Genomic DNA, 134,465 nt, shown 5'->3' with positions numbered 1-134,465 from the left:
TATTTCCTCCCCTGCTAAAGTTAAAAAGGTGGTTTCTGAGTTACAGAGCCGGATGACTGGGACCCTCCCTATTCCCCGAATTTCCAGATCCAAGAGACAAGAATATGGACAGCAAAAGGGATGGGAGTGCAAATGACACACACACACAGCTATTATTATTATTGGCATTTATATATCTCCAAGTTATTCCACAACGCTTTACAATATAATAAAAGGGGGAAATTTAACAGCGAATGAGACCATTTCCAGCAATAGGGTGATGAGGATGCTGCTCAAAAGAGCTTACAATCTAGAGGCTATAGAGAGGGAAATTCTGTTTAATATAGATGCTAACGAGATTAATTCGCATTTTCCAGACCTTCTTGTAAAACACATACAATTTAATATAAAGAATATGGGTCTGTTATCGAATAGGTCTGTAAACATCTGCGTGCGATTCAGAGTCCTTAGTTATTGGGCCTAACTAAACCGTGATTTCTAGTATTTTATCAATTTCAGCTGGCGCCATATTGGTAGCTGATGGTACGTTATAGGGCTTCGGGCTGCCAATGAACAAATCGTTAATTGAACACCCCTTTAATGATCAAGGAAGTGTTTGCGTTCACCGCTGTCCGCTCTACTGAAGGAGTTAACTATACTGGCAGGTGATCCTATAGGTAGATGCCCGAGAGATATCCCCAGTAACTTCAATGGACTCTATGCACAGGAAACCAGATAGGTTTAAATAGAATTTTTCTTTGTATATGTGGACGTTCCCAGTGTGTGTTCCATAGAGGAGTCCTGATGAATTCATACATGTTTTGGTACTGGCTTTTATGTAGCTTTGAAATGGTCGTATTAATTAATATTTCTTTATTAATTAATTGTTTTATTATTTTTTAACTTGTTGATTTGGCAACTCAAAACCCGTCTTCTCTTGACCCACACAGGTCTCTGCTAAGATTCCTCAATCTGCTCTCCCCCGTCTAAGGCTTGGTGTCTCCCATTCTCCCCCATCCTACCCCTGTTGGCGTCTCTTGTGCATCTCTCATCTGCTCCTCACCCTCAGCCGTTATGTATTTTTCCTTATGTTCATGTCTCCTGTACTCCAGTCTTCATTCCTCTGTTCTATCCCTTGTCACAACCATCTTGTCTGCACCCCCTACTTCTCCAGAGCTCCCAATGTTTGTTCCCCTTTAATTAATACTGCCCCCTATGCCCCCCCCCATGTCTGTATCCCTGCTACTTAATACTGCCCCCTGTGCTCGCCATGTCTGTATCCCTCGTTCCTGCCCCTTAATACAGCCCCCTGTGCTCACCATGTCTGTATCCCTTGTTCCTGCCCCTTAATACTGCCCCCTGTGCTCACCATGTCTGTATCCCTTGTTCCTGCCCCTTAATACTGCCCCCTGTGCTGCCAATGTCTTTATCCCACGTTCCTGTCCCTTAATACAGCCCCCTGTGCTCGCCATGTCTGTATCCCTCGTTCCTGCCCCTTAATACAGCCCCCTGTGCTCGCCATGTCTGTATCCCTCGTTCCTGGTCCTTAATACTGCCCCTTGTGCCCCCCATGTCTGTATCCCTCGTTCCTGGTCCTTAATACTGCCCCTTGTGCCCCCCATGTCTGTATCCCTCGTTCCTGGTCCTTAATACTGCCCCTTGTGCCCCCCATGTCTGTATCCCTGCTCCTTAATACTTCCCCCTGTGCTGCCATGTCTTTCTCCCTCGTTCCTGCCCCTTAATACTGCCCCCTGTGCTGCCCATGTCTGTATTCCTCATCCTGCCTCTTAATACTGCCCCATGGGCTCTCTGCTCATTGCTGTTGACCCCTAAACCTCTCTCCCCCTTCCCCCCCACTATATTTGAGGTCTTCTTTGCCCCCACTGTCTGTTTCCAGAGTAATAAACCCCTTCTAGTTTATCACCTTATAATTCGCCAGATTCCCTTCCCCCTTGTACATTTACCTGTTCTGTCCTCACACTGCCAACTGTTCTCCCTTTTATCTGTCTGACACATCACCAGCTTTTACAGAGATCCGTTTTCAATTATTTCTCATAAATCCACTTTAAAAGAACGTGGGGGTTATGCATAAAGAGCCATTCTGGGGCAAAGTTCTAAACGTGTAACTGGAACATTCCATTGGTTTCTATGGTGATTGCTCCACTGGTAGAACTTTGCCCCACAATTCATTCTTTGTAGATATGGCACAATGTATCTGAATACCTGCCCCAGCCTGCCTCTCCCACTGCACTCCCCATCTGTGCCTGATCTTCGCATAGACAGGCTGCTTTATTACATTGTGTGAAACAGATCACCTCTTTACGTCCATAGATATGGCTGTTGGCATATGCAAAGTGTTAATATCTACCCTTCCTGCCTGGAAATGGTTAATCAGTAAAGGACAAGAGGGTGACAGGATGAGGGTAGATTAGGAGGAAGCTCCATATAGCAGATGGCTCTAGAGAGATGGGGGGGAGAGGAGTGGAGACTAAACCCCCTTCTCTAAGGAAGGAGAATAGGAGGGGGGGAAGTCATCGCTCTCAACAGATGGAGGGGGCATCGGTTCCCTTTTAACTCCTTCACCACTCCAGAAGGGCAGTGATAAACCGTGCCGCTGAATTCTGTAATTAAAATGTCACCATATCCTGTTATGAAAAGAAAGGGTTAATCAGATTTGTACTTGGCCCCCCTCCAGTTGCCTGTAACTGGGAGCTCTCGATTAGGTGGGTTCAGTGTGGTGAATTATAGGAGGGGGATTTTGGTACAGAAATGACCTTCCTTCCACCCCCACACCTTATTGTCACAGACGTGTGACTTTGGGAAGGTCCCTTTAGGGGGAGAATGAAAAAAGAGACAGTGTCTGAAGGAGGGGGAACAAAAATGCAGGGTTTAGTGACTCAGTCCCGCATCCCCCCCTCCCCACATCACTTCCAGCCTGGGTATATATAGATATATTTATATAGAAATAGACAGATTGGATATCTTGTTGCTGCAGATACATGCAGAGCGGGCTAGTGTCACCCACAGTGGTCTATAGGTGATGGCTTGGTAAAATTCTAGGGATATTATCGGAAGAGAGGCAGGTGAGGGAACAGCGAATAGCATCATTGGCCAAGAATAAATTGCTATATAGAGCTCTCTCTGGATATAATGAGAATCAGACGGTGGACTCCTGGATAGAGAGACATATGTAATTCTCTTTGTCTATCTACCCTTCACCCTTCTATTTCTGGAGATATAGCTCCCCTTCCTTTGTCCTTTATCTTCAGCAAATCCCCCCCCCCCCCCCCCCCCCCTTCTCCTACCCTTCTTTGCTACCCCCACCACTACCACCACCGTGCACCAGCTAATTGTATAAACCCCATCGTGTACAGACGCCGGCAAGCTGTGTTTTTTGGCAAGCAGCTTAGGGGTTAATAGTATATCTCTCTTCCACCTTCCCCCAGTCCCTTCCCCTCTCTGACCTTTCCACTAATATCTTTCCTCTCTCCTCCCCACCCCCTTCTTATCTCCCCCTGGGGCTGTTTCCCCCTTCCTCCCTGCTCCCTCCCACCCCCACGCCCTGGTTTCTATTCCTGGTCTGTATTTATGACTGACCCCCTTCTCTGCTCTGCCAAACCCACAGTTTCCATCATGAGGGTGCACTGCGTACCAGGTGTGTGTGTGTGTAGAGGGGCAGGAGGAGGGGGGGTACTGGCATATGAGAAGCAGCTGCAAACAGCTGGCATTATACCCACAAAAGCAAATCACTCTCCGTACCCCCTTACGGAGGGTAGGTTATTATTTAATAACACATATACATAACGCCATAATAAACCGCACGCAGTAGCCCCCACCAGTAGTATTACCTGGATTTCAGGAAGTCCACCCCTAATAGCAAGAATGATTGCTTTATTATATCGAGCCATGATCTATACCATAAGCACTATTTATACACTATTGTACAGACTATATGTTGTTCCTAGCCTGCAGAGCTTGTACTTTAATGGCTGGTACTCATATGTGCTCAGGTAGGGTCCTGTGTAAAATGCATTAATGGGGCAAAGGCATACATCTGTGTCATTCAGAAGAAACATTACATCTGTTGCTATGGTAATTGCTCCACTTTTATATCACGCTTTGTCCCTTTAAATAATTGCCCCCATAGTGTAATTTGCCTAAGACGATTGCAAATGGAAACTAGAATTAGTCCATCCGGTGTGGTTAGCAGCTGAAATATTTTCAGTCTGTTTAATAGTATCCTGGTACATACGTCCCTAGCGTATAGTCTGTAAGGGAAAGCACAGTTAGCATATCTACGTCTTATTGTACATACACAGAGAATGTCACAAACTATCACCTGCTGTGGGGGAGTTTTGGTGGTCCCACGGCTCATCATGGTGTCTGTGAATTAGGTACACTGAAAAATTTGTTTTTAACCTCCTAAATACCAACCAAGTTCTTTGCTGTCCTCAATAATATTTTGTTTAAATTGGCAGTCTAAGCACCATTACAATTCTGCATCTTTGCAAAGATTAAGGCGCAAAAGAACCCTGCAGCCACTTGGACTACGTAGAGTGGCTTTTAACTCGCACGTAGACTGCTTAGAGTGACTTTTAATTCGCATGACGTTCCCCGCTTTAGTTATGTCTATAAGAAACATATCAGCATGGCATAAACTAGAACAGTTGTTAGGGAACACTACAGCGTGTTAGGAATAAAAACCTGGATTCGTAAAGTTATAGTGCCCATGTCTATAGCTGTATGTAGGTGTGTTTCCCCCCCCCCCCCCCCCTCCTTTGTAATAAAAAAATGAACAGAATAAAAGTTTTACTTGCCTCTAAAGCTTCCTCCATGCTCTTCACCTCTCCGCCTTCTGTGACATCATTGAGGAGGCGCGGCCTTTGCCCAGATGGTCCAATCCATTGCTCCTAATAGAAGAGCAGTGGGGACCTAAAGCACATGTCCAGCAAGTGCCGCACGTGCAACTAAGTTTTCCCATTGCAAAGCATTTTATTCAGTACTTACATATGCTTTCATATAGACCTCGCGTTACAAAGTTTTACTTAGTCAGTGCCGTGAAAGTGCCTCTGATGGCTGTCAGTATTACAGCCACTAGAGGTGGATTTAACCCTGTAACCACTGCACCCAGACCACTTCATTGAGATGAAGTGGTCTAGGTGACTATAGTGTCCCTTTATGAAATCAGATCTCTTTTTTTTTTTTTTTTTTTAAATTCTTTATTTATAACAAGGTTGAACACCATCAATACAAACAAAATCAATAGAAATATCACATATCGGACATATTCACAGGCTTAGACACATAAAACATACATCTTGTGGCATAGAGCCCATATGAAAATCAGATCTCTTTTATATCAAGGGATTAGAACTTGGTTGATATTCTATGCCTGTTTTAAGTTGGTGGTCAGATTTCATATAACTAGATAAATGTAAGTTTGTTTAAAAGTGAAAACATTCATGTCCTTTAAACACTGTAACCCAAAATAACTGTTTTCCAAAAATACCTAACCACGGTGTCACCATCTGCCGGCAGGGCAGCATTTTATGAGCAAGAGTTAAAAAAAATTCTTACAAATTTCAGGCCAAATTACCCAAGTAAAAAAAAAATAGCAGATTTGGAGAATTTTTTTTAAAAAAATTGGGCTTTTTTTTTTTTTTTTACAGTCACAAAAATAACTTTAATGCATTGCTGATTTATACAAAACTGAAGCTTATCTGCACAATGTGATTTCTCGTTTTAGCACCAAATTCACCTGAACCTAAAGGCTGGACTTTGGACCTGTGAAACCGCAAATGCTGCCGGAGTCTTTGACAGAGCCGTATTAACAGCTGTGAAAATGGCCCTTTTGACGCCGGATTTGAGGACCAGCAAAGCATCATGGGAAAAGGAAATAAAATAGCTTTATGTCACCATAGTCATTAAACATAAAATATTAGAATATATAGTATTAGAATCGTATTGGATTGGAACTGGATATGTTTTGTAACCCGCCTAAGAGCTACTAATATAGGGTCTTAAATTAGCGTTTCAGGCGGTTGCAAATGGACTAAACATAGCTGGTAATATAGGAGAATTTGTAAAATTCGCCAACTTTACAGATCGGATATTTTGGCCGTTAATTTCCAATAGACTTTTTAGTTTTGTTCAGTACTATATGTAATTCTCCTTTGCCTTTTAACCCATTCTTGACCAATGATGGCGTAACGACCCCATGAATCAATGATTGCAGAGGTGGCATTGCCATTTGGATGCCATAATTATCTGCACCCCTTATCTTTAACCCTCTTAGTGTCACACTGTGCAGGTCTTGTTTTCGTTCAGCATTTGTGGGACCCGTCACTCACTTTTTTTTTTTCTATTGACAAACAAAGGGTTATTATGCTCCATAGGTGGATTAAAAGTAAATCTTGTACTCTGGGCAGGTGCCTGTTCCCTAATGTGTGCCCCAAATCAGCGAATTCTAAGGAGCGGGCACTTGATCCAGCCTAGAATTAGTTGTTTTCGTTTTGAGCACCCAGCTGCACGGATACCATATATAATTTATCAGCTGTGGGATAAATAGATTTAACCTATTCTCTGACAAAGGTGCGATCGAGAGACAAGAGTAATAAATGTGCGCAGTGTGGGGGCGGAGGTAGGGGACAATCCGGACATAGGTAACAGGAGGGAGGGGGGAGTGTGGGCCTTGCTCTTTGTTCTGATGGAGAGACGTGGGAGAGGGGGACACCTGGAGCGATGGGGCAGGAATTCTCAGGGTCACAGAGGGTGTATACCTCCTGGAGGTGATGGGGGAGGGAGAATTGGAATTTGACTGAGAAATAAATATCCTATTTAGTCAAATGTAGGAGCAAATGAGAACCAGTGGTTCCATGTATAGCACACCCAAATGTGTACCTTACGTATGGTGATGTCTGATACAGATTATCATTTATTTATAAAGTAACTGACTGTTCTGTGTCATTCGAACCATGAAATAAATGGAATATAAAATTAGGAGGAGTCTGGCCGCACGTTATCAGGACAGGTTTAGACAGCGCTGGGTATGTATCTAATTAAGGGGATCTGACCGCACATTATCAGGACAGGCTCAGACAATGCTGGCTTTATATGTAATGTAATGGATTTGACTTCACGTAATCAGGACAGGATCATACAGCGATGGGTTTATATCTAATTTAGGGGCTCTCACCGCACATTATCAGGACAGGCTCAGACAATGCTGGCTTTATATGTAATGTAATGGATTTGACTGCACGTAATCAGGACAGGATCATACAGCGATGGGTTTTTATCTAATTTAGGGGCTCTGACCGCACATTATGAGGACAGGCTCAGACCACGCTGGGTTAGTATCTAATTAAGGGGATCTGATTGCACGTTATCAGGACAGGCTCAGATAGCGCTGGGTTTATACCTAATGTAATGGATTTGACTGCATGTTATCAGGACAGGATCATACAGCGATGGGTTTATATCTAATTTAGGGGATCTGACCGACAGCCTCAGATGGCGCTGGGGTTATATCTAATGTAGGAGATCTAACTGCATGTTATCAGGACAAGCTCAGACAGTGCTGGGTTTATGACTAATAGGGGAACTGATTGTATGTTATCAGGACAGGCTCAGACAGCGCTGGGTTTATATCTATTGTAAGGGATCTGACTGCACGTTATCAGGACAGGCTCAGGCAACGCTGGGTTTATATCTAATGTAGTGGATTTGATTGCACATTATTAGGACAGGCTCAGACAGTGCTGGGTTTTATATGTAGTGTAGGGGATCTGACCGCACGTAATCAGGACAGGCTCAGACAGCGCAAGGTTTATATCTTATGTAGGGGATCAGACTGCACGTAATAAGGATAGTCTCAGATAGCGCTGGGTTTATCTAATGTAGGGGATCTAACTGCATGTTATCAGGACAAGTTTACACAGTGCTGGGTTTATATCTTATGTAGGGGATCTCATCGCACGTAATCAGGGCAGGCTCAGACAGTGCTGGGTTTATATCTTATGTAGGGATCATACTGCACGTTATCAGGACAGGCTCAGACACAGAGCAGAGTTTATTTCTAGCGTAAAATTACCTCCTTTCCAAGACAGACAATTTATGTCAGAGTGAACTACTAATCCCATTTGAATATGCATGTTCATATCCAAATCCACCCCTCTCTGTGTGTGGTATCAGCTACATAATCTCCTGGCGATTAAAGGGTTTCTGCAGGTTGAAATAAACTTCCCTAAATGCAGGAGAGAGGAGGCAGTAAGAAGAGGAAGCAATGACCCAACCACCTACTGTGAGGGACTATTTTAGGGATCCAGAAAGGGGAAGGTAGTCATTCTGTTATTCTCTATATGGGTATATAAAGGTGGGGCACGCAAACATGAAAAGAGGAACGCCTTTATTCCCCTGCCCCCTACCTAAGTGTAGTAAAGGTGCTTTATTTAATAAAAACCCAAGTTCCCAATTTTATCCCAGTAACATTGGTTTTCTACGCAAGGCACCAACGTGATCTTCAGCGTAGTACAATAAGCAAAGATCTACAATTAATTGTGACAAAAAAAATGTTTGGCATAATATAAAGGCACCGATCATGTGAAAAACAGCATTCTGTGCTTTGTCGCTACCGTTTCTGACACAAGTTATGACATTTCTGCAAGTTTGTTTTTGTAGAGGCCTAAAACAAAATCCATTCCATTAACAGCAGCTATACATCAGACCATTATTTCACAGACAAGGTACAGCAAAGCATACTGTGTGTGTATGTATATATATATATATATATATATATATATATATATATATATATATGTGTGTGTGTGTGTACAGTGAGGTCTGGAAATATTTGGACACTGACGCGATTTTCATAGTTTTGGCTCTGTACGCCGACACAATGCATTTTAAATTAAAACAACCGAGATGCAACTGAAGTGCAGATGTTCAGCTTTAATTCAAGCGGTTGAACAAACATGTCGTATTTAAATGTGTAGGAATTGCAATCATTTTCCCCTTATTTCAGGGGCTTGAATGTAATTGAACAAAGTAACACAATAATAAATAGAATGTCCATTTTTAATACTTTGTCGAGAACCCTTTGCGGGCAATGACTGCTTAAAGCCTGGAACACATGGACATCACCAAACGATGTGTTTCCCCCTATATGATGCTTTGCCAGGCCTTTACTGCAACTGTCTTCAGTTGTTGTTTCCTTGTGGGTCTTTCTGCCTTAAGTTTGGTCTTCAGCAAGTGAAATGCATGCTCGATCGGGTTGAAATCAAGTGATTAACTCTGCCATTGCAGAACATTCCACTTCTTTGCCTTAATAAACAAATGGATTGCTTTCTCTGTATGTTTTAGGTCATTGTCCATCTGTAAAGTGAAGTGTCGTCCTATCAACATCACTAAATTTGGTTGAATCTGAGCCGATAGTATATCCCTATACACTTAAGAATTCATCCGGTTGCGTCTATCACATCATCAATAAACACTAATGACCCGGTGCCATTGGAAGCCATGCATGCCCGTGCCATCACACTGCCTCCACTGTGTTTTGCAGTTGATGTTCTTTGCTTGGATTATGAGCCAAACCTTCGCCATACTTTTTTCTTCCCATCATTCTAATACAGGTTAAGTTTAGTTTCATCTGTCCAAAAAATTCTGTTCCAGAACTGGGCTGGCACTTTTTTATAGATGTTTTTTGGTTGAAGTATAATCTGGCCTTCCTATTCTTGAGGCTTATGAATGATTTGCACCTTGTGGTGAACCTGTTGTATTGGCTCTCATGAAGTCTTCTCTTTATGGTAGACTTGGATAATGATAAACCTTCCTTCCTCCTGGAGAGTGTTCCTCACTTGGCTGGATATTGTGAAGAGGTTTTTCTTTTAATGGAAAGGATCCTACGATCATCCACCACTGTTAATTTGGTCACTCCTAATGTTCCTGCTATCTTTCTGATGTTTTGGGGTTTGTTTGTTTTTTGAGGCCGAAAGGTTGGCCTGTTTCAGTTGCATTGAGAGCTACTTTGACCGCATGTTGTGGGTTCACAGCACCTGCTTCCAAATGCAAACGCCACACCTGCAATCAACTCCAGACCTTTTACCTGCTTAGTTGATGAAGAAATAAAAGGATTAGCTCACACCTGTCTATGAAACCGCTTTTGCATCAATTGTCCAATTACTTTTGGTCCCTTGAAAAAGCTGGGGCTGCATATTAAAGAGCTGTAATTCCTAAACGCTTCCTCCAATTTGAATGTGAATACCCTCAAATTAAAGGGACACTCCAGGCACCCAGACCACTTCTGCTCATTGGAGTGGTCTGGGTGCCAACTCCCACTACCCTTAACCCTGCAAGTGTAATTATTGCAGTTTTTTTTTTAAACTGCAATAATTACCTTGCAGGGTTAAGTCCTCCCCTAGTGGCTGTCTATTAGACAGCCACTAGAGGGAACTTCCTGCTCTATAGCACAGGTTTTCTGTGCTAGAGCGTCGCTGGATGTCCTCACGCTGTGTGAGGACCTCAAGCGTCGCTCTATTCCCCATAGGGAAGCATTGAAATTCATTTTCAATGCTTTCCTATGGGGTGCGCTAATGCGCATGCGCGGCATTGTCGCGCATGCGCATTAGGTCTCCTCGGCCGGCGGGCGAGATCAGTCTCGCCCACCGGCCGACGTAAGCAGAAGGAGGAGCGGCGGGGGAGGAGGAAGCAGCGACGTGGGACCTGTCGCTGCCTCTGGTAAGTCACTGAAGGGGTTTTCACCCCTTCAGCAACTGGGGGTTGGGGGGTGGGAGGGAAAGGGACCCTCCAGTGCCAGGAAAACAGATCGTTTTCCTGGCACTGGAGTTTCCCTTTAAAGCTGAGTGAACGCACCTTAAGCCCATATATTTATTATTTAACTGTAACTTGAATTTATTTTGGTAAACAAAACTTGTGTCAATGTGCAAATATTTCCAGACCTAAATGTGTAATGCCTCATTTTTGTTATCATGTAAAATCTTTAGTAAGGGGGGGCGGAGCCAGCTGCCATACTGACTGGACGCAAAACAAGAGAGCTCCTGACAATTCAGCAAAAAAAAAAAAAAAAGCCCTAATATCTGCCTTTTCGGCACAATACCTGAATGCAGAAAACAAAGAAATAAAAAGCGGCTAAAATCCCGACAACCGCCGACATCGGAGATCTCCTGAGGAGGCCACAGGAAGCAATGAAGCCTGTCATGGCGCCTCTATCCGACGGGCTATCTTACTCATCCAGCGAAACATCCCTCCCTGACATGGAGGAGCTGGCCACCATCGCTAGAAGACAGAGGGCTCACCGTTGATGGATAGAGCATTGAAGGCCCTACTGGATGACCTCCGCCGCAATCTAGCTGCTGATGTTAACTCCTTCAAAGAGGAGATTAGCGGAGTGTCGAGGCGCCTCCAAGACGCAGAGATAACCACGGCCGCGCATGACCCAGAACTGCATGGCGATGATAGAAGACCGCAGGAGATGAAAAAAACGTTAAGATAAGGGGCATGTCAGAACAGATCAGCACAGCTGAAATCCCTCACCTAGTCAGGAGGTTACTCACACACCTCTTCTCAGCCAAGCCAGACAAAATGATGGCCCTGGATGGGTGCTTCACACTACCGGCGCCTACATCACGCTCCACAGAGGTGAACAGGGATGTCATCGTCCACTTCCAGAATGAGCCGGACAGGCAAGCGTTCCTAATGGCGTTGCGGAACAAATCACCGTACGACTTCGAAGGTCACAAGCTAACGTTTTACCCAGACCTATCCAGGGCAACACTGGAGTGGCGCAGGTCCTTAAAACAGCTGACAACGGAACTGGTACGACACAACATACCTTCTAAATGGAGCACCCCAAAATGTTTACTGATACCTCGGGACTCAGGGAACTTGAAAATCCAAGAGGCCACGGAAATCAAAAGCATGACACCAGAAGGAACGATACCGACAACCCAAGTGCCACAACCACACACCTGGGACCCAGCTAAGGTTCTCTCATTTGTGCTGGCTGCCAAACTTGGCAACTATATCCTGAAGAACTCGCAATACTGCTTTAACTCATGACAGTTCATGCTATGTTCTGCTTATAACTGTTTGTTTCACTGTTTAAATTATGTTTTAATCTTACCTGGACCCTGACACTAACTAAGATATCCGCTGACACATAATTTCCCCTATCTGCTGGTTTGAGGGCTACACCTCGTAACAGCTCTTCCTCCCCCACCCACTGCTGAGCTCACATTAGGGCCATCGTGTCACCTAGTGGGTGCCAGCCTCTTGTACATATAGAACCACATTGCACAGACATGTCTAAACCGAGTATCGGGCACAATCCCATATAGAGACAGCACTAAACAGAGTATTGGGTACAATCACATATCGAGACATAGCTAAACCGAGTATCCAGCACAATCCCCTATAGAGACAGAGCTAAACAGAGTATCGGGTACAATCACATATAGAGACATAGCTAAACCGAGTATCGGGCACAATCCCATATAGAGACAGAGCTAAACCGAGTATCCGGCACAATCCCATATAGAGACAGCGCTTAACAGAGTATCGGGTACAATCACATATAGAGACAGCGCTTAACAGAGTATCGTGTACAATCACCTATAGCGACAGTGCTTAATCGAGTTTCGGGCACAATCCCATATAGAGACAGCGCTTAACAGAGTATCGGGTACAATCACATATAGAGAGCACTTAACAGAGTATCTGGCACAATCCCATATAGAGACAGCGCTTAACAGAGTATCGGGCACAATCCCATATAGAGAAAGCGCTTAACAGAGTATCTGACACAATCCCATATAGAGACAGCGCTTAACAGAGTATCGGGCACAAAATATCTGCACTGCCTAGAGTAAGAGACTAGTACATCTAAAATAGTAGCCATGAACTACTAAAAAATAACTTCAACCAATGCCAGTAAGTGGGATCAAGTATATTGACTACTGAGACGCTACGGCCCTGGCGTTTCTGCTATGGAAGGTGTAGCAGTTCAGGCATGTTATTGTATGTGGGTTACTTTCGCTAACCTGCACAGCTAACTGCTTTACTAAGCACTTAGACCTGGTATTTTGAGTTGTGTATTCACTGGCAATGCAGGATTTACTGCACTGATCGCTCCGGTTCGTATAGGATATTCTATCTATCGAGTCCACTGAAAATTCTCTATGAGTAGTGGACGACAAACAGCAATCTGTATGCTTCAAGAGACACACAAACTCAGACTTTGTACATCACAAACACACTGTATTCTGGTTCACAGACAGAATTTATAGCAGTTCTCCAAATAACACAAACAATCGTGACCAATCAGGGACATGAGACGCCCAGGGGAAATTTTAATCAATTATAACAGGGTAAATTTAAAACCAGTAATTTAATTACAGGTACACCAGACAAAAGGTAATGTTGTTAAAAATATCAAACTCTAATTAACAGAAGACATCAGGTAATTCCAGACAGAGGGGGAAACATTGAATCCAATTACCAGACCCCACTCTGTCTCCCTAACTGTGTACAGAGGACTTGCCTGCACTGCAGGGGGTAAACCATCAACCATTTACTGTGACACAATGTAATCCTGCAGAGTCTGCTTTATCTCTAGAATCATGCTTTGTACATAAAGCAAAAAGGGGAACATTACGGCCCCTGAAACAACAAGGGACAAAATAGGCCTGACATGATGACAGACCAGAACCATTGTTCTGTTACAGTCCTGTTCGTCACAACTACCAACATTGACAAGGACACAGTCATCCAGGTCGAACATGTAGGAACAGATATTAGACTACTCTGCCAAACCCAGGCCAAACTTTTAGCCTGCAGTGCTTGCTCATGGCTCTGGCTGCGAATGGCACCCAAGTCGTTAACTCGAGGGTCCATCCACCTGCTGTTGTCCGCGTTGTCTACCAACATTCTGATGGTGTGACTAGGTTGATTCTCTTCAAAGCTCTCCGTGAAGTTCAGTGGTAGTGAGTGTCAAATGTCCCAGAGTTTAAGAATGTACCTTGCGACCACCATGTATCGTTATCTGTGGAGTGCTGCAAAGTGTAAAGGAGAGTTTCTAAGTAGGCCAGCGACATATGGAAGGTGTGGAGGCAGAGAGCGCGAGTGGTTATTCCCATGTGTCACAGCCATCTTGAAATATCTAGATTCCATGCAGAGTGCTTAGTGACAGTCTCTCGCACCTAAGAGAGTGTTTACCTCCACCGGTCCAGAGGTCTGTCTATAAAGCTGGATTAGCTTAAGAACAGGGGATAGGCTGCTTCCCCAGCCTCAGGCAATCTTGAAAGCCTTGGTATACACACAGTTATTTCCCGGTGTGGCAGTCCAAAAAGGGATCCGGGTGTTAACTAAATTGGAAAGAGTAAGTCAACTGTCAAATTTCTTGTAGATAAGCTGGAAGGGATTCTATAGTTCCTAACACTATAGTGCCTTCTGCCCCCCTCTCCCAAATTGAGGTACCCCTTTTGGCAGATAAAGGGTTTTAAAAAAAAAAAACCTTCATTTGCTCACCCGATTCCTCTAATGTCAACTGACGGGGGGACGTAATGGGGACCTAATGTGCATGCATGGCGAGCTCTTCGAGCATAGTAGGCCCTCCCCATAAGAAAAGCATTGACTAAATGCTTTCTGATGGGGGTTTTCACTGATGGATGTCCTCATGCAAAGTGTGAGGACGTCCAGCATTGTTTAACAGAGTCAAACTCTGTTAGAATCTAGGAAGCGCCTCTAGTGGCTGTCTGATAGAAGGCTACTAGAGGCAGTCTTAGTCCTGCAAAGTAATTATTGCAGTACTAAGTGGGACAGGAACACTGCACCCAGACCACTTTAATGAGATGAAGTGGTCTTGGTTACTATAGTGTCCCTTTAAGTGGGCATAAAATGTGATTTGCACTGGCACCCTGTGTCTCCCTCACTAGGCAGTCAAGAAACTGCCCCCAATACCACTGTTTTTCTATGCAAGGCACCAACGTGATCTGCAGCGCAGTACAATAAGCAAACAAAGGAAAATAATAACTGTGACATAATTAACTTAAGGTGATAAGGACCCTAATCCGCAAACAAAATTATGTGCATTGTCACGATCTTTTTCTGACACAAGATTTAAAATACCTCTGGAGGGCGCTATTGTTAATGCCAGGTGTAAACACCCTCACCATGTGATTTACTAATGTGTGAATTGTCAGAAAATCAAAGTGAATTTCACATTTTCTCCTTAATAATTGAACTGGAAAAATTCCCCAAGACAGTTGTGTTTTCAGTTCAACTGTAGCATAAAATTTGGAATTGACTGGGGCGAAGCCTGACAGGCAAGAGGAGCAGACATGTGTGCCTGGAGCTCCTGCTAGAAAAACGAAAAAAGCGACCTTAACCCCGGCTAAACCGTGATTACACCCCACCGACGGGCAGCTAAGAGCCCAGAGGGGACTAAGCGACTAACCCTAAGACTCTACTAAACGGATTAAGCACGGGAGACCGAAGAGACACTGCTGCGGCCTACTACACCGAAACTGGGGAGAGGCGGACGACCTCTCTGCTTCCTGGTATCCAGCTAGAGCAAGCAATCTCCTACCCCCCCCCAACTGGACCGGAGGGGGTTATGCCGGTCCCTACTCGACTGCACACATCAAGCGGCACAGAACCAACATACAGACCCAGCACAGGGTATTACCAAGCAAGGAAAGACAAAGCAAAATGGCGACTGTCGCATTGCCTGCTGAGACGGCACCCAAGCAGCGCGCGCCAGCTGTCTGCTCTGCAGACCGCATGTTGAGGCGGCTGAATAAGCACTTCCACTTTTGAGAACCACCTGTTATCCAAACTGCCCCAGCCCCGGCGGGAGATGGAGGGAGCAGAGGACTCCCTCGGGCCTAACGCACTCGAATAAGCCTGCACTTCCTAACGCTAGCACACCTGGGCAGAGGGCCACCAAGGGCTTGACCCGAAGACCTCGTCCACACGGACGGAAGGAGGACCGCCACAGAAGGCGACAGACCACCAGATCCCCCCGTTACTCCCGCTATGGGAAAGACCCGGCCCATGGAGGAGCCCGGGTCAGTGGTTTAAAGACGTCGGCCTTAATCCCGGCCTGGGGCTGGAGGGAGGACTTACCTCGCCCCCGCTGAACAGCCGCCTCCGTACCCTCCTCTGCCACATACCATACGCGGCGGAGAAAACACAAAACATCACAAACCCTGCATATCTCCAGCAACCGACCAGGTTGAACAGGTCAGCCATGGAAGGCTCACCGCACCACAGCACACGAAAGGCAGACAAAGCCACAATTGCACCAGCGGATCCCTGATCCCCGGCGGAGAGGAGAAGCGGACAAGGCACCGGGCACTCAGAACCGCAGGGTAGTGCGCAAGAAGCTCGCTGGACCTTGGCAACCAAGCTATGGCAGCCTCCCACAAAGAGGCATCGGATGAGCGGCCCACTGGGACTTTAAACACCCAGGCAAGAATTACGGCGCCCAAAACCCGATAATGCCCTATTTACCTTTATCCCTACTAAGTCACAATGGACACAATCCAGTCCCTTCTGCAACCTTCCAGGTCTGCTACCTGCAAGAGCCAACACGGTGTGCTCACATCTGACTGATATGTATATGTTATCTCTCCTGCTCTTACCATACTAATGTTCATTTAATTAGTACATACTTTATAACTCACAGATACTACCTGCTATCAAGCTAAGTTGAATATGCCTTAATTTACTAACTAGCAATAGTGCAAGTATTGATGTGAAATCCACAGTTACTAATGTGTGCAAAGCATGATGGAGAGGCCATCTCCTTTAAAAGTCCCACTCTCGATCACTTAACAAAAACGAGTGCAGTTAAGCTCATATGTCTAATATGTAAATCTTAGCTAGCCAGGCAATGTTTAGTTGTCTATAGTCACCACTATGCACGATGAAAACATGGTATGTTTACTATCTTAAGCCTGTCGACCCCATCGTGACCTAACACAGTGGTCGTGCAAAGCTAGCATGTATTTAGTATATTTAGTATATTTACCTATACTATCGTTAATTTACTTGATACTTAAACGTGTACCACTCTTGTTACATACAAAAACAAAAATGTGCACAGTAATGCCTATATGCCTCGAATGTTAACCTCACTGTTTATTCTTATCTCGCTTTTACTGTTGGGGCATAGCGAGAATGCTTGTTACCTTCATGCACGTGAAAAATAAAGAATTAAAAAAAAAAATTTGGAATTGACTTTGAATTTGTAACCCTGACAATCTTAATGTGACTCTGTGCTTGACAGTTGGTATGAAGTTGTTGGAATGTTTGGGGCTATTTTTGTGATTCACTATTAAGAGGTGTGACTATAGCTCATAAGGCCACAGCCTGTTTACAATACCATTTATAACGGCACCCATCCTTACAGAGCGGATAATGTACATTGTAATCTTCCACTAGCGCTTGAGTGAGAGTGATGGTGTAAGCTGACAGCCACTTTGTTGGTCTGCCGACATCGGGATCGGTCGCACCGCCGGGGAAGGATGCTTTAAGCATCAAGGAAGCCGGCCGCTATGCGCCCGCCCCTTTTAAAGAGGCGGCGCATGCGTACCAATGCCCTGACGTCGGATGAACTCTATACGAGAGAGCTCAACGTACACGTACCTTTTTGGGCAGTGGTTATGATAATCACGCCCCCAATCATATAAAGGCCCAGTGCCCTGTTGTGGTTCCTAGTGTGCCTTGTGTTCCCTCAGCGTGTTCCTTCTTTGTGTTTTGACCCGACTTGCTCTTGACTATTCTGATTTCTGGTTTTCCTGACTCGACTACGTTTCTCGCTATTGTGTATTTCTGGTTTCCCTTGACCTTGGCTTGTCTCTGGATTTGCTTGTCTCTGGCTTTTATCCGACCATTCTAAGGACCGGTTTTAGGACTTTCTATCTGTCTCTATTGTACTGGTGGTTTTCACTCTGCGTATTGGGTGTTAACATTACATTACAACAGGGCCAATGGACCCTGCAGGTGTTAATCCCCAGATAATGGCTCAGGACGCTAGGCTTGATGGTATGGACCACTGTATGGATCAAATCGCCCAGGCTATACAAACCCTGATTAATCGTTCTAATGAACCACCTAACCAGTCACTTAGCCATGTACCTGCTGGTGAGGACTCTTCTACCCACATCCATAACTCTTATCCCAATCAACCCATACGTTATAATGGGGATCAATCGAAATGTAGGGGGTTTCTTCACCAGGTTAGCATTTTGTTTGAATTATGTCCCAGAGCATACCCTACTAATAGGGCCAAAATAGGCTTTATCATTAACCTGCTAACCGATAGAGCCCTTGTAGCGGAGTGCAATATTAAAATCCACGATCTCCGCTGGTATAACAGGTACATCCACAGTCAGCGCTGAAAAGTAAGGCAATATTCCCAATCCTCCCAATAACCGGACAAAACACAGTTTGGGAGTCAACTAACTGGCTTTATTCACAGCTGGCATATTTATACAGTTCCCCATGCAAGGGGTTTCCATACAGTGAATACAGGGGATTTCTCCCATCATGCAATGTAATTTTCCCAACAGGCTGTGCTGCACGAGAAGGATACTCCCACTAAAATGGACGATTAAGTGGATTATCCCCTCGTGCAGCAGAACTGACAATCTGTATTAAAATAAGTTTTTTACGTTTTATTCGGCAGATTTAAGTGACCGAACATTCGGTAGATAGCTGGGATCTGAGCGCATCTTTTGGGAGAATACCGCTCAGCTCCCAGCTGAACTGACCGAACGCCGCATGAAATACACTTAGCCATCGAGTTCGGTTTAAAACTACCGAACACCGATGGGGAACACAATGTGATGAGAGCGGAACTCCCGAAACGCTCTGGAAGTCCGGCGGTGTTCGTATCATCGAGTAGCCGTTTTTAGTACCAGGCGCTCGACGACCGAACACCGCTGGAGAGACAAAGGATCCAAGATGGCCGACCGCCGCATGGTCGGTAGCCGAACAACGGCCACCTAGGAGAGCCTTTAATTACCGATTGCAACATTGTTGCAATCGGTTAATGAGCGCCACACGACTCTAAGCGTGTGGTCTACCTGGGGAGCCCGTATTCAGTTGGCGAACGGCCCGGATAGCCGCAATTCGTTAAACGAGGGGTTTGCATGCTGGTAGCTTAGGGTTGCCAGCATGCGAACGGTCCTAGAGAATACACATACAATATAGAATATACAGTCCCCCCTTAAAGCCTACGGACAACCTCGATATATCACAGTCCAGAAGTGGCTAGGTTTGCCACAGCCCTTATTTGGGCAAATCTGCTCTGGGAGAACAATAGTCCATTAGTTTTTGACTACCCTCCATTCATACCAGTGTTCAGGAGAGCTTTTGATCCTCCAGGCAGGAAAGCCATGCTGCTAGGACTCTATTGTGATTAAGACAAGAAAACCGTTCCCTCGTGGATTATGCTTTAGTATTCCGCTCATTGGCGTCAGAAGTCCACTGGAACAACCAGGCATTAATGGATGTGTTCCTTAATGGTCTATCCAATACTATATTAGATGAGGTAGCCACTAGGGTTTTTCCTGAGGCTTTAGAAGAGCTCATTACTTATCTTGGGCACATAGATGAGAGGCTTAGACATAGGCAAAACACCAGAGAAAGGCCCTTAAGACCGGCTATCAGACTAGCTCCCACTCTCCCCTCTGAGTCCATGAAGATCGCTATCCCAGAACCTATAGAATTAGGTATGACAAGGTTGTCTGAGGAAAAGCGTCAACATAGGAGAGAAGGGTTGTGCATGTACTGTGGTAAGAGGGGACATCTTCGTTTATCATGTCTAGAAAGGCCGGGAAACTTCAGAGCCTAAGGCCCTATGGAGGACTGGCCTTGGGTGTACTTAATGAGTCCTCCATACATAATAATGAAAAGAGGCTTCTTCTATCTATCACCTTAAAATGGGAGGGTAAGGTTATCAATTCTCATCCCCTTATAGACTCTGGGGCTGCAGAGAATTTCATAGATAGAATCTTTGCTGAGAAATCCACTATCCCTCTCCGAGACAGAAAATCACCAAATTGATAATAGACTAAGAACCAGAGAGAATACTAGAAATAAGACCAGACGTATGACTATGCCTTTAACACCCCGTCTCTTCAAACCTGTGTTCCTGACCTTCCTATACAGTCCGAACCTGAACCCATGCCGTTAGGGGTCACTAGACTGTCAGAGGCTGAGAAACAATATAGGAGAAATGAAGGCTTATGTTTATACTGCAGTAGTAATGGACAATTGTCCCATTTGTCTGAAGAAACTACCGCACCTAAGTGCCTTAAGGAGACAGGTCTTAGGTTTAATGGAGACGTCCTCTGAAAAGAATAAATATAGACTTCTCAGTGATATTTCAATTATTCTTGACAAAAAGCACTTTTAATGCAAAGCCCTGGTGGACTCAGGGGCTGCTGGAAATTTCATTGATGTCCAATTTGTCAACGATAATACTATACCTATCAATGAGAGACTATCACCCCAAGCCGTTGAAGCTATTGATGGGAGACCACTCTCACAACCATTAATAATGCATGAAACCTTACCCATAAATATTTCCATTGGTGCCTAACATAAGGAAGAGATTATATTTCAGGTGATTGCATCTCCTTCTTGTCCTATCATATTAGGATTTCCATGGCTTAGCAAGCATAACCCTCATAACCCACACATTGACTGGGCTAATGGGGAAATATTAGAATGGGGTAAGGAGTGTAATGAAAGGTGTATATTGCATGTCACCATAAAGAGTGGGCACTATCGAATTACCCACTAGTACACCTCAAAATCCTGAGATTCCTAAACAATACCGTGACATTAAAGAAGTATTCAGCAAGACTCAGTCTAATACTCTACCTCCTCATAGACCATATGACTGTTCCATTAACTTACTACCCGGCGCTAGGCCACCTAAGGGAGCAGTCTATGCTCTATCTCCTCAGGAGAGTAGTGTAATGGAGGAATATATTAGGGATTCAATGAATAAAGGCCATATACGAAAATCATCCTCGCCTGCTGGTGCAGGATTCTTTTTTGTATCTAAAAAGGATGGTGAGTTGCGCCCATGTATCGATTACAGGGCATTGAACAAAATCACCATTAAAAATGCCTACCCCTCTTATTGCTGCTGAATTATTTGACAGACTCCAGGGTGCTAAAGTGTTTACTAAGCTTGATCGTAGAAGTGCTTACAATTTAGTGAGAATCAAGGAAAACCACGAGTGGAAGACTGCATTTAATACCAGAAGTGGACACTATGAATATCTAGTGATGCCATTCAGGTTGTGTAATGCTCCAGCGGTTTCCAAGATTTCATTAACGATGTACTCAGGGATTATATTTACTCGTTTGTCTTGGTCTATCTGGATGATATCCTTATTTATTCTCCTGACCTCCAGTCTCACCACGATCACGTTAAACAAGTCCTGCAAACCTTGTTAAAAAAACAACTTTATTGTAAATTGGAAAAATTTATCTTTGACCAGTCTGAAGTACAGTTTTTAGGATATAATAGTTCTGCCTCGGGTTTCAGATGGATCCTAAAAAACTACAGTATGTTCTACAGAGGCCTTTACCAACTGGTTTGAAAGCTATTCAAAGGTTCATTGGTTTCGCCAATTATTACAGAAGATTTATAAAGGGATTTTCTTCAGTAATAGCCCCCATCACCAATATGACACACAAGGGGGCTAGTAGTACGATATGGTCTAAGGAGGCAATTGAAGCCTTTGAAACTCTCAAACAGCGTTTTGCCTCCGCCGACATATTGATACATCCTGACACCAGTAAGCCTTTCATACTGGAGGTTGATGCTTCAGAGACAGGGGTACGGGCAGTTCTCTCCCAGAGGAAGAGCCAGGAAACTCTGTTACATCCTTGTGGTTACTTTTCTAGAAAGTTGTCTCCTGCTTAGCGCAATTACGATATTGGCAATAGAGAATTGTTGCCCATTATTCTAGCTCTCAAGGAGTGGCAACATCTTTTAGAGGGTTCCAAGGACCCCCTTTTGATCATTACTGATCACAAAAACCTGGCTTACATATGAGATGCTAAGCGATTATCTTCTAGACAAGCTAGGTGGTCCCTATTTCTTTCTCGCTTTAATTTTCTTATCACTTACAGACCTGGTTCTAAAAATGTCAAGGCCGACGCCTTGTCCAGGCAGTTTGATACTGAGGCTATACTAGAGCAAGAAACGTCCCATATCATTCCCCCAGAATGTATCATTGCGTCCACTGTCCTTTCATTGTCCTCTCCACTGCTTGGCTCCATCATGGAGGCTCAGTCTCAGGCGCCCTGTGTTAAACCTCAGGACAAACTGTTCGTTCCATTGGGGGAGAGGGTTAATATCATGAAGGTGTTTTACGACAATGTGTCTGCTGGTCATCCAGGTATTAATAAATCCACTTCTGCTATCATGAGGTCATTCTGGTGGGATTCCCTCAGGAGGGATGTTAAGGAATATGTGCTTGCTTGTTCTGTTTGTGCAGTTTCCAAAGTGCTTCATAAACTCCCTTGTGGCTTGTTACAACCTCTTCCTATTCCTGAGGTCCCATGGTCCCACTTGTCCATGGACTTCATTGTTGAACTTCGTAGTTCTAACAGTTATACCACCATTCTCATGGTTGTGGACCGTTTTTCTAAAATGGCTAATTTTATTCCTCTCAAGAAATTGCTGGATACCGACCGATATACAAACGCTAGCGGCAAACGGGGGCCGGCACATGATGCAGAACGGCGACAGGAACAAAATGATACTTGTTCGGCAACGGTGCGCCGCAGAAACACTTAAACTGACCATGCGGCCTATACCGGAGCGGAGCCTGAGGACCAGGGGAGGCGGCCGCCCTCCCGGCATGGGACACGCTCCTACGCAGAAGCCCATTACAGCCCTGCTACCCCCCCCCTCTGGACCGGTGGGGGACATCCCGGTCCTCGTTGGGGACGATTACCCCCACATGCATACCTGACCAAGCGACAAAACATCAAACGGGACCTGATAGGCCCAGCCAAGATGGCGGCGCGGACGAGGCTTGGAACCAAGCACACATGCCTCAAACCACCCAAGCACACAGGGGCTTTCATTGACCGGCTACGCATCTACTTCTGGGCACAACTTAAGGCCCGGAGACGACCCTGCAGGCTGGCGATGAGAGAGGTGGCAGCGTGGATACGCCCGACCACCCGGCGCACCCTACAATGGAACCCCCTCGCAACGCCGGAGCGGCCTCCAGACTGCACCGGAGCCGAAGCTCAAAATGGCGGGAAATAGTGCCAGGTCCCTCGAATGCCGAAACCCACGATCACAAGCCACAGAGCAAGGCCCAACCTACCCCTTATTCAGTGGTCCCAGCAACCGAAAAAGCGACATATCCCTCGGGCACCAGCACTCCCTATCACCCGAGCCAGGGTGGGACCACCCAAAGCATCCGATCTGCCAACCAACTAGCGGCATTGGACACCTCCGACCACCACACAGGACTCACTGACTCCCGAGTTCCCTCTAATGAGAAAAACCTGACCTCTGCCACGAGCCCCCGAGACAGTGGATGTACAACACAGACCCTTTGCGGGGTCTGGGGTGAGAGAGCTGTTACACGGAACCCTAACCCGGCTCTCCCCTTGGACAACACCAGTTTCTGTGCATTGGAGTGGGGTGACGGCTCTAATCTTAGCCCAGGACTGATCGACTGCTGCCAAACGTAAATATCTAACTGCCGATAAACCCGTTCATGTTCCAAGCACTCTTATCTTCATCACACCTGATTTTTACCTACCATGCTCACAGTAAGGGGGCATGAGACTCAACGAGACTACGCAGCCTACCACACCAGCAGCGCGATGTGACTCCACCGCCTCACGGATTCATGCAGGGTGGCTGCCTTTGGTACTACAATGCTGTCCTTTGACAAGACAGCAGGGCACAACAGCAGGACTCTCACGGCTAAATGCTACACTGCCCCTGAGAGGCACAGGTGGACTTCTCCTTGAGACTTCACTACAGGGGCCCTGCCCTTGCAGACTACGGGTGTCGGAGCATTTTCGCGGCCCCACTGAGAGACGGCCTGCTGCCAAGCCGTCACGTCCGTGTAGACCTAATGGACACTGTCTGGTTTGATTATTATTTGACTATTATTTGATTTTGCTTTGATTAGACCTCTCACATTTAAACCTAGAGAGCTAGGTAACAGATGTATAACGCATTGCTTAGCGCGCACCTTTAACTCTTTGTGCTCTAATCTTCTATACTCAAAATGGCAAAGTAATGATAGTTGTCTGGCAGAGCTCACTAAGGAATGTAACCCAGCATTGTAGTATAGCTATTCAGGAAAGGTCAGGTTGTTTTCCCATTATAAGCATGATACTCAGCATAGCTCACAATTAACAGTTTGTTCGCCTTTAGAATGTTTCTGCGCTTTGACATAACATAATTTAACTACCAAGCTATGAACCAACGATAACACAAATTACTCTTACAATAGTTAATGCCTGTTTACTAACTTTTAAAAAATTTGCAAGTTATACCAATGTCCTAAAAGTGTTTGTATGCTGTGTAGACTCGCTGGCTTATCTGCTTTTGGGGTGGAACAAGCATATATGTAACACCATGCACAATAAAAATAAAGAATTTATAAAAAAAAAAAAAAGAAATTGCCGTCATCTCAAGACCTGGTACTAATCTTTATACGAGAAATTGTCTGTCTGCATGGCATTCCTCACAATATAGTATCTGACAGAGGTTCTCAGTTTGTGTCTCGGTTTTGGAAGGCCTTCAATAAACAATTAGGGATTGAATTGTCTTTTTCATCCTCTTACCACCCCCAGACGAATGGTACAGCTGAGAGGGCTAACCAGTCCTTGGAATTATATTTGCGTTGTTTCGTTAATAGCACCCAAGACAATTGGTCCGAATTACTACCATGGGCCGAATTTGCTAGGAACAATGCTGACCATGACTCCTCTGGGCATAGTCCATTTTTTGTTAATAATGGCCAGCATCCTACTGTCCTACCGGCTGTTTTTTCTGATATGGCTATTCCTGCTTTGGATGACCGTCTGGCTTCCATCCGTGATACCTGGGTTAAAGTTCAATATGCTCTGGGTACTGCTGCTGAGCATCATGCTGGTGAGAGGGTTTGGTTATCTTCTCGTAACATCAGGCTCAAAGTCCCTAGCATGAAATTTGCTCCTAGGTTCCTTGGACCTTTTCGTGTCCTTCGTAGGATCAATCCTGTTGCGTACTCTCTGGCCCTTCCAGCCTCCTTGAAAATTCCTAATACCTTTCATGTGTCCTTACTCAAACCTCTTGTGTGCAATAAATATACTGTCTCAAGTGTCCCTCCTCCTCCCTTAGTTGTTTCTGGACAGGAAGAGTATGAGGTCTCCTCCATAATTGTTTCCAGGTTTTCTCTGGGCACTTTACAGTACTTGGTGGATTGGAAAGGTTATGAACCAGCTGATCGTTCTTGGGTTCCGGCATCTGATATACATGCTGGCCACAAGATTCGCTATTTTCACGCCAAATTTCCTCTCAAGCCTGGTCCTGCACGCCGGGTGGGCGTTCTTCAGGTGGGGGGTAATGTCACGTATTCATCCGCTTATAAAAATGTGGTTAATGACATTTACTGTCCACACAGGAAAAGTTGTGCCGAGCAGCAACCTAATCCACAGAAGGCTTTGGGGTCAAAGGCCGGTTACAGCCTATCAGATCTAGAGGAGGGGTATTTAGGCCCAGTTCTCATCCTGCTCAGTGCCCTGTAGTGGTTTCCCTTGTGGTTGTCCGAGAGCGCGTTATTTATTCTGGTATTCTGGTTATTTGACTTTGGCATTGTTTTTGACCCTGTTTTCTGGCATCCCTGACTCCTGGCTTTTCCTTATCGTTGTGTCTCTTTCAGTATCCCTTGACCTCGGCTATTCCTGACTATTCTTTGGTACGTTAGTCCGGCCATTCTAAGGTCCGGTATACGTTACCCATCAGTCCTCTGTGTTACACAATTCTACGTGCTGGATCATACTGTAATCCTGACACAAAGAACACCCCAAAACGCATTCAGCATCATCTCCTGAGTACAGTGATACCACCTATGCATAGGTTTGTTGGGTTGTTTTTAGTCAAACAAATTGAGAAAATGTGTGGTGGTAATTTTTCAACTTTCATTTTTACACACACACTTTTGTGTAATTTAGGAGAGCCTGATTATTGCAAGAAAACACTCCAGGTTGTTTTCTGCAAGGCCTCCTGAGTACACCTATGTACCCCATACATAGGGTAAACGTAACCAAAAAAAAAAAAAAACTGAACGGCAAATGTTTAAAAAAAACAATAAATTGACCAGTGTGTGGTATCGTTTGAAGCAGTCCCCAATGCAGAGTCCAGGCTGTCTAGGGCAATCAGGACAGTGATATACAGTATCTTTTCTCTTCCCCCTCCTAAAACAGACTCTGCATCTTTTTTGGGGATTCTGCTTTGCCGCAGTAGGGGGGATTTTAAAAATAAAATGTGTAGCCCCAACTCTGCTCTTTCCCACCATCGCCCAGGGAGCAGGTGCATTATGGTACAAAATCCCAAAATGATCTGGAGTTGAAACTGTAAAAAAGTCAGTTGCATTCTGGGGTTTGCTTTTTTGAAAAACAAAAAAGCGTTGTGGCTTGCAATCTGCATTAAGTAAATTGCAACCTTTTTGTACCAGGCCCTTGTCTTGCGTATAATTAGGTAGGGCTGCAGCAGCTGATCTGCCAGATCAACCCCACCCATATGCCAGTTATAGGCCTTGATGCACACTGGCTTCCTTGTGCTCTCAGCTCTGCCACGTACAGAGACCTCCACAGTCCTCTCAGTGTGGATGGTGGTAAGAAGGTACACATCCTTCTTGTCTCTGTACTTAATTGCCAACAGCTCCTCTTGGTACAGAGCTGAGGTCTCTCCCCTTCGTAGCCGGGTCCGTGCAAATTGTTCTGGGAAACCTGCGCGGTTCTTTTTTATTGTACTGCAAGCTACTGTATCAAAACAATACAGTAGCTTGAACAAAGGGACACTTGTATTAAAATTGTCTGTATACAATTGTTAGTCAACAAATAGTGTGGACAAAAGGTATTCATAAGACATCATAAGATTAAAATATGTAGCACTGAATTTATAAGGATTATTACTCTTTTGTTAATAATAAAATTAGGTACGTCCGACAAAAAAACGGTCCTTGAGGACCTCGGGCCCCCCGAGAGCACCGGGTGATTGCTCCCCCTGGAGCGATCACTTCCGGGTTGCTCCATGTGGCGCTCGGCAGTACAGCAGAGCATCGGAAGCCATCGGCAGGCTTCCGATGCACTGGATGTGCTGAGTGCCTCGAGGGGTCGAGGCACTCTGTGAAGAATTATATATATAATAACAAAAACAATAAAAAAAAAATAAATTAAATAAGTCCTTTTAACCCCCTCCCTCCCCCAGCCATGTGGCTCCCAAGATGGTGCTGCCTTACTAAAGGCAGTGTATCATGGGGCTTCTGGGGGTGTCCCTAGCCTACCTCAGGGACATCCAATCAGAGCTTGCCCCTATGACAATGTTTATTATAACTATGATCCCCATTTGTTTGATCAGGTCAGTATTAGTAAATATTGACTCTGATCAGTGTGGATCTCCCTCCCTCTCTTCACTTGTGTTTTAGTGAGAGAGGGAGAGAGATCTTTGTTTTTCTTTTTTAATTCTTTATTTTGGTTGTGCATAAGGAGAACAGTTAGTGCTGGTGCGCCACAATAGCGACATCAGAGTATAGTTATAAACATTTGCTTTACAGGTTGTGGTCATCAATAGTCATGCACATTTTTAGTTAGAAGAAATAACATAAGAAGATTCAACGCTAATTACTTAGGCAGGCTAGTGCTATTAATGCATGCAGGCTAGGTCTCTTGCGATTACTTTAGAAAAGTTGGTGTTGTCAACAATAAGGTAATTTAACTAAAGCTAATGGTCACACCGGTTAGTTTAGTATATCGATAGGTAAATGCTTCAGACATGTGTTCATTTATCCACCCTAGGTTAGCTCCCCGCCAGTGAGGCTTGCCTATGAAGTGTAGTGGTTGCAGAGGGACAAAAGCTTGGGAACTGCCATGTCCATTCGTCAATAGATTGCAAGGCGGCATAAGAAATACTGTGCACATTTTTTACGTAAAATACAGGTTGATTCACGATGTGTCAGTAGCTGAAAACGCATGAGGATTGATGTAGCTATGTGTTATAGTCGGACACTGAGTAACTAACACACTAACACATTAATAGGACATGCAATTTATATGCATGTTGGTCAGTACACACATAGCTTAGCCCTAGTAATGATAGGGGTATGCCCTGTGTGTGCTCATAGTGGATTAGTGTAGGCTAGGGTAGCATAGTGCCTATCAGTCAGAGTTAACAGCTTGACAGTTGTGGCATAGATCGCACCTACAGTGTTGTGACAGGTTAATGACATCAAAGATTTGCACCAGACATTAATAGTGATAATGTGTCTTGGCTCAGAGCTACTAGGTACCAACAGGACTACATGGGTATTTAACTGAATCGGCAAAGCAGCATCAACAGTCCAGGCAAGGGTTAATACACATAAGCCACTGGAATAAATGCGAGGCAGCACCCGAAATGCGCCCCACAGGTAGTACATTGTTGGAGCTTCACCCTATCCCTTGGTTTGGCATCCGATCTCTGTGGTTTGTTGGAGTCTCGTTCTGGAGACGGACGTCGGCTCGATATCTGCGGCAGGAGCATCTTGTGTGGTCTCCCCGTCCGCCCGAGCTCTCAGCGTATTGCCGTGTATCATGTGAGTTATTGTCTTTCGGTAGGGTGCAAAACTGTACCTCGCTTGGGCTCCACGTGGTGCCTTGCCATATTGCTCCGCCAGGGTCCTTCCAGATGCTGGTTGCGGTTAGGTATCCCTGCTGGTGGGAGAGGGGCCGATATTTTAAAGAGGCTTCTCCCGCTGCAGGCAGAGCATAGGCCTCTCGCATGCGCCTCTGTGGTTTGTACAGCGGCAGACCGCGTTGAATAGCTCTCCGGACATGTCGGGACCTGGGCCGGCGGCGTCTGATGCGTGGTCTGCGGTCTCTAAGTTTGGGCAGAGCCCCCTGTGCCCCTTGCTGCTTTTTGCCGGTCTGTGGCCTGACTGTGTGGGTCAGAGCCGGTGCGTGTGCAGGCATGGCGGTAGACAGTCGAGGGACCTTTGTGGCTGCTTGGACCTGTGTCAGTCTGATCCACCACCGGGTCCAAAAAAGGTCGAAGGCCGCTGCTATGCGGTCCTAGTGGGGGAGCTCACTTGTCAGTTGCGCCGGTTGGGTGAGTGGAGGCCCAGGAGCCCGGTCGGCAGCCGCCTTCTTGGTTTCTGGATGAGGGGTGAGTGCGGTTGCGTGTGCTCGCGGGGTTCTGTGTCCCTGAGGAGATTGGACCGGGATGACCCCCGCCGGTCCATAGGGGGGGGAACGTGGGCCCAGCAGTGTGTGTGCCGGATAGGCAAGCGGTGGGAGAGCGGCCGTCTCTCCCGCGCCGCCCGTGTGTGTAGGCCGCATGTCGGCGCCGGCCAGTATCTCCGCTTTTGAGGTGTCTCTAGGATGGTCTCAGTGTCCGCTGCCCGGTATCAGCTTTTTAAGAGCCCAATTAGGGTGCCTTTTTGGTAAAATCCACATTTATTTGTGAGACCCAAAGGCTCTTTTCAGAGCCATTAACCCCTATCGTGCCAGTGATCACTATAATCATTGGCTCTTGCACAGCAGCACTTTTTGCTGTCTGTGCATTTTTTCAGGGGTAAATTTTTTTAGTGATTTTTTTTTTTGTGAGACCCAAAAGCTCACAAAAAAGCTTTTAACCCCTATCCTGCCAGTGATCAGTGAATAGATCACCGGCTCTTCTAACTTTCTTTACAGTGATTTTTTTTGGTGACAAATCACTAAGTAAAGTCATTGTGATCATGTCACAGAGGTCGTACAGTGCTGAGGAGGCGTATGCCATCCTTGCGTTAGAGTCTGACGCGTCTATGTCTTACTCCGACCCTGATTTTTACCCTGCCAGGTCTCAGATATATCACTAGATACAGTATCTGCTGCTAGTGATGTATCTAGTTATGATGTATTTGTGGCTGCTGGTTCCCCTGCCAGAAGGAGACGTGCTGCTCCAGCTGGCAGAACTGCTGAGAAGTGGGTAGTGCCTCATCGCCAGAGGCCAGATATCATCACACCCTTCACTGCAAATCTTGGTATCAATTTGAATGGCGCAGGATTTAGCCCTAAGCAGTTTATGGAGGTGTTTCTGGGCAATGATGTATTGGGGATCATTGTCGCCCAAACTAATTTATATGCTGATCAGTCCCGTGCTGCAAAGCCTGACTCTTTTTTGGCAAAGCAGCAATGGGTCCCCATCGATGTGCCAGAATTTAAAAGATTCTGGGCATTGACTCTGCTGATGGGCATCATAAAGAAGCCCTCCATCCGCTCCTACTGGAGCAGTAGCCCCATCTACTCTACCCCCATTTACTCCCAATGTATGTCGAGGAAGAGGTATGAAATGATTCTACATTTCATGCACTTCAGCGACAACAGCCTGTTCACCCCTTGGGAGCATCCCCAGTTTGACAGGCTGTATAAAACCGCCGCCTGATTACCCACTTCGCTGCCAGGTTTGCAGAGGCTTATACACCTGGAAGGAATATATGTGTGGATGAAGCATAAGGGAAGGCTGGGATTCAAGCAGTATGTTCCTTCCAAGCGCTCCAGGTATGGTGTAAAGATGTATAAGGTCTGTGATAGCGAGACTGGGTATATTCAGGCCTTCCGGGTGTACGATGGAAAGGATAGCCACCTTGACCCTCCAGGTTGCCCAGAACATATGGGAACCAGAGGCAAGATTGTCTGGGACCTGATATTACCCCTGATGAACAAAGAGTACAAATTTTAGTCAAATTTTAGTTGACTAACATTTTTGAGATGTAGTCGAGTACAACTAGACTGAGACTAAAACAATTCTGATGACTAAAATACGACTAAAACTGAAATGGCATTTTAGTCAAAAGACTATGACTGAAACTAAATCGAAATTTGGCCAAAAATTAACACTGCACAGAGGGGCTGTGGAAGGGGCAAATGAGACTTTGGCTTTTACTAAACTCATTAAATTTTAGTCATGTCGACTAAAATTTACTGGAGATTTAGTCGAATAAAACAATTCAGATTACTAAAATACGACTAAAACTAAAATGGCTTTTTAGTCAAAAGACTACGAAAGAAACTAAATTGAAATTTGCCACCAAAATTAGCACTTATGTATAAAGTAATGGTAGATGTGGTAGATAGCTGCTATCAGTTTACAGAACAGTTTCACTCACATATGATTGTCAGTTCTTATGACAAATTATTAGGGTACATCAAGAATGGCCAAGGAGTAGATAGACCCCTCCCAACTTTTGCAGAACGACAAATCTCATGGTGCTTTGACCCCTTAATCAAGTAATGTTCCCATAAATGTCTGAAGGTACAATATTGACATCTTTCTGACAATCTATAGGGTTTAGGTGCGATGAACTTTCATTCCATGGGTCACCCTCTCAATTATATATCATCCCTGTCTCCTACAGTCTGTTACAGTCTCTTGAACCTGGGTTAATTATTTAACATTCTACCTCCCACAGCATTAGAAATTGGGAAAAAGCTTAAGACAAGAACAAGCTGCCGGGATCGTATTTACCCCTCTAGCTAGCAGGAATGATTGGCAAATTAAAGGGATAGTAACCAACACAAGTTATTCGATTTTATAAAAAAAACAAAAAAAAACTTTAAAATAATAAAGGTAGATTTGTAAAAATAATGGAAATTAAATTTTGATACTTTTTCCACTTACCACTGACAAGGGATGGCTGTTATTCTATATAGATCTATGCATTTTCTGGTCAGTGGCTGTGCGATGGTCCAACACACGAGTTTGTAGAAACATTCGACAATAAAAGAAAAGTAATGACGGATTAGTATAACTTATCATAAAGGTTGGATGAATAACTGAATCTGATGAAATCCCCAGTTTTGAGGTCGGGTTATGTAAAAGTGTGGGCTGTTGTGCAGCCATGGGGGACAGAATTTGATTACTTTTTTAGGAATTTGATTACTTTTTTAGGAATTTGATTAAATCAAAATAATAATTTTATTTATAAAGCACCACTGTGTTATGCAGCCGGGATAGCGGATACATAAAACAGATGTGCGCTAACGAGGGCCAACTCAAACAATATCACACATTTGAGAATACAAAAACATGATAGTTTATACCGTTTGCAACTTTGACAAGGTGATATACTAAAGTGAATTTTACATTTTAGGTCAAAGTAGTCAAATTGAAAGTGTAGCATTTTAATAGAATTTTCCCGGTTTGGCTATTTTGATGTTAAAATTAAAATTCACTTTGAATTCTCACGTTGGTAAATAACCGGGTAAGTTGTGATGGTTCCTCTGTGGTGCACAGTACTGCTCATGCAGTGCGCTCAGCTGCACTAAACCTCCAGGTCACAGGGGCGGCCGTTTTTGAATATTGCTTAACATCAAGATATATGAAAATTATACAGAGATATATGGGCCAGTGGGGGATGTCAGTAACCTCTTTCTTGTCACTGGTGATAAAATAAGGGGAGAGGAAGGGGTGTCAAGCTGTTCTGAATGCATGCTAGGGCTGGCCAGCATCACTCAACGCTGCGCATGCGCTGAGATCTTTTGAAGCAGTCTCATATGAGCTGAATGCACAGTGCAGTTTGCACAACACAAGGGTATATAAGGATGTAGTCACATTATGCTTTCTGGGGGGCTGGTCTCTGATCCCCAAAAGCAGAACACCAGAGACAGGACATCAGTTTCCGGATTGTTACACCCAAAGTGTGATGGTTTGGAGGAATGTGTTTGCATGACATCAGATGGTGTTTTTTTTTTTTTTTCTTCAGTATTAACTACATGCAAATAAAGAGCCCCAAAGTAACTAACACTTCCAACAACAAAGAGGAGTTTATTTATTAAATAAGTAATGGTCAGTGAATACATACCTTTCCTCAATAGATTCTTCTTTGCTTCCTGTGTCTCATTCCGGTCTTCGTTTCTCTTTCATTTTTCCTAAATCACATATGGCAAACTATTGCGTGATGTATTTTTCCTATGCTTGACAAAACTTAACAAAGGGTGTAGTTTAAGTTGGGGTGAGGTCAGTAGGAACTGTGTCAAATGACAGAGTTCCAATTAATAATAATCATCTAAAAAAATATGAAAGATTGTTTATTACATTGTTTTAATTCTGATACTGTCAGGATGCAGCATTGTTTTGGGCCAAATCCTGTAAAGTTTTTAAAACCAGTGTTTTAATGAATTGTCAATACTTTCATTGTCTTCAGACATCTATCCCGTGTCGATTAGGAGTGTGAGAGAGTGGGAGGCCATGGTTACATGTCTAGAGTTTTAGAGTCATTTCAGTTAATTAATCATCCAACATTGTGTTTCTTAGGAGGACTTTGCTCTGCTTGTGTTAAATAAAGAATGTCATTTTGGGCCGGTTTTAAAGACACGCAGATTCATGATTTATTGGATCTGGGAGTGGATTAAGACAGACCTATTGCTTTGTCAGCGTAGTAAAAAATCCAGCCCTGTATACAAATCTTTCTTATTGGGCTGGTTACTGGGCTGGTTGGGAAAAGCCTCAACACCCCTTTGCTACAACAAAGGAGCTTGAATTCTTCAGTTTAATTATTGTGACCTAAAATTCGCAATTGGCGTAGAATTAACCTTGAATTCTTGACAATTCACTTTATTGAGTAACCCTGGACAATGCATGGTGCTTCATGCCAGGGCATTGCATAGGGTATGATTTCAGATCGTTTTAGGTGACTTTGTTACCTACTAAGAGCCATTTGTATATGAAAAGGTAATTAAAAACAAGATTTTTTTTTCAATTATGCAAAATAACACACCAAATTAAACTTTAGATTTATGCACTTATGAGATTCAGCTGAACAAATCGATTTATCAAAGATTTCTCTTATTTAGTTACCTACTCCATAGGTAAATTTGCAGATTAAAAGGCTTTTAATTAATTTGTAGCAGCTGAAATTCCTTTGTGCAAAAGTCTACTACATATTGTGGTGAATTGAGCGTTGTGGATACAAATCTGCTTTAGTGTCCCTGTCCCTAGTTATACTCCCCTTTTTCCAGTGCCGAGGCCGACATCATGGTTGACGCATGGCCTCTGCTGGCGTGGTCCAATCCAATGCTTCCTATAGAGCAGGGGTGCCCAAAAGGTAGATCTCCAAATGTTTTAAAACTACAGCTTCCTTAGTTTAAAGGCATGCATGGCATCATGGGAGTTGAAGTTCTACAACATCTAGGGGTCTGCCTGGACACCCTTGTACAGAAGAACATTGGGGTCCTGAGGCGCATGCGTGGCCCACACCAAAGTTTCCCTGTGAGAAAGTATTTACTCAATATTTTCCTATGGGGGCTGCAAGGCCATATGACTGGGTTTTCCATGGTCATTGCAATGGAAGCACCTTTTGCCCATATGACAGCCATTACAGGTGTGTTTAAAGGGACACTTTAGGCACCCAGACCACTTTAGCTCATTGAAGTAGTCTGGGTGCTGTGTCCCTTTTGCACCTAGTGCTGCAATGTTAAACACTGCAGTTCCAGAGACCTTGCTTGTCGCGGGACGGAGGTGGGAGAAAGAGGGATCGGTAGTGACGGGAATACAGCTTTGTATTCCTGGCGCTACAGTATCCCTTTAACCCATCAAATTTCTGCAAAATGGCAGTGTTTTACCATGAATGGTTTTATTATTATTATTATTATTATTGCCATTTATATAGCGCCAACAGATTCCGTAGCGCTTTACAATATTATGAGAGGGGGGATTTAACTATAAATAGGACAATTACAAGAAAACTTACAGGAACGATAGCTTGAAGAGGACCCTGCTCAAATGAGCTTACAGTCTGTTAAAATGACAGGCCCACTGCACCCAGACTGTGGTGGAATCTCGGTAAAAATAAATTTAGTAGGCCGAGATTACCACGTGGCATGTGTACGTGCATATGCTGACGTATCGATCAGTTGGATGCACGAGGCAAGATACGATCAGTAGTGTACGGAGCATGTGCAAGAATACCGGATATAGTATTCCCCTCCTCCATTGTGCTGGACAAGCCATGCGGTCAAACAGGAAGTTAATTCTTATTTGTGTTGATTGGTTAAGAGAATGTGCGGGTGGAGCTTAATATGGGAGGAGTTATATGCCTATATAAGGAGCCTGCACTATTGTCCGGGGCTCAGAACTTGCTGTATTTTGGTGACATTAGTCCCTCTGAGTCCCGATCGGTGATCCAATAAAGAATCTCTTCCTTCCTGAAGAAACCTGTGTCCATCTCTCTGTGCTTGGCTTCCGTCAGTTTCTCCGGTATCATTTGGTGCATTGGCCGGGAAGCTCATCGTTCAACGGTAGCTGAGAGGCAGAGGCGTGAGACGGTCTATCTTTGCCCACGTTCTCTACGGCTGCACCCCTGAACTTCTGCGTGGACCTCCCTTCGTCTCGGCGCCACTGGTCTGTTGTCCAGGAGATCATCGGCCTCTACGTGAGAAGTGCTGGGGTGTCCCCGTCGATGAGTGTGAACTCAGGTTCAGGAACGAGGAGGTAAGACAACTGCTGTTTTAGACGGCAGGACCCACTAGGGGTATACCGATTGTGCGGTAGGCCCAAAGGGGTTTTGAATCTGTGTATCTGCCCCCTCTGTCGGAGGGAAGGAGCGAAGGCGCACCGCTCGATCGAACGCTCTTTAGTCAGACCGTTTGATTTGGTTAGTCAGGCGGGGCGCTCTGGTGTAAAATAAGCCCTAGCCGGACACCGGTGTCTTGTCTAGACTAGCGTTCTAGGGTGTATATTTTGTTCGCTAGGTCGGAGGGACCGGGAGACTAAGCGGCGTCTGTGTAAATCCGGTTCGCTAGTTCTCATCCTATCTGGGCTAAGTGGGAAGGCGTGTAAATTTGGAACCCACTAGACTTTTGATAGTACGACTAAGAGGCGTCTGTGTAAATTCGGTCCTCTAGCTCGTTGTATAGTGCGACTAAGAGGCGTCTGTGTAAATTCGGTTCTCTAGCTCGCTATATATGTGGTGATTGGGCAGTGTGGCTAACCAAAACGTATGTAGATTGTTTTTAGGTAGTCCATTCAAGGTACTGGCCAATAGTTTAGTTGGGAATTGTAAATGTGTTAACGATTGTTTTAGTAAAGTGTATATCTTGTTAGATAGCGCGAGCTCAGCCGTCTAGCAAGAGTGTTAATAGTGTGTTGCTGTATTATAGTGCACGGTACCATAACCCTGTATATTTACTGACATTGTATAATAAGTACTAATCATTGTCGTCCATTGCATGTTTAACACCATAACCACTAATAATTGTATTGTGACCTTAACTTGTGCTTTGACCTATGCTAACCGTACTGTAACCGCTATTTGTAAAAGACGATGTTACTGGGGTGTGTTATAGACGGGTAATTCGTATATAGAGAATTATAGCGTGGGTGACTGTATAGTTACGCCAAAGGGCATAATATTGATTATATAGTGACTGGTGTAACAGCTGTGTGTGTACGGGAATTCCCTGAGTGTTTATTGTTATTGTGTACGTTTCACTTGGTAACCGTACCACGTGGTGCTGTTGCCAGAGGAAACGGGTGTGACTGTTGAATAGTACGCGTGTATAGTATTCGTTGTCGACGACGTTCCATTGTTAAGTATGGGTGCGTCGCAGTCAACGATTCCGGATCCCTTAGGTTGTATGGTGAAGAATTTTAAAAAGGGATTTAAAATTTGTGATTTTGGGGTAAAGATGTCTCCTGTACGTTTGGTCACTTTGTGTACTAGGGAGTGGCCTACTTTGGTTGCGGCATGGCCGCCACGTGGCAGTTTGGATCCAACTCTGGTACAGCGCTTACACGTGGCTGTATCAGGTAGGCCTGAACTTTACGGCCAGTTTCCTTATATTGACTGTTGGAGACAGGCCGTAAATGACTCGCCAAAATGGCTCCAGACATGCCACGAGGAGCAGTGTCGCCTCATGGTAGCTAGGACTTGTTCGTCCACTAGGACCGGTGTTAGGCCCATTTTGGACACGCCCCCTGAGTCCGAGATCCCTTTGCCGCCCCCTTACTTTCCGTTAAGAAGAAGTGACGCAAACGCAGGAAGCCCTGCACCCCTCCCCTCATTACCCTCATCCACTTCCGCTTCCTCCTCCAGTACAGGATCCACCCCCCCTCGTACTAAATCTCCCCTTCCGGAACCAGAACCCACCCCCATTAAAAACGAATATCCTGATTTGGCGCCACTTCAGACTTCCGGTCAAGCTTCATCTAGCTCGGCTCGAAGTGTTTTATTTACGACCTTTTCACAAAACCAACCTCCCACATCCCCATACCCTATCTCTCCCCGACCGGAACTCATGACTGACGCCTCTCTACGTAGCCCTATCCAAACCCGACAGTTGACTGGTGCCCAACAATTAAAGCACTATCAGATGCCTCTTCGTCTGAATCCCGGGTCAGCTTATATCGATGCTGCAGGTCAAATGGCACACGCTGACCCAGTCTTCGTATATGTCCCATTTACCACAACCGATCTTTTAAACTGGAAGACCCATAATTCCTCGTATACTGAGAAACCACAAGCTATGACTGATCTGTTCACCTCAATAGTACAGACGCATAATCCGACATGGGCTGATTGCCAGCAGTTACTAATGACTTTATTTAACAATGAGGAAAGGACAAGAATAAATCAAGCAGCCATTAAAGCATTAGAAGATAGAGCCCGTGCTTTGAACCAAGCTAATCCAGCAGCATGGGCCGCAACACATTATCCCAATACTGATCCCGATTGGAACGTAAATGGTGCTGATATGGTTCAACTCAGAGCCTATAGAGACGCTATAATTGCTGGCATGAAAGCAGGAGGAAAGAAAGCCATTAACATGTCGAAGACAGTTGAGGTGATCCAGAAAAGCGATGAAGCGCCCAGTGTCTTTTATGACCGATTATTGGAGGCGTACCGCTTGTACACCCCCTTTAATCCGGAAGACGCAGACAATTCCCGAATGGTTAACTCCGCCTTTGTCAGCCAAGCATACGGAGATATTAAGCGCAAGCTACAAAAGTTAGAAGGGTTTGCAGGTATGTCCATCACCCAACTAATGGAGGTAGCAAATAAGGTTTATATGAACAGGGATACAGAAAGTAAGAAAGAGGAAGAGCGCAAGATGCGTAAAAAGGCTGATATGCTAGCGGTAGCGATCGCAGGCGTAGATAGACGGGGCCCAGATAGAGGCGATAGTAAGTGGAATGAGGAACCTCTAAGTAGGAATCAGTGCGCTTACTGTAGGGAAGAAGGGCATTGGAGAAATGAGTGCCCGCGAAGGGAACAGTCTGAGAGAGACAGACCTAGGACAGGTTATGGAAACTTTAGAGGCAGAGCGAGAGGTAGAGGAGGCCCCGGAGGGAGTAATGGTTATAGAGGGAGTACAGAACAGAGGAAGTGTTAGGGAAGACAGGTATATTCCAGCAGCGCAAAGGTCCCGCGATAGAGAAGGTAGGGACTTCGTAGGATTGGCTGACACGGTCATGGAGGACTATTGATACCGACCGGGCTCCATCCCCCTTGGTCGAGCGGAGCCTATGGTCGATGTATCAATAGGGGGGAAAAGGAGTGCGTTCATGATCGACACTGGTGCTGAACATTCAGTGGTGACTAATCTAGTTGCTCCTCCATCTGGAAGGACTATTACGGTGATAGGAGCAACTGGAAGAAGTGCTGAAAAACCGGTTCTTAAAAGTCGACTCTGTACATTGGGAGGCCACGTAGTAAAACATCAATTCCTTTATATGCCTGAATGTCCAGTCCAATTGCTGGGACGTGATATGCTATCAAAATTACAAGCGCAGATTACGTTCCTACCAAATGGAACAACATCTTTAAAGTTTAATGGACCTTCAGGTATTATGACTTTATCCGTACCAAAGGAAGAAGAGTGGCGACTTTATACAGTGTTGACTAGCCAAAACCCTAGGAGTGATGAGACATTGTTTAACATACCAGGAGTTTGGGCAGAGAACAACCCACCAGGACTGGCCCGCAATATTCCACCTATAAAAATTGAACTGAAACTTGGGGTTTATCCAGTAAGCCTAAGACAATACCACATCCCACAGAAGGCTAAGAAGAACATCCAATCCTATCTGGATAAATTCATACGGTATGGTATCCTAAAATTCTGTACTTCCCCCTGGAACACCCCATTGTTGCCTGTTCAAAAGCCCGGTACAGATGAGTATCGACCTGTGCAGGACTTAAGAGCAGTCAATGATGCGGTTGTTAGTATACATCCAGTTGTACCCAATCCATATAACCTGCTTGCTTTAATTCCGGGCGGGGCTACTTACTTCACAGTCTTAGATCTCAAAGATGCCTTCTTTTGCCTTCGAATTGCCACAGAAAGTCAATGTATTTTCGCTTTCCAATGGGAGAACGCTGTAACGGGCTCAAAACGCCAAATGACTTGGACAAGACTGCCCCAAGGGTTTAAAAATTCACCTACCCTATTTGGTTCAGCTCTAAGTCAAGATTTACTGGATTTCGAGTCTATCCCAGGAGAGTGTGTATTGTTACAGTATGTAGATGACTTGTTGATAGCAGCAGTTACAAAAGAAAAATGTCAGCAAGCAACGCACGATCTACTACACATTCTCTGGAAGGCAGGATACAAGGTGTCTAGAAAGAAGGCTCAGTTGTGTTTGCCAACTGTCAAGTATCTGGGATTCCATATCTCTGAAGGTCAAAGGATTATGGGGCCAGAGAGAAAAGAAGCTGTCTGCCAAATACCAATACCCAAGAATAGAAGACAAGTGCGAGAATTCTTGGGGGCAGCAGGCTTCTGTAGGATATGGATTCCCAGCTATGCGATACTGGCAAAACCTCTGTACGCAGCCATCAAAGGTACAGAGCACGACCCCTTCTTATGGACCCAAGAACAGCAAACGGCATTTGAAGATGTGAAGAAGGCTTTGATGAGTGCCCCAGCATTAGGTCTACCTGATCACACACGACCATTCTACTTATATGTACACGAGCAAAGAAGAATGGCTGTGGGAGTATTGACACAGTACTTGGGATCATGGCAAAGACCTGTTGCCTACATGTCTAAGCAACTGGATGCAGTGGCCAGCGGACTTCCACCTTGTCTAAGAATCGTAGCTGCAGCCGCCTTGCTAGTAGCTGAAGCCGATAAACTCACTCTGGGTCAAGAACTTTATGTACGAGTCCCACATGCAGTACAGACGTTGTTGGATTACAAAGGAAATCATTGGTTTAGTAACAGCCGTATGACCAAGTATCAAGCAATGTTGTGTGAAAACCCAAGAGTGCATTTAGAGACTGTAAACACCTTAAATCCAGCTACCCTTTTGCCACAACCTACTGAAAGTCAACATGATTGTTTGGAAGTAATGGATGAAGTATTCTCAAGTAGACCAGATCTTCGTGATTTTCCCATCCAGAACCCCGATGTTCAATATTATACCGACGGCAGTAGTTATGTGAAAGAAGGGATCCGCTATGCAGGATATGCAGTGACAACAATAGACAAGGTGATAGAAGCTCGGCCACTGGCAAAAGGAACATCAGCACAAAAGGCAGAATTGATAGCACTAACACGAGCGTTACAATTGGCTGAAGGTTTAAGAGTAAATATCTATACGGACTCTAAGTATGCGTTTTTAACCACTCATGCCCACGGAGCTTTGTATAAAGAAAGAGGACTACTGAATTCAGAAGGCAAAGAAATCAAGTACGCAGCTGAAATCCTACAACTATTGGAAGCAGTGTGGGAGCCGAAAGAAGGTATTATACATTGTCGAGCGCATCTGAGAGGAGATGGTGATGTAACCAAGGGAAATCGGATGGCAGATAGTGCAGCTAAGCGTGCTGCTGAATCAGGAAGACAGGAGTATGTGGGGCATATAGCTGCTCTTATACCAACTCCACTGTCTCAATGGACTCCAGTTTATACAACTCAAGAAGAGGAGTGGTTAAAGACTGAACCGGGAAAGTATTTGGAGAACAAGTGGTATCAGCTAGAAGATGGAAGAATAGTTATACCAGCATCACTAGCAGTAGAAATTGTCCAGAACTATCATAACGGGACACATTCTGGGAGAGACAGTACAGAAGAATCTCTCAGGAAACATTTCTACATACCAAGATTGTCCAACTTGACTCAGGCCATTGTACGTAGATGTGTAACGTGTGCTAAAAATAATGCAAGACAAGGACCAGTAAAGCCACCAGGAGTCCAGTTTATGGGGGGACTCCCCATGTCCGATCTACAAATAGACTTTACAGTGATGCCTAAATCGGGTGGACATCGTTACCTGCTGGTAATTGTGTGCACCTATTCAGGCTGGGTAGAAGCATGTCCTACTCGTACAGAGAAAGCAGGAGAAGTTGTGAGATTCCTGCTACGAGAGATAATACCCCGATATGGACTACCCTGTTCTATAGGATCGGACAATGGTCCAGCTTTTGTTCACCAGTGCCTACAACAACTGACTCATATGCTTGGTATAAAGTGGAGGCTTCATACTGCATATAGACCCCAGAGTTCTGGTAAGGTAGAGAGAATGAATAGAACTATAAAGAACCAGTTGGCTAAAATGTGTCAGGAAACCCAACTTAAGTGGAACGTTCTCTTACCTATAGCTCTATTGCGAATCCGCAGTACCCCTACCAGAAGGATGGGCCTCTCTCCTTTTGAAATTATGTATGGACGACCACCTCCCGTACTTGGTAACTTAAGGGGGGATTTGAGTCAGTTGGGAGAAGGAATTACCCGGCAGCAGGTTGTAGAGTTGGGTAAGACTATGGAGGAGGTACAGAAATGGGTACAAGATAGATTACCTGTGAATATTTATCCCCCTGTTCATAGTTATCATCCAGGAGATCAAGTGTGGATTAAAGAGTGGAATAATGTACCGTTAGGGCCCAAGTGGAGAGGTCCTTATGTTGTTCTTTTGTCTACCCCTACAGCGATAAAAGTAGCCGAAGTGACTCCGTGGATACATCACTCCAGGGTTAAACCAGCAGCAGTCGATTCTTGGCAAGTTACAGCAGATCCAGAGAATCCCTGCAGGATCCGGTTGAAACGCACTACTCAGTCGGAGTAACGAGGAATTATTGTGGATTACAAATTTTATTGTTACAGGTGTGAGTGAGAAGGCCATAATAAAGCCTGTCCGCTTACCATCACATAGTGTATAAGCCAGGAAAGTCTCGAAGGGACACCTGTGAAGACGAGCAGAACTCCATTCCCTGCAGCCCTCACATCCTGGAAGCTGAGGTTCCATCGCACGGACGAAGACTGAGGATGACGGCGAAAGATGTGCTTTTGATTGTGTTTATTTACATGTGTTTTTATATTCAGGAAGGTAGAGGTACCGACACTCCTAGCTGTGAGGTATGCATTAAGACTACGAGAACAGGTAACCATATTTCCCAAACCCTAATTTGGCATTCACAGTACGAGTGTAAAGGAGAGGTATCAAAATGTAGATACCTAAATATAGACTATAGTGTGTGCCATTTAGGAGTAGGAGAACCTAAGTGCTTCAGTCCAGAGTATCAACCTCGTACAATTTGGTTGACTCTCAGGAATGGAGATCCTCAGGGGACCCTAATTAATAAGACGGTGTTAGAATCCGTACATTCTTCGGGTGTTCTGCTATTTGATGCATGTAAGGCGATATCAAGTGGTAGAAAGCCGTGGAATGTATGTGGGGATCTTAGATGGGAGAGGACGTATGGATCTAACGATAAATATATTTGTCCCAGTAGTAAAAATAAATATGTGAGTTCTAGATGCCCAAATAAAGACTATAACTTTTGCCCATATTGGTCTTGTGTGGGGTGGGCGACTTGGGGACAGACAGTAGACAAAGACATGATAGTGACTAAGTTGCCGACTAGCCCATATTGTAAGTCTATGGAATGCAACCCAGTCCATATACTTATTAATAACCCCGACAAGTTCTTAGATAAGTATGGAAATTTATTTGGGTTTCAAATATACGGGACGGGTTTAGATCCTGGGACATTATTGTTTATAGGAATAGAGACTGATACGGTATCCTCCCAGACTCATCAAGTATACCATTCCTTTTATGAAGAGATGAGTATAGATAATAAGATCCCCCATAATGCTAAAAACCTGTTCATCGATTTAGCCGAGAGTATTGCCGGTAGTCTTAATGTTACCAACTGCTATGTGTGTGGAGGTACTAACATGGGAGACCAATGGCCTTGGGAAGCAAAGGAGGTAATGTCCGGTTCTGAGGCAGTTGACCAATTAATATCTACACAAGCCGATTATCATTTGAGTGTTAGAGGTAAATCTGAGTGGAGATTAAAGACCTCCATCATAGGTTATGTTTGCATAGCAAGGAAAGGAATAATGTATAATACTTCTGTAGGAGAATTAACTTGTCTAGGGCAAAAAGCTTATGATGATGATACTAAAAATACAACTTGGTGGTCGGCTTCAAATGTCTCAGAACCATCTAACCCGTTTGCTAGATACGCCAATTTAAAGGACGTGTGGTTTGATCTATCTATCACATCTACCTGGAGAGCCCCAGCAAATTTGTACTGGATCTGTGGTAAGAAAGCCTATTCGGAGTTGCCACAGGACTGGGAAGGGGCATGTGTGTTGGGTATGCTCAAACCATCCTTCTTCTTGTTACCTATTGAAACAGGTGAGACTTTAGGTGTCAAAGTGTATGATGTGAATCATAGGAAGAAAAGGGGACCCATAGAGATAGGTACCTGGGAAGATAATGAATGGCCTCCCCAGCGTATCATAGATTATTATGGGCCAGCCACGTGGGCAGAAGATGGTACTTTTGGTTATAGAACCCCTATTTATATGCTCAACCGCATTATAAGATTACAGGCGGTGGTTGAGATTATCACAAATGAGACATCACAAGCGCTCAATCTTCTAGCGAAGCATAACACCAGGATGAGGACAGCAGTCTACCAAAATAGATTAGCCTTGGATTACCTTTTGGCAGTAGAGGGAGGTGTATGTGGGAAGTTTAACCTAAGCAATTGCTGTCTTCAAATAGATGATGAAGGGCAAGCAATAGCTGAGCTTACTAGCCATATGGTTAAACTAGCGCATGTGCCTACTCAGGTATGGAAAGGGTACAATCCAAGTAGTTGGTTTGGTAGCTGGTATGAGTGGTTTGGAGGGCTTAAGGCAGTGGTAGGTGGAGTCCTACTGATTTTACTGTTGTGTCTACTCCTACCGTGTCTTATACCCTTAGTAGTTAGGTCTGTGCAAAGCCTGATAGGAAGTATAGCAGAGAGGAAGGCTGCCGCACAGATAATGGCGATATATAAGTATAAGGCTCTAGATCAAGGAGAACCAATGCAGGAAGATGAGTGTTAAAAGATTCACATCATAGGATAAGTCTGGTCTGGTTCAAGGTAACTTGCGGTGTAAGCAAAACTAAGGTTAAGTGATGCCTCAAGTAATTGTAAAATATCAAGAGGCATCAAAGGGGGGAATGTGGTGGAATCTCGGTAAAAATAAATTTAGTAGGCCGAGATTACCACGTGGCATGTGTACGTGCATATGCTGACGTATCGATCAGTTGGATGCACGAGGCAAGATACGATCAGTAGTGTACGGAGCATGTGCAAGAATACCGGATATAGTATTCCCCTCCTCCATTGTGCTGGACAAGCCATGCGGTCAAACAGGAAGTTAATTCTTATTTGTGTTGATTGGTTAAGAGAATGTGCGGGTGGAGCTTAATATGGGAGGAGTTATATGCCTATATAAGGAGCCTGCACTATTGTCCGGGGCTCAGAACTTGCTGTATTTTGGTGACATTAGTCCCTCTGAGTCCCGATCGGTGATCCAATAAAGAATCTCTTCCTTCCTGAAGAAACCTGTGTCCATCTCTCTGTGCTTGGCTTCCGTCAGTTTCTCCGGTATCAAGACCACCTTATTGACATAATAATGTGGCCTGGGTGACTTTAGTGGCCCTTTAAATTTACAGTGGCAAAACTTTTTATTTTATTTTTTTAAAGGAAAACAAAATTTCCAATTCAGCTTTAATTTGACTATTATAGATTTAATACTGCAATGACTAGTTCCCCCATTCACTGCTGAGTGAATAAACCCATGTAATAAGTAATATATAGAGTAGAGACCGACATTTTTCTGGAGTCATTGAATCCATGGCACCTAAACTAATATCTCCACCAAAATGGCGGCATTAAGCAGCTCTGCAGTGCTCGGGCTCTTTCGTTTAGAATTCGACGTTCCGTCATAGGCTCGCGACAGTAACTCCCAGCTCAGCTGCTGTTATGTTCTGGGGAAGAGGCCCCGCCCACAGTCAGCGATCCACTTCCGGTCAGCAGAGACATGGAGCCCGGCGGGCAGGGTGAGAGGGGGACACGCCCGGAGGGTAACGGGTTACATTCAGTATGGGGGGGTCGTTAATAAAGTCACCTTGGGACATACTAGGCAACCAGCCGCCATTACGGACATCGAGCTCTGTATAGGGAGAGCTGTCACATCAAGGGTTCAATTAATGGGAGCCATGTCACATGGGGGTCAGTGAGAGCTGTCAGTCTGGGGAGGGGGGGGTCAGTGAGAGCTGTGTCAGTCTGGGGAGGAGGGGGGGGTCAGTGAGAGCTGTGTCAGTCTGGGAGGAGGGGGGGGGGGGTCAGTGAGAGCTGTGTCAGTCTGGGGAGGAGGGGGGGTGGGGGTCAGTGAGAGCTGTGTCAGCCTGGGGAGGGGGGCTGGGTCAGTGAGAGCTGTGTCAGTCTGGGGAGGAGGAGGGGGGGGGGGTCAGTGAGAGCTGTGTCAGTCTGGGGAGGAGGGGGGGGGGGGGGGTCAGTGAGAGCTGTGTCAGCCTGGGGGGGGGGGGGGGGGGTCAGTGAGAGCTGTGTCAGCCTGGGGAGGGGGGCTGGGTCAGTGAGAGCTGTGTCAGTCTGGGGAGGAGGGGGTTCAGTGAGAGCTGTGTCAGTCTGGGGAGGAGGGGGTTCAGTGAGAGCTGTGTCAGTCTGGGGAGGAGGGGGGTCAGTGAGAGCTGTGTCAGTCTGGGGAGGAGGGGGGTCAGTGAGAGCTGTGTCAGTCTGGGGAGGCAGTGAGAGCTGTGTCAGTCTGGGGAGGCAGTGAGAGCTGTGTCAGTCTGGGGAGGCAGTGAGAGCTGTGTCAGTCTGGGGAGGCAGTGAGAGCTGTGTCAGTCTGGGGAGGCAGTGAGAGCTGTGTCAGTCTGGGGAGGCAGTGAGAGCTGTGTCAGTCTGGGGAGGCAGTGAGAGCTGTGTCAGTCTGGGGAGGCAGTGAGAGCTGTGTCAGTCTGGGGAGGCAGTGAGAGCTGTGTCAGTCTGGGGAGGCAGTGAGAGCTGTGTCAGTCTGGGGAGGCAGTGAGAGCTGTGTCAGTCTGGGGAGGCAGTGAGAGCTGTGTCAGTCTGGGGAGGCAGTGAGAGCTGAGTCAGTCTGGGGAGGCAGTGAGAGCTGTGTCAGTCTGGGGAGGCAGTGAGAGCTGTGTCAGTCTGGGGAGGCAGTGAGAGCTGTGTCAGTCTGGGGAGGAGGGGGGGCAGTGAGAGCTGTGTCAGTCTGGGGAGGCAGTGAGAGCTGTGTCAGTCTGGGGAGGCAGTGAGAGCTGTGTCAGTCTGGGGAGGCAGTGAGAGCTGTGTCAGTCTGGGGAGGCAGTGAGAGCTGTGTCAGTCTGGGGAGGCAGTGAGAGCTGTGTCAGTCTGGGGAGGCAGTGAGAGCTGTGTCAGTCTGGGGAGGCAGTGAGAGCTGTGTCAGTCTGGGGAGGCAGTGAGAGCTGTGTCAGTCTGGGGAGGCAGTGAGAGCTGTGTCAGTCTGGGGAGGCAGTGAGAGCTGTGTCAGTCTGGGGAGGCAGTGAGAGCTGTGTCAGTCTGGGGAGGCAGTGAGAGCTGTGTCAGTCTGGGGAGGCAGTGAGAGCTGTGTCAGTCTGGGGAGGCAGTGAGAGCTGTGTCAGTCTGGGGAGGAGGGGGGGTCAGTGAGAGCTGTGTCAGTCTGGGGAGGAGGGGGGGTCAGTGAGAGCTGTGTCAGTCTGGGGAGGAGGGGGGGTCAGTGAGAGCTGTGTCAGTCTGGGGAGGAGGGGGGGTCAGTGAGAGCTGTGTCAGTCTGGGGGAAAGGGGGGTCAGTGAGAGCTGTGTCAGTCTGGGGGAAAGGGGGGTCAGTGAGAGCTGTGTCAGTCTGGGGAGGGGGGGGTCAGTGAGAGCTGGGGAGGGGGGTCAGTGAGAGCTGTGTCAGTCTGGGGAGGGGGGGTCAGTGAGAGCTGTGTCAGTCTGGGGAGGGGGGGGGGCAGTGAGAGCTGTGTCAGTCTGGGGAGGGAGGGGTCAGTGAGAGCTGTCAGTCTGGGCAGGGTCATTGAGAGCTGCGTCACTTTAGACATTAGACTTAACAATTGGGGGCTGTCACAGTGTCAGATTCACTGGTCTCCTCCAACAGTTTGGGTGGTGCGATCGCACAGACCTTGATCAGTTGGGGTCACTGGCACCATTCTATTATAACACTTGGTGATTTCAAGGCCCTGTCTCTTTGGGACACTGCTAAAGGTACATTTCATTTACTGCCATGGTGCTTCTAGATAAAGTAATGCTAGTGACTCATTGCTTTATTGCAATCTGGTGTCAGTGCACTGACTCAAGCAGAGTTTACAGTGGAAGTCATGGCTGGAGTAGAGACGTGTGCACAGTGGTAATTGCAAAAATAAATATATCGCCCCTTGTGAAAGTTTGTCATCAGGAGCCATGACTGTATCCAGGGCTACTATCCAGGCCTTGGGTTACTTTTCACTACAAGTTTGACGAGTCCATGGCATACTCGCCAGAGGTGAATTTCTGCTCAGCCTGATTTAATTGTCCCTCTCCAATGACTAGTGATCAGCCCAGCTTTGTTTTCAGTACGGCTATTCCAAACAAACATTTGATATTCACTTTGAATTAACCTTGTAAGTGAAGATTGACGAGTAATAGAAATGGCCCTGTCACATTTGGAAACTCAGCCAGGGGCACTATCCCATTGAAACACAACACTCCCCCTAAACTAGTGCTTTATTAGGTAAAGAATGATGTCACTTCAATATGTATAGTTGACATTTTACACTACAATACAAATGAGCTATTTAAAGAAACACGCCATGCACCATTACCACTGCAGCACACTATGGTGGATATTAGTCCAGAAGTGCCCTGGCAACCCTTCTTTATATGGAGTTAAAACGTCTGGAACCATTTAACTTCTTGCAATAAATAAAAAGGATTTCTAGCGCTTCTGACAATGTTAGTAGGCAGCTAGGACAACCCAAGCCAGAGTCCATTCTTTCTGGTAGTGGGTAAGATGCAAGATGATAAAAGGGTCGCAGCCCCATGTGGATGTCTTCTGGTCCAGATTTTACGCTGTGCATATAAAAGAGGACAGGAGACACAATATAGTATAATACGTTCTTATATTTGGAGAGGAATGTATTGAAATGCACTTTGATTTTTTTGAGCTTCTGATCAGCTCCAAATAGTAGCGCTAGGGTTGTATGATCCTCGTCTGTGGCTATAGTGGTGCAGCACAATCTTTACAGGAAGAACTGTCTGGATCCCGGCGTGGGTAGTAGCAGCTCACCGATGCAAATGTAGCACAAAAGAAATGTAATAACGGCCAATAGTGCACACTGATAAGAACTGTATTAAAAGAAAGAGGTACTCACAAAAGGAGAGAAAATAGTGGTTTTGCTCAATCCAGGTAACGTAGGTGGTATAATCACCACCAAGGATGTTTCTGGAGTCTTCTTGAGTAAAATCTTCCAAAAGCAGTCAGGAGGGTCCAAAGAACCGGTAGATTTAAAAAAAAAAAGTATACTCTTTTTTTATTACATAATAAAATACACTTGACGTTTTTCGCCAAATCACAGACTTTCTCAAAGTGTTTGACTTCTTATCTCTGGTATGCTTTGCCCTGCTCCCTGCCTGACACACTGACTTGTAGTGAAGAGAGGGAGCAGCATCCAGTAGACTCCAGCTAAGAATTCAAATCGATCTCAAACAGTTTGACTCTGTCAAATGTCTGGTTCGACTCCTTGTCAATTGGGGGTTGCCATGGCACTCCTGCCAACATAGCCACTACAGGACAATGTAGTGGTTAAAGAGATACTGTAGTGCCAGGAATACGAAGCTGTATTCCTGGCTCTATTGCTACCCCCTCTCTCGTGCCCCCACCACCCTGGGAAATAAATGCATTACTTTCCTTTTCCCAGCGCCGATGTCCTTGAGCGCTGGGTTGATGCTCCTCCTCCTCCATCCCGCGACGAGCAGGGTCTAATGCGCATGCGCGGCAAGTGCTGCACGCACATTAGACCTCCTGTAGGGAAGCATTGAATCAATGCTTTCCCATGGGGAAAAAAATCTGACTCTGGAGGTCCTCATGCAGAGCGTGAGGACGTCCAGCGTCAGATACCGGACCAAAGGTCTGTTTCAATTCAGGAAGCCCTCTAGTGGCTGTCTGGTAGACGGCCACTGCGAGCAGACTTAGAGCTGCAATGTAAACATTACTGTTTCTATGGAACTGCAAAAGGGACAGTGCCCCAGACCGCTTCAATTAGCTGAAATGGTCTGGATGCCTACGGTGTCCTTTTAAGGTACTTGGGTTCCTCTAAATAAAGCCAGTTACGGTTTATGTCCAAAAATGGGGTGGAGAAGGGAGCCTGTTACAGGGTAGGGAAGACGGCATAGCCGGGATGTCAGTATCTCTTTCCTTCCTTAGTTTCATTTCCCGGTTAAATAACAAGGCCAACGATAACGTTGCTTGTCAAATGTCCCCTTTCATGCTGAAACTTCTGTAAACCCCAGAGCCAGACGGGGAATTACTGTGATTAAAGTGCAGCAAATCTCAGGCAAATAGAATGTCGGTTTCTACTTAACATTTTTACTTTTTCTTTAACCGTGTAAATCGCATTATCTAGAAATGACTTCCTTCGTCTTTGCTTGATTAATATTCTATTGAAGCATCCCATCTCTATTAGTCCGACATTATGAGATACGTAATGAGGTTCATGAACTTTGATGACGTGCTTGTTGTAAACGCACATTGTACGTATCCAAAGGACATTGGTGTCGCTGCTGTCTTTCACTTAATTCTTTGTTTTCTATCATTGTTACTTATGGGACAGGCCAAGTCACATTACACAGTTTACCTACACAATACTCAGATCTATATTACTGGGACTTGTGCCAGCTGTATCCCTGTTGATTGATACTGTCACTTGTTTGCCTGTTGCTATACTGTGTCCCATACCCGTTGTATCCCCATCGCATGGCTATTTTCTTTGCCAATTTTATCTCCCTCCACAGTGCTATTTAAGTCCCCCTTGTCCTATTATGCTGTCTGATGTGTCTTCCATTACATGCTGTTGTATGTGAATTCACGTTTTAATGATCTGATCATATATCTCTTACTATGACATCCTTCCTGACGCTTGCGCTAATTTCTGTTTTTGGATGGTGCTTTCTGAGTATATGTTCCCCTTTACGTGCCTTCCTTGACTTTAATCTCCTATTGTAAGCTTTTTACTCTCTTGCTTTCTTCCCAAGTGCATCTTCACGTCTGTTATCTTCCGTCGCTTATCTCTGTGGCCTGCTATCGTCCCTGCTTGCTTGCTCCCCTCCCTGACTCTGCTTCTCCTTCCGGACAGATATCAACCTTAACTCTCCCAACAAAGGTTTGCTGCCAGACAACATGACCGAGGTTCCAGTAGGACCAGGAGGGGTATGTGCGCCGGCCGACGCTGCTGGGGCTGTGCTACCAGAAGGCCTGACCGAGGCAGAGGCAGAAGAATTGCGTATTGAACTTGCTAAGGTGGGTACTCGATCCTTAGATCTCCTTTACAAAGATGTGAATAAACAGGGAATCTCCACAGCCATATATGTACAAACTGTCATCACCTCTCATATAAACACAACTAATCATTGATTATTTTATAAATTGTAATTATTATTATATTTGCAATTCCATAACATTTACCCAAAACCCAGGATATACTTGAAAACGAGAGAAATCTCAATGTATCTTTCCTGGTAAAATATTTTATAAATAAATAAATAAATTTAGCCTTTTGAGTGTAAGAAATTGGAGCAATGGACTTTTTTTTCCAAAAATGCTTTTTGATGTATTTGAAAAATATTGAAATGTTTTTTCATTTTTCTTGTGGATTGAGGGTTAGAGAGGGTCACGCTAAGCTCCATAACCAGTACAGTATATAGTAGTGGTTATGGTGCAAGAAGCTTGTCTATCGCCTATTTGTGCATATCCATTCAAGATTTTATAGCAATTATAAGCTGCGGAGGTTAGGGCCAGCTGAGCCGAGTGAGCAGTCTATCATTACTTTTCAAATCTAAGATTGACTTGGCAAAAGAATCACTCCTCAGACGGCCACTAGAGGAGCTTCCTAGGTCAGTGCTGCAGTGTGCCACGCTCTGCATGGAGATACTGAATGCTCCCCATAGAGATGCATCTCTATGAAGATATCCTAAATGACTATGGTGGCGTTTGTGTTCCTTATCCTATTGTGTTCCTTTAAAAAAAAAAAAATTAGATGTGGCCTTTGAGAAGTAATTTGCAATCATGAGCTGCTAATATGCTCTAAAATGTGGCACAGGCAAAGCATCAACTTTGTTGAAAAAAAATATGTAATTGGTGTGTCTCCAACTTTCCCTTTCAACATGTACCCTGGTGTATCTTCTTTAAGAAATGGTAGGCCTTTGTTGGGTAGTTTGAATTAGCAACCTGCTTAAAGGCTCCAAAACTATTAACAATTGTATATAATGTGTTGTTGCAATATATGAGAAAAATGCAAATTGCAGTTGAACACAAACAGTAAAAAAAAAAATAATAATAATAATAATGCAAAAATGGTTTGTGTCCTTAGGTGCAAGACAGGTTTGTGAAGCGTTGTCCTTAAGGGGTTAATACAGACCACGGGAAGGAAAGTTGGATGAGATGAGAATGGGTAGACTTGGTGTAGGAAGATAACATTTCACTGATCATTTCTCTGGAGAAGTGGGATTTGGGGGATTTTCTTTTCTTTTTTTTTTAATGTCTGAGAGAATGGGGTTGGGTATTTCCTATTGATAGTGCAGCTCCAGAGAGATACGGAAAGAGTGGAAGGTGTGGGTCAGTGCAGGGACAGGTAAACAATCTATATATTGCGCTAGTGAAATCACCAGCAATGTGTAGATTAAAATGGTTACCTGAAGTTTGAGATTCAAGGTGGTGGTCGCTGTGATTTGAGTGGCAAGGGATGATTCTGCCCATCCATAAAGGCCTTATGTGGCATACAGCAAAACCAATAGGCTTGTTTAGGAATTGGTGACGAAGTAGCACATTTCAGGCCAATGTATCTGTAGCCCAGATGGAAAAATAGATGGTATGGTGAAAAATAGACATATTGCCATATACCATGGCCTAAAATATGCATTTCTAAAATGTACTTATTTATTATTTTTACGTTTCTCTTTTTTTAAGTTTTCAGTTTGAATAACCCCACATTACTTTGCATTTGTGATGTGTGCGTTTGAGCCAGTGTAAGCCATTTTGTAAAATGATTTGTTGGGGGGAGGGGTTTAATATATTTTGTCTCTTTAAGAGTTTATTTCTTGGCATCTACTGTACATCAATAAGTTTATTTTTATTTTAAATAACCCTTTATACGTTTAGTTTAATTAGTGGTTTGGCTTAGACAATGTATAGATGAGCATGTGGCATAGCAGCAACAGAAAAAAATCTTCAAGAGAGGTCTAAAAATATCACTTGTAATTCATTTTATATGGTTTTTAGTTAGTGCTAAATTTATGCTTATAACTATAAATCTGTGCGAGGATAAATGCAGTGTAGTGGCTAAATGGTGCTATCCACAGACAGGTGCGCAGTCTCATAAGGTGGCCAGCAGACCAGAACAAGTGCTCAAAAACTGGTCCCTCCTGATGAGACCACATGTCCTGATCGGAGACAGACCCAGGATTATATCATGTGTCCTCCACGCACCAACTTCAAATCGCTAGTGTTCCTACAGTGTGGCTCTTAGAGATGAGTCATGTTCCTCTGATTACCGTTTAGTTTTTTATTATGCGCTCCCTCTCTTTCTGTCTGTGAATATACTGCCACCAGCTGGTCGTGACACGCATGCAACAACATCAGAAATTGTATCAGAGGTTTCTTTATTCTGGCTTGTCTACTAGTCGAACTGATTTAGATATTACAGACCACACACCAGTTTAGATTCTTTAGTGACTGACATAATGTGTTATCGCTCCTTAACCACTTAAGGACACATGACATGTGTGACATGTCATGATTCCCTTTTATTCCAGAAGTTTGGTCCTTAAGGGGTTAATAGTCTGAATTTAGTTTATTTACATTATTGCTTATTTTTTAACATTATACTGTTTCTTGTTGCTACCAGTTTGATAACATTGTTATCACAGAATGTCTGTGGGTTTATACAGGGCATAAGTAGGGAACTGCTTAGGGCATAATTTAAGGTTTCTTGTTCTCTAAATGTAAAATATGTTGGGTAATAATATTATATTGCATGCAATTCTGAACGTCAAACTACTGGATTCCTTGTCAAAGTGCAAAAGATATTTAGATGTGGGTTTTCTGCAATGATTTAATAGATTTTGACACGAGAGGTGAGCTGTGAATCCCCATTACAAGGCCAATGACCTTTTACTGATTGAACTTTCTGTAGTCTTCATGTCCATAAGTTTGAAAGATCGGACATTGGCAATGTTTAATGCAAAGATTAAAATAGAAAGAATATCTGAGTCATCTCACCCATTCATACTGGTAGCATCCATCTCTCCTTCCTTTGTTCTCACCCTATAGCTTTCTCTTCTTTCCCCAATCCCCTTTAACTGCCATCCCCCTTTTTCTGAACTCATTCACTCTTCCAGTTCCCCCCTTTTTTCCTGTGTCTTTCCTTCCATTCTATAGAATTTGTTGCGAGGTCTTACCGTCTGAGCCTAATTTTGTCTACTATGCAGAAACCTTTGTGGATTTCTACATTGAAAGCGTACACAGGGTGCCAAGTGCTTTCTATATTAGTAATGTAACATTGTAAATGTAAACAATAGAAGGCCTGTACAATGAAGCATATCTAATGGCATTAATAATTCTGTGTTCTTAAGGTCAGCACCATTCAACCTACTAAATTTCTGCATTGTGAGGATGGGAATCTGGATATTCTCTTACGCATATCTGTAATCTCTCCTGTTTGTATGTCAGGTAGAAGAGGAAATCCTCACACTACGCCAGGTTCTCTCTGCTAAGGAACGTCATGCCGCAGAAATCAAGAGAAAGCTGGGACAGACTCCTCTTAACCAGCTCAAGATGAACCTTTCCAAGAGCCTGCAAGAAGTTCAAATGTCTAATGCGTGAGTTACCCCCTCTCCTCTTCTAGACCTAATGGATATAGTGGTGCCATTCTCTGCACACAATATTCCATGTTAGATGACATTGTTACCATCACCACCATGCCAACAATAGTTATACCATGGCGTAGTCGTCAACATATCAATCCCAGCGAGCAAAGCCTTGCTTACATGTACCACCTGATCATCTCCTTTAACCCCAACCCCCATCTGTAATTAAAATCAATTTTTATGTAGTGACTCATAAGACTGGTTTGGTCCTTTTTTTCCTGGATGTCTTTTCTAACCCGTTACATATTTCCCAGTTAAAAGCACCGCGTTTGCTTTCTGCTGCAGTTAACCCCATAGCTGGCCTCATCCAAAAGAAAAGTCCTTTTCAGATTAGGTCCCTCACTTTCTGCCAGAACATCACCACCTTGGGACATGACCATAACAAATGGAGAATTTTAACCACACAGCCCCAACATTGATTGTGGTGATAACTTCAACTCAGTAGAGCTTGACTGGTGAGGTATGCTATCCTAGTAATTCATATGAATTGTTTCTGAAAAGCCACACAAAAATATATTCATAGTGTACGTTTATTGGGCTATCTCAGGGTGCCAGAGAGCTGCTATTCTATGACAGATTGCAGTTTGGAGAAGGCTGTGCTCAACACATGTCCCTTTTTGTTTTCAGTTATGTAAAAACCTCAGAGAAAATTGGAGAATGGAACGAAAAAGTGACCCAGTCTGATGTGTGAGTCATGGTCATACCAATGCTGCCTACTAACTGAGGGGCGGGGGTTGTATGTGAGGATGTGGTGTAACTTGAGCCATGGATAAACATGGAGACTTTAGGAATGTGGTTGCATGTGAGATACATACTCATTACGTAAAGGGACACTACAGGCACCCAGACCACTTCAGCTCATTGAATGGTCTGGGTTCATAGTCCTGGGTCCCTTAGCCCTGCAATGGTAATTATTACAGTTTTTGTTAAACTGCAATAATTACATTGCCAGGTTAACTCCACCTCTTGTGGCTTTCTACCAGACTTTTAGCCACCTAACTGACGCTGGATGTCCTCACGCTATGTATGAGGACATCTAGTATCACCCAAAACTCTAGGGGGGGAAGGCCTAATGCAAGAGAGTATTGGGTCTCCCCCGCTGGCTGAAGTTGGCAGAATAGGAGCAGAGGCGGAGCCTAAATGGAGTCAAGTAAGTGATAGAGGGTTTTTTAACCACTTTTGCACCACAGAAGGAGAGGGGGGGGGGGGGGGGGAGAGGAGGGGCACAGCTTTGTTTTCCTGGCACTATAGTTTACCTTTAAAGATCCAGACCACTAATGGCTAGTCATGGCAGCGAAGAATTTGTTAACCCCTTAAGGACCAAACTTCTGGAATAAAAGGGAATCATGACGTGTCGGACATGTCATGTGTCCTTAAGGGGTTAAACTACAATTTCTATGGTGCTCAGAAATCTGATATCTTAAATTGCTATTTTTCCTGAACCCCCTCTCCCTTTCTAAAGTGGTAGTGCAAAATAGAGATGGATCGATTATCTGTCCCGCTGATATTGGGCATATTTCTGAATATCAGGATCGGCCTTGTAATATTTCGGCCTTACCGATATTTCTGATAGATGGCAGTCACCACATGCCATTTTCCACATCAAGAAATTCCAGCTGCTTGCCAATCAAGCATCGCATTGCGACCTCATGTCACCGCTTCCTGTGAGCCCTGGCATGCGGAGCTTAGCTGAAGTCAGAGAGGTGGGACTGTAAATAATATACTGTAACGTACTGGGCTGGCTGACTAAGACTGATAGGAGAGTGACTGCTATTCGCAATCACACTCGTACCCGTAACAGCACTGTACATGCTGGTATCTCTGTGATCCCCACATTTACTGGCTGCCTGAGAATGACCGTGGTGTGATTACTAGAAGCAATCACACTCTTATCAGTGACAGCACTGTACATGCTGGTATCTCTGTGATCCCCACATTTACTGGCTGCCTGAGAATGACCGAAGTGTTATTACTGACGGCATGTTCTGTTAATATCAGATTTATGTACAATTGTTTTGTTTAAAAAAAAAAAAAAAAAAAAAAAAAGTTAAATGTAGAGAATATAGACACCGGTTATGAGCAGTTGCCCCGAAAAGGTGACCGATAATCTGTATCGGCTGTGGAATTGAATCCGTCGAACATTCCAAATCTGTAAGTAGAATAAAACCACAGACAGGGAGGAGAGGGCTGCTGGGTAGCGTGTGTGTGACTATAGGGCAGGGTTTTGTATATTGTAGATAGCCGCTTTGGGAGTGGCATATTTAAGGAATGCGTGGTATTAGTGTGGTTTGCTTGCAGGGTGCAGGGGGTGGGGGTTGTTTAGAAGGTGTGGACGTGGCTTTGTTTATACACACACAATCCACCATTCTCTCTTTTCTGCCTCTCAGCCTACCCCTGTCCTAGCTACCCATTACTCTAAACTCATACTAACATAATTGCTGCTAGTCTTGTTCTGCCTGTTTAACCTGAATGCAATGATATATCTGTATAAAATATACAGTTCATATTCACTCCTCGCTTATTTTGGATATTTTAACACTCTTCTCTCTGCAGTATGCCTGTTTTTCTGCCGTGTCTGTTTTCATTTTGTGTTTCCTATTTCTGTGCTGTCAGTATTTCTTTAATCCTGTGTTGTCAGTCCAAGAACAACCCTGTGTGCCTTTATATTTGTGTTCCTCTGTCATTTTTATGTTGTGTCTACCATGACCCACGTGTGCAGTCTTTATGCTCTTTTATGCCTGTATTCTTTGTGCAAGCTCTCTTTCTATTTGTGTCCCTATGTCCACCTGCAGTGCACGTCACTTTAAGTTTATGCCCCTAGGTTCTTTGCGTTTGACTGTCTGTCCGACTGCAGTCTGTGTGTCCCTTTTTCCACATGTGGTGTATGTTCCTTTTAATTGTGTGTATCTCTCTCCATCCAAGTGGAAGCTGTATGTCCCTTTAATTGTATGTTTCTGCTCAGTGTGCATTTCTCCACGTTATGTATATATGTTCATATTTCTTTCCTAGCTATAAGAAGACACAGGAGACTCTGACACAGGCTGGTCAGAAAACATCTGCCGCACTATCCAACGTGGGAACTGCCATCACACGGAGACTGGGGGACATGAGGTAAGATGTGGTGATCCCTTTACTTACTGAACATGGTACTGACTTCTACTGTGCTAAGTAGATCTCTGTGTGGGCTGTTAACAGTGTTATAATCTTAATAATTTATTTTATAGAAACATTCAGTAGCCATCTGCCTCATTTTACTGTATGTGCTGGACATTAAATAGTGCTTTGTTCAGCCTTGGTCCGTTCGTTTTCCTAAAGTAACCACCCAAACCTGTTTCACTGGTTTATATGCTGCTGGCTCCATTATCTCACCACAGCTGATATGGGGCAGGCACAACCTTTACTGAAGGGAACAGTCCAGTGGAAAAGTGTTTTATTTTATTTGTTTAACAATTTAATCGGTATTAACCTAGTGAAAACCTGCATGCATTTAATGATGTATGTTTTTTCATTTGGGGCATATCTAAGAACAGCGTGCAAAAGTTGCAGATCTCTTGTCTTTCTGTGGCTGTCCAATCACAGACTTCCCAATGCAGCTCAATGAGAAGTCTTTGCAAGGCAGGTGCTTTGAGCAATTGCTGCCTCTTGAGTTTTGCTTCTGAGCGAAACTGCCAGGAAGTAAGTGACTGACAGCCACTGGGGTGTAACAAGATTCATTTATAAATGTTTGTATTGATATCTGCACTTTTTGTAAAATCAAAAAGGACAGTCTTTGCACATAAAGTACTTCAGCAAGCTAAAGTTCTTAAGGTGTGTGGAGTGTGCCTTTAAACTGTGATGTAAGAGTTTGCATGTAATGACAATACTTGAAATTTTCTATAGATCATGTAATTATTCGTTATAAAAAGGGGGCTGTTTGCGAACTTAAAACTAAATAGCAAAATTTTAGGCTAAAATAGTCAAGTGGTTACTAGCAGAGATTGAGGGTTTTTCCAGATTAGCATTTATGGCCTGCATTTTGCAAGTCAGTTCGCTACAATTTACAGCTTAAAGGACCACTCTAGGCACCCAGACCACTTCAGCTTAATGAAGTGGTCTGGGTGCCAGGTCCAGCTAGGGTTAACAAATTTTTTTATAAACATAGCAGTTTCAGAGAAACTGCTATGTTTATCAATTAGTTAAGCCTTCCCCTATTTCCTCTAGTGGCTGTCTCACTGACAGCCGCTAGAGGCGCTTGCGTGATTCTCACTGTGAAAATCACAGTGAGAGCACGCAAGCGTCCATAGGAAAGCATTGTAAATGCTTTCCTATGCGACCTGCTGAATGCGCACGCAGCTCTTGCCGCGCGTGCGCATTCAGCCGACGGGGAGGAACGGAGGCGGAGAGGAGGAGGAGGAGAGCTCGCCGCCCAGCGCTGGAAAAAGGTAAGTTTTAACCCTTTTCCCCTTTCCAGAGCCGGGCGGGAGGGGGTCCCTGAGGGTGGGGGCACCCTCAGGGCACTCTAGTGCCAGGAAAACGAGTATGCTTTCCTGGCACTAGAGTGGTCCTTTAATGAATAAACTCCCAAAGAATGGGAAGACAAAGGATTATTTTATTAGATTTCTATATGTGAATGCTGCCTCCGTTTCACTGCAAATTTGTTAGTACGAGTTATAGAAATCTATCTTTTTCTCACAGACGGTAACAGTGTTGTATGATGTCTGCACCTTACACTTTTTGAGGGCGATTATTTTTGTTTAGTTTTTTTCTCATTTCATCTCAAGCTGGCAGATTGTTAGAAGCAGTTCTATAAATATTTTAATGGGGTATCCCCAGTACTATAACTGAGATGCCCTTTAAACAATGAATTTTGTCACTACGCTGTAAAAGGTTACTCTAAGATGCAGCTCTGTAGTTTTTAAACCAGCTTTAGACACATAAATAACCGTACAGAGTTGTGCGCGCGCACTTTCCCAGCCAGGCCTCCCGCTTTGCATAATACTAACATGTGTATTGCTGCGGCACTCTGCTCTCTCCCTGATGCACGCAGTCTGGTCATGTCTAGGATGGCCTTGCTTCCAGCGGAGGCCTTTGGAGGGTAAGCTTCCGCAAGGTGGGTAGCACTCCTGACCACTGCAAGGTGCACTCATTCATTAAATTCCACCAGTGATCATCTTATTGGCATTTGATAAATACGTGAGGCTGAAAATCAAAAGGGGGACACTATTGAAATAATAACAAAATAAAAATAATATGCAGCCTATCTCCACCCCCTTGGTGTTTTCCTTTTAAAGGGAATTGTCACCCCTACTGGAAATAAATACCGTGTTACTAAGGCGCTGCCTAATGCCAATGTATTGCCATGAGATTAGAGACCAGGAATGGCCGAAAGGAGAAGAAGCCGATCAGATGCCAGGGAAAATGCTCCAAGTGAGGAACGTTAAGTCTTTGTGTTTAATTGTAAAAGGAGCAGAATGTGGCTCTGTGCAGTGAGACATTGAGGCAAAATGTAGTGTTCAGTGCCATGTCTGGTTTCAACGCTTACTCTCAGTATACAACTTCCCATAAACCGAACATTGAACCCTGCAGCTCTCAGGATACAACTTCCCATAAACCGAACACTGAACCCTGCAGCTCTCAGTATACAACCATCCAGAACCCTAACACTGAACCCTGCAGCTCTCAGTATACAACCATCCAGAACCCTAACACTGAACCCTGCAGCTCTCAGTATACAACCACACAGAACCCTGCAGCTCTCAGTATACAACCACACAGAACCCTAACATTGAATCCTGCAGCTCTCAATATAAAACCACACAGAACCCTAACATTGAATCCTGCAGCTCTCAGTATACAACCATCCAGAACCCTAACATTGAACCATGCAGCTCTCAGTATACAACCTTCCAGAACCCTAACAGTAAACCCTGCAGCTCTCAGTATACAACCTTCTAGAACCCTAACATTGAACCCTGCAGCTCTCAATATACAACCACACAGAACCCTAACATTGAATCCTGCAGCTCTCAGTATACAACCTTCTAGAACCCTAACATTAAACCCTGCAGCTCTCAATATACAACCACACAGAACCGTAACATTGAATCCTGCAGCTCTCAGTATACAACCTTCTAGAACCCTAACATTGAACCCTGCAGCTCTCAGTATGCAACCTTCCAGAACCCTAACATTGAACCCTGCAGCTCTCAGTATACAGCCTTCCAGAACCCTAACATTGAACCCTGCAGCTCTCAGTATGCAACCATCCAGAACCCTAACACTGAACCCTGCAGCTCTCAGTATACAACCTTCCAGAACCCTAACATTGAACCCTGCAGCTCTCAGTATACAACTTCCCATAAACCGAACACCGAACCCTGCAGCTCTCAGTATACAACCACCCAGAACCCTAACACTGAACCCTGCAGCTCTCAGTATACAACTTCCCATAAACCAAACACTGAACCCTGCAGCTCTCAGTATACAACTTCCCATAAACCAAACACTGAACCCTGCAGCTCTCAGTATACAACTTCCCATAAACCAAACACTGAACCCTGCAGCTCTCAGTATACAACTTCCCATAAACCAAACACTGAACCCTGCAGCTCTCAGTATACAACCACCCAGAACCCTAACATTGAACCCGGCAGCTCTCAGTATAAAACTTACCAGAACCCCAACATTAAACCCTGATACTTGTGCGCAGGATTAGGGGAGTGTTGGCCGGAGCATGTTTGTTTGGCGCACACCATCCATAGAATTGGTTTATAAAATGCTGTCTGTGACTATACTCACTGCAAGTTATTAACTTTAGTTCCATTAACCGAATAACCCCCCCTCTCCACCCCAGTGTAAAATGCTGCTGTTAGTACATTAGCTAGCTGTCAGTAAGATGATTTATACAAAGTCTGCTGGTCCTAGCAGCAGGGCAGTAGTATCATCGGTGGTCAGGAGTACTAATACTTGTGGTGAGGAGTGTCGTGTTTAAAGACGCATGTTGGTGGGGTTGGAGTTGCAGTTTCCTGTGGGAGAGGACAGATTCCTGTACTGATTCTTGTGTGTCCCTCCTTTCCTCCTGCTTGCAGGGCTCTCCCTTTCTCTCAGTCTTTTAGGTAAGAGGTTCCAGTTCGCTTATCCTTTCCGTTCTCCCCCACATTACATGATCACTTTCTTTCCATTGTGCTGTATGTCTACTCAGGGGCAGCTCGATCCATGAAACAAGATATTGATGGGGTGTATTTACTAAACGTTAAGCTGCGGTGAGCTGACAAGAGGGAGAAATTGAGGAATCATTTTATTTTTTTTTCTAACTCTATTTCAGACAGCCCTGCATCTATATTGTCAGCTCGCCACAACTGACTTTTAGTGTATTGTCCTTCCTTTAGCTGTCGTTGGACTGAAACTCCCATAAGTCCGTGCCAGCCCCAAAGTTCCCAAAAAGCATTCTGTGCCAAAATACTATTTCTCAAATTAGAATGTAGGAAAGGCTGTTCAAATGTTTCAGCTATAGATTCGTTCAGTCAGTATTATTCACCACAGTATATCTTACAAATTTTTGGCCAAAATAGATCAATTGGAAAAATTCTCCATGTGAGCGATGGTTTTAGTTCATCTATTTTGGCTTTAAATATAATATTCTCTTTGAATCAACACTTTAGTAAACGTTTTTTTATTTATTGGCCACATATTCTGTTTGTAAGTAACTGGCTCATAGATGAACACGTCCAAAGTCAGACCTGGAATAGAGTTGGCTCATCTTCTGGAACTGCAGGTTTTATCGTACTACATATCCCATGAGTCTCACTCTCTTAAAAAGCACTTTACATTTTCCTGTATTCCTGTAGCTCCCGCCAATTATTCCATATGTATAGGCCTCTATAATAGTCTGCTGGTCCATTTATAGACTATTACTTACGAATTTATAGACTTACTATTTCTTTAATGTGCAGTGTGCACCCCAGAGTAACTGGATAATTAGTTCAACGCTGTATATATTCCCATCACTAAGAGTTTTGAGTAACACTGCTGCTTTTCATTGGGCACATGGCTTGATCTCCTAGTGCTTGTCATGTGACTTTTACTTCTGAGTATCATGTGACTTGCTGAACCAGCAGTTTGATATATGATGCAATCTGCCCTGACCGTCTCGATAATTGCACAAAGTGATTTCCTCCTCATACATGCTAACACACACAAACCAATGTAAGGGCAATCACACTCTATACAAACACACCCTGTCCAATGAACGTCTGTCCTGTTTGTGGGTTATGTTTCTCTTACCTTGCTGTGTACAATGGTTTCTGCGCTGTACAATATGTGCCCAGCTGTCTCTGTTCTTCTGTGCCTGATCCTGTGAATTGTGTTAAGCTTTTTAATGTGTTGATGTGTAAGGTACCTGCTAATCTGTGTCTAATTCCGTCCCTGGCACCAAGTAGCCAGTTCTGTGAAATCATTTTGTAAAGAGTGTGTGGAGTTAGCGGATCCCGCCGCAGATTTCAATTTGTTTGATCCTGCAGGCTGTCTGCGCTCACAGATTAGCCCAGCTTGCTCTATCAATTGGCTGTCCCTTGTAAATTCTCAGCTGGAGCTCACAGATCCTGGCTGCTTGGTCCCACTTGCTTGTAATTTTTTGGGGGTGTTTCTGTGGTTTCTAACTCTGCCTTTTTGCTCCCCATGCCTTCCGAGTAGCAGTTACTCCATCCGTCACTCCATAAGCATGCCGGCCATGAGGTAATGTATAGCCCCCGTCCAATGGTTCTCTAGATTTGGGTTGGGGGGGTTGGGTCTCCCCACCACTGGGGAGATGCATTAAAGATACCAGTAGTTACAGCTTCTTCAACAATTCCCATGTTATTTTACAGAGCCTGTTTATCAAGGAGGCAGAATGTAGTCTACTTTAGCGCATCAGCTGTGTAGAATTTATGAGATGTAGAGGATTAATTTTCCCCATTCTACCCAAAGCGTACAATGGTTTACCTATTGCTCAGCTTAGGAGTCCTGGTTCTTTACTGAGCGATACAAGTTTGTGCTACATCGTCTACAGCTGTTCTTGCTAGACGTGATGTGTGTCCAAGGCTAGGATTGGTTGTATTATCTTTTTTTTTTTTTTTTTATACTGTGTTGTATGATAACCCATCTCCTGAAGCTCACTTTGTAAAGCCTGTTAAATGGGGATAAGTTGGTTGCTGTACATGTTCATCCAATTGTATGCACATCAACCAATAAAAATATTTCATTTTTTTATTATAGGAATTCAACAACTTTTAAATCTTTTGAGGAACGCGTCGGGAGTATGAAGGTAACTTTGGCCCTATCACCATCCCCTTTGTATCACACTAAAAATAACCAGGCTTTCTAATTGGCTTAATTGGGAATTGTGCTGTGTGTCTGTGTAATGATGACACTGATCACTGCTCATTAAGTGCGAAGTCTAATGATTATTTGTGAAGCTATAAATCTTCCAGGCATATTGTTTCTGCCTTTTCATTGCGACCAACTTGTATGTTTGTTTTTTATTTGCAGACCAGGGTATCTACTGGCAGAGAAGAAAACGGCAGCGCTAATTTGCACTCTTCAGACAGCAAGTCACAGGACACCGCTCCCTTCTAGGCCTCTCCTGATCTCTTCACTTTGTTTACCCATCATAACCTGTAGTGCACTCATCTCACAGCTCAGTGGCTGGCAAGGGAATTAAATAAAGACACTAAAATCTCGCCCCACTTCCCACCAGTCATATGCTGTGTCTCCCCTCCCAAAATCTGTACATTCCCCCTTATTTCGTACATAATAGCCTGGCCCTGCTCTCCTTCACAAGTACAGGGAATGTCAAGCAGATTGCTTCAGTTCTGCCAACCTCTGCTTTGGAAGTGGGAGACTTCATTTTTGTTATTTTTGTCTGTTTCTGCCAGGTGTAGGGAATTGGTGGTGGTGGGATTGTTGCATTATCAGGTTTAGGCTCAACTGTTTGGTGTTGGAAAATTATTTTAAGCCCCTAGTCCAGGGGTGCCCCAAAGTTAGATCCCCATAGGTTGAGTTTAAATTCCTGTCTTGCTTTGCCAACCTTTAGAATGGCAAAGTATCAAGGAGGTTGTATTTCTAGAACATTTGGTGATCCACATTTTGGGAACCCCAGATATAGTCTGTGCAATAAAAGAATATTCTGTTATATGCAATGTATCAAGGAGACTGCATATTCCTAATTTTAAGAGGGGGGGGGGGGGCGTGGGGGGAGTTTGTCGCAAAATAGAGCTAATTGGGGATGCAAAGCTTGATATTTGAAACAACCTTCAAATTACGCAATGTAAATACGATTAATCCTGCTAGATTAAAGGAAGTATTTTTCATATATGCAAACAGAAGTCCCAATATATGTTCATTTTTTTAAATGTATTTTTTTCCTCTCTCGCATTTTAGGATTTTGTTAATATAGGGATCATTCTCTGTATACACACCTTCACGGAAAGTGGTTTGCACTGGTGCCCAGGAAGTGCTTTTTCTGGAGAGGCTAAATTGTAAATTCTTCCTCACCCAGACAAACAGCATTTTAATTTGAAGTGAGTTGTTGTGTAACTTTTACACATATATTTGGAGAAAGTAGAACATTTATTTTTATGATAGAATGCACTTATTGTTGAAGGTCTATGTCTGGGAAGAAGACTCCTTTTTATGTCAGCAGTTGTAATCTGTAAAAGGAACACCAGGACTCCCCAAACCAACTGAAATAAGTGCAGCGGACCCCAGCCCCACAGAAATGTCCAGTAATTCTGATTTAGAAAAGATGTTCCAGTGCACTTTCATTCAATAATCCATGGATTTTAATTGAAACTATCCCTCACACCAGCAGCCTTTTGGGTCTACACTGAGCCTTTGTCAGGCCATGTCGGTGTAGTTCTGAAACTTTACTGTGTGGGATGGCTTCAATTTAAATCTACTGAATTAAGTTGTGCTAGACCATATTTTCTCAATCTAGCATTTGTCAAACCGCATTAAGTACATTTTTAATTGGCAGTGATCCATTTCCCACCCCCCCAATACTGGCACCCATAAATACACAGATTTGCACAGTTCTATCATCTAATTCCCTGTGGTCATACCCCATTTCTAAATCGTTGTTTGATCTGAGCAGTCCAATTACCCAGTCATTCACCAGCTCTTCATCATTAATATCCAGAACTTGAAAACCACCTAAACAGTGTTTGCAGATTGTTTCATAGACCCTAATGTAAAATGTCCCTAATTATGCTATCACAAAGTTCAATATTTATTTTATAAATTTTTTTCACCCTCCTCTTTTGATCCATGCAGCTGCAAAATATTTTAAAGGGATTCTATAGTGTTATGAATGCAAAGTTGTATTCCTAACAATATAGAGCTTTCAGGTCCTCCCCTCCCTCCCAGGCATGTAAAGGGTTTTTAAAAAACAAACATAAAAAAAAAAACCTTTAGTCACTTACTGCTCTGCCTCATCCTCAAGCTCATTAAGCCCTCCCTATAGGAAAGCATTGCCTCAATGGTTTCCTATGGGGATTTCTTGGACTCTGGATGTCCTCATGCAGAGCGCGAGGACATCCAGCGTCATTTACACGACCTGCATCCCTTTGCATCCAGGAAGTGCCTCTAGTAGGTGTCTGATTAACAGCCATTAGAGGCGGTCTTAGTCCTGCTAGGTAATCATTGCAGTTTCTCTACACTGCAATGATTTTACATTGCAGGGCTAAGTGGGACAGGGACGCTGCACCCAGTCCACTTCAATGCGATGAAGCAGTGTGGGTGACTATATAGTGTCCCTTTATTATTTAAATTGATACATTTACTTTGGTGCCATCATAGAATACCACTGTACTAGTAAAACTGATAACTTGTGTATAGGGCAGAAAAAAAAGCAAGCAATTTATAATTCGGTTTTTACTTGAAGTTCTGTTGCAACAACATAGAGCTCTTTTATTTATGATTTCCTCTGTAAACACTGTTTAGCTGACAATCCCTATTCCTGGCTTCAGAAACAGACATTTTTAACCCCTTAAGGACCAAACTTCTGGAATAAAAGGGAATCATGACATGTCACACATGTCATGTGTCCTTAAGGGGTTAAATTCCTTTTATCATTGTGAATTGCGTTTATTTCTCCTTTTTAGCGCTACGCTTTTTAGAGGCATTAGACCAGACTCCCATAATCCTGGGCATTTTCTGTGGTCCAAGGCTTAAGACCAGTGAAATAAAAATACGTTTTGTCGTTGTGAAAACACTATATAAAACGAGTCTTACGACTCTGCTGCAAATACTAAGAAATCGGCGATCTGAGCTTTTAATTCATGTTTCTCTTTCCCTGCTTATTTGTGTGTGTGTTTACTCCTTCAGTGGAGCGCATGTTTTGTTTGTTTTTATAAATTCTCCGTACTATTTTTGCGCACTTCGTTCCCGCTGAAAATAGCGAATGTCTGGGTGTCCTAGCAGGAAACAAAAGTGCATTCTGCATTTGTTTAATAGTACACATAGTCTGTATCTCTGTTCTACCTGAATTGCTGCACTGCAAACCACGTGGCTGCTTACGTAGCCTTCTTCGCTCTGAGTAATGGAAGGGGAGATTAAATTCATATAACCATACATTGTGCATCATGGTAAATATGGCTTGAAAAGCCCTCTTTATTTCATCAGCTACCTATATCCCTTTGTACTGGTGCTTGTTAATGCTTATGGACCAGTCGTTCAATCTGTTTACGGTGTACATTTAGGAAATGTCTAATGCTTTGTGCTAGAAGTGTATAGATTAGGAACACTCACCCTGAAGTGTGCCTGTTATAGCTATTGACTGCTTGTCTCAGGTACAGAGGGATACAGTAAAAATATAAATCTCAGAATTGGTTTTGCCCTCTTAATGGAATGGTCCAGTCATGGTAAAACATTTCCACTTTTAAGACATTTGTGAACTTAATTCCCGTGAGGCTTAACCATCCAATAGGGCAGCCAAGCATCATGGGAAATGAAGTTCAGAATCGTCTAGAGTGCCAGGATTAACTTTGACGGCTAATAAACCCTCGCAAGCACGTAATCCACTTATACCTGTTACCCAGAAGGTGGTGGGATTTACAGCAGGTTGTGTGTGGTGCATGTCGGTAAGGGATAATATAGGTTGTATGAGGGGTTGGTAGTGCTGGGCAGGCTGTGGGTGACGTTTCCCCTCCAAAACGTACGTGTATGTATATATTCTTAATCTAAACATATTGAACTAATAGCACAAAGTAAAGATTTTCTATATTTCTACCGTAAACACTGGTTCGATCTAAGCAGGAAAGGCAAGAAAGCTGCTTTAACAGGAGTTAGAACGCAGTAGCTCATGCCGTTATTGACCGTGTTGACTGTAGTTTCTGCTGCGGTTAACAGAACGCGCAGCGCCTATTCCCACGCCCTACCTGCCTGCTGAGTATCCATCGCCTTCATTTATCATCTAACATCCTTATTCATAGCTGTGTGTTACCAATCGATCACTGTGCGACATATTACCAAAGCATTCAGATTGTGAAGCTATCTTTCTCACTGAAGGCTGCAAAAACCCAAGACAAGGTCTTTAATATCTGCTTGGCAAAGTCAATGCGATTCTTTATACAACAGCGGCCAAGCTTGGCACCCAGATCGCTGTCAACTGCGTTTTCCTAACCGCTTGCTGAGCATCATGGGAAATGTAGTTGACAAACCTCTAGGACGTCAAGGTTAGAGATGGTCCTCTAGACCTGTGGGTTATCTTTGTATAATTAGATTGTAGCATGTACTCTGATATATATATTTGTACTCTGTACCGCTAATGCCGCTGTGGGTGGAGAGTGGTAAAAGCTGTCAATCTCCCCCAACAAGTTACTGGTTGATACAAAATTATGTCAATAAAGCATTTAATAGGAAAACAAGTCTTTTATTTATTTTTTTCCAATAGTACAGTACTGTGAAATGAGCTGTCGGCGTACATGTGCAAAGCCCAATATTTTATGTTTACATTAAATCCTATAGTGAGCGCAAGTTTACTACAGCATTCTCAATCTGTGTTGTACTGCTTGTTTTGTTTTGTTTTTTTGTTTTTTCCCCTCTGTGTTTTTTTGAGACTATTTCATAATGACTGCATGAATGGTAGCAGTGACGTAGTAATAGAAATGTAAGCTGTAATTCTTGTTTTGAAGAATCAGAGAATGGTAAAGAGAGCATATTTAACTAAACAGACAAAACAGGTGACTTGAAATTTGAATGGAAAATGTGCATGTGAGCTGGTCCCGTGCTGGGAGATCGGCCGCCTCCCCCAGGCCTCATGCTCTGCTCTATTGTAGGCCGCATGGTCATTATGGGTCGTTCTGCCTCGCATCGGTGCCGGTGCGGCACCGTTCTCTTACTCATGTTATCGTGAGTAGATCCCTGGTCTCTGAGTTGCTAGCGTTAAGGGGTCGATCTATGGTAGTGTGTTTGTGCTCTGTATTGCAGGAGCACTTAGAGTGTGCGACCGGCCATCTTGGCTGTCTGGCCCCGCCCCCCCTGTTGACACGTTTTGCAGTCTCACTGTTCAATTATCTGCCATTTAGGAGTTCATTCACTTTGTTTATGCAGCCTAGCCACACCTCCCTGCATGTGACTTGCACAGTCTTCCTAAACTCTTCCTGTAAAGAGTCATCTAATGTTTACACTACCTTGTAAATTCTGAATTTATTATCTCCTGCTCTGTTTATAGCTTGCTAGAGTGCTTCAACTCCTAAATGGCAGAGAATTGAGCAGTGAGACAGCAGAGGCATTATCTATACACCGAAACAGCTTCATTACACTAAAGGTATTTTGGTGACTATAGTGTCCCTTTAAAGAAAAATCCTTTGCCTAACTGCCACTCCTCCACACTTTTTTTTGACAGCCGTCTGCACCTTTTGGTCAGGTTGACAGTTATCTGACCCAATGCTGTCTATTTTGCAACCATCTGATCCTTTTCAAGATCACGTGCTCTCTCTGCCTGCAGCATTTTCTATTACAATATCTTGGAAAGGAACACACATGTTTTGCAGATGTTATAGTCTTGTCCTTTTTTTTTTTTTTTTTTTTGCCTTTTGGATCAACAGCAAAAAACAGGTGTGAGGAAGGCTGAACTTGATGGACGCAAGTCTCTTTTCAGCTATCTAACTATGTAACTATGTAACTTCAGCGTGGCTTGTCTTGTTTATTTATATCTGGCTGCTACATTCTGCCTGCAGTGTTTATAATTGAATGAGTTACACCAGTTTCCCCCAGGATCCTTAAAGAACAGATTGAAACATACAAATTCCGTTATTTCCTGATAGTTTTTTCAGCGTTGACGCTTAGCCCTGTCAATGTGCAACATCCAACCCCTTCCCAGGGCCATTGTAAACATACATAAGACATAAGGACTATTATGTCTTCTATAAACCACCACTCGGCGGTAAGAAAAAAGGCATGGTCTACAGAGGGTCTCGCAGGATCCACCATAGATGACGTGCCAGGAGACCACTGGGGTAGAACACTGAAGTGCCAGTTGAGTGCCACCCAGCTTCAGATAAACAGCTTTGGGTAAGGTGCCTCAGCCTGGGCCCCCAGCGGCAGTGCCAAACTAGGCAATGGCCACAGAAGGTGAAAGTCTCTTTAGGAGTAACTTTGAACACCAGGTACAAGACCCCTTTCATGCGCAACATAATTTGGAGTAGTCTCTTCATTCTTGTGGACAAATTGAAAGTAAAGCTATGTTTACTTTTTTAAATTACTTCGTCCTTCCTGGACTTTGGCATAGAATAAGCTGCATCTAAGGGTGTCATTTTGTATAGGTGTCACCCCACAAATCCTGCAATCATATCCTGCTCCGGTTGGATGTAGACCGCTTTATTTTGGGGAGGGGGGGGGGACTGTATGCAAAGTATGAAGCAAGCCTGCAGCAAGGCATCTTGGAGTAAGTATATCCTTTAACCCCTTAAGGACACATGACATGTGTGACATGTCATGGTTCCCATTTATTCCAGAAGTTTGGTCCTTAAGGGGTTAATCCTTTTTTATTTATTTTTTTGACAAGTTCATTTTAGCACTGTACTGGGCATGTTTCACGATGAGTCAGAAAAAGGAAAGGACCATTTAAAATTAGCGTAATTTCACCTTTATCTTGGTCCGCCTCTGGCAACATAAAGAGGTCAGCAGGCCTTTGTTACCATGACTCACTGTGTCAGGAGAATTCATTATTAGAAATGGTGTTGGCTCACGAACATATTCATTGTTCGAAGTTATAAAGATTCAGCTTTGAATCAGAATCTGGTTGAATTTACAAGATTCCGGACCTAGAATTTCTAGTCAATCACAGCGGAGAGGTCCACAGACAGACAGTCCTAATAAAGCCATGTCCACTGTTTTTGGATCAGACCATGGTGCTTTTCCTCGGTAATCGGGCAAACTGTTAGGGTCACGCTGAGTGCCAGATCTCCTCAAGCGGCTTTAGAACATGCGGTTTCTGCAGCACTGAGGAAGCCGTATCCTGATCCTGCCATTAATTGATTCGCTGACGGTATCAGCTGACCACTCTCCACCAATGTATGACATTCTGTGTATACGCGGAACTCTTTGTCTGGACTGGCTAATGACACCCCTTTGGGTAAAACTCTGTTAATGATCAAAAATCACACTATTATTAATTTATTTTTTTAAAGTGGTTGTTTTTATTTTCTAGTTTATTTTTCGTTATTCAGAATTAATTTTTTTTATTGACATTTAAAATAAATAAAGGATTTTATTGATTGTTGTGGTTCCTCCAACCCAGAGATTCTACCCTCTCCTTTTCTGAAGGGTTTTTAATTTCTACATTAAAATACCTAAACTCCGTATGTGCAGGGTTTTAATAGCAAAATACTGCACATACAGACCCCAGGTACTATAACCACTTCAAAACACTGGAGTAGTCTTGGTGCTTGGAGAAACCCATTTAAACTAACTGGGTTATTCACTAAGAATTCAAAGTAAATATAAAATTTAGCGATAAAACGTTCCAACACAGACTTCACTTAGAAATTTTTTACTTCTATTTTGTGCTAAATTTTGAAATTCACTTTGATTACCCAGAAATGATGACTTTTGTAAATAACCCTTATAGTTCCCTGCTGACAGACCACATACTATTTTGGATTCATTCACTAATCTGGCCCTTGTGATATATTAAAAAGAGAAGTGACGGGGGCGGGGCCTGGCAGCCAAGATGGCCAGACGTGCTGCAGCTCGGCTCCTGCACAAACAGGCTGAAAAAAGCCAATTTTCCTCTGTTAGCAAACTACAAACAACTGTGCCTGAGCACCAACCTAAAGCAGCTAGGACCGGCAGCACCAGCAAGCATGAAACACGCTGCACAGCCGTGCCATCGAGCAGTTTAATCATGGGGCCTGAAGGGAATAACAGCCAGGCAGTCGGGGGAGGCGGACGATCTTCCGTCGCCGGGGGGCGCATCTCTCCGCAACAGCCCTGATACCCCGCAACCCCCCCCCCCCCTCTGGACCGGTGGGGGATATCCCGGTCCCCGCTGGGGAACCCCATCTCTCTGCACCCTCTGACTCTCCCACCGGGCTGGAGACCGCATGGTGAGCCTAAAATGGCCGCCGACCCGTGGATCTTACAGGCCCAGAAAGTCGCTGGCAGCCTGAAATGGAGGGAAGGCTTTGAGGCTCGATTTGACCAACTCTGCCAGGAGTTCTGGGCGCGCATCTCTGACAGACCACTCACCTCCAGCACACAACCACTGGAACATCTACCATGCCCTGAGCTGAGGGCCCAAGCGGTGACACAGCAACCCAGCCACCCAAGCGCCTGGAAGTCTCCCAAGCATCCTGAGCGACCCCAGACCTATACCTGCACCAAGCGACGACGGAGATCCCCTGGAAAAACAACAGGAAAAGGAGCTCAGGTGGAAAGAAAGCAGAAGCACAGTCCCTCCCCAGCAACCTGCAAGCCTAAAGTCCAGCCTGACATACCGACCTGCCTGAGAGAGAAAGAGGACACTGAGTTTACAGGGAATGGAGCAGGCTCAAGGCGACCTCTTTGTGGCATAGGCTGAAATTAGTCTGTCCAGCATGAGACCATAGTGCAGCTAAGTCTGTCCTTTCTCTGTGCCCTTAGATTAATACCCAGCGGCTACTAAGCTACTGAATAGATTGAGAATTACCTTTTTATATTTACTCACTTAGTGTCAGGCTACAAAGCATGTCTTCATTAACCCTTATGCATATTCTCTTGCTGACACATCTTGAGCTCACCTGTTTAATGTTTCAATAGCATGTTACCTTACTATATTTACTCACTCAGTGTCAGGCTACAAGCATGTCTCCATCAACCCTGATGTATACTCATTCACTGACACATCTTGATTTAACTTGTGAAGAAAAAAAAAATGTGCAGTTATCAATTACATGCCATACTGTCCTGTCTCTTGAAATGTTTATGTCTGCCGTTGTGGCATAACAAGCATGATTGTTAATCTTTTTGCGCAACAAAAATAAAGAATTAAAAAAAAAAAAAAAAAAAAAAAAAGAGAAGTGACCATTTTTGACTCCGATAGCTGAGCTGGGTAAAGAGAGTTGGGGAATTTTTGGGGCCTATAACTTCCCTGTCAATTCTCCCCACTCTCTGATTCAGTGAATATCCCCACTTGTCACTGGGGGGATTTGGTCCCTCCGATGAGCCACTGCTCAAGGTAGGTAGTGATGGTTATTCATTCCGTGTAAAGTTCAGACAGCCTTCGGGCTAATTCACTCCATTGACATTCACTGCTACTGCATTGGTTACAGAATTGCACAAAATTCAGGATAAAATAAGCAAACTGTGACTTCATGTATCCCCCAACTCGCATATATGCATAGAACACACACTTACGCAGCTTACATACAGACAGAATGACATACAAACTCAAACTCAAAAACTCAGGTATTGGTGATCATTCGCTAAACTGGTTTCGATCGTATGTATCGGAACGCTCACAATATGTGTCCATTTCTGACAGCGACTCCCTCCCTCTCCCAGTCACGTGTGGTGTTCCCCAAGGTTCCATTCTCGGCCCCCTACTATTTTCATTATTTATAAATGATCTGCCTAATGTCTGCAAATCCTCAAATGTACACATGTACGCAGATGACACAGTAATCTATGCGAGCAGTTCCGATCTACCGCAGCTTGAGGCTGTGCTCCAAGACCAGTTTACAGAGGTAGAAAAGTGGATCGCAAAAAACAAACTGTTCCTGAACACTGACAAAACTGTCACAATGATCTTTGGAACAGTACCTAAATTACACAAATTACACAATTCCCACCTATCCATCAAAAGAATTTCAAATGGCACACTGACCGCAGTCCACTCTTTCAAATACTTGGGTATGATGTTAGACCCCAATCTATCTTTTGGCCTGCACATAGAAAACCTTGCATCTAAACTTTATCCAAAACTAGGTGCCCTGTACAGAAACAAATCCTGCCTAAGCCCTTCAGTAAAGGAAAAGATTGTACAGCAAATGCTGATGCCAATCATTGATTATGGGGATGTAGTATCTGCATCGCAATCCCACATTAATAAACTCAACACATTGTATAACTCGTTCTGCCGATTTGTGCTACAATGTAATTACAGGACCCACCATTGTGACATGCTAAAAGAACTAAACTGGATGTCGCTGGAATCCAGACGCACCCTTCATCTTTCCAGCCTTGTGTTTAAGAGCTTTTCTGGAAAACTCCCACCCTACCTGAACGCAATGCTTTCCCCAGCTGTTCCCACTTCCTATAACTTCCGATCCAGTACCAACACTTTACTTAGTCTACCTCAATATAAAAAGAAAGCAGCCCGATCCTCCTTCTCCTACAGAGCACCGCATTTGTGGAACGACCTCCCGCACAAATTAAAATCTTCCCTAAGCTTAAAGTCCTTTAAGAGATCCTTCTCTACATACCTCAAAACAGAATGTACGTGTCATGGTTGATTATATATTTCCTACCTGTTCTATGTTAAATGTTGTATATATTGTATATTTTGTATTTTATTGTACACTAACTGTAACAATGCAATGATTTGTGGACCCAGGACATACTTGAAAACGAGAGAAATCTCAATGTATATTTCCTGGTAAAATATTGTATAAATAAATAATACAGATTCTCACACACACACAAACACAAACACAGCTACATCCACTCACAAACACAATGCATGCAATGGCGGGGGGATTTATAATTTTTTGGCCAAATTGATGTTACAGTTTTTTATTAAATGTGTCAGTCTTATTAATCTGTTACTTCTTTTGCACCCTCTCATTTTTGACTATATGCCATTATTTTTTTTTTGTTGACAAAAGTTTTTAATACCACTTTTTCCAACACAAGACTGTTCTGTTTCACTTCTCTCTTTTCTGCCACTCTAAATTTGTTGGTCTTCAGAAAAAGGAAATTTCTGTGAAAATGGTCAGAGTTCGCTATTACGAAAACTGTCATTTTTTTAGAACCTTTTCATAAATAGGAAGAATTTAATTACATAATTGAATCGACACTTTTCAAAACACATTGATAAAATGCCCCCAATGTTTATTGCAGCCTGCCTCGTTTAGTCATCAGCAACCCAACCATTCCACCATAGAATTCTGGGGGCTGGCCTATGTGGCTAGGGCAGATACCAAAACCACCTCACTATCCTACCGGAAGGGAACTTTAAACAGCAAGCAGCCCCATAACTTGCACTCACTGCTAGCGTAGATCGGAGGGTGGGGTATACATCCTATGGTGGGCAGCAAAATGCTGCCCTGTCAATTATCGCCTAGGTCTCATGAACCCACCAGGACCATTGCAGGACCGGCCCTGCTCGAACGCAGCTTCGAGATGATGATGCATCATGAATTGCAACACAGAAGCACTGCATAAGGCCGAAGGTGATGCAATACATCTGCATAAAAATTTTTTTTGCAAAATTTAGGCCGAAATAGCTGATTTGGAAAAATACAAATCTTCATCTTGGCTGAAGTTGCAGCCTGTGTCATTTTAGAACAATTAATGTCATTTAATTCAGTGTTTAGAAAACAATCACCATTTTATCACCTACAGCTATCTGAACGTGAATGAGTAAATACTGAGAACGCAGTTTCGTTCCAATGGGCCTGAAAAAACCTTTACGTCATTTATTTACACACAATTAAAGAGTTATTGTGTTAATGTCCTTTCAATACCAAGGATATGTTGCAGAAAAAGCTTTATCTTTCTACTTGGGAAAATGTGTAGACTTGTCAGATAAAAAAAATTAAACTTCTTAAAATTTGAAATAAGAAATATGATATATTTTCTTAATATAGTGTCTATTTTGGAAAATATATTAAATTACATTGTTAATTTTGGTTTAGATATCAACATTTATTCTGACAATTGCAGAGTAGGTAACCAGCCAGCAGAGGGCATTATAAAACATAGAATCTAAGTTTACACCACATCTTCACGAAGTTCCCTGGTGGTCTAGTGGTTAGGATTCGGCGCTCTCACCGCCGCGGCCCGGGTTCGATTCCCGGTCAGGGAATGTGATTTTTTTTTTTTAATATAATTTAATAGTGAAATAATGTTATCCCAAGTTATTACGTGCAGTAATGGTATAATGGTTAAATTAAAACCTCACCAATCATACAAACAGCAACAATACATTTACAATTCCATGTTAAAGAACAGACATGATGTATTGTTGACTAATCTCTTGAATTGAACGTTCTGATCATGAAAATTCCTACCTTGCATAAAACATTTATTTTATTATTAAACTATTATGCTCATTTTTTCCCTTGCCAAAACAGGGCTCAGTCATGAAGTTACTGCTTAAAAAATAATATTAATTTTAAATAAAATGTGATTTATTGCAAAGTGTTTTGTTTTTTATTTTGTATTTCTGAAGCTTGCCAGAAAATGAATTTAAATTAATTTTATTTCCAGTTTCTTGGCATTTCTTGGATTAGGTTTTAAAGAAACATACAGAGATTAGCCATCAAATCACTGACTGTTTATCTTGGGCGTAATAAGAAATGCAGAATATATATATATATATATATATATATGATGTTTAAGAACCTTTCCTGCGGGTATATTTTACGAGTTGTTGCTGTTAAAAATGATTACCCATCTAGAATCACAGGCGTAGTTACAAATTAATAGAGTATTACCGTGTATAGAATTTTTTTTTATTATTCTGCACATGCATTTATGGACAAATATGGTAATCGTAAAACTTTAGTCGAAGTTATATAACCAGCACAGCTTAAAGAAAAAAAATAAAGACTAAAGTCCATCGAGTTCAAATGTTCACTTTTCCCTGTAGCTGCTGTTGATCCAAGTTATGGTAAAACCACCAACAGTACACTTGACTCCCAAGTGGAAGCCACATTCCTCCTTGGAAGAAGAAACTGCTAAAAGGGTACTCTAAGCACCATAACCACTACATCACTCAGAAGTAGTTATGGTGCCATCCCACAGTAAGCTGCCTATACATTTATGAATGGATTGGCACTTACCTGGCTCTGTTGGGTGCCCGCAGTTCTTTGTATTTGCATTGATATGATAAAGCATACATTTGTGCTCCTGCATTAACAAAATCAATTTTGTGCATTACTCATTGGCTTGGAGTGTCCGCACAGTATCCGAGATGAGATGAAGTGGTCTGGGTGCCTCTAGTGTCCCTTTAATAATCCTCATATCAACTACTGCAGCTCTGTCTCAAATCACATCTTTTTTCTTTAAAATGTTTTATGATTTTGATTAAACAACCACTTTAGACAGAGAATCCCATATATATATATTTTTTATTACATGTACTGTAAATAACCCTTCCCTCTCCTATAAGTTAGCGCAATTTTGTAGATTTGTCTTATGATGGTGAGATCAGTCTCTGCTTCTTTCCAACTTCAACCCTACCCTCATCAGAGGAGAAGAAAATGAATGCTCTGTTGATGCCCTGTGCGCAGTCACAGATCTGTTAGAGACATTTTTGTTAGTGTGATTCTGGGGTACAGTGCTAAATTGCGTGTAATATCCAGGGGTATTTAATTGTTTTGTGAATACCGGGCTGGAATGATGGCGTACAATGACTCAAAACACCACAACTAAGGCCCCCATCATGGGAGAAGAGTAAGTACTCTGGTAAGGGGCCCACTAAAGCTGTGGGGTCTGCATGGGGCCCTGTAATATTATACGGCCCAGTTATATATTATTATGATGTTATTATTTATATAGCGCCAACAAATTCCGCAGCGCTATAAATATCTCCCCTATCTGGGCTGCATTGCAGATTGAGGACCAGGATTTCTATTGGACTGCACTTACTGCTTCCACTTATCTCGTGTGCAGCAGCTCTGGGAGATTGTGATGTCATATGATGTCATCCTAGCTGCACTGGAGTTAGAGGAGCATACTGCAGTCCTGGAGCAGACTGATCCCTATTCAGCCCCAGGCCGTCAAAAGAGTGACCTGCTGCCAAATAAGGCAGCCAACTAGGGCTGCCTATACAACGAACGTTGCTGCAACACGACAGCAAAGGATATAAAGCCCGGAGTTTCACTACAAGTGCAGCGAGAGTTCAGGGAAAAGGACACCCCAAGGTGCATCTGTAGACTTAGCGCCGTGCTGCAGTTTCAGTAAGTTGTCAATCTGTTAACAAATGGTTTGCCTATTTACCATGGGAAGCAGTAGTGGTTATGGTGCTTGGAATGCTCCTTTCATCATGTGGTCATGGTGCACAAGCATAGCCATCAGTACAGGGGGGAACATTGCCCCCTCTGGCTTGTGCCTTGCCCCCCCCCACCAATTTTCATGGCTGTTGGGGATCAAAGAATTCCGTCTACTGTATGTTACCTCAGCAATGTTCTGGTACACACCCCTGCCTGTATCCACCCTGCTACCATTACTAATGTGATTTAGTGGTGGATATTTTTAGTGCCCCCCCCCCCCCAATTTTGACTGTGGTATATTTTGTGCCCCCTGTGTACTGTTCCTAGAGTTGTCATTGTGCACAAGTTCTCCCTTTAGCCTGATCCTCCCCTGCTGGCGTTGCGCCACATCACTTTGTGTGGAGGCATGTATCGGAGGATGGGCTAAGGGTTATACATAGGTCAGCACTGGGGGAGGGGCATGACGTCACTGGTCGTCTGTCGCCAGCATACTATGCGAACTTACTTACGGAAACTATGCACAGATTTAACGTTAGCAGCTAGGAGCCTTGCTTCCGGGACTGGCTAATGACGCTGGCTCTGCGGTAGCAAAGGACGCATCTCTTTATATGTGTTTGTGTCGCACACGGACTGCAATCACCATCACTAAGTGGTCATGGTGCTTGGCGTAACCCTTCACATTCCCATGGATATATTAAACGGCATCTAAATAGAGAGTCAGCTCCAGTCAGTCACTCTGGGCCTGCCATGAATAAATGGTTATAATAAAATAATAATAAATTATCAATGATTATTCACACCCCCTCCCCAAACAAATCATAAATAATATTTAATAATAAAGACCCTATCTCACTATATATATATATATATAAATGTGACACAGTGACTGTCTGCCTTCCTTAATAATAATAATAATAATGAGTCTCCACGCCCCTCCCCCCCCCCCCCAGGTCCGCGCGTGCACGCGGCAGCTCTCCATCACTTCCGGGAGCGCGCTTGCTGCGGACTTGCTGACGTCACTTTCAGACGTGCGCACGCACCGCCCCCTCTGCGTCTGAGCGAGGAGCCGCCGGGAGACGTGACGGTGTCAAACCGGGAACGGGAGAGGTGAGGGGCCCCCGGGGGCCACAACGGCCGCCCGCACCGTGTTATACACAGAGAGAGGCTGGGGATAGCTATATGTATGGCAGTGTGTTATACAGAGAGAGGCTGGGGATAGCTATATGTATGGCAGTGTGTTACACAGAGAGAGGCTGGGGATAGCTATATGTATGGCAGTGTGTTACACAGAGAGAGGCCGGGTATAGCTATATGTATGGCAGTGTGTTACACAGAGAGAGGCTGGGGATAGCTATATGTATGGCAGTGTGTTACACAGAGAGAGGCTGGGGATAGCTATATGTATGGCAGTGTGTTACACAGAGAGAGGCTTGGATAGCTATATGTATGGCAGTGTGTTACACAGAGAGAGGCTGGGGATAGCTATATGTATGGCAGTGTGTTACACAGAGAGAGGCTGGGGATAGCTATATGTATGGCAGTGTGTTACACAGAGAGAGGCTGGGGATAGCTATATGTATGGCAGTGTGTTACACAGAGAGAGGCTGGGGTATAGCTATATGTATGGCAGTGTGTTATACAGAGAGAGGCTGGGGATAGCTATATGTATGGCAGTGTGTTACACAGAGAGAGGCTGGGGATAGCTATATGTATGGCAGTGTGTTACACAGAGAGAGGCTGGGGATAGCTATATGTATGGCAGTGTGTTACACAGAGAGAGGCTGGGGATAGCTATATGTATGGCAGTGTGTTACACAGAGAGAGGCTGGGGATAGCTATATGTATGGCAGTGTGTTACACAGAGAGAGGCTGGGGATAGCTATATGTATGGCAGTGTGTTACAGAGAGAGGCTGGGGATAGCTATATGTATGGCAGTGTGTTACACAGAGAGAGGCTGGGGATAGCTATATGTATGGCAGTGTGTTACACAGAGAGAGGCTGGGGATAGCTATATGTATGGCAGTGTGTTATACAGAGAGAGGCTGGGGATAGCTATATGTATGGCAGTGTGTTACACAGAGAGAGGCTGGGGATAGCTATATGTATGGCAGTGTGTTATACAGAGAGAGGCTGGGGATAGCTATATGTATGGCAGTGTGTTACACAGAGAGAGGCTGGGGATAGCTATATGTATGGCAGTGTGTTATACAGAGAGAGGCTGGGGATAGCTATATGTATGGCAGTGTGTTACACAGAGAGAGGCTGGGGTATAGCTATATGTATAACAGTGTGTTACACAGAGAGAGGCTGGGGATAGCTATATGTATGGCAGTGTGTCACACAGAGAGAGGCTGGGGATAGCTATATGTATGGCAGTGTGTTACACAGAGAGAGGCTGGGGATAGCTATATGTATGGCAGTGTGTTACACAGAGAGAGGCTGGGGATAGCTATATGTATGGCAGTGTGTTATACAGAGAGAGGCTGGGGATAGCTATATGTATGGCAGTGTGTCACACAGAGAGAGGCTGGGGATAGCTATATGTATGGCAGTGTGTTATACAGAGAGAGGCTGGGGATAGCTATATGTATGGCAGTGTGTTACACAGAGAGAGGCTGGGGATAGCTATATGTATGGCAGTGTGTTACACAGAGAGAGGCTGGGGATAGCTATATGTATGGCAGTGTGTTACACAGAGAGAGGCTGGGGATAGCTATATGTATGGCAGTGTGTTACACAGAGAGAGGCTGGGGATAGCTATATGTATGGCAGTGTGTTACACAGAGAGAGGCTGGGGATAGCTATATGTATGGCAGTGTGTTACAGAGAGAGGCTGGGGATAGCTATATGTATGGCAGTGTGTTACACAGAGAGAGGCTGGGGATAGCTATATGTATGGCAGTGTGTTACACAGAGAGAGGCTGGGGATAGCTATATGTATGGCAGTGTGTTATACAGAGAGAGGCTGGGGATAGCTATATGTATGGCAGTGTGTTACACAGAGAGAGGCTGGGGATAGCTATATGTATGGCAGTGTGTTATACAGAGAGAGGCTGGGGATAGCTATATGTATGGCAGTGTGTTACACAGAGAGAGGCTGGGGATAGCTATATGTATGGCAGTGTGTTATACAGAGAGAGGCTGGGGATAGCTATATGTATGGCAGTGTGTTACACAGAGAGAGGCTGGGGTATAGCTATATGTATGACAGTGTGTTACACAGAGAGAGGCTGGGGATAGCTATATGTATGGCAGTGTGTCACACAGAGAGAGGCTGGGGATAGCTATATGTATGGCAGTGTGTTACACAGAGAGAGGCTGGGGATAGCTATATGTATGGCAGTGTGTTACACAGAGAGAGGCTGGGGATAGCTATATGTATGGCAGTGTGTCACACAGAGAGAGGCTGGGGATAGCTATATGTATGGCAGTGTGTTATACAGAGAGAGGCTGGGGATAGCTATATGTATGGCAGTGTGTTACACAGAGAGAGGCTGGGGATAGCTATATGTATGGCAGTGTGTTACACAGAGAGAGGCTGGGGATAGCTATATGTATGGCAGTGTGTTATACAGAGAGAGGCTGGGGATAGCTATATGTATGGCAGTGTGTTACACAGAGAGAGGCCGGGGATAGCTATATGTATGGCAGTGTGTTACACAGAGAGAGGCTGGGGATAGCTATATGTATGGCAGTGTGTTACACAGAGAGAGGCTGGGGATAGCTATATGTATGGCAGTGTGTTACACAGAGAGAGGCCGGGGATAGCTATATGTATGGCAGTGTGTTACACAGAGAGAGGCTGGGGATAGCTATATGTATGGCAGTGTGTTACACAGAGAGAGGCTGGGGATAGCTATATGTATGACAGTGTGTTACACAGAGAGAGGCTGGGGATAGCTATATGTATGGCAGTGTGTTACACAGAGAGAGGCTGGGGATAGCTATATGTATGGCAGTGTGTTACACAGAGAGAGGCTGGGGATAGCTATATGTATGGCAGTGTGTTACACAGAGAGAGGCTGGGGATAGCTATATGTATGGCAGTGTGTTACACAGAGAGAGGCTGGGGATAGCTATATGTATGACAGTGTGTTACACAGAGAGAGGCTGGGGATAGCTATATGTATGGCAGTGTGTTACACAGAGAGAGGCTGGGGATAGCTATATGTATGGCAGTGTGTTACACAGAGAGAGGCTGGGGATAGCTATATGTATGGCAGTGTGTTACACAGAGAGAGGCTGGGGATAGCTATATGTATGACAGTGTGTTACACAGAGAGAGGCTGGGGATAGCTATATGTATGGCAGTGTGTTACACAGAGAGAGGCTGGGGATAGCTATATGTATGGCAGTGTGTTACACAGAGAGAGGCTGGGGATAGCTATATGTATGGCAGTGTGTTACACAGAGAGAGGCTGGGGATAGCTATATGTATGGCAGTGTGTTACACAGAGAGGCTGGGGATAGCTATATGTATGGCAGTGTGTTACACAGAGAGAGGCCGGGGATAGCTATATGTATGGCAGTGTGTTACACAGAGAGAGGCTGGGGATAGCTATATGTATGGCAGTGTGTCACACAGAGAGAGGCCGGGGATAGCTATATGTATGGCAGTGTGTTACACAGAGAGAGGCTGGGGATAGCTATATGTATGGCAGTGTGTTACACAGAGAGAGGCTGGGGATAGCTATATGTATGGCAGTGTGTTACACAGAGAGAGGCTGGGGATAGCTATATGTATGGCAGTGTGTTACACAGAGAGAGGCTGGGGATAGCTATATGTATGGCAGTGTGTTACACAGAGAGAGGCTGGGGATAGCTATATGTATGGCAGTGTGTTACACAGAGAGAGGCTGGGGATAGCTATATGTATGGCAGTGTGTTACACAGAGAGAGGCCGGGGATAGCTATATGTATGGCAGTGTGTTACACAGAGAGAGGCTGGGGATAGCTATATGTATGGCAGTGTGTTACACAGAGAGAGGCTGGGGATAGCTATATGTATGGCAGTGTGTTACACAGAGAGAGGCTGGGGATAGCTATATGTATGGCAGTGTGTTACACAGAGAGAGACTGGGGATAGCTATATGTATGGCAGTGTGTTACACAGAGAGAGGCTGGGGATAGCTATATGTATGGCAGTGTGTTACACAGAGAGAGACTGGGGATAGCTATATGTATGGCAGTGTGTTACACAGAGAGAGGCTGGGGATAGCTATATGTATGGCAGTGTGTTACACAGAGAGAGGCTGGGGATAGCTATATGTATGGCAGTGTGTTACACAGAGAGAGGCTGGGGATAGCTATATGTATGGCAGTGTGTTACACAGAGAGAGGCTGGGGATAGCTATATGTATGGCAGTGTGTTACACACAGAGAGGCTGGGGATAGCTATATGTATGGCAGTGTGTTACACAGAGAGAGGCTGGGGATAGCTATATGTATGGCAGTGTGTTACACAGAGAGAGGCTGGGGATAGCTATATGTATGGCAGTGTGTTACACAGAGAGAGGCTGGGGATAGCTATATGTATGGCAGTGTGTTACACAGAGAGAGGCTGGGGATAGCTATATGTATGGCAGTGTGTTACACAGAGAGAGGCTGGGGATAGCTATATGTATGGCAGTGTGTTACACAGAGAGAGGCTGGGGATAGCTATATGTATGGCAGTGTGTTACACACAGAGAGGCTGGGGATAGCTATATGTATGGCAGTGTGTTACACAGAGAGAGGCTGGGGATAGCTATATGTATGGCAGTGTGTTACACACAGAGAGGCTGGGGATAGCTATATGTATGGCAGTGTGTTACACAGAGAGAGGCTGGGGATAGCTATATGTATGGCAATGTGTTACACAGAGAGAGGCTGGGGATAGCTATATGTATGGCAGTGTGTTACACAGAGAGAGGCTGGGGATAGCTATATGTATGGCAGTGTGTTACACAGAGAGAGGCTGGGGATAGCTATATGTATGGCAGTGTGTTACACAGAGAGGCTGGGGATAGCTATATGTATGGCAGTGTGTTACACAGAGAGAGGCTGGGGTATAGCTATATGTATGGCAGTGTGTTACACAGAGAGAGGCTGGGGATATCTATATGTATGGCAGTGTGTTACACAGAGAGAGGCTGGGGATAGCTATATGTATGGCAGTGTGTTACACAGAGAGAGGCTGGGGATATCTATATGTATGGCAGTGTGTTACACAGAGAGAGGCTGGGGATAGCTATATGTATGGCAGTGTGTTACACAGAGAGAGGCTGGGGATAGCGATATGTATGGCAGTGTGTTACACAGAGAGAGGCTGGGGATAGCTATATGTATGGCAGTGTGTTACACAGAGAGAGGCTGGGGATAGCTATATGTATGGCAGTGTGTTATACAGAGAGAGGCTGGGGATAGCTATATGTATGGCAGTGTGTTACACAGAGAGAGGCTGGGGATAGCTATATGTATGGCAGTGTGTTACACAGAGAGAGGCTGGGGATAGCTATATGTATGACAGTGTGTTACACAGAGAGAGGCCGGGGATAGCGATATGTATGGCAGTGTGTTACACAGAGAGAGGCTGGGGATAGCTATATGTATGGCAGTGTGTTACACACAGAGAGGCTGGGGATAGCTATATGTATGGCAGTGTGTTACACAGAGAGAGGCTGGGGATAGCTATATGTATGGCAGTGTGTTACACAGAGAGAGGCCGGGTATAGCTATATGTATGGCAGTGTGTTACACAGAGAGAGGCTGGGGATAGCTATTGATACCGGAGAAACTGACGGAAGCCAAGCACAGAGAGATGGACACAGGTTTCTTCAGGAAGGAAGAGATTCTTTATTGGATCACCGATCGGGACTCAGAGGGACTAGCGTCACCAAAATACAGCAAAGTCTGAGTACTGAATACATAGAGTACATTCCTTATATAGCACTGTAGCTCCTCCCACAATTAACTACACCCACACATACCCTTAACCTATTTAATAAATAGAGTCTAAACTCATCCATCCGGTCTAACCACGTGGCTCATCTGATACAAAAGAGAGGGACGCGTAATTCCAGTTCTTACATTCCTGCACCTGGTCAGTACAGTGATAACAGTATCTTAGCTACGTGTAATTAACTAACTGATACTACAAACACATATACATACATATGCCTTGTGGCAATCTTAGCCTGCTAAACTTGTATTTTACTGGAATTACATCACATTCCCCCCTTTGATGCCTCTGATATTTCACAATTACTTGAGGCATCACTTAACCTTGGTTTGCATATACCTCAGGTTACCATGAACCAGACCAGACTTATCTTATGATGTGAATCTTTTAACACTCATCTTCCTGCATTGGTTCTCCTTGATCTAGAGCCTTATACTTATATATCGCCATTATCTGTGCAGCAGCCTTCCTCTCTGCTATACTTCCTATCAGGCTTTGCACAGACCTAACTACTAAGGGTATAAGACACGGTAGGAGTAGACACAACAGTAAAATCAGTAGGACTCCACCTACCACTGCCTTAAGCCCTCCAAACCACTCATACCAGCTACCAAACCAACTACTTGGATTGTACCCTTTCCATACCTGAGTAGGCACATGCACTAGTTTAACCATATGGCTAGTAAGCTCAGCTATTGCTTGCCCTTCGTCATCTATTTGAAGACAGCAATTGCTCAGGTTAAACTTCCCACATACACCTCCCTCTACTGCCAAAAGGTAATCCAAGGCTAATCTATTTTGGTACACTGCTGTCCTCATCCTGGTATTATGCTTCGCTAGAAGATTGAGTGCTTGTGAGGTCTCATTAGTAATAATCTCAACCACCGCCTGTAATCTTATAATACGGTTGAGCATATAAATTGGGGTTCTATAACCAAAGGTACCATCTTCTGCCCACGTGGCTGGCCCATAATAATCTATGATACGCTGGGGAGGCCATTCATTATCTTCCCAGGTGCCTATCTCTAAGGGTCCCCTTTTCTTCCTATGATTCACATCATACACTTTAACACCTAAAGTCTCACCTGTTTCAATCGGTAACAAGAAGAAGGATGGTTTGAGCATACCCAACACACATGCCCCTTCCCAGTCCTGTGGCAACTCCGAATAGGCTTTCTTACCACAGATCCAGTACAAATTTGCTGGGGCTCTCCAGGTAGATGTGATGGATAAATCAAACCACACATCCTTTAAACTGGCATATCTAGCAAACGGGTTAGATGGTTCTGAGACATTTGAAGCCGACCACCAAGTTGTATTTTTAGTATCATCATCATAAGCTTTTTGCCCTAGACAAGTTAATTCTCCTACAGAAGTATTATACATTATTCCTTTCCTTGCTATGCAAACATAACCTATGATGGAGGTCTTTAATCTCCACTCAGATTTACCTCTAACACTCAAATGATAATCGGCTTGTGTAGATATTAGTTGGTCAACTGCCTCAGAACCGGACATTACCTCCTTTGCTTCCCAAGGCCATTGGTCTCCCATGTTAGTACCTCCACACACATAGCAGTTGGTAACATTAAGACTACCGGCAATACTTTCAGCTAGGTCAATGAACAGGTTTTTAGCGTTATGGGGGATCTTATTATCTATACTCATCTCTTCATAAAAGGAATGGTATACTTGATGAGTCTGGGAGGATACCGTATCAGTCTCTATTCCTATAAACAATAATGTCCCAGGATCTAAACCCGTCCCGTATATCTGAAACCCAAATAAATTTCCATACTTATCTAGGAACTTGTCGGGGTTATTAATAAGTATATGGACTGGGTTGCATTCCATAGACTTACAATAAGGGCTAGTCGGCAACTTAGTCACTATCATGTCTTTATCTACTGTCTGTCCCCAAGTCGCCCACCCCACACAAGACCAATATGGACAAAAGTTATAGTCTTTATTTGGGCATCTAGGACTCACATATTTATTTTTACTACTGGGACAAATATATTTATCATTAGACCCATACGTCCTCTCCCATCTAAGATCCCCACATACATTCCACGGTTTTCTACCACTTGATATCGCCTTACATGCATCAAATAGCAGAACACCCGAAGAATGTACGGATTCTAACACCGTCTTATTAATTAGGGTCCCCTGAGGATCTCCATTCCTGAGAGTCAACCAAATTGTACGAGGTTGATACTCTGGACTGAAGCACTTAGGTTCTCCTACTCCTAAATGGCACACACTATAGTCTATATTTAGGTATCTACATCTTGATACCTCTCCTTTACATTCGTATTGTGAATGCCAAATTAGGGTTTGGGAAATATGGTTACCTGTTCTCGTAGTCTTAATGCATACCTCACAGCTAGGAGTGTCGGTACCTCTACCTTCCTGAATATAAAAACACATATAAATAAACACAATCAAAAGCACATCTTTCGCCGTCATCCTCAGTCTTCGTCCGTGCGATGGAACCTCAGCTTCCAGGATGTGAGGGCTGCAGGGAATGGAGTTCTGCTCGTCTTCACAGGTGTCCCTTCGAGACTTTCCTGGCTTATACACTATGTGTTGGTAAGCGGACAGGCTTTATTATGGCCTTCTCACTCACACCTGTAACAATAAAATTTGTAATCCACAATAATTCCTCGTTACTCCGACTGAGTAGTGCGTTTCAACCGGATCTTGCAGGGATTCTCTGGATCTGCTGTAATTTGCCAAGAATCGACTGCTGCTGGTTTAACCCTGGAGTGATGTATCCACGGAGTTACTTCGGCTACTTTTATCGCTGTAGGGGTAGACAAAAGAACAACATAAGGACCTCTCCACTTGGGCCCTAACGGTACATTATTCCACTCTTTAATCCACACTTGGTCTCCTGGATGATAACTATGAACAGGGGGATAAATATTCACAGGTAATCTATCTTGTACCCATTTCTGTACCTCCTCCATAGTCTTACCCAACTCTACAACCTGCTGCCGGGTAATTCCTTCTCCCAACTGACTCAAGTCCCCCCTTAAGTTACCAAGTACGGGAGGTGGTCGCCCATACATGATTTCAAAAGGAGAGAGGCCCATCCTTCTGGTAGGGGTACTGCGGATTCGCAATAAAGCTATGGGTAAGAGAACGTTCCACTTAAGTTGGGTTTCCTGACACATTTTAGCCAACTGGTTCTTTATAGTTCTATTCATTCTCTCTACCTTACCAGAACTCTGGGGTCTATATGCAGTATGAAGCCTCCACTTTATACCAAGCATATGAGTCAGTTGTTGTAGGCACTGATGAACAAAAGCTGGACCATTGTCCGATCCTATAGAACAGGGTAGTCCATATCGGGGTATTATTTCTCGTAGCAGGAATCTTACAACTTCTCCTGCTTTCTCTGTACGAGTAGGACATGCTTCTACCCAGCCTGAATAGGTGCACACAATTACCAACAGGTAACGATGTCCACCCGATTTAGGCATTACTGTAAAGTCTATTTGTAGATCGGACATGGGGAGTCCCCCCATAAACTGGACTCCTGGTGGCTTTACTGGTCCTTGTCTTGCATTATTCTTAGCACACGTTACACATCTGCGTACAATGGCCTGAGTCAAGTTGGACAATCTTGGTATGTAGAAATGTTTCCTGAGAGATTCTTCAGTACTGTCTCTCCCAGAATGTGTCCCGTTGTGATAATTTTGGACAATTTCTACCGCTAGTGATGCTGGTATGACTATTCTTCCATCTTCTAGCTGATACCACTTGTTCTCCAAATACTTTCCCGGTTCAGTCTTTAACCACTCCTCTTCTTGAGCTGTATAAACTGGAGTCCATTGGGACAGTGGAGTTGGTATAAGAGCAGCTATATGCCCCACATACTCCTGTCTTCCTGATTCAGCAGCACGCTTAGCTGCACTATCTGCCATCCGATTTCCCTTGGTTACATCACCATCTCCTCTCAGATGCGCTCGACAATGTATGATACCGACTTCTTTCGGCTCCCACACTGCTTCCAATAGTTGTAGGATTTCAGCTGCGTACTTGATTTCTTTGCCTTCTGAATTCAGTAGTCCTCTTTCTTTATACAAAGCTCCGTGGGCATGAGTGGTTAAAAACGCATACTTAGAGTCCGTATAGATATTTACTCTTAAACCTTCAGCCAATTGTAACGCTCGTGTTAGTGCTATTAATTCTGCCTTTTGTGCTGATGTTCCTTTCGCCAGTGGCCGAGCTTCTATCACCTTGTCTATTGTTGTCACTGCATATCCTGCATAGCGGATCCCTTCTTTCACATAACTACTGCCGTCGGTGTAATATTGAACATCGGGGTTCTGGATGGGAAAATCACGAAGATCTGGTCTACTTGAAAATACTTCATCCATTACTTCCAAACAATCATGTTGACTTTCAGTAGGTTGCGGCAAAAGGGTAGCTGGATTTAAGGTGTTTACAGTCTCTAAATGCACTCTTGGGTTTTCACACAACATTGCTTGATACTTGGTCATACGGCTGTTACTAAACCAATGATTTCCTTTGTAATCCAACAACGTCTGTACTGCATGTGGGACTCGTACATAAAGTTCTTGACCCAGAGTGAGTTTATCGGCTTCAGCTACTAGCAGGGCGGCTGCAGCTACGGCTCTTAGACAAGGTGGAAGTCCGCTGGCCACTGCATCCAGTTGCTTAGACATGTAGGCAACAGGTCTTTGCCATGATCCCAAGTACTGTGTCAATACTCCCACAGCCATTCTTCTTTGCTCGTGTACATATAAGTAGAATGGTCGTGTGTGATCAGGTAGACCTAATGCTGGGGCACTCATCAAAGCCTTCTTCACATCTTCAAATGCCGTTTGCTGTTCTTGGGTCCATAAGAAGGGGTCGTGCTCTGTACCTTTGATGGCTGCGTACAGAGGTTTTGCCAGTATCGCATAGCTGGGAATCCATATCCTACAGAAGCCTGCTGCCCCCAAGAATTCTCGCACTTGTCTTCTATTCTTGGGTATTGGTATTTGGCAGACAGCTTCTTTTCTCTCTGGCCCCATAATCCTTTGACCTTCAGAGATATGGAATCCCAGATACTTGACAGTTGGCAAACACAACTGAGCCTTCTTCCTGGACACCTTGTATCCTGCCTTCCAGAGAATATGTAGTAGATCGTGCGTTGCTTGCTGACATTTTTCTTTTGTAACTGCTGCTATCAACAAGTCATCTACATATTGTAACAATACACATTCTCCTGGGATAGACTCGAAATCCAGTAGATCTTGACTTAGAGCTGAACCAAATAGGGTAGGTGAATTTTTAAACCCTTGGGGCAGTCTTGTCCAAGTCATTTGGCGTTTTGAGCCCGTTACAGCGTTCTCCCATTGGAAAGCGAAAATACATTGGCTTTCTGCGGCAATTCGGAGGCAAAAGAAGGCATCTTTGAGATCTAAGACTGTGAAGTAAGTAGCCCCGCCCGGAATTAAAGCAAGCAGGTTATATGGATTGGGTACAACTGGATGTATGCTAACAACCGCATCATTGACTGCTCTTAAGTCCTGTACAGGTCGATACTCATCTGTACCGGGCTTTTGAACAGGCAGCAATGGGGTGTTCCAGGGGGAAGTACAGAATTTTAGGATACCATACCGTATGAACTTATCCAGATAGGATTGGATGTTCTTCTTAGCCTTCTGCGGAATGTGATATTGTCTTAGGCTCACTGGATAAACCCCATGTTTCAGTTCAATTTTTATTGGTGGAATATTGCGGGCCAGTCCTGGTGGGTTGTTCTCTGCCCAAACTCCTGGTATGTTAAACAATGTCTCATCACTCCTAGGGTTTTGGCTAGTCAACACTGTATAAAGTCGCCACTCTTCTTCCTTTGGTACGGATAAAGTCATAATACCTGAAGGTCCATTAAACTTTAAGGATGTTGTTCCATTTGGTAGGAACGTAATCTGCGCTTGTAATTTTGATAGCATATCACGTCCCAGCAATTGGACTGGACATTCAGGCATATAAAGGAATTGGTGTTTTACTACGTGGCCTCCCAATGTACAGAGTCGACTTTTAAGAACCGGTTTTTCAGCACTTCTTCCAGTTGCTCCTATCACAGTAATAGTCCTTCCAGATGGAGGAGCAACTAGATTAGTCACCACTGAATGTTCAGCACCAGTGTCGATCATGAACGCACTCCTTTTCCCCCCTATTGATACATCGACCATAGGCTCCGCTCGACCAAGGGGGATGGAGCCCGGTCGGTATCAATAGTCCTCCATGACAGTGTCAGCCAATCCTACAAAGTCCCTACCTTCTCTATCGCGGGACCTTTGCGCTGCTGGAATATACCTGTCTTCCCTAACACTTCCTCTGTTCCCATTACTCCCTCTATAACCATTACTCCCTCCGGGGCCTCCTCTACCTCTCGCTCTACCTCTAAAGTTTCCGTAGCCTGCCCTGGGTTGGTCTCTCTCGTACTGCTCTCTTTGCGGACATTCGTTCCTCCAATGCCCTTCTTCCTTGCAATACGCGCATTGATCCCTACTCAAAGGCTCCCTACTCCATCTATTATTGCCTCTATCTGGGCCCCGTTTATCTACGCCTGCGATCGCTACCGCTAGCATATCAGCCTTTTTACGCATCTTGCGCTCTTCCTCTTTCTTACTTTCTGTATCCCTGTTCATATAGACCTTATTTGCTACCTCCATTAGTTGGGTGATGGACATACCTGCAAACCCTTCTAACTTTTGTAGCTTGCGCTTAATATCTCCGTATGCTTGGCTGACAAAGGCGGAGTTAACCATTCGGGAATTGTCTGCGTCTTCCGGATTAAAGGGGGTATACAAGCGGTATGCCTCCAATAATCGGTCATAAAAGACACTGGGCGCTTCATCGCTTTTCTGGATCACCTCAACTGTCTTCGACATGTTAATGGCTTTCTTTCCTCCGGCTTTCATGCCAGCAATTATAGCGTCTCTATAGGCTCTGAGTTGAACCATATCAGCACCATTTACGTTCCAATCGGGATCGGTGTTGGGATAGTGTGTCGCGGCCCATGCTGCTGGATTGGCTTGGTTCAAAGCAGGGGCTCTATCCTCTAATGCTTTAATGGCTGCTTGATTTATTCTTGTCCTTTCCTCATTGTTAAATAAAGTCATTAGTAACTGCTGGCAATCAGCCCATGTCGGATTATGCGTCTGTACTATTGAGGTGAACAGATCAGTCATAGCTTGTGGTTTCTCAGTATACGAGGAATTATGGGTCTTCCAGTTTAAAAGATCGGTTGTGGTAAATGGGACATATACGAAGACTGGGTCAGCGTGTGCCATTTGACCTGCGGCATCGATATAAGCTGACCCGGGATTCAGACGAAGAGGCATCTGATAGTGCTTTAATTGTTGGGCACCAGTCAACTGTCGGGTTTGGATGGGGCTACGTAGAGAGGCGTCAGTCATGGGTTCCGGTCGGGGAGAGATAGGGTATGGGGATGTGGGAGGTCGGTTTTGGGAAAAGGTCGTAAATAAAACACTTCGAGCCGAGCTAGATGAAGCTTGACCGGAAGTCTGAAGTGGCGCCAAATCAGGATATTCGTTTCTAATGGGGGTGGATTCTGGTTCCGGAAGGGGAGATTTAGTACGAGGGGGGGTGGATCCTGTACTGGAGGAGGAAGCGGAAGTGGATGAGGGTAATGAGGGGAGGGGTGCAGGACTTCCTGCGTTTGCGTCACTTCTTCTTAACGGAAAGTAAGGGGGCGGCAAAGGGATCTCGGACTCAGGGGGCGTGTCCAAAATGGGCCTAACACCAGTCCTAGTGGACGAGCAAGTCCTAGCTACCATGAGGCGACACTGCTCCTCGTGGCATGTCTGGAGCCATTTTGGCGAGTCATTTACGGCCTGTCTCCAACAGTCAATATAAGGAAACTGGCCGTAAAGTTCAGGCCTACCCGATACAGCCACGTGTAAGCGCTGTACCAGAGTTGGATCCAAACTGCCACGTGGCGGCCATGCCGCAACCAAAGTAGGCCACTCCCTAGTACACAAAGTGACCAAACGTACAGGAGACATCTTTACCCCAAAATCACAAACTTTGAATCCCTTTTTAAAATTCTTAACCATACATCCTAAGGGATCCGGAATCGTTGACTGCGACGCACCCATACTTAACAATGGAACGTCGTCGACAACGAATACTATACACGCGTACTATTCAACAGTCACACCCGTTTCCTCTGGCAACAGCACCACGTGGTACGGTTACCAAGTGAAACGTACACAATAACAATAAACACTCAGGGAATTCCCGTACACACACAGCTGTTACACCAGTCACTATATAATCAATATTATGCCCTTTGGCGTAACTATACAGTCACCCACGCTATAATTCTCTATATACGAATTACCCGTCTATAACACACCCCAGTAACATCGTCTTTTACAAATAGCGGTTACAGTACGGTTAGCATAGGTCAAAGCACAAGTTAAGGTCACAATACAATTATTAGTGGTTATGGTGTTAAACATGCAATGGACGACAATGATTAGTACTTATTATATAATGTCAGTAAATATACAGGGTTATGGTACCGTGCACTATAATACAGCAACACACTATTAACACTCTCGCTAGACGGCTGAGCTCGCGCTATCTAACAAGATATACACTTTACTAAAACAATCGTTAACACATTTACAATTCCCAACTAAACTATTGGCCAGTACCTTGAATGGACTACCTAAAACTATATACACCCGTTTTGGTTAGCCACACTGCCCAATCACCACATATATAGCGAGCTAGAGAACCGAATTTACACAGGCGCCTCTTAGTCGCACTATCAAAAGTCTAGTGGGTTCCAAATTTACACGCCTTCCCACTTAGCCCAGATAGGATGAGAACTAGCGAACCGAATTTACACAGGCGCCGCTTAGTCTCCCGGTCCCTCCGACCTAGCGAACGTAATATACACCCTAGAACGCTAGTCTAGACAAGACACCGGTGTCCGGCTAGGGCTATTTACACCAGGACCCCGCCTGACTAACCAAATCAAACGGTCTGACTAAAGAGCGTTCGATCGAGCGGTGCGCCTTCGCTCCTTCCCTCCGACAGAGGGGGCAGATACACTGATTCAAAACCCCTTTGGGCCTACCGCACAATCGGTATACCCCTAGTGGGTCCTGCCGTCTAAAACAGCAGTTGTCTTACCTCCTCGTTCCTGAACCTGAGTTCACACTCATCGACGGGGACACCCCAGCACTTCTCACGTAGAGGCCGATGATCTCCTGGACAACAGACCAGTGGCGCCGAGACGAAGGGAGGTCCACGCAGAAGTTCAGGGGTGCAGCCGTAGAGAACGTGGGCAAAGATAGACCGTCTCACGCCTCTGCCTCTCAGCTACCGTTGAACGATGAGCTTCCCGGCCAATGCACCAAATGATACCGGAGAAACTGACGGAAGCCAAGCACAGAGAGATGGACACAGGTTTCTTCAGGAAGGAAGAGATTCTTTATTGGATCACCGATCGGGACTCAGAGGGACTAGCGTCACCAAAATACAGCAAAGTCTGAGTACTGAATACATAGAGTACATTCCTTATATAGCACTGTAGCTCCTCCCACAATTAACTACACCCACACATACCCTTAACCTATTTAATAAATAGAGTCTAAACTCATCCATCCGGTCTAACCACGTGGCTCATCTGATACAAAGGAGAGGGACGCGTAATTCCAGTTCTTACATTCCTGCACCTGGTCAGTACAGTGATAACAGTATCTTAGCTACGTGTAATTAACTAACTGATACTACAAACACATATACATACATATGCCTTGTGGCAATCTTAGCCTGCTAAACTTGTATTTTACTGGAATTACATCACACTATATGTATGGCAGTGTGTTACACAGAGAGAGGCTGGGGATAGCTATATGTATGGCAGTGTGTTACACAGAGAGAGGCTGGGTATAGCTATATGTATGGCAGTGTGTTACACAGAGAGAGGCTGGGGATAGCTATATGTATGGCAGTGTGTTACATAGAGAGAGGCTGGGGATAGCTATATGTATGGCAGTGTGTTACACACAGAGAGGCTGGGGATAGCTATATGTATGGCAGTGTGTTACACAGAGAGAGGCTGGGGATAGCTATATGTATGGCAGTGTGTTACACAGAGAGAGGCTGGGGATAGCTATATGTATGGCAGTGTGTTACACAGAGAGAGGCTGGGGATAGCTATATGTATGGCAGTGTGTTACACAGAGAGAGGCTGGGGATAGCTATATGTATGGCAGTGTGTTATACAGAGAGAGGCTGGGGATAGCTATATGTATGGCAGTGTGTTACACAGAGAGAGGCTGGGGATAGCTATATGTATGGCAGTGTGTTACACAGAGAGAGGCTGGGGTATAGCTATATGTATGGCAGTGTGTTACACAGAGAGAGGCTGGGGATAGCTATATGTATGGCAGTGTGTTACACAGAGAGAGGCTGGGGATAGCTATATGTATGGCAGTGTGTTACACAGATAGAGGCTGGGGATAGCTATATGTATGGCAGTGTGTTACACAGAGAGGCTGGGGATAGCTATATGTATGGCAGTGTGTTACACAGAGAGAGGCTGGGGATAGCTATATGTATGGCAGTGTGTTACACAGAGAGAGGCTGGGGATAGCTATATGTATGGCAGTGTGTTACACAGAGAGAGGCTGGGTATAGCTATATGTATGGCAGTGTGTTACACAGAGAGAGGCTGGGGATAGCTATATGTATGGCAGTGTGTTATACAGAGAGAGGCTGGGGATAGCTATATGTATGGCAGTGTGTTACACAGAGAGAGGCTGGGGATAGCTATATGTATGGCAGTGTGTTACATAGAGAGAGGCTGGGGATAGCTATATGTATGGCAGTGTGTTATACAGAGAGAGGCTGGGGATAGCTATATGTATGGCAGTGTGTTACACAGAGAGAGGCCGGGTATAGCTATATGTATGGCAGTGTGTTACACAGAGAGAGGCTGGGGATAACTATATGTATGGCAGTGTGTTACACAGAGAGAGGCCGGGGATAGCTATATGTATGGCAGTGTGTTACACAGAGAGAGGCCGGGGATAGCTATATGTATGGCAGTGTGTTACACAGAGAGAGGCCTGGGATAGCTATATGTATGGCAGTGTGTTACACAGAGAGAGGCTGGGGATAGCTATATGTATGGCAGTGTGTTACACAGAGAGAGGCTGGGGATAGCTATATGTATGGCAGTGTGTTACACAGAGAGAGGCCGGGGATAGCTATATGTATGGCAGTGTGTTACACAGAGAGAGGCTGGGGATAGCTATATGTATGACAGTGTGTTACACAGAGAGAGGCTGGGGATAGCTATATGTATGGCAGTGTGTTACATAGAGAGAGGCTGGGGATAGCTATATGTATGGCAGTGTGTTATACAGAGAGAGGCTGGGGATAGCTATATGTATGGCAGTGTGTTACACAGAGAGAGGCCGGGTATAGCTATATGTATGGCAGTGTGTTACACAGAGAGAGGCTGGGGATAGCTATATGTATGGCAGTGTGTTACACAGAGAGAGGCCGGGGATAGCTATATGTATGGCAGTGTGTTACACAGAGAGAGGCCGGGGATAGCTATATGTATGGCAGTGTGTTACACAGAGAGAGGCCGGGTATAGCTATATGTATGGCAGTGTGTTACACAGAGAGAGGCTGGGGATAGCTATATGTATGGCAGTGTGTTACACAGAGAGAGGCCGGGTATAGCTATATGTATGGCAGTGTGTTACACAGAGAGAGGCCGGGTATAGCTATATGTATGGCAGTGTGTTACACAGAGAGAGGCCGGGTATAGCTATATGTATGGCAGTGTGTTACACAGAGAGAGGCCGGGTATAGCTATATGTATGGCAGTGTGTTACACAGAGAGAGGCTGGGGATAGCTATATGTATGGCAGTGTGTTACACAGAGAGAGGCTGGGGTATAGCTATATGTATGGCAGTGTGTTACACAGAGAGAGGCCGGGTATAGCTATATGTATGGCAGTGTGTTACACAGAGAGAGGCTGGGGATAGCTATATGTATGGCAGTGTGTTACACAGAGAGAGGCTGGGGTATAGCTATATGTATGGCAGTGTGTTATACAGAGAGAGGCTGGGGATAGCTATATGTATGGCAGTGTGTTACACAGAGAGAGGCCGGGTATAGCTATATGTATGGCAGTGTGTTACACAGAGAGAGGCCGGGTATAGCTATATGTATGGCAGTGTGTTACACAGAGAGAGGCTGGGGATAGCTATATGTATGGCAGTGTGTTACACAGAGAGAGGCCGGGTATAGCTATATGTATGGCAGTGTGTTACACAGAGAGAGGCTGGGGATAGCTATATGTATGGCAGTGTGTTACACAGAGAGAGGCTGGGGATAGCTATATGTATGGCAGTGTGTTACACAGAGAGAGGCTGGGGATAGCTATATGTATGGCAGTGTGTTACACAGAGAGAGGCTGGGGATAGCTATATGTATGGCAGTGTGTTACACAGAGAGAGGCTGGGGATAGCTATATGTATGGCAGTGTGTTACACAGAGAGAGGCCGGGTATAGCTATATGTATGGCAGTGTGTTACACAGAGAGAGGCCGGGTATAGCTATATGTATGGCAGTGTGTTACACAGAGAGAGGCCGGGTATAGCTATATGTATGGCAGTGTGTTACACAGAGAGAGGCTGGGGATAGCGATATGTATGGCAGTGTGTTACACAGAGAGAGGCTGGGGATAGCTATATGTATGGCAGTGTGTTACACAGAGAGAGGCTGGGGATAGCTATATGTATGGCAGTGTGTTATACAGAGAGAGGCTGGGGATAGCTATATGTATGGCAGTGTGTTATACAGAGAGAGGCTGGGGATAGCGATATGTATGGCAGTGTGTTACACAGAGAGAGGCTGGGGATAGCTATATGTATGGCAGTGTGTTACACAGAGAGAGGCTGGGGATAGCTATATGTATGGCAGTGTGTTACACAGAGAGAGGCTGGGGATAGCTATATGTATGGCAGTGTGTTACACAGAGAGAGGCTGGGGATAGCTATATGTATGGCAGTGTGTTACACAGAGAGAGGCTGGGGATAGCTATATGTATGGCAGTGTGTTACACAGAGAGAGGCTGGGGGTAGCTATATGTATGGCAGTGTGTTACACAGAGAGAGGCTGGGGATAGCTATATGTATGGCAGTGTGTTACACAGAGAGAGGCTGGGGTACAGCTATATGTATGGCAGTGTGTTATACAGAGAGAGGCTGGGGGTAGCTATATGTATGGCAGTGTGTTATACAGAGAGAGGCTCGGGATAGCTATATGTATGGCAGTGTGTTACACAGAGAGAGGCTGGGGTATAGCTATATGTATGGCAGTGTGTTACACAGAGAGAGGCTGGGGATAGCTATATGTATGGCAGTGTGTTACACAGAGAGAGGCTGGGGATAGCTATATGTATGGCAGTGTGTTACACAGAGAGAGGCTGGGGATAGCTATATGTATGGCAGTGTGTTACACAGAGAGAGGCTTGGATAGCTATATGTATGGCAGTGTGTTACACAGAGAGAGGCTGGGGATAGCTATATGTATGGCAGTGTGTTACACAGAGAGAGGCTGGGGATAGCTATATGTATGGCAGTGTGTTACACAGAGAGAGGCTGGGGATAGCTATATGTATGGCAGTGTGTTACACAGAGAGAGGCTGGGGATAGCTATATGTATGGCAGTGTGTTACACAGAGAGAGGCTGGGGTATAGCTATATGTATGGCAGTGTGTTATACAGAGAGAGGCTGGGGATAGCTATATGTATGGCAGTGTGTTATACAGAGAGAGGCTGGGGATAGCTATATGTATGGCAGTGTGTTACACAGAGAGAGGCTGGGGTATAGCTATATGTATGGCAGTGTGTTATACAGAGAGAGGCTGGGGATAGCTATATGTATGGCAGTGTGTTACACAGAGAGAGGCTGGGGATAGCTATATGTATGGCAGTGTGTTACACAGAGAGAGGCTGGGGTATAGCTATATGTATGGCAGTGTGTTATACAGAGAGAGGCTGGGGATAGCTATATGTATGGCAGTGTGTTACACACAGAGAGGCTGGGGTATAGCTATATGTATGGCAGTGTGTTACACAGAGAGAGGCTGGGGTATAGCTATATGTATGGCAGTGTGTTACACAGAGAGAGGCTGGGTATAGCTATATGTATGGCAGTGTGTTACACAGAGAGAGGCTGCTTGTATTATGGTATAACTTTGTTCCAGGAATATCATCTGTTGCATACTCCCGCGTGGAGTGAGGCAAAAATAAAGAATAAAAAAAAAAAAAAAAAGTTTTGATTGTAAGGCTTCTTGTAGGATTATAAGGGCATACTTCCAGTGGGATTTGACTTCCATTGTTATTATATTATTGAATCTAGTCCAAAAAAGTAGAGGAGATAAACTACTGCCATCTGATTTCTCAGAGATTGCTCGATAACTGCTGCAAATCCAGTGACCGGAAAACTGAGAATACTTTATAAATGGCGCTTTAAATACAAGGAACGCTGATGTGAGCTGTAGTTTTTGACAGGGCTTGACAATTTTGCTTTGAATATTGGAGCCAGCTAAAAAAGTTAGGAGACTTTTTTTTTTTTTTTAAACCAAAGCTTTATTTTCAAACAGCAAAAATACATTTCCTTAAAGGTACACTATAGTCACCTGAACCACTACAGCTTAAAGGGACTCTCCAGGCAGAGTATTTTACTCACCTCGTTCCAGCGCCGGGAGCCTTGTGAATGACGAAATAGGCGGGCGCGAGCAGGGAGCAATCAGACGCTTCCACTTGGAAGCGTCATTGCTCCCTTGTGCGCATGCGCGGCTTCGCCGCACATGCGCACATACTTCAGAGGGCGGCATTCATGCCGCCCTCTGAGGTCCTGAGCGCACTACCGCGAGCTGAGCTGACTGACAGCTCAGCTCGCGGTCTTTGCCCGCCCCCCTCCTCTGCTGACAGGCTGGAGAGAGAAGGCGTGCACACATGATAGGAAGTCCCTCTGGTGGCCGTCTGAGTGATGGCCACTGGAGGTATTCCGATCAATTAATGTAAACACTGTATTTTCTCTGAAAATACAGTGTTTATATTAGATTGCCTGCAGGGAGCTATAGATCTCACCTGAACAAATACATTAAGCTGTAGTTATTCAGGTGACTATAGTGTCCCTTTAATGTAGTTGTTCTGGTGTCTGTTACATGTCCCTGTTTTCTTTCACTGTAAACACTGCCTTTTCAGAGACCACATCTTGAATGTGCTGTGCAATTTTGGGCACCTGTTCTAAAGAAGGATATCATGGAACTAGAAAAAGTGCAGAGACGATCTACAAAATTGATAAAAGGAATGGAGCATTTTAGTTATGAAGAAAGATGAAAAAATTTAATTATCTTTTAGTTTGGAAAAACGGCGCCTGAGAGGGGATATGATAACATTATCTAAATAGATTCGGTGCCAGTACAAAACTTTAGCTGGAAATCTATTCATAAACAGGGCTATACATAGGACACGAGGTCACACATTTAGGCTGGAAGAAAGGAGATTTCATCTAAGGCAAAGAAAAGTTTTTTTTACAGTAAGAGCAATAAGGATATGGAATTCTTTGCCTGAAGAGGTAGTTTTGTCAGAGTCTATACAGATGTTTAAACTGAAATTGGATAAATACTTGCAAAAACATAACATACAGGGATATAATTTCTAATTAGTGGGGAAATAGCTGCTTGATCCAAGGAGATATCTGACTGCTATTTTGGGGTCAAGAAGGAATTTTTCCCTAGTTTGTTTCAAAATTGGAAGCGTTTCAGACTAGGTTTTTTTGCCTTCTTATGGGTCAACAGCAAAAGCATATGTGAAGAAGGCTGAACTTGATGGACGCAAGTCTCTTTTGAGCTATGTAACTATGTAACTCCAAGCACTATAACCATTCCAGCTACCAGAGTACCCTGATGCCTCGTTGATGTAAGTTGTCAAACTCTGCAGCCGGTACCTCTCTTCACTGAGCTAAAACGCTAAGCTTTGGCGCAGGGCTTGACTCATTGGCTGTGAGTGATCAGCTGATTCTCTTCTGCAAGTGAGCTGGCCCTGCACTGCGGTGCTTAGCTCAGTAGAGGTAAGCACTGTAGTGGTTATGGTGCTTGGAATGTAATGTTAAATGAAAATGCATTTACCTGTAACATTATTGCTACACGGTTACAGTAGTAAATATATTAGCATGGAATTTTATATAGTTTTGTGGGATTACCGATGAGAAATTTGGCCATGTATCTGTATGCTTATTATGTTATAATTTGTACACACTTCTACAATGTACAGTTGGAGCGAAGCATTCTGAGGTTTAGAATGGAAGGTATCTTTTTATTGAAAAAATCTTTCTGAATGGGTTTCCTCAAAATGCATCTGGGTCCTTTCCACACCGTTGATGGTCACTGCCCTAACTTTGTCAGTTTACCGGAACATTTTTCTATATAATCCAGGTCTGATTTATAAAAATGTCTGACCTGTTCGTTACTCAATTACATGTGCTTGCCTGCTGGACTGAGCTCTGTAATTGAATTTAAAGGAAATCAAGACTTTTGCTGTGAGACACAGATTTATTGTTTTTAGGACCCCCTGTGTTTTTACACTGAATAATTTCTCCCATTTTTTTCCACTGAAGGTAACTGGCGATGGCAATAATGAGCTAATTTGTTGTAATGCTAGCAATATTTCACTTGCTGTTTCTAAATTTCTTGCCGGAATCAGTCGGTGAATAAGCTCTGGCATCCAGGAATACGAAATATCTCTTTATCTTTTTCCGTAGATTCGTAGCTGATTGTTGATGTAGGATCTCGCTACCGTCAGGTGTAGAATCTTCCTGTAGGATTCTGAATGGTGTGTTCTAGTCACAGCTCATAAACACCCTGCGGAATAGTTTGATTTTCCCACCAATATACGGTATGTCTACAGAATATTTACACATTGGCCTGTGTTAAATCTGTGCTCTAGTTGTATCAATGGCAGTGTAAATACTCACAATTTTTGTAAGAGTTGGCAATATTGCTTCTCATTTCACAAATTGTCAACCTGTCACTCCTTTTGTACTTTGTCATACACAGTTAGAATGTGATGTAACAAAGCACCATATTTTCTGGCCTCAGCTCTAGACTCACGCCAGAGATTTTGGTAAAATGTGATTGAGTTGCAGTTTTGCAAGTTACGCGATAAGTTGTCCGGTAACTTGCTTTGCTTTATGACGTTAAGCAGTAAAACATCTTTAGCTTAATTAAGTGGTTTTGGAGTATAGATCATGGCCTGCAGCCTGACTGCTCAATACTTTGCCATTTAGGAATTAAATCACTTTGTCTATACCGGCCTAGACACGACTATCCTCACTGAGACCAACACAGCCTCCTTGCATGCATCCTAGGAAAAAAGTCTATCTTTTTTGGATCCCATACTGCACAGTGTGTATAAAATAGAATTTCTTATCTCCTTTTCTGTTAATAGCCTTCTATAACCTCTCCTGTGTGTGATAAAAGTTAAATTAGCATAGCAGTAAACACACTGTGCTGCCAGAACTGATTAAAAACTGAGACCATTATCTTTCATGCGGCTAGGGGAGGTGTGGCTTGGGCTGCACAAACAGAAACAAGTGATTTAAATGACCCATTGTACAGCGCTACGGAGTCTGATGGCGCTATATAAATAATAAAGTAATAATAATAAACACTGTAGGCACCAAATCAACTTTAGCTTGATGAAGCCGTTTTGGTTTATAGATCATGCCCCTGCAGAATAATTTTTTTTTTATGCAGCCCTAGGCACATGTGACTTGCACATCCTTCCTATACACTTCATGTAAAGAGACATCTAATATTTAAACTTCCTTGATTGCACAATTTGTTTAATTTAGAATTTCTAATCTCCTGCTCTGTTAAAGTCTTCTGTACCCTGCAGGAGACTACTGAGTGTGAGTAAAGTGCAATTTACTAAGCAGGAAACAAAATCCCTTTTAGGAAGTTAACAGCTGATTGAAAATAAAAGTTACACCCACAGGGTTTGTGGCTGGGGGTGCATGGACAGAAACAAAAGTGATTTAATGCCTAGATGGCAGAGAATTGAGCAGTGATACTGCAGTGGTGTTATCTATACACTAAAACGGATTTATTAAACTAATGTTGATTTGGTACCCATAGTATCCCTTTAACTCCTAAATGGCAGAGAATTGAGCAGTGAGACTGCAAGGGCAAGATCTATACAGCAAAACTGCTTTATTAAACTAAAGTTGTTTTCGTGCTTAAAGTATCCTTTTAATAAACATAATTTGCAGATTCTAATAATCAGAAAAAACAAAATGTCTTTGATTCGAAAAGGGAGGAAAAAAAAACAATTCTGAACTAGTGATTGCAGCAATGGGTGTGTGCTTCTCCTAGACTTAGAGCGGTGCAAAATCGTGTATCCCCATTGTTTTGTTGTATATTTATTGAGAACATGTCACATCATCTTCTGCCCTTTTTAGTCTGTATATGACATAAGTCATGGGTATTTGCAGTCCATCCACAGAAGCAATACCATTGAGTGCCCCTCGTTATTGATGTAATCAATGATATGCATTACAGCATCATAGCCATCTCTTTCTGGTCATTAGAGCATGTCCTCTTCTGCCTGGATCTGGGCAGATTGAGAATTTACTACTTCTATCTATCGATGACGTATCAGAGGAATCCTGCAGTCAGCAAAAACTACACTGCAGGTGGACCAGAGTTTGTTTGAAATGTTCCGTCTCAGGCACCTACAGTACGGCACACATAGATTACCTCGGTTCTGGTTCTGGTTTCAGACCGTGCATGCGGGGATTATGAAGCTATGACCGTATTTTCCCCTTTTTGAAAAAATTAATCTGATACATTTCCCACCTAGTTCCTTGTGAAAGAAATATTGTATTATATCAAGGCACAGTTTGTTAAAACCAAAGAAAAGAAAATGTTACTTGCGCTTTCTCCTTAATCCCTATGTATATTTAGACAAATGGAGGTCATTTAGTTGCTCCAATGGCCATTGGAGGGAATGCCCGCCTGCCAACGTCAAGGCAGACCCCCCTAAGCAGGTCCTAACACTGACCCTTCAGCCTGCTTCCTTGAGCTTCTGGCATCTCTAATGAGACAGAAAGGGGTATTTTTTATATACACCCCTATACCTATTAACTTATTAGGGAACACATGGGATGGGCAGCAGCATTGTAACCAGGCTGTGTGATACAAAGTAAATACATATACAAAAAGAGAAGTCCTGCGCTTAGTAGCAGCAAGGACTACAATACACATCAGCCCCAATATATAGTAGTACAGTTTGTTAAAAAGCTTATCCTTTATATAATATGACTGTTCTACTGCAGAGAAACATATTTTTTTGTAAAATGTATTTATAAGGGAATAACAAAGCTTGGTGAGACAAATCTAGAGATACATTGTACTGATATACGCAGAGACAATCCAAGCAGTTTTCTGGTAATCTGCAGTATTTACCATACAGTACAGCAGAGGAACAGGCTCTTTACAGTAAGAAAGAAAAAGACGTGGAAATGTTTCTCTCTGGAGATTTTTATGGTCTTTCTTTAAAGCGATATTTAAATATGCAGGGTATTGACAGCTTGTTCATCAAAGCAGGAATCCGACTGTCACTTTGCATTTAAGAGTGGAATAATTTTTTCCTCTAAGCGGTGCAATTGAGAAGAGCTTCAAATTGGGCTTAGCACCTTCCCTTTGTAAAGCAGCAGAGACAGATGTGTGAAAGGGTGAACGCAAAGGATTTGGAGTCGTTAGAGGTCTTTTTCAGGCTTTATTGCTGAGTAACAATCTAAAACAGAATACATCTTGATAGCTTGGCCTGTAGGCTTTCAATCGAAAGGCCAACGGGGCTGGTGAGACGCTCGGCACAGCTTAAAGTTAGCCATCAGGTCAGGTGTTTTTCATGAACATATGAAACATGGGCTCAGTTGAATTATTACAGTAATTCTATTTTAAGATGGGTTTTGAGGGAACATTTGAGGATAACGAGAGAGAGCGCTTCAGAATTCACCTGTGAGCTTTACATCTCTGGCTAGGATATTATTCACAGGACTATAGTGCGATAATAGTCAGAAACGGGACTTGATAATTCCAATGTTCCTTGTTGTCATGGAGACAGAGAAATGGGACTTGGTGCTCAACATTTATCGCCCTGTTGGAAGATAAAAAGTTAGAACCACCCTTTTCTCTTGCCCAACATCAAGGCTGCTCTGTGGTTTACATGGCATATAAATCTCGGATCCTTCATTGTAGAGACTTTTTTTTTTTTTTTTTAAGCCTTGCCCAGGAATACATTGTGAACCATATAAGTGACAGCATGATATTATGAAGGACAGGACACAAGTGAGACTATCTTAACGGTGCTCTTCAAGGACCTGAATAGACAGAGTATTCTAGTGCATTTGTGATCTTTTTAGATTTTGTTTCAGATCATATAAATGTACACATTGACAGCTTTAAAATGCTGGGCAAATGCTCGCACTTGGAGTGAAATTTGGAGAACAGTAACTAGTTGATTACTGTACATTTCCACTTTCAACTTCTCTGAAATTGGCAAGCGTAGTCAGATTGAGCATTGAAAGCTTACATTTTGCCATTTCTCATTATTATAGAGACAAACATCTTCTCACGACATGCACAAAAGACGCCTATGGCTGTTTGGTGTGCATGCGCAAAAGAGTCGGTCACAGGAAATTTACAAGCGCAGCTTTAAATTTTATGTAGAATAATTTATTGGGAGTTCCTTATCCCTTGGAGGGCATTTTTGCTTATTTGGGGCTTGTGGAGTTGCTCCCTGTACCACTGTGGACTGACCTCCCTTTGGATCGGCTTCCTACTCTGCCTGGGATACTTGATATTGTAGAACGGTTGTGTGTTGGTGTTATCTTGCTGTACCCAATGAAAGAATGACAGAAATCCAGTTACAATTACGCTAATGTGTACTTGAGCTTACAATGCATACTAAGCTAGTTTACAATAGATGATAAATTCCATAGTATCACAAGGCGCAGACATCACTTTTTTAGCCGAAGAACGTAGCAGAGGAATTTAAACCTGTTAGATCTGCTGGATTTTCCGGTTTGTACATAACAAAACAGAATTGCATTCCCAGTAACAGGGCCCTCAAGTCCTCCCACAGGGATGCAGTGTGCAGTGAGAAAGGGGCATGTTTTTATTTATATTTAAGGCCAATATCCCCCTCTCTGCTTCTTACCTCTGGCCATGAAAGGTACAGACACTATATTGCCTTTTGGTACTTCAGTGTCCCCTCCCCCAAAACTAGCCAGTAATGCCCTGGGGACAGTGTGTGTGTGTCTGTCTCCAGGCCTGTTCTCCATTATTATTATTGCCATTTATATAGCGCCAACAGATTCCGTAGCACTTTACAATATTATGAGAGGGGGGATTTAACTATAAATAGGACAATTACAAGAAAACTTACAGGAACGATAGGTTGAAGAGGACCCTGCTCAAACCAGCTTCCAGTCTATAGTTACACCTGTATGGGCGGCCCTCCCAGTACATCTACTATGCATGATTTGACTGTCAAAGTCCTTTTGTCAGTGTTGTAAATAACCAGGCTGTGGCTGGGCAGGAGCATCAGGTAGATGTATTGGATCAGGAGGTGGACTATCACGAGAACCCCATGTCACTTGTACGGTTTGCACAAATCAACAACTAAAATGAAATTACAGAATAATTATTTTTATTCAGTTAATTGAACACTATCTGCCTCTATAACCACCCCATTGAGCCTGGCTTCGTTCTCATCCGGAGGACCCCCAGACCACCCTTAGACCATTACATATGAATGATAACCAGTCTACCTTTTATTGGCAATTAGAATCTGTCCCGTTATGGGCCGGTGTGGTACTAGCCAAAACCTTCCCCTATTAAATCCTGGAAACAATAGTTCCCAAACCTGTTCCTTTCACTTGGATTGACCTCTGCTCTCGTTTATTTGTTGTGTTAATTTTTTATTTTGTTGATTCTCTGTGGACTCCACGCCCTGTCAGATTTATTTTAGTCTTACTGTAAGTTACAGGATTTTGCAATCTGTCATGGGGTGAAATAAAAGAAAAACATGCAGTGTTTGCGGTCATGTGCTCTGATCACAGTTTCACTCGATGCACCCCTTCCCATTGTGCAAATACACCAGGGTGGTGTCTCCGGCCACAATTAACTCTGTCAGTGGTCTGTACAGTCAAGAAGGCTGACAATATAACATACTCACATGGGGTTAATAATGGCACAGCATGCCCACCTCTGTGTGACCAAGGGGTTAATTTACATTTGTGGTCCTGTATCGTGAGTTAACTTGATCCAGGGCCAGCTCTGTCACTTTGTCATTGAGTGACATAGATTGCAAGTTTGGCGGGGCTCCTATACTCAGCCTGAGTATTTTTTCGCCAAGTATTCCCTTTCCGTGATGCTGAATGTTTAGAGTGATTATAGGAGTGTCTCCAATCATCAGCCGAGGCTTGATGTAGGGTAAAAGCAGGAAAATAATTGTGGGGGCAACACGTTTATTTATATGCATATGTCCCCAACAGGGGGTCAGCATACAATACATCCCCAACCACGGTGCCTTGGTGTCTGGGATATAACTCAATCACTACCAGATAATTTAATTAACTGCCAAACACTAGGGCACCTTACAACCGTATCCCCGAAACACATCTTCCCTAGAAAGCTCTCTTTGTGAGAGGCAAACTTTTCAAATAGCTCCTAGATTGGAGATGTCTAGCCTGAGCGATCATTAGGGGAAGTTTGACCAGGCCGCAACTCTTCTCCAATCTGGTGCTGAGTTGGATGAAAAGACCCAGTCATAGTTGCTGGCTTCTTGTAGCTTCGATACAGGGAGCTCTCTCTAGCCCTTGGTGTCCTTGGATCCCACTTACAAATTGCGCCCTGTTTGGTTTTGGGACCGAGTGCTAACCAGGTAAATGTTAACCAGATCGCAGCACCTCGCTGTCCGATACACCGTTCCATTCGGTTTCTTGGTAACTCCTGGTCGAGCGCACTGTGCCTGAAAGAGACTCGTACAAGTCCCTGTTGGTAGCTGGTCAACCGATTCAGCTACACAATGTCTGGTAGGGCAAGGAAACAGCGTGGAAGGAAAACCTAAGTGATTATAATACTTTTAGAGAGGTGTGGGCTGGGAGTCCTGCGCCGGTTGTCATCTTGATCTGTGTGGGCCATCAAAGTAAATAAGTGTTCACTTTATTTTTTTTATTTCTTCTCAAAAAGATGACTGTATGTATGTACAACATATCAATATTGATTATCCCCATAACTTAGTGTTTGTTACATGCAGCCTAGTGTAGTACTGGGTTATATTGTCACAAATACATCATTTGCTCCCATCATAAACACTGTACAGAAACAATATTTATTGAGATTTGTTTATATATTGAGGGTGAATGAAAAACTGTCTGACCCCAAGGTGCTTGTATATGGCTGAAAGATCATTGTACAGCGCTGCTGAATCCGCTAGCGCTATAAAATTAATAAGGATCCTGTCCCCATACTAATGCTTGGGACACATTTTTCTTTTCTTCTCTTATTCATATTTCATATATTTCATTGAAAATCAAACCCAATTCCTTAAATACTTGATTATAGGATTATATTGAAAATCATTTGGATAGTTGTGCTTTAAACGTTTGCAATATATGACTATCACTGTTTGGGATGAAAACCATGTCCTGCTTTAATGTATCCTGGCCTGTTAACACAACACACACACACTCTCTCTCGCTAAAATTTCCATGAGACGGTTAGCACCTTTCATCACACTGGGTGCAGCAGCACCTGTATAGGAAACTGACACTAAATAGATTTAGCGAGGACTGGCAGGTGGGAAAAGAATTCTAAGCTCCAAGACTTAAAAAAAAAATACAAAAGCTATAGACACACCAGACTGTCCTATTGGGTTAGGATTGACAAACACAAATTAACCTCCTGCCTGCCATTTAGATGTCATCCCGTGCTGCACAGCGTCTCTGAACCCCTCACCCTTTCCCAAGAGATTCTCTTCGCTGCACAATTGATTTTATTATTAAGTCGATTCCCTTGGGGGGAGGGAGAGGGTGTCTTGGGGGACTGGCTCCACTATTCCTGAACGCAAACGTGTAAAAGTATTGAGTCATGTTTCCTGTTTCTAGAAAGTCACTTTTTTAATTTTTTTTATTTTACATAATTCTTATATTTTTTTATTAAGCCAACATTGTCATTCTGTCGTTTGTGTGCATTATTCCCAGCCGCCAACGTTAAGATTAGTGGATCCGAAGCTTGTAAGATGCCGTTTGAATCAGTATGTCTACATGATATGACTACATCCCTGTGCATTTTTATTATCCACAAAAAATATATGGTTTTAATGAGCTAATTAGCCTGGTACTATTTGCAAATTTATATATTTGTGTGTGTGTTAAGCATTTTGTATTTTTTTTTTTTTTTTATTATTTTTTAAAGTGATTATATATATATATATATATTTTTTTTTAAGGCATGTTTGTTTAACAATGATAAAACAAGCAAATAAGGACGGTCATAATTAGTTTGCAGCCAGATGTAGAAATTAAATATTTAGCGTTGTCTGACACAGAACGCCTCTGACTTTCTTTAAACGATTAAATGTTATGTTGTTCGGTTTGGTTTTGTCTTGAAAAACGTCTCATCTCTAATGTTAGTGATCCATTAAATAGTTTACATTCACTGTAATCGTGTTAATCTTCTAGTTCAGACTATATATATATATAATTTTTTTTAATCCAATTTCCCTTTTTGTCTTGTTTCTACAGCACGATTAAACCAGTATCATTTAAACTCAGAGTACCCAAGTTCATTAAATTGCTGATCTGAGATGTACTCAAACATTATTTGTATTGAATCGAGAAACTAGTTTTTACAGCCTGGGAGGCCATACGTCCATCCTAGGGTCAGGCTTTTCCTCCCAGCAATACTGTGATCCCTCTTCCAACCCCCCACGGCTTGAAGCAGCTCCTCGCATGCCCCCATACTGGAGACATGCTTCCTAGCTTAGCCCAAGCTCCACTATAATCCCCTGTTTCACACACGGAACACTTAATAAGCGATCATGAGCATATCCACTGTGCGTGTATCTGTCTGTCTGTTTAACCTATATCTCCCTTTCACCCTCCACACCCCCCCCCCCCAATCATTCTGAAAGTCAATTTAAATAGTACGTTTCTCTTGTATTCATATCCCTGTCCTCTGTTATATGGAGCCCGGTGTTTGCTGACCTTCCCGGAGCTCTGCAGCTTCCTCATGGGGTTAAAGGATAAGACCTTTAATCCTAGTGTTATTTAATTCTTCACTACCTGTAATGCATTAGCCGTTTACCGTCCTGTGAAGTAGCTCGCAGAACACAATATGCGCGCACCCGCAAAAATCAAGGCCAGGCTCACACATTTTGATCATGCACACGCAGAACTGAATATACATGTATGTTAAAAAATTCAGCACCAATGACTAGTATACATGTACACACAGAGCTATATGTGCATGTTCTAAATACAGCATGGAACACTAATTTGTTCACATCTCGCTAACATAGGTTTGCGCAGGGAGTGTGGCTACGCGTTCTCTGTAATAGGGCCTTATTGGGTCTGCTTGTTATGTTTTGGAAGAAAATCTATATTTAAGTTAAATATAGATGGTCATTTTCTCTGGGTGAATACTCTTCTATGCTGTGCTTGTCTATGATCATTACCTGTATGCGTTTATAGAACATGTCTGGCACAACACTTCGTAAGCAGATACAGTGCTAGTCGCATGCATGTGCCCACATAACTGTATACGTCTTAAATAAAGCACACTGTGTAGAATACGCACACCCTGATTTCACAAATATAGTGTAATATACAGTATGAGGAGCGAACACACACATTCTCAAACATTCTTACATACACACGTTATAAAACACAGCATTAACACATTCACGCGCACAACTACATATAAGTATAAAACACTACATGATTCTCTAAGAGGCCTGCACACACTGAACTGCATGCATGTATTGTAAAACACACATGGTGTTGCAAGTGCACTCTCTACAACAGAGCGCAGCCCTCACCTGAACTACTCACATAGATCAACATGAACATTATGCCTCTTCTCTAATCAGATACATAGCTGTGACCTAGGTATCTTCTCTGTTAGGTGTGAATTATCATGCTTTGATTCTGTTCCGAGGCTTCTTTTGATTTACTTGTAACAGCCGGGAAATTGTTAAAATGTGTTTTTCCAGGTTACGGTGTTGTATTTTTCTGAACCTAATTAGTCGGTGTGTTTTGTTATGATGTTGGCCAGTGCTGTGCGGTGTTGCATGCTCATTACCAGTGCTTTGTAGAATTAACCCTCTGATTGCATTTTACCATTAGATTGCTCTTGTGGAGCCGATCGCTGATCTTGCCGCCAGGCTGCACACAGAGCGGCAGATGGTGGGGGGTTGTATTAGCAAGTACTCCTAAAGGATTTACAATTCCGGTATGAGGGTTCTATGGGTGACATGACGCCCAGGGCCTGCATGCTATCCTACTACTGCTGTCAGTGACATCTTACTATTCATCAACTTCTTTCACCCTGCACTCAATTATGCAACAATTTAGCTTTTTGGCCTCCTATATAGACACCCTACCTCCATCACTAGATCTCTGCCTGACCCCATTCATTTCCTGTTTCTGTTCTCCTTCCTGGACAGCATCCCTTCCGACAGCCCCCCTCCTGTCCAGCATCCCTTCCGACAGCCCCCCTGGACACAGCACCCCCCCCTGTCCAGCCTCCATTTCGACAGCCCCCCCCCCCTGTCCAGCATCCGTTCCGACAGCCCCCCCTGGACACAGCCCCCCTCCTGTCCAGCCTCCCTTCCGACAGCCCCCCTCCTGTCCAGCCTCATACTCTGCCTGCCCCCCTCCTGTCCAGCCTCATACTCTGCCTGCCCCCCTCCTGTCCAGCCTCATACTCTGCCTGCCCCCCTCCTGTCCAGCCTTATATTCTGCCATGATATTGGGTGTATAATATTAAGGTAATATTTGTGTAAACATACTAACAAAGAGAACTACTGACGTGTATAAAATTGCTCATTTTTTCATGCTCCATAAATTATATGGAACAGAAGCCAAAAAGAGTTACCTGTTCTATGTATTTGGGCTGATGAATACTGTAGCCATTGCTGCTGCCCAGGGGTAGTGGGAGTTTAAGATCAGATACGCAGTTTTCGTATTATATTGCTTTGAACTGTAATTTAACTTTCCCATGATGCTCAGTAAATCTTTTATGGTTTGGTTTTGGTTTTGGACCGGTTTAGTGTCACGGCAGCCATTAATAAAGGGATACTATAGTGCCAGGAATACAAAGCTGTATTCCTGGCACTATTGTGCCCCCTCCCCCCACCCCCTCTCTCTGGAACTCTGTTTTACATTGCAGTACGAACTGCATTAGGGACAGTGCACCCAGACCACTTGAATGAGCTGAAGTGGTCAGAGTGCCTATAGTGTCCCTTTAAAGTCACCTGTAGTGATTCTAGAGCTAGTGGTGCCCGGTCACTGTCCCAGCAGTATCGGCAAATTATTTTTAGTCTAGTTTGACTCTTACCTTGGTCCTGTCGGTTTTTCTCAAAGCTGGAAAAGCCAGATGTCCGTTTTATTTTCAATAGGGCTGTGTCTGTGCAGACACACTACGAAGCAGTCCCCTGGGTAGAAGATGCAATGAATTTTCTGGTTTCTTGCAAATTATACATGCACAAAAACAAACTGAACAGATTTTTTACCTTATTTTGTTACTTAATATTTTCCATACTCTCCTGTGTATAAACCCATGTTTTTTTCTCTTTTGTTCCACCCAGCGAATCAAAATGGCGGACCAGCGGCAGCGCTCTCTCTCTACCTCTGGGGAGTCTTTATACACCGTGTTGGGGTTGGACAAGAATGCCACGTCCGATGACATCAAAAGATGTTACCGGTGAGTTGTAAAGGGCCCTTTGCCTGTCCTGTGCCCCCCCCCCCCCTTCTAGTATGTAGTAGGGCGTGGTTCAGTAAATGTTCTGCCCAGGACAGTAGATACGTCTCCAATGAGCATCCCTTCTCCCACAATCCCTTGTACACGCAGGAAGTTGGCGTTAAAGTATCACCCCGACAAGAACCCCGATAATCCTGAGGCATCTGAAAAATTCAAGGAGATCAACAACGCCCACGGAATTCTGACAGATGCCACGAAAAGGAATATTTATGACAAGTACGGATCCCTGGGCCTGTACGTGGCCGAGCAGTTCGGAGAGGAGAACGTCAACACATACTTTGTGCTGTCCAGTTGGTGGGCCAAGGTGAGGATGGGTGCCAGGAGGACACTTGGTGTTAGTGCTGTAGGATCTGAGAGGGGGATACTGTGGGTTCTGGGAGGAGATTGCAGTTGTAGGTGTGTGCACCTGCTGTATGTAGTTTTTGGAGAATTGTGACAGTGATTAAGAAAGGGATACTATGGGTATTTAAAGGAACACTATAGTCACCTAAATTACTTTAGCTAAATAAAGCAGTTTTAGTGTATAGATCATTCCCCTGCAATTTCACTGCTCAATTCACTGTCATTTAGGAGTTAAATCACTTTGTTACTGTTTATGCAGCCCTAGCCACACCTCCCCTGGCCATGATTGACAAAGCCTGCATGGAAAAAAAAACTGGTTTCACTTTCAAACAGATGTAATTTACCTTAAATAATTGTATCTCAATCTCAAAATTGAACTTTAATCACATACAGGAGGTTCTTGCAGGGTCTAGCAAGCTATTAACATAGCAGGGGATAAGAACATCTTAATTAAACAGAACTTGCAATAAAGAAAGCCTAAATAGGGCTCTCTTTACAGGAAGTGTTTATGGAAGGCTGTGCAAGTCACATGCAGGGAGGTGTGACTAGGGTTCATAAACAAAGGGATTTAACTCCTAAATGGCAGAGGATTGAGCAGTGAGGCTGCAGGGGCATGTTCTATACACCAAAACTGCTTCATTAAGCTAAAGTTGTTCAGGTGACTATACTGTCCCTTTAATGAAAGTTGGTGGAAAAGCTGGTATGCAGATATGGTACATGATAGTCTCATCAATATTCTGCTGCCAGGAGAAGCCAAAGGTAAGTCATGTTGGTGTGGGTAGAACGGTGCTGGGTATACCTGCTATATATATATTAATTGGATATACTGGAATGCTGTATATTTATTAGGGTACTCTCTGTTGTGGGAATATATATTGGGGTACCACAGATAACTGTGTGCTGTGTTATGGTGTAGTGAATAATTGAGGTATTTTTACATTGATGTGCAGTTTTATAACTGAATTTAATGTGTATTGTAGTTCTGGAATGCATTGGTTGGAGTGCTGTATGCGTGCAAGGTGGTATATTGATACATAGTGTATAGAATGTTTGAGCTAGAGATGACTGTGGGATCCATATACCGATGACTGTGAAATGTATTGATTTTGGTGTAATATATGGCTGGAAAACATAGTGGGTAACATACGGGCACTTTAGCTGTAGGTACATTGCAGTAGCTGGGAAATGTGCACAGTCGTGTATATATAGCTGAAGATGCAAGTATGAAAGGGTTTTAAAGTGACTGCAGTCCCCTGGCGCTGTCCTTCCGTACAGCGTTAAACTTATTTTAACCGCCTGTGCTACTTAAGCTAATGAAGTCTTTGCCTGAGCAGCAATGAATGGCTGTGATTGGCTTAGATTATCCGATGACCACATTCAGCCTATCACAGTGCCCATTTCTGGTATAAATAATTGACTAGAATGAAGTGTATAATCTCCAGTAGGGTGTGGGCTGTAGGCGGCCTTATTTAGTTTTAAACTGATCGAAATTGATTTAACACCGAATTGAGAGACCGCGCCAGAGGACTCCAGGCACTATAACCACTTAAATTAGATGAAATTATTATAGTACCTACAGTGTAAAGGCAGGGATGTATATGTGTGTTAAATCGGTGAATACAGATGGGTATTTGGAGTTTCATATTGTAGATGCATATTGAATATAGGTTTTTGGGTGTGTGAATGAATGCAGGACTGTATTAACAGGGAGGGGCGATGTGTGTGTGAATGTAGGGTTGTGTGTGTGTGTGTTTGAATGCAGGGCTGTATTAAACAGGGAGGGGCGATGTGAGTGAATGTAGGGTTGTATGTGTGTGAATGCAGGGTTGTATTAATGGGGAGGGGCGATGTGTGTGAATGCAGGGTTGTATTAATGGGGAGGGGCGATGTGTGTGAATGCAGGGTTGTATTAATGGGGAGGGGCGATGTGTGTGAATGCAGGGTTGTATTAATGGGGAGGGGCGATGTGTGTGAATGCAGGGTTGTATTAATGGGGAGGGGCGATGTGTGTGTGAATGCAGGGTTGTATTAATGGGGAGGGGCGATGTGTGTGTGTGTGTGTGTGAATGCAGGGTTGTATTAATGGGGAGGGGCGATGTGTGTGTGTGTGTGTGAATGCAGGGTTGTATTAATGGGGAGGGGCGATGTGTGTGTGTGTGTGAATGCAGGGTTGTATTAATGAGGAGGGGTAATGTGTGTGTGAATGCAGGGTTGTATTAATGGGGAGGGGTAATGTGTGTGTGAATACAGGGTTGTATTAATGGGGAGGGTTGATGTGTGTGTGTGTGTGTGTGTGTGTGTGTGTGTGTGTGTGTGTGTGTGTGTGTGTGTGTGTGTGTGTGTGTGTGTGTGAATGCATGGTTGTATTAATGGGGTGGTGTGTGTGTGTGTGTGTGTGTATGCATGCATGCATGCATGCATGCATGCATGCATGCAGGGTTGTATTAATGGGGAGGGGTGATGTGTATGTGGTGGGCTGTGTTTGGACACAGATGTATTTGCACCCCTATCCCTCTCCATGTCTCTGCCCTGCTCCTTCTCTAATGGTAATCTGTGTTTTGGGGTGCTATACATGGCTTAGTATGTATATATTTAGATGCAGTCCATAGCAGTGAGCGATATGTACTTATGTGTTGCAGACTAATGACTGCGGGAGCATATATTGGGGTGCTGTGGATAACCATGGGGTGTTTATATATTGTCATTCATGGTATAAATGTGGACTCCCCCTTTCTCCAGGCACTGTTCATGTTTTGTGGACTGATCACCGGCTGTTACTGCTGCTGTTGTCTGTGCTGTTGCTGTAATTGCTGCTGTGGAAAATGCAAACCGCGACCACCAGAGGGCGACGAGCCAGACTTCTATGTGTCACCTGAAGACCTGGAGGCACAGCTACAGTCTGACGAGAGGGGTGAGTGTGACCTTTAGTACTTCCTAGTTTATGCTTTATTATTCACTTTTTTTTCCCCTCAGATACCTCTTGTCTGTAGCCCTTCGAGCTTCGCCCACTCACTCCTCTTCTGTCCTTCTCTTTTCCCACCTCCCTAACCCTGACATGTTCTGTCTCTCAGCAGACACCAATGATGGCCCTGTTCTGGTACAACCCAGCTCTGCCACAGAAACCACACAACTCACCAGCGACTCCCACGCCAGCTACAACACCGAATCGTTCAACTGAGAGTACGCCAGGCCCCCCGGATGACTAGGATTAGAGAGGAGGGGGAGGAACTGAATCTGTCCCTGGTCCCCTTTGTGTAAGCATCCCCCAGCCTCTTCATCTGACCAGCTTTTATCTGCTCCCCCTTGTGGTGCGATGATTGAATGTCCCGAGAAAGCCGCCGCATGCTCACTATTCACTCCTCCTCTTGACAAACTATTTTTAATTTATTTTTGTTTTCTTCATGTCTAGTTTTTATTAGGTATATTTTTGTATGGGACCTGTTACTTCCGCAACCCCGAACCCCTCTCTTTTGCCCCTGCGGTGCACACCAGTCTCCCCTCCCAATAAGGAATCTAACGTAGTGAACACTATTTCCGGTTCTGCTCAGACTATGGGTTTTCGCCCTCACATGGGGAAGATCCAGTTTTAATCATGTGTCTGTGTGAGTGACTGTATCAGGATGTTTGGATGTTATGTGAGTGGTGCTTGGTGCTGACTATACTGCCTCTCTTGGTATAAACGTTTAGGGAACCCCTCCGTTACGGGTGCAGATTAAGAAGCTGTCTGTCTTCGTTACCTCTTATTTGAAGGTGAGAGAGTCAGCCCAATTTGGAGCATTCCCCTCACCCCTTTTGCATGCAGCCATCTTAGCCATTAACATCTCCTCGCCCCCTCTCACGAGGTGCTCCGCTTAGCTATCCTTATTGGAATTACAATTCCTAATGAGCCTCAGCCAGCAATAGGCGTGTTTTTGCAAATCCTTTTCAAAGGATGTTCCACATTTTACCTCCACTGTCTGTTAAAGGGTGAGGAAATCAGATTGGACTTTCTCTGCTCCCTGAATTTTCCTGTAAACTAGAGATTTATAAGAGAGTAAGGAGCTCCCCTCTGTTCAAACGCAATCTTTGGTGCAGTAGTGGCGGTATACTTAGCTGTGCATTGTGTGGGCAGTGCCATATTTATTTGTATATAATGTCAGTAGTATATACAGTGCTGTCTTTATTTGTATATAGTGTCACTAGTGTACACAGCGCTGTATGTGTATGTATGTGGTGAGAGTATAGCCTTCTCTGTGCTAAATAGAATTCATCCGAACTCCTTTCTCCCTTTGTCGTCAAAACTGAGCAAAAACTCTTACTGGCCTCCACCAGACCATAATAATCTCAAATTAGCAGTGTGATTTTTATGCTTATAGTTTCACTACAAAAAAAAACCTTCACTACCTTAGCGACCCTTTGGCCACTGGATCCATCTGCAAGACCTTGCAGTGATTGATCTGATATACTGTATCAGGTTCGTTGCAAGGCTTAAGTGCTTCGTCATTAGGAAACCAGCACCAGGCTGCATGACAGGTGATCCGAAAAGGCTCAGACAATGCGTGACCTCTATCTGTTCTAGAGAAATGTCCTGTCTACCAAAATGAAAGAGAGGAACTGTTAAATAAATGGCTGATCTGTTCACAATCAATCATGTTCTTTTTAATAAAGTTTATTCACTAAACAGTTGGCAGGCAACTTGCACAATTTCTGCCAAAATATTTGAGTTGGAAAAATATCTAAATTTTAGCCAAATTCGAGAGGTTTGTTCCAACTCTGCTGCTTTGGAAAACATATTTGTGAGCCAGTTATCAACAGTTTAGTGAATGATTTTTTTTTTTTTTTTTTTTTTTTTTAAAGGAACGTTTATTTGTTATCACTGTTTTCTAATGCACATATGAAAGAGGAATTTAGTGTAAACTGTGTTTGATAAATTGTGGGAGATAAAATAGCCAAAATTAAACGTGAAATGGTGACAAAACCACAGCCTTCTTATAGAAAAATGGTTTATACACGAATTTGCTTCTGTTGGCTGTTAGATATATTTTAGGGCACATACAAGCCAAAATGCCAGTTTATGTAACCTTGCAAATTAGCCAAATAAGGCCGCGATTTAGTGAGCTTAAAATGATTTAACACTGTAAGAAAATTATCCAAGGGATTTATCTTCAGAGTCTACAACAGGGGTAAGCAACCTTCGGCACTCCAGATGATGTGGACTACATTCACCATAATGCTCTTACACCCTTAATGCTGGCAAAGAATCATGGGAGGTCTAGTCCAAAATATCTGGAGTGCCGAAGGTTGCCTATGCCTTGTCCGCAGAATGTTTGTATAGAAGTCATTTTGAAATGTTTCTAACCGTATTAAATCATTTGGAAAGCTTATAAAATCGAGACCTATGTGTGTCCTGCAAAGGATTTTTCTTACCCTCTGAATGGAAATGTATAAATATGGGGATAATTTTCAGCATCTTTAGTACATTTCAATCCTTTTAACCCCTTAAGGCCTGTGTTGACTTATGCATCATAACAATCTAGTCCTGAAATATAGTATCTCAGACGTAATGTCTGATGATAACTATGACTGCCCATGAGGGCCTAATGTCTCGAAGGACCTCATTGTTATGATGGCGTGAACCTAGCATTGATTTTTAAAGTGGAGCTGTCATTTGTCTGTCTGTTTGCACAACCAGGCAGCCAATTATAAATTAACAAAGTTTTTTTATTTTATTATTTATTTATTCTGCCGTGTTTATTTTTAATTTATGCATTGCATGCCATACTGTCCTGGCACAGCCTGAGTGTACAATGCAAATTCCTGGCGTGTCATAGGCTGGTGACTTTGCTTTGCGTGGGGAAGAGCTGTGGATGTACCGTAGGTTTGTTTTTTTCACTTCCCTCCACTGTTCTCCTCAACCCAGTAAACCCTTCAGTAGGACATTCGAGGATAAGAAAATTAATAAGACACCTCCAGAAAAGTGACAGCCCCTCCTTAAAGGGTTAATTATGTATAGCGGAACTGTATCTTCCCATATATTTCTTACAAAATAGCTGCTGAACTGCTATTTTGCTTTTTTTTTAGCAGACTTCAGGAGAGCCACTTTTGTGAACTTTTCTTGTAAACTGATGGGTAAATTTGAGATTGGGCAACTACATCAGCAGATGCCCAGAAACCACTTTCTTTATCGTCACATGTTTACTGCTTCCTCAAATATCTGCTTAAAAGGCATTGTCATTTCTCCTACCAATCTTGGTAAATGTTTTTATCTGCATACAGTAGAAGGTTGCAACACTGAACATAAAACGTCTAAATGCCTGCAGTCACTAAGCATCTCTTAAAGGGTTTATGCCAATGTTTGTGGGGGTAACGGGTAATTTATCCCTTTTAGTGTCAGTGATTTTTGTTCCTTTTCTGATCTACGTGATTGAAATCCGTTATGATCTGACAGTGGGTTCTTATCTTAGAAGCGGTGAGTGATCTGTAAATGGCTGAATTCGTAGTGCGCATTCCCCGTGTTAGAGAATATGAAGGAGGGGTCGACGCCTGCACATCTGTTCTGTTATCGGGGGCTGGGAAGGGGGATTGGGGTAACAAGGAGGTCCCTCTGAACATTTTGCAGAAAAGAGAATCATGTTTTGTTTGTAGCATGTCATTATGTATGTCTGAATATTACCTAATGTGAAACAAAACCAGAAGGAAGTTAAACTATCTGAACCACTACCTGTAAAATAAATGTTTCAGTGCAGGAACCTCTACCCGTCTGCCGTGTCTTATTCGTGTCTTATTCGTGTTTTTGTAAACGCAACGAGCCAGTAAATCCTGTCTCTTTCACTTTTTGTTCTGCCATAAGACTTGCACTTCAAATTCTGGTGCTCACACCTCTAAGATTGCTGATATGTACCTCTCTAGCACTTAATTTTAAGGGATAGAGCTGGAATCTATTTTATTTTAAAAGGGACATAATCATAAAGAACATGACAATCATTTGTTAATCTGCTGATAGTTTACTTGTCTGTTGCACTAGCGGTTTGATCAGTAAAGGGAATGTATAGGTTACAAAATGGGTAAAAAATTCATTGAAAATATGCTTAAAATGTGCTCAAACGTGCTTGCCAATGCGTCTCATAGTCACATTGTGGATACAGGAAGTATGTAACGTGTTATGAACACATACAGCTACTTAGTGAATGTACCCCAAACACATGTATGCCATATACCAGTTATTTAATGATGTTAGATTTTTTTAAAGGTTTACTCTAATAACCATGACCACATCACTGATTTGAAGTGGTCATGCTGCCCGGAGTCTTCATGTGCAGCGTTTTGATATAAAATGCTGCACATGCGAAGTTTAACCCCTCTGCTGTTGGAGATTTTGCAGGTTTTGTCAGTCATTGGCAATGAATGGCAACAGCCGTGGTTTCTGCACCTCTGCAGAAGTGTGTCACCAGACCACCAAGGAGCCTTGGAGCTCGTGGGGACCAAGGTAGCGAAGCAAACTGTTGCTTAACGGTTTTCCTAATTATTGGGGAACCAGGGCAGGGTACTCCTTGCATCATAACCACCAAAGTGGGCTGTATTGGAGTAACCTGAGCTATGTAACTAAATAATTGCACTTTTATAAAAAATTTATATATATATATATAATCACACTAAGACTGAGGGATATATATTGTGTGTTCAATAATGTTGAGCTGTAAAGGTTTTTAAGTCTGCAGAATATCTCACACAGGAGGCTGCTGGCAGGGGGTAATGATTTATGCTGCATTAAATGTTTTACACCTCTGTGCAGGGAGATGCAATCAACCTCCTGAGAGTTCTAAAGTAAACAAACTGATGATTCTGGATGTAAAAGTCCAAATGGAGAAATAAACTAAATACATTCATAAAAGGCAGAAAATTGAGCAATGAGACACACTAAAAGGGAATGATCTATGCACCGAAACTACTACAATAAGTGGTATTGGTGCATGGCCAGACCCTTTAACATTTTTTTGACCGGAACCTAAATAACAAACATTTTTGCTTGATGACCCATTCTTCAGTTTTAAAATTACCTCCGTCACCTGTTCTGTAAATAACCGGTAACATATAATAAACCCTTTTATTAGACTATTAGTAGTGTCAGGTCAGGAAAGCAGGGCTGGTGCACTAATTTATTGTGGACATTTTCTTGAGACTTGACAAACATGACCAAACGTTGTTAATCCAATGAAATAGCGTGGTGTCCCAGCCAGACAGCAAATGCAAAGATCAGCTGATGTTTTGTGACAACCTACGCTCTTACCACATGTTCCATCTCTGTGTTTCCTGCCCTCAACCCTTGCCAAGGTTTCCTGTATAGGTAACGTTTTCAAATTAAGACAGGGCTGTTTCAAACTATGCATTGCAGTCCCTTTAACAAACTCATATGCGGCCAAATGATGTAACAAATACAGCAAAAGGCGAATTAAAAATAAGCTGAGACAGACCCCTCATCGGAGGCAAATTTAAAGTGTTTATAATAAGTTACGGACATGTATCACAACTCAGTGGAAAATGAAATCTGGACTGTTTTAGTGATGTCATTGAACGCTGCCGTGATGTCATGCAAGGATACATTTCCAAGTTGGGTTTATTTCCTGGTCACGTCAAAAATATTTAATTCCCCAAAAATAACACATCACAACATATTGAAGGTGCTACAATTGTGTGTGAAACTGCCTAAAATATGTTCAGAGTTTCTGTTCAATAAATTAAAGACACGTTTTATATGGAATGAACACGTGCTAATATTTTCAGAGAATTTGCATCATCTCATAAAAACAAAACCTTTCAAATTTAGTTTCTAGGACAATTTATGTCCTTAGGATGGTTGGCTAATCAAGTTGTCTTTTTAATTACAATTGACCCGTCATCCGCAAAATGTGTGAATTACAAACTGAGGTTTTAGGAATTCTTAAAATGTGCATTTGATGTTCTAGTCAAACTGACAAAATATATAGATTTAAATTACCTGGATTATTATCTGGTGGGCATTGGTCAGGAAAATCTGATGATCTGACTTGCAGGTTAATATATTGTAGGTTGATATTATGCTATCTCTAATGAAAGTCTACTTAGAATGGAGTAAACTCCTTCCAAAAATATACATGTTTTAAAAGGTATATGTGATGACTTGCTTTGCCCATTTTCTTAAAGGATCACTATAGGGTCAGGAACACAAACATGTATTCCTAACCCTATAGTGTTAAACACCACCATATAGCCCCCCTGGTCCCCTCATGCCTCCATAAATATAGTAAAAAATCTTACTGTATTCAAGCCTGAAGCTGTAAATCTGCATGCTGTTAGACTCAGAAAAACAAGCTGTCTGCTGACATCATCAGAAGTGGTTGCCTGATCCAATCATAATGCTTCCCCATAGGATTGGCTGAGACTGACAAAGAGGCAGATCAGGGGCAGAGCCAGCAAGATTCAAACACAGCCCTGACCAATCAGCATCTCCACATAGAGATAGTTGAATCAATGAATCTCTGAGGAAAGTTCAGTGTCTGCATGCAGAGGGAGGAGATACTGAATCACAGGATGCTGTGCACAGTGCTGCCAGCAGATATGAGTTGATGGAGGCATATTATGCCTCCATCAACTCTGAAGTCCCTCTGGTTCACTGTGAATGACTGCAACTGGAGGTGTTCCTAACTTCCAATGTAAACACTGTATTTTCATGGAAAATACAGTGTTTACATGAGAGGCTGCAGGGAGCTATACTTCTCACCTGAACAACCTCATTAAGCTGAAGTTGTTCAGGTGACTATAGTGTCCCTTTAATTATTCCACACTTTTGGTAAAAACTGATAAGTCCACTCAGCCCATGTGGTTAGAATGATGAGGGTTGTGAAAATAGCAGTTAATAAAAATATATTCCATCGTTATAAACATTATTTAAACCCTCTACCCCACAAAAGTATATATGAATGTAACTAGAACTCAACACATATTCCACGTTCTGAAATGTATACAGCAGTAATGTTCTTTACAGTGTAAATGTTTGTAGAATTCAATTTCCCATGATGCTTAGATCCTTAGCGTTTCACAAACAAAGTGGTTCATTAATGGCTAGGATAAAATGTTTTCTATTACTATTTTACACACTATTTGTCATTTCGGAATTGTTCCTTGATATATTCAGATTTTGGTTTTGGGAATGACGGCTATCGGGGAGCTTTACGTAGACAGAATATTATAGAAAGCACTTGAATGGGAACGGTCAGAATGCAGGATTTTAAATGTCTTGTTATCCCCCATAGTTAACCTATGTTTGTGGGATCTCAAATATAATGTGGAAATCAAGTTATTGAGCTCTAATCTGGAACGGAGTCTTTCCAACGTACCCAGTCGACTGTAGTTTGAAGTGCCGCACTTTCTGCTAATAAACATTGTAGAATGTTGGGGAAGAGAGACAGAGACAATGTTTCTCCTCCAACAATGCAAAGCATGCCCTGTCTGTGCCAGGACTGAACTAGATTGGGTTGTCACATGGGGAAAAAAACCTTAAAACACGTTATGGGTGATTTTCAAAATGTTTATTTAATGCAACACGCTGGGCACCATAACAACTTTGTGGGAATTAAATTGTTATAGTGTTAAGAGGTCTCTAGTGCCAACTTACCATTATGGGGTTGAACCGTCTGACTAGTCCTCTTTTATCTTCACCAGTTGTATATGGATTGATGACCGTGAGTGAATTCAGAGTAAAAATGGCGGGCACTAGTACGAGAAGCTGACAATCTAGCTCTTAAAAATCATCTTTGCTAGTTCTTGCCAGAGACAACACTGTTGCTTTGCCAATGATTGAGTCTCCTAGACGAAGCCGGTTTTCTTTCAAGCAGGCGTTAGGTGGGAGTAAATGGCACAAACTAGGAGTATATTTAACAAGCATTGACTATAGCAGATGCTCTCTGAGTTAAACAAGTGGAAGGATGAGTTAACCTTTTCTGTGCTGACGTGAACCTCAATGTTCCTTTAACACAGCAGGCATTGTACTGTTTATTAATGTTTCTTTACAGGCCTAGATTTACAGGAAATAAGTAAATTAATAAACCGCTTTGTTCGCAGACTGCGTATATTGACGTTCTAACTCCTGCCAACAGATTTCTTAGAATTTTGACAACAGATCTCATTTTTGTTTTTCTTCTGGTACCCCGCTGCTAGCATTGCTTTCTGCAAACAGGAATTCCTGTTCATAAACGTGTTCTGTCCTGACATGTACTAGGAGTAGAGATGGCAGGCAATGATTTTAATGAGGTGCCTTCCAGCATTGTAAGGGTTAAATACGGTTATCTCCCAGCCTTTATTAAAGGTGTAAACTTCCTTTTTTTTTTATTGTTGTCCACTTCAGCACCCACATGTTATTTTTGGATAAAAAGAAATGTTTAACCCCGTAAGGATACAACTTCAGCATGACGGAAAATTTCCGTCACATGTTCTTAAGGGGTTAATGCAGACGTAGCCAAAAGCTAAATGATAGCGGTGCTGGATTCTGGAGCAGTAGAAGCCGAAAGGGAGAACCCACACTGCCCAGCAGGCAAAGCATCATGGACAATGTAGTTCCCCAACACTTTGAGAGCTGCGTGTCAGACTTTTTTTTTAGACAGCAGTCTATCCATGGTCATTTACCTTCTCATAGAAACTGTAACTCTACACGAAAACGTACCTTAGTTAAATGTGATCAGGTACTTACATTGTATTCAGATAATGAACGTTGTGAAATAATATAGCAAAAAAAACAACCTATTGGTTGGCCTGTCTGAATCACAAGTAATTGTTTAAACCCATTTCAGTGCAATGTCCTTCAAAACGTTTGCTATTTGCTAATGTTTAATAACCCCGCCATTCTTGGTGAACTATTTATAATTGATATCTGTTTTAAAAATCCACTACGCGTGGCTGGGAGATTCACTGTATCTGAATCTCTTCACTCTAATATTTGTAAAGTTTAATGACTTTTAAAGAAGACATCTGCTAGTGTTTGATCAACCTATAATAAATAGCAACGTATGTTTACGGCCTTTAAATGTGCCTTAGAGGTTTCTGTAAATCCTAAGCAGTTTTTCTATTTTTGCATCCAGTAGCAGAAGAATAGAAAGTGATATCTGATCTGTTCAATTCATGCCCCCCTTGAACTCTGTCATATAAACAGAATGCCCATTTCATCCTTCTATTTCCCAATATTCTCTAGAATCATCTTATTGTGCAGAACCTTCCGTGCAAGTTTCTCAGCCCTAGACATTTCCAAGACTTGTCGGAGCAGGTGAAACGTCAGATCCAGTGAGTTGGGTTTTCTTTTCTGATTTCTGGTTGGATAGTCCTTCTTCTGCCTTGTAGCCTCCATGAGCTTTCTTGGGCAGAAAGGCTCCAGGGAGGTGTTGTGGCACAGAGGCTTTCTGTCTTGCTCCCTGTCTCTCCTGCCTGGAGAAGGTAGTGTAAGTGAACCCTCCACGACAAGTTGGTCTACACACAAATCAGAGTTTGGAGCTAGGTCCAAGTAGTGAGATCTCAGGCTAAGGGGATGGCTGGGTCTGCACAGGATCAAGATCAGCAGAAGACCAACAGCCAAACAATTCATGGTCGACACAAAGGATGACCTGTAATGAGCAACAGAAATATAATACATCTCTTTCAGTCTATCAGTTGTCCATTGTCATTAAAATATTTGTCAGAGTACCTATTAATCTCTAAATATACTTATTTTATTGTAACTCTAGCTCGGTGATTCCCAGCTGAGTCCTTGAGGCAAACGGGGTCTGGGTTCTGTCAGTAACCTCAAAGGAACAGAATTCAGAAACGCCTTAAATCCAAGACCAGATGGACAAGTTGGAAACCACTGACCGATCTAGCCATCATTCCATTATCTATCTGTATGTCATTCATGATTCTGGATCTCTTTATTGTTCCATCTGGATTGTTGTGTCATTTATGAAGCTCTCAGCTTTCTGGTGGGTTTATTCACTAAAAGGAGGTTTAGGAATTGACAAAGGAATTGCAGGTTTCAGGCGAAACTGGCCAAGCTGCAAATATAGCCGATTCTACAAATTTTACTATTTTTAGGCATAAAATGTGCATTCTCACTAAAATTCCCAGATTAGTAAGTGGTCCAGTTAGTGAGTCTGTTCATCGTCATATATAATTATGGAACTCATGAAAAGCAAACAGGAATGATTCAGATTTTGGTCATTTTGATTTTAGGCTTTCTGCCAGATTTCAAATGCTATGGAAAATTTAGGGTCTCTTCCAAGATAACTACATAAACCCCAAATTAGGATTAGTGCCACATTGGTCGTCTGCTAATTTGTTCTTGTCTGCAGCTTATTGAGTTATGATTTTAAATTATGGCTACAATTAGTGTTATGGAGGAAATGGAATTCACCATAAAAATACCATTACAAGCATTCTTAAATTCCTTTACTGCATTAGCCTTATACAAATTTCGAACATTCGTCAATTCATTTATTGTGTTAGCCTTATACACATCCCGAGCATTCTTCAATTCCTTTACTGTGTTAGCCTTATACACATCCCGAGCATTCTCAATTCCTTTACTGTGTTAGCCTTATACACATCCCGAGCATTCTTCAATTCATTTACTGTGTTAGCCTTATACACATCCTGAGCATTCTTCAATTCCTTTACTGTGTTAGCCTTATACACATCCTGAGCATTCTTCAATTCCTTTACTCTGTTAGCCTTATACACATCCTACGCATTCTTCAATTCCTTTACTGTATGAGCCTTATACACATCCCGAGCATTCTTCAATTCCTTTACTGTGTTAGCCTAATACACATCCTGAGCATTCTTCAATTCCTTTACTCTGTTAGCCTTATACACATCCTGAGCATTCTTCAATTCCTTTACTGTATGAGCATTAAACACATCCTGAGCATTATACACATCCTGAGCATTATTCAATTCCTTTACTGTGTTAGCCTTATACACATCCTGAGCATTCTTCATTTCCTTTACTCTGTTAGCCTTATACACATCCCAAGCATTCTTCAATTCCTTTACTGTATGAGTCTTATACACATCCCGAGCATTCTTCAATTCCTTTACTGTGTTAGCCTAATACACATCCTGAGCATTCTTCAATTCCTTTACTCTGTTAGCCTTATAAACATCCTGAGCATTCTTCAATTCCTTTACTCTGTTAGCCTTATACACATCCAGAGCATTCTTCATTTCCTTTACTCTGTTAGCCTTATACACATCCCGAGCATTCTTCAATTCCTTTACTTTATTAGCCTTATACACATCCCGAGCATTCTTCAATTCCTTTACTGTATTAGCCTTATACACATCCCAAGCATTCTTCAATTCCTTTACTGTATGAGCCTTATACACATCCCGAGCATTCTTCAATTCCTTTACTGTGTTAGCCTAATACACATCCTGAGCATTCTTCAATTCCTTTACTCTGTTAGCCTTATACACATCCTGAGCATTCTTCAATTCCTTTACTGTATGAGCATTATACACATCCTGAGCATTATTCAATTCCTTTACTGTGTTAGCCTTATACACATCTTGAGCATTCTTCATTTCCTTTACTCTGTTAGCCTTATACACATCCCGAGCATTCTTCAATTCCTTTACTGTATTAGCCTTCTACACATCCTAAGCATTCTTCAACTCCTTTACTGTATGAGCCTTATACACATCCCGAGCATTCTTAAATTCCTTTACTGTGTTAGCCTAATACACATCCTGAGCATTCTTCAATTCCTTTACTTTGTTAGCCTTATACACATCCTGAGCATTCTTCAATTCCTTTACTGTATGAGCATTATACACATCCTGAGCATTCTTCAATTCCTTTACTCTGTTAGCCTTATACACATCCCGAGCATTCTTCAATTCTTTTACTGTATTAGCCTTATACACATCCCGAGCATTCTTCAATTCCTTTACTGTATTAGCCTTATACACATCCCAAGCATTCTTCAATTCCTTTACTGTATTAGCCTTATACACATCCCAATCATTCTTCAATTCCTTTACTGTATGAGCCTTATACACATCCCGAGCATTCTTCAATTCCTTTACTGTGTTAGCCTAATACACATCCTGAGCATTCTTCAATTCCTTTACTCTGTTAGCCTTATACACATCCCGAGCATTCTTCAATTCCTTTACTGTATTAGCCTTATACACATCCCAAGCATTCTTCAATTCCTTTACTGTATTAGCCTTCTACACATCCTAAGCATTCTTCAACTCCTTTACTGTATGAGCCTTATACACATCCCGAGCATTCTTAAATTCCTTTACTGTGTTAGCCTAATACACATCCTGAGCATTCTTCAATTCCTTTACTCTGTTAGCCTTATACACATCCTGAGCATTCTTCAATTCCTTTACTGTATGAGCATTATACACATCCCGAGCATTCTTCAATTCCTTTACTGTGTTAACCTTATACACATCCCAAGCATTCTTCAATTCCTTTACTGTATGAGCATTATACACATCCTGAGCATTATTCAATTCCTTTACTGTGTTAGCCTAATACACATCCTGAGCATTCTTCAATTCCTTTACTCTGTTAGCCTTAAACACATCCTGAGCATTCTTCAATTCCTTTACTGTATGAGCATTATACACATCCTGAGCATTATTCAATTCCTTTACTGTATTAGCCTTATACACATCCCAAGCATTCTTCAATTCCTTTACTGTATGAGCCTTATACACATCCTGAGCATTCTTCAATTCCTTTACTGTATGAGCATTATACACATCCTGAGCATTATTCAATTCCTTTACTGTGTTAGCCTTATACACATCCTGAGCATTCTTCATTTCCTTTACTCTGTTAGCCTTATACACATCCCGAGCATTCTTCAATTCCTTTACTGTATTAGCCTTATACACATCCCGAACATTCTTCAATTCCTTTACTGTATTAGCCTTATACACATCTCAAGCATTCTTCAATTCCTTTACTGTGGGAGCCTTATACACATCCCGAGCATTCTTCAATTCCTTTACTGTGTTAGCCTAATACACATCCTGAGCATTCTTCAATTCCTTTACTGTATGAGCATTATACACATCCCGAGCATTCTTCAATTCCTTTACTGTGTTAGCCTTATACACATCCTGAGCATTCTTCAATTCCTTTACTCTGTTAGCCTTATACACATCCCGAGCATTCTTCAATTCTTTTACTGTATTAGCCTTATACACATCCCGAGCATTCTTCAATTCCTTTACTGTATTAGCCTTATACACATCCCAAGCATTCTTCAATTCCTTTACTGTATGAGCCTTATATACATCCCGAGCATTCTTCAATTCCTTTACTGTGTTAGTCTAATACACATCCCGAGCATTTTTAAAATTTATTTTATTGAATTAGAGTTTTCTCCATCCACTAGAAGCTATTTTGGGAATACACTACCCTGTTAAATTGCATATACATGTAAATGACTGTTATGACACAGACAATTTGCAAAATTGTGCAAAAGCAAATACACATTTTTCTATTGTGCAACATGGATCAGTTTAGTAAAGACTGTAGTGTCAGGTGTGCCCTATATTGTATAGAGAGACTGCATGTTTATAAATGTACTACTTTCCAAATGTCTCCTACCTGTACAAGTAGCTGCTGCCTCTCTCCCGAGGTTCGAAGAAGCTGCCCAATTGTTCACACCTTTGTTCTGATTGCTAGTTGCGAAATAATGCATTTATAGCTCATACACCCCTTTTATTTGTCTCTTCCCCCCATATCAGACAGGGAGCTCTCCAGGGAAGCTGTAATTTGCTCATCTCATATGAGCTCTCCAATGTCCTGAACCTAACTAACAATGCAGCTTATATTCTGTTACACTAAAGTTCCTCCAAGGACACTATAGAGAGCGACATCACAGACCGAACAACTGTAAGCTCTGAGGGCAAGGGAGTTTACTAATAGAAACAAAAAGATAAAGCCTTCTTTGCTGTATTAGACGTCAACAGCTTTGATTATTTTTATTTTCCAAAGAGCTGACAGTCTAATCTTTCTGTGCAGCGTCACACTCGGTTACAATTTCTTAGTTATATCCCATTATATAATGTGTTTAGGTATATTGTAAGTTTTAACATTTGGATGTATTCATTAACCCTTTAAGGACACAACTTCTGGAATAAAAGGGAATCATGACGGAATATTTACGTCGTGTCCTTAAGGGGTTAAATAGCAGATGGGGGTGCATTGAAAATATAACTGGAAAATTCACACTAAATTGCAAAGTTGTTACTATAGCAGGTCGTAGAATTTGGTCTAGACTAGAGTTTGCCATTTGCACGTCTGGAAAGGTGGGAGTGTGGGGGACAAGGATAGAAAGAAGGGAGTCATTTTAATGCAAATTAAGTTATAATATGGATCTGATGATTAACCCCTTAAGGACCAAACTTCCGGAATAAAATGGAATTATGACGTGTCAGACATGTCATGTGTCCTTAAGGGGTTAAAGAGTTACTCCAATCACCATGGCCACTTTAGTGATTTGAAGTAGTGATGGTGTCTGAAGTTTTTATGTGAGACTCTGCACCGGCATTGCTATTGGGATGTCATCAGCCAAATTTAATTGCATAGACTGCCTTTAAATCAATACCATAGGCACCCAGACCACTTCATCTCACTAAAGTGGTCTTTGTGCAGAGCCCCTGTGTGGTTATCTGTGGAATGTAAATTGCCGTTTCTGAGAATGATTACATTGCAGGGTTAACTCCACCTCTAGAGGCAATTCCTTACTCGGCTATCTGAAGTTGGACATCTGCCCGCTTTGCATGAGAATGTCCAACATCTTCTATGGTCCTATAAAGAGTCTCGGCACTAGAAAGTGGTAAGGTGGAAAAAAAAAGGGGGGGTTTAACCCTCTAGTCATCGAACGCGGAGGTGAGAGACCTTGGGACAGGGGCACTATAGCATTACGAATACAAGTTTGTATGTCTAACTCTGAAGTGTTCCTTTAATTGGCGGTCAGCACCACAGAACCTGGACAGACATCCGTCACCAAACCAGCAGGTAGTCCCGAGCCCTGCAGAGACCCAGGTAAGAGGGTAAACGGTTGCTAGACAATTTGCCCTATTACTGGAGAACAGGGTCAGGGTGCTCCTTGCAGCGGGCTGCAGTGTTTATAATACTTGAGGTAATCTTTATTTCATGTCATTAGAAGCAGATATGCAATCCAAGGCTGTGAATATAGAACTGTGGCATCATCAGCTGCTAAAGAACTTTCTATACAACGTCACTATTCAGGCTATTTATTTACTAAAGTGTGATTTGTGAATTTCAGATTTTAGACCAAAGTCTCACAGGAAGAATCCTCCAAACCAGCTACGTTTTCATTTGAGCTATTTCGACCCGAGAGCCAGTAAGATCAGGCTGTATGTTTAATGATTCTCCTGCAGAATGTGGATATAACCAGGGCCGGATTAACATAGGGGCTGATGGAGCTGCAGCTCCAGGCCCAGGCCCATGGAATAGGCCCATTGATTTAAAAAAAAAAAAAAAAAAACATTTTTTTTTTACATTTTTTTTTTTTACATTTTTTTTTCACTCACTACTCTTAGAGATTCCACCTGGCTTTTATTTTATTGGCACAGACAGTATTTGAGGCTGTCTGGCTGGTGTCAATATTGCAGTGATACTGGCAATACAAATGCTGGTATTTTTCTCAGTATAAACAAGAGATTACTATGCAATACCAGCACTGGCCAGTAGGGGTCGCTGTGTGTGGAGACAGGGAGGGATAGGAAGTTCCAGCATATCCCTCCCTGCCTAGCTCTACTCACTGATCCACAAGGGAGCAGCTACAGAGAGTCCAGACAGCAACTCCCACCCTGCTGAGACTCCCTACAGCTCAGGGAAGTGAGGGATGGGGGGAAAGGCTGCAAGGAGACATACTATATTTATACATACTATATTGCATGTGTTTTTTTTTCTATTTTCTATTTATATATGAACCAAACCCCAAAAAGAAGAATTATGGGGTAAGTGTCCTTTTACAATTAATTATTAGAGCTGCACTTCGCACTTTAGAGAGTTTGGTGTGCGGGGACATATTACCTGAACACTGAAGTATTTTTTTACATTTTTGTTGTGCCTAATTGCTCTCTACGAAGCTTCACCAGACAGCCACCAATCAGGAGGGACACTGTGAGACATTATGGCAGACACTGAGACACTGAGGGACATTGGGAGACATTATAACACACACATGGGGACACAGTGTCCCTGGTGTCTCAATGCCCCCTAGTCTCCCGGTGACCCCTAGTCTCCCAGTGCCCCCAGTCTGCCAGTGTCTCACTGTCCCCATGTCTCCTAGTGCTTCCATGTCTCCCAGTGCCTCAAGTGTCTCAATGTCTCCAAGCTAGTGTCCCTAGTGTCTGTGTCCCCATGTCTCCCAGTGCCCCCATGTCTCAATGTACCCAGCCAGTGTCTCTAGTGTTTGTGCCCCTGGTGTCTGTGTCCCCATGTTTTCAAGTGTCCCCTATTTTCCCAGTGTCCCCATGTGTCCCAACCAGTGTCCCCTAGTCTCGCAGTGTCTCCGTGTCCCTAGGTCTCCCCGTCTTCCTAGTGACATGGGGACCCTGGGATACATGGGGACATAGACACATGGGAATACTGGAGGACACAGGGAGACATGGGGCATTGAGACACTGTGATACATAGGGTCACTGGGAGACCTGGGGACACGACACTAGGGGACACTGGGAGACATGGGGCACTGAGACACTGATACATAGGAAAACTGAGACCTGGAGTAATTGACACATGGGGGCACTGAGTCATGAGGGCAATGGGAGACATGGGGGCACTGGGAGGAATCCATCTATACAGCAGAATCAAACTAAGTAGTTTTTTGGTGATTTTACAGCATTTTCTCTTATGTCACTGCTTGTGATTTACATCATGTGATGTCATCCATACATATTTAATTATGCAAATTAGTAAGGCCGGTATGTTTTCCAAGAAAGGTGGCAACCCTAACTACTTTTCACATACTCTTACTTAAGTATGGAAACTTAAGAGGGATGTATGGGAACAAAACTTGTGTGGACTGGCTGACAATGAATATAGTTAAAGGGACACTATAGTCACCAGAACAACAACAGCTTATTGAATTTGTTCTGGTGAGTAGAATCATTACCTTCAGGCTTTTTGCTGTAAACACTGTATTTTCAGAGAAAATGCAGTCTTTACATTACAGCCTAGTGATAACTTCACTGGCCACTCCTTAGATGGCTGTTAGAGATCCTTCCTGGGTCATGGCTGCTTAAAATGCATCCAAACATTCAGTGTCTCCTCCCTCTGCATGCAGACACTGAACTTTCATCATAGAGATTCATTGATTCAATTCATCTCTATGAGGAAATGCTGATTGACAAGGGCGGTGTTTGAATCATGCTGGCTCTGCCCCTGATCTGCCTCTTTGTCAGTCTCAGCCAATCCTATGGGGAAGCAATGTGATTGGATCAGGCTACCACTTCTAATGATGTCAGCAGACTGCTTGTTTTTAACACGTTTAACAGCATGCAGAGTTACAGCTTCAGGCTTGAATACAGTAAGATTTTTACTATATTTATGGAGGCATGAGGGGCCCAGGGGGGCTAGTTGGTGTTAACACTATAGGGTCAGGAATTCATGTTTGTGTTCCTGACCCTATAGTGATCCTTTAAGGTAATGCTGACTTTGGTCTCTCTAACACTGTGGCATGTTCCCTT

At 43.5% G+C, this 134,465-nt stretch overlaps 2 protein-coding genes and 1 non-coding gene across 13 annotated transcripts; all 3 read left to right on the top strand.

Moving 5' to 3' along the window:
- Positions 1-45,482: 45,482 nt before the first annotated feature.
- On the top strand, positions 45,483-64,967 carry TPD52L2 (TPD52 like 2). Of its 7 annotated transcripts, none has more exons than XM_063459474.1 (9): positions 45,483-45,577; positions 50,858-51,021; positions 54,448-54,596; positions 55,272-55,331; positions 57,654-57,755; positions 61,712-61,738; positions 63,315-63,356; positions 63,876-63,924; positions 64,149-64,967. In XM_063459474.1, exons 1-9 carry the CDS (start codon positions 45,559-45,561, stop codon positions 64,233-64,235), a joined length of 699 nt encoding a protein of 232 aa, XP_063315544.1. In that variant the 5' UTR covers positions 45,483-45,558; the 3' UTR covers positions 64,236-64,967. The 7 variants fall into 7 exon arrangements, with proteins under 7 accessions (XP_063315544.1, XP_063315540.1, XP_063315538.1 ...); XM_063459469.1 differs by having other exon boundaries at positions 45,498-45,577; positions 50,885-51,021; XM_063459470.1 differs by lacking the exon at positions 55,272-55,331 and having other exon boundaries at positions 45,497-45,577.
- Positions 64,968-76,095: 11,128 nt separating this feature from the next.
- On the top strand, positions 76,096-76,167 carry TRNAE-CUC (transfer RNA glutamic acid (anticodon CUC)). Its single transcript has one exon. It is a non-coding gene; the product is annotated as a tRNA-Glu (tRNA).
- Positions 76,168-79,321: 3,154 nt separating this feature from the next.
- DNAJC5 (DnaJ heat shock protein family (Hsp40) member C5) lies at positions 79,322-119,278 on the top strand. 5 transcript variants are annotated; one of them, XM_063459466.1, is made up of 6 exons: positions 79,322-79,405; positions 102,104-102,237; positions 113,221-113,336; positions 113,484-113,697; positions 116,475-116,646; positions 116,810-119,278. In XM_063459466.1, exons 3-6 carry the CDS (start codon positions 113,230-113,232, stop codon positions 116,911-116,913), a joined length of 597 nt encoding a protein of 198 aa, XP_063315536.1. In that variant the 5' UTR covers positions 79,322-79,405; positions 102,104-102,237; positions 113,221-113,229; the 3' UTR covers positions 116,914-119,278. The 5 variants fall into 5 exon arrangements, with proteins under 5 accessions (XP_063315536.1, XP_063315532.1, XP_063315533.1 ...); XM_063459462.1 differs by having other exon boundaries at positions 116,807-119,278; XM_063459464.1 differs by lacking the exon at positions 79,322-79,405 and adding an exon at positions 101,149-101,262 and having other exon boundaries at positions 116,807-119,278.
- The last annotated feature ends 15,187 nt before the right edge of the window (positions 119,279-134,465 follow it).

The sequence above is a fragment of the Pelobates fuscus genome, chromosome 6 (assembly GCF_036172605.1).
Source record: "Pelobates fuscus isolate aPelFus1 chromosome 6, aPelFus1.pri, whole genome shotgun sequence".
Classification (NCBI taxonomy): Eukaryota; Metazoa; Chordata; class Amphibia; order Anura; family Pelobatidae; genus Pelobates; species Pelobates fuscus.
Note: the sequence above shows the minus strand (reverse complement) of the source record. Positions and strands in the feature narration are given on the sequence as shown.

Coding starts and splice junctions, on each gene's coding strand:
- TPD52L2 (XM_063459474.1), top strand. Junction 55,332..57,653: donor AAAGTGACCCAGTCTGATGT/GTGAGTCATGGT, acceptor TTTCTTTCCTAG/CTATAAGAAGACACAGGAGA. Junction 61,739..63,314: donor CCTTTCTCTCAGTCTTTTAG/GTAAGAGGTTCC, acceptor CCTTCCGAGTAG/CAGTTACTCCATCCGTCACT.
- DNAJC5 (XM_063459463.1), top strand. CDS start 113,230: ATGGCGGACCAGCGGCAGCGCTCTCTCTCTACCTCTGGGGAGTCTTTA. Junction 113,337..113,483: donor GACATCAAAAGATGTTACCG/GTGAGTTGTAAA, acceptor TTGTACACGCAG/GAAGTTGGCGTTAAAGTATC. Junction 113,698..116,474: donor TGTCCAGTTGGTGGGCCAAG/GTGAGGATGGGT, acceptor CCCTTTCTCCAG/GCACTGTTCATGTTTTGTGG.